The 144179-nt window shown below is 39.0% G+C and overlaps 1 protein-coding gene, 1 long non-coding RNA gene and 1 pseudogene across 4 annotated transcripts; 1 reads left to right on the top strand and 2 right to left on the bottom strand.

Annotated features, from left to right (window-relative positions):
- Window positions 1-34295: 34295 nt before the first annotated feature.
- LOC101521566 (cytochrome c, somatic-like) lies at window positions 34296-53977 on the bottom strand (annotated as a pseudogene).
- Window positions 51104-96662, bottom strand: SPOPL (speckle type BTB/POZ protein like). Of its 2 annotated transcripts, XM_004589370.2 has the most exons (11): window positions 96346-96662; window positions 72016-72161; window positions 71707-71828; window positions 71306-71457; window positions 69470-69597; window positions 64255-64432; window positions 64116-64171; window positions 61311-61433; window positions 58360-58502; window positions 58217-58270; window positions 51104-54595 (listed from the first exon to the last, which is right to left on the bottom strand). In XM_004589370.2, exons 2-11 carry the CDS (start codon window positions 72091-72093, stop codon window positions 54451-54453), a joined length of 1179 nt encoding a protein of 392 aa, XP_004589427.1. In that variant the 5' UTR covers window positions 72094-72161; window positions 96346-96662; the 3' UTR covers window positions 51104-54450. The 2 variants fall into 2 exon arrangements, with proteins under 2 accessions (XP_004589427.1, XP_004589428.1); XM_004589371.3 differs by lacking the exon at window positions 58217-58270.
- A 100-nt stretch (window positions 96663-96762) lies between these two features.
- Window positions 96763-138446, top strand: LOC131480363 (uncharacterized). Of its 2 annotated transcripts, none has more exons than XR_009245435.1 (4): window positions 96763-97131; window positions 99487-99532; window positions 102619-102813; window positions 138345-138446. It is a non-coding gene; the product is annotated as an uncharacterized LOC131480363 (long non-coding RNA). The 2 variants fall into 2 exon arrangements; XR_009245436.1 differs by lacking the exon at window positions 138345-138446 and adding an exon at window positions 116160-116231.
- Window positions 138447-144179: the final 5733 nt, after the last annotated feature.

The raw sequence follows: 144179 nt of genomic DNA, 5'->3' as shown, positions 1-144179 counted from the left end.
GGGCCATCTATGTGAAGCATGTACTTGTAGTCAGGGACTCCAGTGAGAGCTTCACCTGCTTCATCCCATCAGACCCTGCCCTTGAAAACTTCCCAGCCTATCAATGGAAAGAGATGACCAAACAACTAAATATAACCCAATGTGATGTTTTTAACACATTTTATAGGTGTTAAGCTTAAATGCATATGTAGTGTGTATAAATATGATATATATTGTATATAAATTGGGGGTATACATGTATGCATGTATGTATGTATAGTCTTTCTACTTCTTTACAAACGTACCTCATCCTCATCTCTTGGAATCCCGGCAGAAGCTTAAATCATGTGTTTTTCCACATCATGAATCAGCAAATCATATTGCTTCAATGTTTTATGTCCTTTCTTGATATTTAAAAATAGAAGCAATAATAGAGCTCTAGCAGAAGGCCTCTCCCTCAGCCTCAAACTGAATAAAGGCAAGTGAGGAGCTGACCTTGGGCCTAACATTTTCGGATGTTCCAAACACCCACAAATAAAGATAGATAGCATTTTTTAGTGGAAAGTTAGATATACAGAGAGGAGGAGAAACAGAGGGGAAGATCTTCCGTCCACTGATTCGCTCCCCAAGTGGCCGCAATGGCTGGACTTGAGCTGATCCAAAGGCAGGAGCCCAGAGCCTCTTCTGGGTCTCCCATGTGGGTGCAGGGTCCCAAGGCATTAGGCCATCCTCAACTTCCTTCCCAGGCCACAGGTAGGCAGCTGTGGGAGCAGGGCAGCCAGGATTAGAACTGGCACCCACACAGGATCCTGGTGTGTGCAAGGTAAGGACACCAGCTGCTGGGTTACCACACAGGCCCCAGGTAGACCGTATTTTTTGGCCAGCATTATAGTGCAGCCAGTTATATCTAGGTCAAAACGGAATATCTGTTGGAGTCCCAGCTGCTCTGCTTTCAATCCACTTAGCTGAGAAAGCAGCAGAAAGAGTGCAAATGTTTAGACCCCTGCTTCTCACGTAGGATACCTGGATGGAGTTCCTTGCTTCCAGTTTTGGTCTAGAACAGCCCTTAGCACTGCATCCATTTTAGGGAATGAACCAACATGGAAAATCTTTTCCTTTCTGTAATCCTGCCTTTTAAATAAATTAAATAATCTTTTGAAAAGGATAGCTGATGTTGAATTCAAAAAATGATAGCTAATATTTTAAATCAAAATCTAAAAATTTAAAAACAATGGAACTGACCCATGTTGAGCAAAATATCAAAAACTTCAAGAAATTTTCATGCCGTGCTTTAGTGGAAATTGATGGTGAAGGAAAAATTAACCCCATATATATAAATGTATATGAATATATATTTAACTTTTCCAGAATGTTAATGTAATTGAAAATATATTTGAAGTTAAAATAGGTATATTAAAAGTAACATTTTAAGTATACATATTTTATTTACACACCAAACTTATTAGAATATAGCTGAAATGAAAGCAAATTCATTAATATGATTTTAGAAAACCCATCTCTGGAAAAACTTAACTATGTATAAATGCATAAAAACCTATGAAGAGGGATCACTTTTCCTTGTGTCGCACGCTCCAGCATGGCTCAGAGCAACACTGCTTCCTAAGATGGATTCCATAAAGAGAAATTATTTCTCATAAAGGGAAAACAAAACAGAAGGAGCTGGGATGTGGAAAGAGACCCGGAGCCAGAGAACAAGACATAGAAAGGCGAATATTCTTGGCATGGGTGCTGCTGGTCTTGTCAGAAGCCAAAGCGGTACCTTTGGCTTCCCAGCATTGTGAGCATCCATTTTTGTTGTTGTTTTTGTCATCCTTGTGATTGTGTTCCTTTCACTTGAAATTCAAAAGCCATGCATAAGCTGGCTGTTTATCTTAAATGCACAAGTAGACCTTGCAACTATAGATACAGGTTCAAGTAGTTTACGTAAGAGGATTCCAAGAAGTATGGGAGGACAGTGGGAATGTGAGATGGAGAGTCAGGTATGAGATATAATGAAATTTTATGAAGTGGTGCTTCTCTGTGAAGTGTGACAATGAACTCAGGCACAGAGGGTGTCAAGCTACCCCAGGGTCCTCTCACCCAGCTGCAGGTGACAGAACCGAGTACTGACCCTCTAGTACTGAGCTATCTTTAGCATGCACTCGCTGGCATTTCTAGTCTTCCTAGTTTCACAGGAAACACACTGGCCACCTGTACTAGAAAACTGAGTACCAGGGAATGAATACATAGTGGATCCTATGCTATCTGTCTTAAAAAGATGATCAGGCTCTTACTGATGGTCCATACACAAAGTTGCTGTCATTACGCACCGAAGTGAGAAACTGGTCTTGTAGAAAGCTAATAGATTTGGATTTGAAAAGAGCCTAGCTAAATTATTTTTTTAAAGATATATTTTATTTTTATTTGAAAGCAGACATGGAGAAAAGGTTAGGGAGGGAGGGAGAGAGAGAGAGAAAGAAAGAGAGAGAAAATCTTCCATCCACTGATTCACTCTCTAAATGACCTCACTGCCTTGATCTGGGTCAGTCCAAAACCGGGAGCCAAGAAACATGAGCTTTTTCCAGGTCTCTCATATGGGTGCAGGTGCCCAAGCACCTGGGCCATTCTCTGCTGCTTTCCCAGGCCATAAGCAGGGAGCTAGATTGGAAGTGGAGCAGCCAGGACTCAAAGGAGCATCCATAAGGGAGACTGGCAGTGCTGGCAGAATTTTTTTTTTTTTTAAGAAAAAGGTCCACACTCAGTCCTCATTCAACACAAAACCAAGGCCCCAGAGTCATCAGGAGATAAAAGCCTGATGCACTCTAGGAAAGACTTCTAGTAAGATTGGCAAGTGGCAGGGGTTTATATGCTTGAAAATATTGGGATTGAAGCAGCACATTAAAGGAACCAGGAACGAACTACAAGCCAAACCAAGTCAATATTACAGAAACACCTGCTCTTTGCTGTCTAATGTTCAAGAAAGCAATTCCTAAATTTAGTGCTTTCAGGGTGGTACAGTGGCTCAATAGGCTAATCTTTCATCTGTAAGCACTGGCACCTCATATGGTTGTCAGTTCGTGTCCTGGCTGCTCTACTTAGAATTCAACTCCTTGCTTATGGCCTGGGAAACTAGTGGAGGGTGACCCAAAATCTTGGACTTTGTACTCACGTGGGAGACCCAGAAGAAACTCCTGGCTCCTGGCTTCAGGTTGACAGCCCCAACAGTTTTTGCCATTTGTGCAGTTAACCAATAGATGAAAGATCTTTATCTCTCCTTCTATCTGTGAATCTGTGTTTCCAATAAAAATAAATGAATCCTATTTTAAAAAGTGGCATTGAAGTTGAAAAGACTAGCAGACACCATCTTAATGAAATAATAAATATAATCAGTAATGTGACAAATGGAGTCAGGCACAGTCTGATAAATGCACTTGGTAAACAGACCCATTTCTGTGGTTTCTCCCCGTGTTCTTCTGAGTGTAACCGGAGTTGAACAATGAGGAAAAATAAGACCTGTTCAAACTGAGGGGAATTCTACCAAGTAACTGGCCAATAAGCTTCACAAATGTGAAGGTCATCGATGTCAAAGGAAAGCATTTTGGGGGATTGGCCCAACAGATGGAAGATCTTTCTCTGTCTTTCCTTCTCTCTTTAAATCTGCCTTTCAAATGAAAATAAACACATTTTTTAAAAAGTACTGCTTTCTACTTTGTGGCTGTGGACTTCTAAGCATCCAGAGTTTTTTTTCCTGGGACCCTAATATTTATGGATACACAACCATTATATTAAAAGATATAAAAATTGACAATACTGCATAGCAGTTTTAATGTTGCTTCTCACCTACATTTCTGTACATAAATAATTTTTAAATTCATAGTAATTGTGTTTTGATTAACTTATATTAGCATTCTTAATTTTTGTTAACTTTATTTTTAACTTTAATGTAAGGAAGACAGAGAGAGAGAAGGCTTCCAGCTGGTAGGTCACTCCTCAGAAGCTTCAACAGTCAGGGCCAGATCAGACCAAAGCCAGGAACCTGGAACTCAGTCTGCGTCTCCTATGTGTGTTAAAGGGACTCTCATACCTGAACCAGCCCCTGTTGTCTCTCAGAGCAGGTGGTAATTCTTTCACGGAAAGCTAGAAGCAGAGGAGAACCTGAAATTTGACCCAGGCACTGTGACACGGAATGCCGGCTTTTCAAGGAGTGTCTTGACTGCTGACTTATGATATTCCGGAGCAGTTGTTCTCAGTCAAGACTATACATTCAGTTTCCCTGCGGATTTCTGAAAAACCTTTGTTTTCAACAATAAAAGCAGAATGGTTCTGAAAGAAAGGGAATAAGATGGCCAAACCTAATGTGGACGGACATTTTTCCACAATGTTGCTGAGCCTCGATGTCCAGCTCATCTTCCAGGCTCATTAAATCAGACTATATGGAGTAAGATTCCAGCAATGATATATTTAAAACATGTTCATTTCAAATTCAATTTCTTTGAACACTGAACATGGTAGAAATTGTAATATAAAGCAAGGATATATCATGAAGAGCAAATCTCTACCCTCTGAGATATTTTACCTTTTTCATACACTACCACTAATGCCATATTGGTAATTAATGTAGAGATAGCTAAGTATAAATAAAATTTGTATTGTTATAGCTTTATGAATTATGAAAAATTATCCCTACTAAACACGTAACAATTTTGCATTGTACAGATGCTATACAGATCTGTGAGACCATGGGTCCACAAAGAAATAAGTTGCCAACCAAAATAGGATCAGTTGTTTCTAAATGCTAAATAAATATTTCTCTGCTGTGCATTCATTTCGTAACCTGTTAGGTCTTAGTGATGGACAAATAATAGTAGACAACAGAAGTTTAAAAAAAACACTTAGGGAGATAGAAAGTACATTGGGAAAATTCTATCAATGAAGAATTTCTATGCAAATGCATGCTACTATTAAAGTTTAACCTTGGACCTAGTTTGAAAGCCATTGTCTGGAATAGCTCAAAGCAGTACTTGGGTGCAGAAGACAGAAAGCAGTACAGCTGCTAGCTCCATTCCATTAGATATCTATACTATAGATGGGGAGCTCAAAAGTTACTACACAGGCATTGTCCAAAATTAATTAGGATTTGCTCCAATAGCCATTTTTTTTCCTCTGCATGTCTCTCCCCAAGTACCTATGAAACTGTGTCACATAATACAATGTAATTAATGAATTAAAAATAATAAATAACAAAAAATATATATTTGAGATCGGGAAAAAAAAATAGTCCATTATACTCCGTGGCTTCTTAAAGTGAGGGAAAGTGTTTCATCCTTGCTGCATCCTTCATGCCTGGCAACAAGACTCCCAAGCACGGAAAGGAAGGGTAAGTGCTTATGAATGGGCACCTGCGGGAATCATGAAAGGGAGTCTTATCCAAAGAATTTTCAAGCAAAGAATATGGAAGTCAGAAGGCCCAGATTGCAATGCTAAGGCTGGTGTAGCTAATACAGCCTTCAGTTGGCCAGTCTGTGGTTTTTGGAGCCTGGGGTCGTTGGAGCTGTGGAATAAGTGGGAGCACTGTGGAGAAACACCCATCCACATTATGTTTGGCCATCTTATTCATTTGCATTCAGAAATGTTTTGCTTTTCTAGTTAGTTCACCATAATGTATTATTGAAACAAAGGTTTTCATTGTGTAATTTAGGTTAAATCCACTAAACAGGTAATTTCTTCCAGCTCCAACATTCTAGGATTCACTATATAGATTTGAAGCTATGAAATCAACATTCAAGGTGGTTGAATTTTAGAACTTCATTTCCAGGGCCAGCATTATGGTGGAGTACAAGCTGTGGCCTTTGATACCAGCATCTTAAATGGGTGCCAATTCAAGTCCCACATCTAATCCAACTGTCTGCTAATGGCCAGAAAAAACTGACAGATAAGGGTACAAGTGCTTGGGCCCCTGTTGCCTACACGGAAGACTTGGAAGAAGCTCCTGGCTTCGCATTGGTCACTGCTGCCACCCAGGGAGTAAACCAATGGATAAAAGATTGTTACTCTCTCTCTCTTTCTCTCTTCCTCCCTCCTTCTCTCTAACTCTAACTTTCAAATAAAATAAATACATACATTAATTATTTTTATTCTTTGACCCAGAACAGAATCATCTTTTAAAAGTACTTAACAGAAATATTTATAGATGTTTTTGGTATGCACAAACATACATGCTGTCACAGCTTTTTCATGATTTTCTAAGCAAATCAATTATTCTCTTTTCTAGTCAGATATTGTACAATGGCATGTAGGGTTTACTAGACTTGCAAGAGGCTCCAAAGAACTTATCTTTTGCAGCAAAAAATTTCGGGAAAAATCAAAATGTGGAAACTATGTTCTCTTCAGCATCTTCCCCACCCCCAACTTCACAAGTCTAAGGCAACACTGCTTTCCTGATAGCACTGACTTCACTTCATTTAGAGATAACAAATGAGAAAGACACTATCCTAATAGGAATCAGAGGGCTGTGGATTAATTATTTTCTCCGGAATCAACTGACTCCCCCACCTCATCAAAGGACGGGCTTCAGCTTTGGGGAGCACCCCTGCACTGCTGCTGATGACGCCCCGTGGAGTACAGCAGCCACAGCTGTCAGTACTCTGAATTCTCAAATACCCAGACAACAAAACTTAGTCAAGCTCAGAGTCTTCTTTGGAATGGGAAGGACACTGGGCTAGCACTTAGGAAAACCAAATTCCAGTCTTGGTTTTACTGTGCATCCTCCCTGAGTTTCAGCTTTCTGATCATACAGGTAGGAGTGATGAGCCTTGTCCTGCAAATCTCCATGTGTTTTCATAAGATAAGATGCACAAACCTTCTTCCCTGGCAAGAAAACACTATGAAAATTAACTCTGTATCTGGGGGCTTTAAATGATCTGCTTGGAATTTACCCTAACTGTTTAGGGTATGTTATTTGCTTACATTTTCTTTTGGCAGTAACATAATACTACAAGCTAAATAAAGTTATCCATAGTAAAGACTCATATGGGCTCCTGGTTCTGGTCCAAGGAAAATGGGCTGCCCCGGCGATGATTTTGCTGGTTGATAGAGTGCCACATGGTGCAAGGCATCACCACATGAGAGAAATGGAAACATGGAGAATGAAGAGATTTAACCAGGTGTACTCTATAACAGCTCCACTTTCAGAATCACCAGTCCAGTAATCACAAAAATGGATTAATTCTTGAGTGAAGAGAGAAGAGTTGTAAGCAACTCATAAAGATTCAATGTGATATACCTCTTTCCCTGTGATAATGGAAATTATTTTCCTTTTTAGAAAATAAAAATATATTCATTATAAGTAAGAGAGAAAGGGAGAGAAATCTTTGTGTCCATTTCAAAAGGCTGCATCAGTCAGGGTCAAGCGGAAGCCAGGGGCCAGGAGTTTCAGCCGAGTCTCCCATATGGGCAGGGCCAAAGCACTTAGGCCATCCTCCAGTGCTTTACTAATCATTAGCAGGGAGCCAGATTGGAAGTGAAACAGCCAGAACTCAAACCCATGCCCATGTTGGACAACACTGGGCCCAAGAGATTAAATTCCAATTGGAGTTTCAGGAGTAACAAGCCACATTCCACCACAGCAGATACTTCTCTGTTTGCTGCAGAGCTTAGTTAGTCAAAAAATGCTTCTCGAATAATTTTTGAGCTAGAATCTGGATGTCATTTGGATTTCACCAAAAACTTGACTACAGTGGTTTTTTGTTTGTTTTTGTTTTTTGTTTGATAAAAAATTGGGGTCAGGTATGGTGGCACAGTGAGCTAAACCATCCCCAGTAATACCATGATCCCAGGTACTTCACTTCTCATCCTGCTCTCTGCTAATTCTCCTGGGAAAGCATCAGAAGATGGTTCAATTGCTTTGATCCCCTTGCCATGCATTGAGAGAACCCAGATAGAGTTCTTCTAGTCAACTGGCTTTAGTGTTTGGGGAGTACACTAAGAGTATGGGGAATCTCTCTATCTCTCTCTCTCTCTCAACATCTTTGCCTTTCAAATAAATATGCATAATTTTTTTGGAAAGGAAGGAAGGATTGAAGGAAGAGAAAAAGAGAGGAAGGAAGGAAGGAAGGAAGGAAGGAAGGAAGGAAGGAAGGAAGGAAGGAAGGAAGGAAGGAAGGAAGGAAGGAAGGAAGGAAGAAAGAAAGAAAAGAAAGAAAGAAGGAAAGAAGGAAAGAGAGGAAGCAAACAAGAAAGCAAACAAGAAAGAACAGCAGGAAAAAAATGTGGGCACTGAATTGAACTAAGGAACTTTCCTTGGGAGTTGGCAGCTATAGAGGCAGTTTTGTGATGGTGATGGAAACAGCAGCTTCTTTCAGCTCAGGTCTGTCGTGTGGCTTTGAGATCATTCTGGAAGTATAGTGTGCAGTTAGTTTCTTTAGTCTTCCAAAAGACTGTAAACTACTTAATATTGTGCTCAAGGCTGTAAAGAAGCTAGAGGTAGAAGATGCTTCTGTGTTTCTGAAGTGCAGGTAATCAAGGAGACGTGACTTCAGATACAAGGGCAGCAGGTCTCCAAATGATTGCATAGAATACTTTAAAATAGAAGTTCGGTGCAGACAGAACCCAGCATCTTAAAACACACTGGCAGGAGAAGGAGGTTGAGGAGATGATTTGCAGACGCATTATAAGGGACCTTGTATGTGAGGCTAAGGGCTTTATGTACTTACCTAATGGAGAGCAATGTATTGCTGTGTGTGCTGCTGAATAATTGTTCATGGTATGCTGGGATAAAAACAGATCCAGAACCCTCAGTGACAGTATAGGTTCATTTCTCATGCATTCCACATGTCTGATACTATTAGATCCTGGCGCAGTTCCACTGGAATTCGTTCTGGGACTTGCTGATGGAACAGACTCTGCATGACATCTTGCTGTTCTCATGACTGAGATTGAAGAGAAATGAGAAAACCCCAGGCAGCGTCTTACAGTTTCTGCTTGGATATATAACATTCCCATCCCACTGACCAAGAACACACAGCCCAGCCTGACTCCATGGAACTGGGGATAGTAATCCTTCCACAGGGAAGCACAGACACATTGTCGAATAATAACACAATTCACCACACTTTGGATGCCTTGCAAAGAAAAGAACAGAGAGGTATCATAGCAACAATGAAATGTTATTCATTCATTTCACAATAATAAGTGATTGTTATATGCCAGACAATTTGCTGAACTCATCACCAAATTGGCAGATAAAACAAACAAGGTCTTAGCTTCATGGCACTTTCAGCTAATGTTTATTGTGTGCCACATGGTATTAAAAGCATTTCCACAAGCATTGTGTCATTTATTCCTTGAACTGATATTGATATCTAGCTTGCACATTAGCAAACAGGGGAGGAGAGAGAGGAAATAATTTGACCAAGACCAACGTGGCAGAACAGTAGAGCCTAAGCCAAGGCAGTGTCTCCCAAGCTGCATGTGTTCATCTTTTACAAATGATAACTCAATTGAAATGGTCTCTAGGAGGCCCGAGGAAGACTTTAGCAATAGAGATGGGCAAAAATCCTTAAAAGATAATTTACAAGCAGATGTGTCTGGGCATAATGATAGAGGAAATATACATAGTGATAAGAAGGACATCTAAGACATAAGGAAAGTCAGTCACTAATAAGTTAACTTTCTAAGTGGATCAATGATAAAAGGGACATCTAACATGGATAATGGCAGGTCAGTCACTAGATTAACTTTTTAAGTGAATCAGAAGAAGCCTATGCTTTCATTTATTTTTTTAAGATCTATGTATTTTTCACTTATTTATTTATTTATTTGAAAAGCAGACTTAAGACACAGAGAGAATGAGAGCTTCCATCCATTGGCTCATTCCCTAAATGGCCACAGTATCTTGGGTTGGGTGCCAGGCTTAAGTCAGGAAGCAGGATTTTCTTCAAGGTCTCCCACATGGGTAGCAGTAACCCAAGCACTTGAGCCTTCTTCCAGTACCTTCCAAGGACATTGGCAAAGTGCTGGGGTGGACTGTGAGCAGTTAGAACATGAGCCAGTGTCCCTGTGAGATGCCAGCATTGCAGAATATGATTTTACCCACTATGCCATATCAGCCATAGAAGAAGCCTATTTAATACCGAAGGTGATAGCATGGTTTTGGAAATTTGGGCTTGAATTACATTGGAAAAACCTGGAAAAATATTGAAAGGCTTGGAGTCTAGAAAAGCGAAGTGAGCGATAAAAGTATGGTGAACAATGTGTAGGGTCCCAAGACTTCGGGCCATCCACTACTGCTTTCCCAGGTCACAAGCAGGGTGCTAGATGGGAAGTGGAGTAGCTGGGACGTGACCTGGCACCCATATGGGATCCCGGTGTTTGAATGGGAAACCGTTGTGCCAGGCCCAAATAATGAATTCTGAAGTGCTAAAACAACAGGAAAATGTGCAGTTGTATCATTCAGGATAAATTTGTTGGGAGTCCCCGCAGAGTAGCCTAGTGGTTAAGGTCCTCACCTTGCACATGCTGGGATACATATGGACACCAGTTCTAATCCCAGTGGCCCCGCTTCCCACCCAGCTCCCTGCTTGTGGCCTGGGAGAGCAGTGGAGAATGACCCAAAATTTTCGGACCCCACACCAACGTGGGAGACCTGGAAAAGGCTCTGGGCTCCTGGCTTGGGATTGGCATGGCTCTGACCATTGTAGTCACTTGGGGAATGAACCAGTGAATGGAAGATGTTCCTCTCTGTCTCTCCTCTTCTGTGTATATCGAACTTTCCAATAAAAAATAAAATAAATATTTAAAAAAAAGGTTTGGTGGGGTGTTCCTACACTCAGAAGAGTTTCCTCAAGGGACATTCTGTTTGGAAGCTACCTCTTTGCTGTCAAGAACTCAGTAAAAGGCCTTTGGATCTTGCATTTCACACTGGATGTGTTAAAGGAGAGTGAGCCTCTTTATGTTTGTAACTTTGTGGATCTCCACAATAGTTACAAGGGCAGAAATAAGTAGGTATGACATAAGGAATTGACACATACTCTGTACGTAGTGTCAGACGATAGGAATTCAATACCTGTAGAATTTTTTTAAAAAAGATTTATTTATTTTTATTGGAAAGGCAGATATACAGAGAGGACGAGAGACAGAGAAGAAGATCCGTCTGATTATTCACTCCACAAGCGACCGCAATGGCTGAAGCTGAGCTGATCCGAAGCCAGGAGCCCAGACCTTCTTCTGGTTCTCCCACGTGGGTGCAGGATCCCAAAGCTTTGGACCGTCCTTGAGTGCTTACCCAGGCCACAAGGAGGAACCTAAATGGGAAGCGAGGCCTGCTGGGAGTAGAACTGATGCCCACATGGGAAACCGGTGTGTTCACGGTGAAGACTTTAAGTACTACACTATTGTGCCAGGCCCTTTATCTGTAGTATTTTAGTCCCACTATAAGGAGGTTGATATCTGAGTAACTGAAAGCATGAAATGCAGACTAGGCAGACACTGAAAATGATCATGAAATACAAAGCCTGAATAAGCATCTGGCAGAAAAGAGAGTAGAAATATTGTCCCTAATACCCCAGTTATGATACATGTGAGTTAAAGTTGAAAATCTGGCATCTTGCAGGCTTATTCCACTTCTGAAATTCTGGGCCTGAAAATCACATTTGTTTTTATAGCCTATCCTCTATCTTCACTCTGTGTGTGTGTGTGTGTGTGTGTGAAGATTTGCTTATACACTTCAAAAGCAGAGGGACAGAGCAGGTGAGATATAAAGAGAGAAAGGACTCTTCTGTCCACTTATTTACTCCCCAAATGGCTAGAATGGCTTGGGCTCATCCAGGTCAAAGCCAGAAGCCCAAGGAACCATCTAAATCTCCCATGTGCTTGGCAGGGCTTAAGTGCTTGGGCTATCCTACATGACCCTCACAGTTGCATTATCTTGGGTCACAAATGGAGCAGCGGGGACTTGAGCTGTCTGCTGATTTTGAAAGCTGACATTGCATGCAATTCACATACTGCTCAAAGAAAGGTTTTATTATAGCAAATATAAATAGTTAAAATCAAATTATTAAGGGAAATGGATAGGAATGTTAAGTTGAATGTTTCAGAAACATGTGTTAATAAGTATCCAATAAATTCTTCACAGTTAAAGAGGATTAGAGGAACCAGTGTGAATGCTCCACTGTCAAATCCTCTGCCTACAAGTGGTGGCATCCCATGTGGTTACTGGTTTGTGTCCCGGCTCTCCAACTCCCATCCACCTCATTTCTTATTGCCTAGGAAAATGGTGGAGGATGGCCCAGAGCCTTGGAACCCTGCACCTGTGTAGAGGACCTGGAAGAAGCTCCTGGCTCCTGGCTTCAGATGGGCTCAGCTCTGGCATGGTGACGATTTGGGGAGTAAACCAGTGAATAGAAGTTAGAAGATAGCAGATAGAGGATATCTCTCTGTCTCTCCTTCTCTTTGTAGATCTGCCTTCCCAATAAAAATAAATAAATCTTTTTAAAAAAGATTAGAGTATCCTGTTCTTGAAAATCATGGCTAGTTATTGAGAGATGCAGGTGAATTTTTGAGTAATAATTATAAGAAATGAGCACCACGACAAGTCTGTCTATCCCAGGAGATGAACACAAACCCACTTTCTACCTTTGGTTATGGGAGAAAAAAAATGTGGAGCTGATGTTTGTGACATCTTGCTTCTGAGATGGGATTGTTGATCTCCACATGTGCTACTTCATAGCTGAATGAATATTATGAAAGAAATCATGGATGACACCTCATCCTGAGAGTGAGGTTTGAGTTCTGCACCCCAAGGGGAGCAGGTCATCCTGCTCTTGAGCATCCTTTGATATGAACAAGGTGGGGGAAGGCTCTTTCTTTCATAGTGTATTTCGGAAGCAGGAAAGAAAATGGTCAGACATATACATCAAGGAGAGTGTGGTTATTGGGTTCATTCTTGGGAGGTGGGCATTTTGAGTGGTTGAGTGGCCACTGTCACATGGCCACAGATTAGGGCCTAGCTGACAGGGATGTTTGAAAGAATACCATATTTAGACTAGTTTAATCAACATAAGCTTTTCATATTTCTGCTCTCGAACTTTCAGTCAAGTCTATTAAGAAATCACATCAGGGTGTGCCTCAATTTTGTTGGGACAATTACCAAACGTGTTGTCCCCATTTTTTTTTTAGAATAATTCTTCCACTTTCTCAATCACTCAGATCCTGAGCTACCAAACTTCTGCTGCTCAATTTTCACCTATCCTTAGATTTCTCAGATTCTGAGTCCATGAGAACAAATGGTGACATTTCTGTCCTATCATTCATTCATTTGTTCATTCACTTATTAAATGTATTGCTGGGCAGCTTCTCTGTGTTAGGTAGTCTCTAAGTGTTTGAGAGTCAGTGATTTACTCAGATAACTCCTCGTTTCTCTAGGCTCCTGGTCAAGGGAACAGATCAGAGATACAATAATCTAATAGAATTTGAGCTGTGGTATGGAACCTAAGAGTAACAAGTGGAATAGAGTAAGTCTGCATGCTGTAGGAATCAGATTTATTCCTGATTGACACTGGTTTTAATATTTTGTTACAAGTCTGAGAGTATTGCCCTTTGAGCTTTGACAGGGCATTAAAAACACTTTCATCTTTGCATACTCACTGTTTTGCTAAGACTCATTTATGTGTTGAATGTTAATAAGTCATCAGGTGTTAAATCAACAATATATATTTTTGAGAAATGGTGGGAGGCCAATTGATAATTAGTGAAAGGCCAACTTTGTCTTTCAAATAAATAAATAAATATTTTTAAAATAAAATAACCATTTTTTCTATAGTGCAAAGGGTGTTGTAAAAAGTGGGTGAAAAGTGACTTAAAAAAACAATCAGCTAGAAGAGGTCATGGAAAGTGTCCCACTGGCATACATTTGGCATGGGTTAGGGGCATACTAAGCTGAATCAGTTCACATCATCCACTGGCAAATCCGAACACCGGAACAGAGTGTGGGTCAAGCCAGGTTCAGTCACGACAAAAGCAGTACACAACACAGAATGCCAAGGTGAGGTTGCCTGAGCCAGATGTGACCGCAGCACCCAACCAGCACACATGAGAATCAGGCAGGGAGAGGGCAGAGCCGGCAGGGGAATAAGAGGTGGTTCCCTTGCTGGACAGCTACTCCCACTGGAGAGCCTGAGCTGGGATGGGGATAGACAAGACTAGGCAGGGCTACAACACCTGTGCGCCTCATATGGACCAGATCAGGAAAACACCAGCCTGGGCTGATTGATCCTACTGGTGCAATCTGCAATTAGAGTGGATGAGGGTTGTTTGGGCTTAGCCACAGCATCAGCTGACAGAAGCTGGCACTGGGGGCTAGTTCTGTCAAGTTAAACCACAGAACCACCTGGAGAGTGCATGATCTGGGAGTGGAAGTGACCTGGGTGGGAAATAGTGGGCTCTTCTCTCTTGGGTTACCACCCCCCACGGAAGGGCACGAAAACTAGGACAGGGGCTACAGTGACTAGACAGACTCCCAACGACATCTGTGAAGGCTGGATAGTTGAGCTGGTTAGATGGAACAAGGTTTCAATACCCATTGACATGTATGAGAGCAGAAGGGGATGTGGGACAGACTGGACTAGTCTGCCACACATACTGGCAAACTAGGGCAGGGGCCAGGCCTGGTGGGGGTTATTGTGGGTCGCTCCAACTAGGCTGCAACCCACATTGGTTTGTGTGAGGGCTTTGTATGTGCTGGGCAGAACCAGGCTGGACTGCGGCACCCATTGGTTCCAGTGGAAGACAGGGATGGAAACAGAACCAACCCAGCAGTTGCAACCACCAGCTGATCAGGCAACGGACTGTGCCGGGCGCTGTGCTTGCTAGTACATACAAGAGTCTGGTCTGGGAACACCTCAGACAAAGTTTGTTTGGGGATCCCCCCAATCAAGCTTCCAGACTCAGAACCCTAACCATGAAAAGACAGAGGGAAGAACAAGTCAATCAACCACCTCAGCTATATGTTGGCAGTGAAAAACTGGGCAAACGGAGACTCAGTGATGGACTATGTCAATCAATGGATTCTTCAACGACCTCATCGTGCTTGGAGTGGTGAGAGTGGCAGCAATTCAGAACTGTTGAACTATCAAAACCACTTGAGCAAGACCCTCGGAGCATGCCCCATATCCGGGACCTGGGGTGGGTGGGAGACTGGGTGGGGCTTCTCCCTTAAAATCGCCTTTTACATCAGATGTATTAAGGAAGCAATACGGAACTAAATGTCTTTCCCATCTTTCTGTAGTGCTTGAATCTTTTTACCCTAATTATGTCAAGATTGTCAAAAAAAAAAATTCAGGAAGGGCCTGGCATGATAGCCTGGCAGCTAAAGTTCTCAGCTCATATACGCCAGGATCCCAGATGTGGCAGTTCTAGTCCCAGTGGCCATGATTCCCATCCAGCTCCCTGCTTGTGACCTGGGAAAGCAGTCAAGCATGGCCCAGGGCCTTGGGACCCTGCACCCATGTGGGAGACCCAGAAGAGGCTCCAGGCTCCTGGCTTCAGATGTGGCCACTTGTGGAGTGAATCATTGAATGGAAGATCTTCTCTTTCTGTTCTCCTCTATGTATATCTGACTTTCCAATAGAAATAAATAAATCTTAAAAAAAGAAAAACCAGTCCGGATGTGCTGCAATCATTCAGGCAAAAGGAGATGCCAACTTGAGCACAGGAGAATGATATTGAAATGGATGAGCTTAAGAGATATTTAAGACAAAATCAAGAGAACTTAGTGATTGGTTATTTAGGAAGAGTGATGGAGGGAGGAATGTCAAGGATTAATTTTGGTTTCTGGGTTTCACAGATAGGTGGATGAATGATCATGCGATTCGCCAAGTCAGGAAACACTGAAAGAGAAAAGGGTTGCATGTGTGTGACAGGACTAAGAGGAGATGGATTGTGTGCTTAACTTTGCTTCTATTGAATTTATAGTGATTTGGATATAACCAAGTACATTTGTCTGGAGGAGGCACCTAGATAGATAGTGCTAGGGATCTGTGGCAGTTCGAATTATCCTTCCCCATTCTTCATTAGCGTGAACAGGATTCTATACATCTATACTTTGCCATGCAACTTTACCTAATACATGTGGGAGGAGATATTTCCTCATTCCATTGATCTTGGATTTGTAAAGGTAATTTGTTATGATTAATAGAATGGATGAGACACAAGCAAAAACTTTAAACATGCTTTCATGTAAATCTTATTATTTCATTGTGCTTGTATTCTTCCATGGGAAGTGCATAGTTTAGTAGCCACTGTGCTTCCAGTTTAAGCCTCAGAATGAAGACGTATTAAGTTGATCCAAACACAACATGAAGTCCAAGTCCATTCTGACCCACCCATGATCTTTCCCACCAATTCTGAGGACCTGTGAGCATTTTCTTAAATCATTGAATCTTTGGAGTTGTTTTACAAAGGAATATCGTAGTTCAAATAGCACCAGACAAGAGATATACATTTATATATCATTGACCTGTAAGTAGTAACCTCACAAGGACCTTGGTAATTAAAGAATTTTTGGAAATTGTCACTTTGGATAGTGTAGACAAGAATTTCCTTGACCATTCCTTCATTTTATCGGCCAGGTTGTATATCTCTCTTCCAAAATATTCATACCACTCCTACTAATCATGTCTTTGGGCTCCAAACACATAACTTCCTTCATACCCAAACTCTTTATTCACTACCTATATTTTTTTAAACTTCTTTTATTATTATCATTTTATGATACAGTTCCATAGGCCCTGGGATTTCCCTTATCCCCTACCTAATTCCCTCCCCCCCTGAGTTCCCCTATAAAATGACTATAATATAGTACTTATTAAAAGGTCATATGTCCATCATTGTGTGCATGGACAATGGCAAAGAGTCCAGCATCCTATTGTCAAGATATAGTAAAAATTTTCACTGGGAGTCGATCTTTGTCTGGAAGTAGAGATGCATACTGCATTATATCCTCACATCTGGATATGATGATCTCCATTACACAGTTACTATATCCCCTTAAATGGAAAGCCACAAAGCAAAATCAACAGCAGGAAGAAGAAAAAAGAAATTGTCAGCACCATAAATTAAATAGCATGCTACTGAATGACGAATTTGTTCAACAACAAATGAGAAACAAGAAACCAAGAATCTTCTTGAAGAAAATAATGCTACTGTATGATCTATGAGTCATTGAAGAATTTAGTGAGAAGAAAGTGTTTTGAAGAGGTGAAACTAACAAAAAAAATCAAAATCCATGAGACATCACTTCCACGGATCTTTGTTGGTGAAATGTGTCTCCTATAGGCAATAGACAGGTGGGTTTTATTTTTTAATCCAGTCTACTAAACCAGTGACATTTGATGGATGAATTTAAGCCATTTACATTCAGGGTTAATAGAAATAGGTGGTAATTTGGTCCTGTCATTTTAGAAATGGGTTGCTCATTGCTTTAGTCTTCTGCTGTTATTTTACTGGGATGTTCTTCGCATTTGCCTTTGGTTTTAGTGGGCACAATTCCTTTTCTCTGTCAAGAGAACATCTTGAAGTATCCTTTGTAGGGCAGGTCTGGAAGAGGCAAATTCTTTTAACTTTTCTTTGCTGTGGAAGAATTTTATTTCATTTTCAAAGACAAAGGAAAGCTTTGCTGGGTGCGTTATCCTGGGCCAAAAGTTTTTGCTTTTAGGATCTGAAATATGTTGCTCCATTCTCTTCTGGCCTGTAGAGTTTCCTGTGAGAGATCTCCTGTGAATTTAGTTAGCATTCCTTTATATGTCAATTGATCTTGTTCACATGCACATTTAAGGATCTTTTCCTTATATTCGAATGAAGATAGCTTGATTATCATGTGTCTTGGTGAAGATCGCTTTTGGTCAACCCTATTGGGAGTTCTGTGCCCCTCCTGGATGTTGTTCCCTAATTCTTTCTCTAAATTAAGGAAATTTTTCCTTATGATTTCATTAAATACATTTGTAAACCTAGCTTCTCTTTCTGTACCTTCTGGGACTCCCATACATCTTCTCTTTGCCCTTTTAATAGTGTCTTTCAATTCTTAAATACTTTTTTTTTTAGCCTGATCCAGCTTTGCTTCCAGTTTTTTGTTAGTTTCCCCCTGATAACAGGAAATATGTTCTAATTTTGAGATTCTTTCTTCTGCCTCCTTCATTCTATTTTGGAGACTCTCCACTGTAGTTTTAGTTTGCTCCACTGTATTTTTCATTTCTAATATATCAGCTTTCATTTGATTCATTTCCATTGTGACATGTTGCATAAATTCCTTGAATGCCTGATTTATGTGCTGCTCGTTGTTGATAAGAAGTTTTGTAACAAGTGTTTTGAATTCTGTATCCCCCATTTTCTCAATGTATTCCTCAGTGAACTCTGATGTTGGCAAAGGGTTTTGTTCCTTTGCAGGGGAGTCTTCAGTAATATTCATTGCACCCTGTCTCTTCTTTTGCTCTTGGTCATTGTACTTCAGGTTATCAGATTAGTCTCCTTGGGGCAGGTTTCTAAGCTCTGTCACCCACAGGTCTACAGTTACATTTTACTCATTGCAATTGGCAAATGGATCTCTCTTTTTTTTTTTTTTTTTTTTTTTTTTTGCAGTCTCTTGTACCACTCCATCCAGAGAGTTCCAGGTCTGGGTTCTTATGTTAGATTTTCACCATAGCCTCTGTAGCCTCAGTTCCTGGCTCACCAGTCTCCATTTCCTGTGATACTGTGCTGAGGCTGCACCATTGTCTGTACAATATTTCTCCCACTTCTGATTGGGGCAGGACCATGAAATAGGGAGACATCAGGTGTCCTATATAGCTAGGTTGTTGGTGGTGGTGCTAGTTTTGTCGGAATCTGTTGGCTGTTAGGTCTGAGGGCCACACAGACCAATTTTGATCCATACAATGCCATAGTCGGTATTATTTTCCTGTGGGACCAGTGCAAAACACTGAGCTCAGTGAGCTCTCACCAAGCTCAGTATATGCACAGCTTACTGCCATTCCCTGTAGTCTTAAATTCTTTGCCACATCTTATGCAATGACGCCTGATATGCCACTACTGGAGTTCTTGATTTGCTGGCCATCAGGTGTGAGGGCTACCCGTATGTGTCTAGGGTGGAACCTGTAGGATGCCACGTTGTTGCAGTTTGCTGAGCCAGAAATGAGTTTACTCCCAGCCCAGTACATGCTCATTCTTGTGCATAGCTCCTGCCTCCTTAAACAAAATGTGGCTCTAGCGGCCAGTTCAGTCGTAAATTCCACCCCGTACCTGCACTGCTCCTCTAGGATCTGCTGTTCTGTCTGTCCTCCTGGTCAAATCAAACAGAACAGCAGGACTGGCAATTCTTTGTCTGGGTTTACTGCCTGAGCTCCCGGTAGATGTCCCCTCCCACCTGGTTGCTGGTGTAGTTCTGGCTGCTGGTGCAAGTCAGATCACCACTCACAGAATATCACTGGGGTATCAGTCACTACAATAATACACCATTGTTTCTGCTGCTTTCCTCTGTCTTTCAGTGTGCAGGTATCCCTCTGCTATTGTTTTGTCCTCTCCTGTTTCCTGGAATGTGCCTTATTTTCTTCACTGGCTAATATTTCTCCATCTGTTTAAACATGTCTTTACCCTATTCCACCATATTGATTCCTTTATTCTCTACCTATCTTTAGGCTTACATACAAACAAGGAATTTGGACTTCACATGTCTTTGAGTAGTGATGGCTTATGCCTCTGAAACAGTTGCACCTTCAATGAAACCTTAAAAGCCGTGTTACAGAGGCATCCCTATTATCATCCTTCTTGGCATTGACTAGTTGCTGAATGAGATCTGTTTACATCATAAGGATGACTGCCGATAATTATTGATGTGAGGCACCATTAAATTTTCTCCAAATTTCTGCTGTAGGACTTGGAAAAGTCTATTCTCTTTTTTTAAGAATCGTTTGAAGACTCAATTTAGATTTTGTAATGGGAGGAATAAAAGATGAGCATTTGTGTTATGTGTGTTGATGTATAATCCCATAACAAATTCTCATACTTTACAGCTGTCTCACATTCTCCTACCTTTCCTAACTCATCTTCTTTTGTTCTCATTTATTGTTCTTTCTTTGCATCTCATTTCTCTTACTCTACATTTGAATAAAGGGAACACGTTGAAACATTTGATGAATTCCTTATTCCTACTCTGATTCCTTAGCTTTTTCACTACCATAACAGAAACATATGATTTTCCCACACTTCGCTGTCTTATGTGCTGAAAGAATTCTCTCATATTTTTCATACTAGGTAATCTCATGCTCTCTCCCCAATAAATGACTCTCTTAATCTTTTAGAGGAACGTTTCCAATGAATGTTCTCCATTTTGGATCAACCCGCAGTGGTATTTGAGTCCAGTGTCATCCTAAAGCAAAGATCAAGGAATATATCACAAAGCTATCATCACTATCGTCAAGCTTGTTCATTGAGGTTTTTAATTAATTTATTTTTATCAGAACTTCAGATTTAGAAAGAGAAGGAGAGACAAAAAGAAAGATCCTTCGTCCACTGGGTCATTCCTCACATGGTTTCAATGGCTGGAGCTGAGCCAATCCAAAACCAGGAGCCAGCAACTTCTTCTAGTTCTCCCATGTGGGTACAAGGTCCCAAGGCTTTGGGCCATCCTCCACTTTTTTCCCAGGCCTCAAGCAGGGAGCTGGATGGGAAGCAAAGCAGCTGGGATGTGAACCAGTGCCCATATGGGACCCCATCGTTTGCAAGGCTAGGATTTACTCATTGGGCCATCATGCCCAGCCATCACTGAGACTGTTAAAGACCATCCAAGCAAGAGCTGGAAGTCCTTGCCAGATGACACACTGGTAAGCAAGATGGTCTTCTCCTTATCTTTAATAGCATACTTATTACTGCATTTTTAATGTGGCATAATCACACTTGGAATGCACTTGAGAAACAAAGGCAAATGAGTCTACTCAAAGCAACGTTAATAATTGGACTAATTTCTCTCAGGGAACAGGGTTACTTAGGAAATTCTTTGGTTTAAGGGATCAGCAGTACCTTCCTTCTCCTTTTATCAGGAGAGCAAATTCTTCCCCAAAACTCATTTTCAGAAACCTGCATTTATTTCACATGAAGAGGATCTCTTGGAAGCAGCTGGGAATACTTTGGTGTGATTCATATAGAATCCTCTGCCACAGAGATTTTTTTTTAAATCACATTCATCAGTATACCTAAGATCTCTCTTTAAAGAGGACACAGTGTTTCCAGAGGTACCAAATTGCTGTTTTTTCTGAGAAAGTAGGAACTGTAATGAAAAGTCAAGTCAAATGCCTCTTCCCTGAGGCTGAGTGTTCCCCATATCTAGACTGCCTGTCCAAGGGCCACCAGTGACTCAGTTGGCTCTGTAAATGGATATCCACCACGCAGGATGCTCTTCTTGGACTCCAGGGTGTTTAACTCAATGGTTGTGCAGGGCATCAGTGGAATTCTGACTTCATTCTTTCGAACTGCTCACTTGGAGCAAGTTAATCTTTAACACCCTCATGTTGCCTGTTTAGAAATAACAGCATTAATCATTTCCTTACTCCATAGTGAAGATTAAAAGAATATTAAATACAGTGGTTTCCACACAGCATTATTCAATAAACAGTAATAATTGTTGCAATTAACATTAGTAGTTGCTAAAGCTAAATGTTTATTTTTCCCTAAAATTTATGTTAAGCGATAAAGGGATAGCACAGCAAGTTACATTGCCACTTGCAACTTCCGTATTCCATCTCAAAGTGCCAATTCAAATCCTGATTCCCCAATTTCTAATCCAAATTCCTTTATGCAACTGGGAAGGTAGTAGAAGATAGAGCTGTCACCATGTGGGAGATGAGGATTGAGTTCCTGGCTTCCAGTTTAAGCTTGGTCCAGACCTAGATATTTCAGACATTTGAAAAATGAAACACCAGATTGAAGTACTGTCTCTCTCTCCCTTTCCTCCATTCCCTCCTTACCCCATCAAACCATGGCTTTTTTTAAATGAACATATCTTTTTTGGGAAAGTTCATTTTGAAAACTAATCCTTAGTTTTATGGCATTGTTCTGTAGGACATTTAGACCATGGTGAAGTCATGAAATTGGAACCCTGAATAATGGAATCAGTGTTGTAATAAAGGAGGCCCAGAGAGGTTACTCACCGATTCTGAAGACAGAGCAAGGTGACAAGAGGCACCTTCTATGAACCAAGAGACAAGCCTCACCAGACATGAAATCTTCCAGCACATTCATGTTAAACTTTCCATCTCCAGACTGCAAAAATTAAGCATTTGTTATTAAAGTCATTCCATTAGTGATATTTTTTATATAGAAGCTGAAACAGGGGCCAGCACTGTTATTCAGTGTTAAACTGCATTCCCCATATGGAAAGACCAGTTTATGTCCTGGTACTCTGCCTCAAATCCAGCTCCTGCCAACGCACCTGAAAAGGCAGTGGGCAATGGCCCAAGTACTTGTGCTCCAGCACGCATATGGAAAGCATGCATCTAGTTTCCATTTGACCCAGATCTGCTCTTGCAGTTACCTGGGGATCGAAGCAGCAGGTGGTAGGATTCTCTGTCTCTGTCTCTGTCTCTGACTGTGTGTGTGTGTGTGTGTGTGAACTTGCTTTGCAAACAAAAAGTCCTCATAAAAAAGAAGCTTAAAAAGATTCGGACAAAATAAACAATCAAAAAATAATTTTTAAGTTTACAAATCCCCTAACTCTGTTAACTTCATGCCAAAAGTTAGTTAATAACAAAATTTTGCTGAATAAAGAACTCCTTACTTTTGCATTTAAAACTGAATCGTAATGTTTTTGGAATTCATCCTAGAATCTCTATAATTGTTAGTATTTGAATGACAAGTTCTCGTATATTCACCAATGTTTGTAAAGAGAATTGTGCCATTCCTCAGTTTAATAATCAGTTCTGAAAATGTATCAGTTCTGATCATGTATAGTTTCCTATAGCAGTATCATGCCAAATTCAATTTGCAAAGACAACAGCCTCAGAGCCATTTCTCTTAACCTTGTTTGTAATATTGCTCATTAAACTGAAGATGCATTATGCCACATCTTGTTCATTTCGAAGCAAATTATAAGAGGTGACTAAATTGTGCACCATAAGAAAGAGTTTAATGTTCTACCAGCAGGGCCACAGAATCAGACATCTGCTTTTTGACAAGCTGAGAGATCTAGAGAATTGAAACTTGATGAATCTTAATGCTGTCTGTCATATACTACAATGTTCATAAATTATTTCTTTGTGAAAGAATGACTAATGATAATTCCTACCAGGGGATCATTTGCATATTCAAAGCTCAAGTGTTTTGTGGAGAAGAGAATGTTGATTTGTTGTGAGGGCAAACTCATTCCCTCCAGATTAAAATGCTTCTTTCCTACTCACTGCTACATTAGGCTTGCCATTGAAACTCAGAGGGTGACAAAATATTATTCAGGAGCCGAGTCCAAATCTGTATTCCCATTTCCAAGCAAAAGAGCGAAATCTTGTATTTCATACTAAAACTTTGAAAAACATGTGCTGCAGCTGTCATTGTTCATAAAGGGCAAATGATCTGGATTCAATTGGCCTAATCATCTCTTACTCTGAGAGTGTAAGTCGATGATTACATTCCGCCCTACCCACACAAGCAGCTGCCAAAACCAGGTCTTGAAAATGCTGCTTCGGACACAAACACCAAATAGGTGGCACTGGAGACTGCAGACTCCAGGATTCAGGGAAAAGTGGAGTCACTGTATCTGGTGGAATCATCTACTTAGTCACTAAGCTGCTCCCTTCTGCAGATGAATCAGCATTAAAATGGCTGGTCTCCTTGACTTCCAGCTCTTGCTTGGATGGTCTTTAACAGTCTCAGTGATGGCTGGGCATGATGGCCCAATGAGTAAATCCTAGCCTTGCAAACGATGGGGTCCCATATGGGCACTGGTTCACATCCCAGCTGCTCTGCTTCCCATCCAGCTCCCTGCTTGAGGCCTGGGAAAAAGTGGAGGATGGCCCAAAGCCTTGGGACCTTGTACCCACATGGGAGAACTAGAAGAAGCTGCTGGCTCCTGGTTTTGGATTGGCTCAGCTCCAGCCATTGAAACCATGTGAGGAATGACCCAGTGGACGAAGGATCTTTCTTTTTGTCTCTCCTTCTCTTTCTAAATCTGAAGTTCTGATAAAAATAAATAAATTTTTAAAAAACCTCAATGAAGAAGCTTGACGATAGTGATGATAGCTTTGTGATATATTCCCTGATCTTTGCTTTAGGATCACATTGGACTCAAATACCACTGCGGGTTGATCCAAAATAAAGAATGTTCATTGGAAACATTCATTGGCTATGATGGCTGCTTTCCAAGAGATGTTGCTGGAAAGAACAAGGATCCAACAAAGCCCCGCCCACATGGTTAAATAGTTTGATACCAGGAACATATGAGAAGGACTTGCAAGCTACCACAATTCTCCATGTGACTCTACCAAACAAGAATGGGAAAACAATACAATTTGTGGCTGGGAGAAAAGCATTACTGCATCTGCCTGATCTTATTGTACACTTACCCCTTTCTCTCTGGCAGTATAAAGCCCAGTTAGCCCTGGCCTGCCAAGCAGACCTTCCTGGAAACCAAGGACAGTACATGAAAGATAAATAAGAAATGTCTGAGTGAATCCAGAGCCAAAGGCAGCTCTGACTGAGTCAGGCCTAGAAACTGAGAACACGGTGATTCTTGCTGTACTGTTTCCTTAGAGATGCTAGCACGAACAGCTACCCACAGAGCATTTATCAAACACTGAAAGGTTATCCTATCATGGGGCTGCATGCTCACCTCTGTAATCAGTATGTAACCAGGGCTGTGCTTGCTCCAAAGCCTGTGAGCCAGAGGTTTTCCTTACCTCTTCCAGCTTCTGGTAGTTCCGGGTATCCCTTGGAACATGGCAGCCTAATTCATCACGTGTGAGGAAAAGAGATATTGAAAGAACATGCCTCTATTTCAGTTTTATTTTATGCCACAAATAATTAGGTAACACAAGTTCTACCATCCTATTTTTATGAAAACACCTCCATTACTACAAAACTTTTAGGCAGTCTAGAAAGCAATGATTTCTGGTTTGCTGAAAGTCAACATATCTCTATAATGACCTGACCGGGTGTTTATCAAAGGGCTGATGAGCTAAGAATGAGTAATAATAGTAAAGACATATTTAACTCACAGGGTTTACTCATAAGCTGTTCCATAAAATTTATTTTTGCTTTAATTTCTGGAAGCCTACTAATTATGTTTTTGTTGTCAAGGCTTTTGCATAATTTGTGTTTTATTGACACTACTGCCAAACTAGACCAATTTTCTTAAGTGTTCATTGGTCTGAAGTAGTCTTATGAATTTTAAATTTAAAAAACTGCTTCACTGAATTAAAAGCAACTTATTTTAATAAAATGTGTAAAGCAATACCTAAATTAAGATATGAATCATGAATTTTATAGATCATGTTAAAAACTTTATAGTTCATGTGCATATGGAACTATCATTCTTACAGAAAACATCTGTCAGATTTGATTACAAAAAAACTTTAAAAAAATTATGAACCCATAGCTAGTAGAAAATAAATGAATAAATAAATGAAACATTACATCTCTCACAAGTGTAGACAAAGGTTGCAGACAATGATTAAATTCCAGGATGTTAATCATGCCCATAAAGATTATCCGTTTTTTTTGTACACTGTGTGTTTGTTATCACAAGTTTGGAAAACATATGACATTGGGGGGGGTGGTACTAGCTTATTTCATTAAGTACAATGATTTCCATTTAGTTGCAAAAGACAAGGTCCCTTTCTTTTTCTGGCTAAATAGTATTCCATAGTGTGTGTGTGTGTGTGTGTGTGTGTGTGTGTGTGTGTGTATCACATTTTCTTTATCCAGCCATCAGTTCATGGCTGGGTTGATTCCATTTCTTAGCTCTTGTAAATTGAGCTGCTGTAAATATTATGGTACACATAACTCTTTTACATGCTGATATAATATTGTGTGCATAAGTTTCCAGGAGTGAGATAGCCATATCATTTGATGTATCAATTTTCAGATATCTGGGGAATCTATACTTTCCTTCATAATGGTTTTCTAGTTTGCACTCCCAACAACAGTGTATTAGGGTATCTTTTCCCCCATATCCTCGCTGGCCTTTGCTAACTTCTGATTTATGAACTATAACCATTCTAACTGGAGTGAAGTGAAACCTCATTTGAGTTTTTACTTGCATTGCATTTAGCTAATGACTAGAGACGTTGAGCTTTTTGTTTTCATATGTCTATTAGCCATTTGGATTTCATCCTTTGAAAAATGTCTGTTTATGTCCTTTGCCCATTTCTTACCTGCATTGTTTGTTTTGTGGTTGAGTTTTATTGAGTTCTTTTTAGACCCAGGATATCAATCCTCTATCAGTTCCATAGTTTGCAGCTATTTCTCTCAATCTGTTGGCTATCTGTTCACTTTGTTGACAGTTTGCTTTACAGTACAGAAACTTCCTAAGTTGATAAAATCCCATTTATTTGTTTTTCTTTCATTACCTGAACTTTTGGGTCTAAAAAAAAAAAACAAAAACTTTTGCCTGTGCTTGTGTCTTGCAAATGTTACTGATATTTTCCTCTAGTAATTTGATGATATTGGGTCCTAGATTTAGATCCTTGATCCATTAATGGTTGATTTTTGTATAACATGATGGTTAACTAGTATTTTATTGAGGATTTTTGCATTTATATTTATTATAGGTGTTGTTCTATAGTTCTCTTTCTTTGTTGTTAACCCCATTATTTCTTTGTTGAGTTTCTGTCTAGTCAATCTTGTCATTGATGTACGTGGAATGTCGATGTCCTCCATTGTTACTATATTGGAGTCGGTGTCTGTTAGCATTATTAATAGCATTCTCATTTATATCAAATAACTGTGACCAAATTATAAAATGGTTTTATTTTCTTTGGTGACTGTAATTTTCTCTTTGAGGCTTCTTTCTATCTTTTATATTCTTATAAGTCTAATAGTGGCTGTAAGATTTCATCAAGATGTTTTAAATTTTAGGGCCCGGCATGATAGTGTAGCAGTTAAAGTCCTTGCCTTGAACGCACTGTGATCCCATATGGGCACTAGTTCTAATCCTGGCATCCTCGCTTCCCATCCAGCTCCCTGTTTGTGGCCTTGGAAAGCAGTCAAGGAAGGCCCAAATCCTTGGGACCCTGCACCTGTGGTGATTCACAGACCTGTTTGTGACCCTTGTACTAGATCCCAGAGCAGAAGCCCCTGCTGCCTGCGGCCCAGGGTGGCAGTGGCAGTATTCAGTTCCCTGTATCTGCATTCCAGGATCATCTACCCACTCTGGTCCACGTCAGATGAATGTATTAGACATAAGTGACTGTTTTAATTATTTTCATAAAATAAGACTTCCAAGGAACATATGTAAACACAGACACACGCACACATACATCCTGATACGGTGATTTTTAAGAGTACATATGTGCATCTGAATTAAAATCATTTCATGAAAATGATAGTGACATAAATAGAAAGAAAAGGAGGAAAGAATTCCCAAGCCCCAAATGTGCTGTGGACTTATGCATCATCTCACTTAATATCATCCTCATTTTACAGAGAAGTTGGGTGACTTATGCAAAGTCAGTGAGTATTAGGAATAGATTTTGGAATAGTATTAGGAATAGTATTAGGAATAGACTCACAAATGAGTCTGACAATAAAAGCCATGATTTCAACCACTGTAATGCGTCATTTAATTTAACACAGCAAACCAGCATCACTCATTACTCTAGTACTTCATGTTTTTTATTGTAATTCTTTAAATAAAAATAGTTATGCAGTAATAAAATGTGACATTCTCATGTTGAAAGATTATAACTCTTATTGAAAAGGCCTTTCTAGAGAGAAGGAGAGACAGACAGAAAGATCTTCCATCTGCTGGTTTACTCCACAAATGCCCTCAGCGGCCATAGCTGAGTGCATCCAAAGCCAGGAGCCAGGAGCTTTTCCAGGTCTCCCACATGCATGCAAAAGTCCCAAGGCTTTGGGCCATCCTGCACTGCTTCCTAGGCCACAGCAGAAAGCTGGATGAAAAATCAGACAGCCTTAGCATGAACTGGCCACTATATGAATTGCCCCTGCTTGCAGGGGGGCAGATTAGTCAACTGAGTGTTCATGCTGTGCCAGCAGTTCAATTATTCCCCTCTTAGCTAAAATTTAGACTGTTTGTTTTAAAATTGTTGTTATAATAAGGTGCACTAAATCATTAAGCAACTTTGTATATGCATCGTAGTGTATACATCAATTTTGATTTGAATTGCTAGTTTACAATAAGTTTTAACATTTTGATACAAATTGTCAAATTGTTTCTCATTATTGCCAATTTATGCTTACACCAAAAACATACATGATGTTCTCTGACAGTGACACAGGCCATGGGTATATTGAAAGGATTTTATTTGGAGTACCGTATATAAATCACCCATGATTTCATATGGAGCTTCAAGTTCACACAAAGCAATTATCCTTGGATAATGAGCAATTAATAGTCTTGCCATAAACAAAAGTGCATTCTGTCTAAACAGACTTTTACAATGTAATGTCTGAAAAACAAAACCATAAGGCAATTGCAAGTTCAATTTGAATTTGAGGATTTTCTTTCTTTCTTTTTTTTTTTTTTTTTCTGATTAGGAGTGGTAGTGCTAAGACCAACACTGGAATTGTGCTTTGTATTTTCAAAGGACTTTCATAAATGTAGTTTTATCCAGGAAATCATAGAAGTTTTAAATGTAAGAAGCAGCTGATAATAAAGTTTCATTGGCTTTGGCTGAGAGTGTAGTTGGATGCTAAACTGGCTGGGATGTGACTTAAGAGCCAGGATTCTAATGTTTTGCTTATCTAGTCTGTTCATTACTATCGCATTTCACATTCTGGAGGTAGAACGAATGAGAGGGAGAGAGAATGAAAGAGAGGGAAGGAAGGAAGGAAGGAAGGAAGGAAGGAAGGAAGGAAGGAAGGAAGGAAGGAAGGAAGGAAGGAAAAAAAGAAATAAAAGAGAGAAAGAAGGAGGGAGGGAGGGAGGGAGGAAGGAAAAGAAAGAATGAAAGCAGCAAACGAGCAAGTGAGGCTAATTCAAGTCTCCCTTTTCGTACACGGGAGACACAGTGCAGAGATAGAGTTTGAGGACATGAGTTTATTAGCAGTGTAACCTGCATTCTTGGTAGCTAAAAGCACTGGTCCCATGTAGCTGTGCTCTGCTGTTTGATCACAGCTGTGCTTGCATGTGGCTACTTCTACATAGCTGAAACTTGTCTTGCAGGGTTGTCATCTGGTTCATAAAAATCAGTGATTCTTTCAGTCTAGTTTTCACTCACCACCTGTGTGCTGAATACAGAGTTGCTGTTTTGTTAATTTTTTCTCTTAATTTGCAAATTAAAATCATCTAGTAAAACAGGTAGACAAAATATAATCTGCCTAGGCATCCAGCTGGTTTCCCCTATAATCCTATTTGGATCACTGTATCCTTATTTCTGTTCTTTCCTTACCTGGATTGGGTGTGCTAAATTTTTCTCCTAGCATTTCAAGCAGATTTAAGTGAGGCAAATACACAGATAGACACAACGTTCCCAATTTATTTAACCAAGGAGTCTGATGTTAAGGGAGACATGGAGTAGATGCAGATGCCTGCTGTCCAGGAGGGCTTCTCCCTGAGGTCTTAGCTCACAGGAGATGCACATTTGGGGGTGGCCTCTCTGGGCAGGCTTGCACTACGAAGTACAGAGAGCCCAGAAGGCTCACCTCTCTGCTGCCTTGGAAATGGTCGGCTTCCACTGTTGCTCCACAAGAACTTCCTCTGACAGCCTAGGTATTCTTCTTGGAAGGATTTCCAACAGAGCAGGTTATTGAGGCAACCGCAACATCAAAGACCCCACACCCTTCTCAAGGCACTAGTACTGCCTCTGCTGGCTAGTCAACAAAGAGGATTTAAAACAGTGTTCATGAATTACATGTGCTCTGGAAACCCCTCTGAGTAAATTACTGTGGGTCAGGTTAGGTCACTTCTCCTATGAAATAATGGTGTCCTAGTTTTCACCCTCCGAAATCCCACCAACGAAAATATAGAAGTAAAAAAAGAATGGTTATCAAATTCAAAAGAGTGACATTTAAAATCAGTGATGACAAGTGTTGAAACAATTAGGCACACATTTAAAAAACTTAGAATACTATCCGGTAAAACATGAAATGTAATAGTAAGTGTCTGGGGACTAGACCAACTTGGCAATGTTAGTGTGTAGAACACCAAACCCAACAATTGCAAAAAAATGCACATGCAACACTCACCAAGATGAAATAAAAGCAAACCCACAAAACAATTCTTCAATCCACCTTACAAAGCTACAAGGGACAGGTATTTGGTGCAGCATTTAAAATGCTGCAGAGGGCAGTCACATCCTCTATCCGAATGTGAGGTTCACTTCCCACTTCCACTTCAAATCCAACTTCCTGCCAATGGACACCCTAGGAAAAGACAGGTGATGCATAGTGATACTTGGATTCCAGTTATTAACATGAGAGATCTGGGTTGAGAGCCAGGCTCTGGGCTTTGGTGTGGTCCAGCCATGTCTCAGCACTGGAGAATTTGGGGCGTGAATCAGCTGATGAATGCTCTCTCTTCGGCCTCTCTGCCTTTCATATCAAATGAAATAAATAACTAATAGTTAGAAGCTAGTAAAGAAAAAGTAAGGACCCATGTGATGGCTAAATCCTCAACTTGCAAGCATAGATAACCTAGGGGTACCAGTTCATATACTAGCTGCTCCATTTCCCATCTATCTCCCTGCTTGTAGCTTAGGAAAGCAGTAGAAAATGGCTCAAGGCCTTCGGACCCTACACTCATATGGGGAATCCCTAAAGAAGCTCATGGCTCCTGGCTTCAGATCAGCTCAGCCCTGGACGTTGTGGCCACATGGGGAGTGAACCAGTGGATGGAAGATCTTTGTCTTTGTCTCTTCTTCTCATGGTAATTCTGATCTGCCTTTCCAATAAACATAAATAAATAAAAAAAGGAAAAAGAAAAAGTAAAGTAAGCAGAAGAAAGTATATGATAAAGATGCTTCTTTTCAATGAGAAAGCAAACCATGAAAAAATGATAATACCAGACGTTCATTCTAACACTAACACATTTGATGAAATATTAGCAAACTGGATCACAATGAGTAAATACAAAAGCCAAACTACTGATTTTAAAATAAATAGGGTATGTCATGATAGTGCTCACAAGCATTAAAGTGATACAAGAGAGGATTTCAAATTTTTGCACCAAAATAAACTTATCTTTTTATTTTTTTAATTTAAATTTTATTTTTAATATTGTTTACATAGTTGAGAAGGATGTATGCTCATAGGGCCTCTGATTAGGGCATATAGGACTAATCAGGTATGGAGGAAAGTGGGTGGGACACATGTTTCAGGTTTTTTTTCCCTCTCTTATTACTACAGGTGAGGAAGGAGAGAAGGCAACTCCTTGCTATCACACTACATCAGCACTCAGAGATATTCCTTTGATGATGCTTAGAGATCCCAATGTGGGGAAAAGTATTCTGAGGGTGTTACTTGAGTAGTTTCGATAGCCTGAGACTGTCAGTTTCTTTGTACCAGGGCTGAGAAAATGTTTCCAAGGTCTATGGTTGACAAAGTTCACATTCATGCATCTACAGACCCAGGAACATTGTGCAATGTTTGGCCATGGTAATCTGCTTTTCATCCTCTGAAGTGGCAGTTAGCATCCCCTATTGGACTAGAAGAGCTGGCCGTCATGTCTTCCATGTTCTACTGCACAGACATCAGCAACTGAGGAAGCCCAGTCGTGATACACGCATCCCATAATTCCCTCTATGATAGGGTCTGAGTCCAATGGTCTAGTTAAGGAGTCCTTCAAGAAACCTCACATGGTATAACCTCACATTTGACTCCTGTGTGCACCAGCTAGTGCAGGGTCAGGTTTTGTCTGTCACCTGCACCAGCCAACACACATACCAATGAATGCAGCTGCCTGGTCAGTTTTGCTTCAGCCCCATATCTCATGCGAACTGATGGGTGCTACAGCCAAGCCCAGCCAACCTGCCACAGAACTGGTCCTCAGGCATTCCAGCTCATGCTCATTCCACCAGTCCTGCCTTCAGACCCAGTTTTTGAGCATGCCAGTCTTTGTTGTGTCCTAGCCTGACCCAGCCCACATGCTATCTGGCTCTTACGCACACCAATGGATTTGTGACTTATCTCAGCCTCTCTCCCCCAACCCAGAACCAGCCCTCATGTGCTTTGACAGGTATGGCCATCTTGTCCAGCCTGGCCTGCCCCCAACCCTGGTTTACTTTCTTTTAAAAAGCAAGTAATTGAGAGAGAGAGAGCTCTAAGCTTGTGATTAACTTCTTAGTTTCTACAGCAGCTTAGTTGGGTCATGGCCTGGGCCTGAAGCTGGTGATTTAATTCAGGTCTTCCATATGGGAGATGGGAACCCAACTACTTGAGCTATCATCCTTGGCTCCCAGAGTCTGTATTGGCAGGTAGCTGGAACCAGGAATCAAATCTGATAACGGGCATGAACATTCTAACCAGTATCTTAACAGAAGGCTGATCAGTCCATCTCTACATTTGTCTTTTAACTCAATTTCTCCATGAGCCTTTTGAAGTTCCCTGGTGCATTTGTTCCCTAGATGTGTGATTAACCAATAGGAACTGGGAGCAGAGATACTTCAATATCAGTAAACCTATCAAGTTCCCAGATCTTAGCTGCCAAATACCATTCTTCATTAGAATAGTGTGGGAGTAGTTGGAGAAATGGCTAATTCTAACATGAGTTTAAAAGTGCAAGATATGTCTGGAATACATTTGGTTATCTGAGAGAAAAAGAAGTGTTCAAAGAGCACTGACAAAATGACAGAGAAATCAACCTGCTTAAGCTCTCAGTGACCAAACCAGGGATACATTAATGCTTTAAATTAATGATGTGAATGGACTGCAATTCACTGAATAGATGTTTATATACATAAGTGAATCATTTAATGAAAAATGTAATACTTTCATGGCTTAAAAGCAACTCCTCACAAAATAATAACTTAGAGTCCTTATTAAATGAGTAGTATTGAGGCTGGCGTGCTGGCTCAACTAGCTAATCCTCCACCTGTAACTGCCTGCATCTCATATGGGTACCAGTTCTTGTCCTGGCTGCTCCCATCTAGCTCCTTGCTTGTGACTTGGAAAAGCAGTGCAGATGGTCCAAAGCCTTGGAACCCTGTGACTATGTGGGAAACCCAGAAGAGACTCCTGGCTGCTCATGGATTCAAACTAACTCAGCTCTGGCCATTGTGGCCATTTAGGGAGTGAATCAGCAGATGGAAGACTTTTCTGTCTCTCCTTCTTTCTGTAAATTAGCTTTTCCAATGAAAAGAGATAAATCTTTTTTTCAGAGTCTATAATTCTTTTTAATAAAATCTTATGATGACATAAGTTAAAATTCTGTGCTGATAGCCTTTCTCCTGTACCTCTGTCCCTCCAAAGAGTTGGCAAAAGTGTTGTTTACTAAAGACAGATGTACAGCAGCTCCCCAATTTAATGTTCCAATCCTGAATTCTAAGTTAATCTGAGGTAGTAAAGAATTCAAAAGTCAAGTTTCACTCGTTACTCTATCTAGTCATGCTACCTTTCCAAGCACCTGATCTTAAAGATCATCTATTAAGTATGAGAAGTGGTAAATATTCTCTAACTGATATACAGCAACCACACTAACATGCCTTTCAGTAAGGCAGCAATTTAGATATAGGAAACTTTTCTTATTAGATCAACACAGATAAGACCAGAAATACAAAGCAGACATTATCATCTACCCTCAGCTCTTGCTTTTAGCGGGTAAAGGAAACAAATCAGAATTCAGGTTGAGTCCTACTTGATTCTGAGTGCTTTTCCTGGTATTAAAATATGAACCCAACCTGCCAACAGGTTTTGATTTTTTGCGAAAAGTGGAACATGAGTTAAGTCTAGCTCTAACCTTTTAAAAGGGGAAAACAGGGAAAACGTTGACTAAACTGGAAATTACTACCCATATCTCAACAAACCCAACCATATTTTATTTAACCACACAAGGCAATTTTATTTAAAATCAGGACTGATGAACAAAAATATTCTGCCAGCCATTCATGATCTGATTTCTGGTGTAGAAGAATTAAATTATGGTGGTCATAAAGTCATGAAACATTTCTGTTTCATCATATGTAAGACAGTGCCCAAGCATTACTCATTAGTAGCTTCTTAAGATAAGCTGTCCATTCTGCCCTGTCATTCTTCTTCTTAATGTCAGATCATCTTGGTGCCTGGGCTTCTTGGGCTTCTCCAGGTACTCCATCAGAGTGACCTCTCCCCAGGTGATGACTTTGTTTTTGGCATCTGTGTAAGAGAAGCTGGAGGCTTGCCCTGTCTTTCCCCAAATAGACCATGCAGATTGGGTCCAGTCTTGTGCTTGCCTCCTTTTCCATGGGTTGGCACTGGACACATTTGTGAACAAAATCTTTTTGCCTTTCTCAACATCACCCTTTTTTAAAGTTTGCGCTGGTCGCTTTCTGTAACCGAAAGGTCAGCCATGGGAAGGTGGACGTTCTGCTCTCTAAATCTTTTCTGATAACAAAAGAGGAGCAGTATTGCAGTTGAAAAGACTAGCAGATACCATCTTAATGAAATAGTAAATATAATCAGTAATGTGACAGATGGAGTCATGCACGGCCTATAAATGCACTGTGATAAACAGAACCATTTCTGTGGTTTCTCCCCGTGTTCCTCTGAGTGTAACTGGAGTTGAACGATGAGGAAAAATAAGACCTATTCAAACTGAAGGCAGTTCTACCAAATAACTGACCAGTAAGCATCATAAGTGTGCAGGTCATCAATGTTAAGGGAAAACTGAAGGAATCTTAAAGAGACATTATAACAAAATTCAGCATGTGATATGGAACTCCATCTGTTTGTCATATAGAATGCTGAGCCATTCGTTGAAATGTGAATGTAGCCAGACATTAAATGATGCTGTGGGCAGTTCTATTTGTCAGTTTGGCTAGGCCATGGACATCCAGGTATCTGGTTAAGTATTATTTCTGGGTGTGTCTGTAAATGTACTTCAAGAAAAGATTATCAGTTGAGTTGGTAAATTGGGTAGAGTAGATTACTCTTCAGTGTGAGTTGGCAACATCTAATTTTTCAGGACCTGGTCTGGCCAAAAGGAAGAGAAAGTTTGAATTTGTTCTACATCCAATTGCTTGAACTGGGACAGTCACTGGCTGCCTTGTTGTCTCTGTTCTCAGGACAAGCTAGAATCCATGCTGTCAGCCATCCAGCTCTGAAGCCTTCAAACCAGACGAGCAGCTCTTTAGGTTCCACCTTGCAAACAGCAGATCATAGCCTAAAATGCATGGGAGCCAAGAACTCCCACTAAATGTCTTTATATATATTCTCTTGACACAATTAATACAGGTGGTTTTAATGTATTGCTGTTGGTTGTCTGGTTTTCATGGATCTATTGGATAATAGGAAATCCACATGAAACTTGTAGGGGTCATAGTGCATGATGGTCACACACTCACTTTCAGGTGATTGGAGAAAATAAGTGATTTATTTTTGCAGCTTTTCCAAAGGTTTGTGATTGCTTCAAAAATATTTTTAAAAACAATTGTATAATAAAGAAGTGTATAAAGGATATTCCAAATATGAAAATAGAAAACAAAACTACAATAGTTTTGAAAACATGTATAAAGAACTTTGGATGAATAGTGATTATACTGGAAAAGAGTTGATTGGAGAAAGTAGGGAACATACTTGTTTGTGATTTAAGATATTTTTTATCATTTTAACAATGTAATGATAATGTACGCACACATTGCTTATAAAAATTAGAATGAGTAAAACTGTCAATACTTTTAAATTATATGATTTTATACTTGAAAAATTTTAAAAATCAACTAGAAAACTACTTCAAGGAGCAAACACTTTCAATAAACTAGCAGAGTAGAAAATGAATATGCAGGCATCAATAGATCTTGTACACACCAGGAACAAATCAGGAAAAGTAATCAGTGAAAACATTTCTAGTTTTAACTGCACACACACACATACATACACACACACACGCAGTACCTAAATGGGAAGAAAGCAAGAGCTGTTTCAGTTTAATGTGAAGGAACCAATTTAGGACAGCAAAAAAAAGACTTAAATGAATGAACATTTTTTTTTTAATGTGGAAGACTTCACATCACAGATGTCAGTTCTTCCCAAATTAATTCAGAAATGTAATTTAATCCCTAAAGTATCAACAGATTACTTTCAGAAAGCTGAAGAAGATGATTCTAGAGTTCACATGGAAAAATACCTTGTGAAATGGAAAAAGAGGAGCATTAAAACAAATCTAGAACTCCCAGATGCTAAAGTGAATGATAAATTCTCATCATAAAAACAGGGAGAGGCCATGTGGTTGCATAGCATGAAAAGCTGCCTGCAATGCTGGCATCTCCTTTGGGCCAGTTCATTTTCTCCTCCACCTCTTATTCAGCTGCCTGTGAATTACCTAGAAACAACTGTGGAGCTCTGTGACAACACAGGTTCCTGCCTTCCTGCTGGCCCAGTGCAGGCCATTGCAGCCATCTGGGGAGTGAACCTGCAGGGAGAAGACCTCTCTAGGTCTCTTCTCTCTGTAATTCTGACTTTCAAGCAGATAAATAAATTTTAAAAACAACAAAGCAGGATAAAGATATAAAAATGAGGAGACTGCTCAACGCAACAAAATAAATATTCAGAGATGTGATGTTGGAAAAACTAGACAGTTATCTATGGAAAAAACATATTGTTGATCCAAATCTTACATTCTGTATAATCTGATTAATTCCATGTGGATCAAATAGTTAAATGTACTAGAAGAAAATGTTAGCAAAAATTTTTACCATCATAAAATAAGACCTTTATAACTATGACTATACGTAAGTTGATTCAGAATAGGATGGATAGATATACTCACCAATAAATATATTTTAAAAAATCTTGTCCTCAATAAAGCCCAAACATAACAAATGTAAAATACAGGTGATGAATTAGGAAAAAAATTCACAATTCATATTGTAAGTACAATATTGATTCTCTTAATATATAAAAGTGCCTGATGGAAATAATAGCACCTGCAACTTAACAACAAAGTTCAAAAATAGATGAATGGATTTAATGGGAAAAAGAGAAACAATTTTGTCATGGAACTATGCTAACCTTCCTCCACAGTCATAGAAGCACAACTTAAAACTCACACTCAAACACTCCTTCTAGTACACTGGTGGAAACTCCAAAAATTTATTGACACATTTTGTTGGAGAAGCTGTGGTGCTTGGCAGAGGGGCCCAGCCAACTGCAGTGGAGACACTGTGGCAGCAAGTGATTTTCCAATTGACTCAGCCAATCCATGTCTCAGAATTTATCTTGACCACATCTGTGCACATGAACATAATGTCAGTGGAATTCACTACAACTTGTTTATAATAGCTAAGGATTTCTGGTGGAATTAGTAAAATCTTAATACTATCGACTAGAAAAATTATTCAGGGCTGGCAAACTTATAATATCAGGACTGATAAAATATATAATATTATTACAACATAATATTTATATATTCATTTGAAAAAAAGAGAGAGGGGGGCCAACACAGTGGCATTAGCAAGCTAATCCTCTGCCTGTGGTGTTGGTTTCACAGATGGGTGTCAGTTTTAGAGTTCTGCCTTCTCCACTTCCAGTCCAGCTCCTTGCTTATGGCCTGGGAAAGCAGTGGAGGATGGCCCAAGTCCTTGTCCTCTGTACCCACGTGATAGAGTTGGAAGAAGCTCCTGGCTCCCACCTTCTATTGGTGCAGCCCTGTTGTGGCCATTTGGGAAGTTTGACGTTTAAGTAAAGTATATAAATTTGTAAGAGAAATAATGATGAGAGGAATCCAGAAAGCTAATGAATAGGGTACACCTATTTGCATATATTAATATAAGGACTTCACAGAAAAAAAAACACAGTAAAGTATGATAAGAAGTATTAAGTGTAAATGTAGATGGAGTAGAAGAAACATTTCTCTGTTGCTAATATTTGACTCTTTTTGACATGTACAAATGATCATTTCTAATAGTTGCTGTCGTTGCTGTCTTATATTTTAAATGTATGTGAGAGTACTGGAGGACATGAGAGGTGCCAGGATTACTGAGCTGCTTTAATCTGGCTAGTTCAGTAAGAAATAAAAATTAGAAAGGTGTCATCTGAGAAATTGGCTATTTATCAGATTACGTCAATTTTTTGTTTTCATTTTTTTTTTTTGCGTTGGCTGATTGGAACATCAAAAATGAATTAATATTTAATGGCTGTTTTCTTCCCTTTGGCTTTTTTCTTTTCTAATAACAGCATTCTCATAGTAAATGTTAACAGTAAATGGTTGGTGTATAAGTAACCGTAGCTGGTAAAGCTGGTTACCCTCACTGCCTAGTACAATGGAAGCACTAAGGAGTAGCAGAATCCACCTGGAGCACATTTATTCTGACCTCAGATAGACACTAGACGATACAGAAGGTAGTGAGCATACTGTCATAAGACTAAAGTTACATTATCTCATAATCCAAGACAATTTTGGAAATAGAATCTTTACATTCTTTTCTTTTTTAAAAAAAAAAGATTTTTTTTTATTTTTATTGGAAAGATAGATACACAGAGAGGAGGAGAGACAGAGAGGAAGTCTTCCATCCAATGGTTCACTCCCCAAGTGAGTGCAATGGCTGGAGCTGAGCCGATCCGAAGCGAGGAGCCATGAGCTCTTCCGGATCTTCCAGGTGGGTGCAGGGTCCCAAGGCCTTGGGCCGTCCTCCACTGCTTTCCCAGGCCACAAGCAGGGAGCTGGATGGGAAGCAGGGCCGCTGGGATTAGAACTGGTGCCCATATGGGATCCCGGGAGCGCAAGGCGAGGACTTTAACCACTACGCTATCACACCAGGCCCTTTACATTCTTTTCAAAGAATGGACTCAAAACCCTCAAGAAAGGCAGACAATAACAACGAACACAGGACACTGCTAAACTTAAGTATTGAAAAGACGTAGAAGTAACTGTTGAAAAAGCAACAGTTCCAAAATGAATAAATGCAGCCATCAAAGGCCTTTCTACAAGGTGGAAAAGAAACAGCAAACTGACAGTAAACTATAGTAACACCACTTTGACTGTCACCCTCCAATATGACCTCTTCCCATCTCAGAGGGATACTGACCACCTGCTAGAAGAGCTGACAGGATTCTAAAATCTGAAAGCTCAAGTGCCATCACAAGGCATTTGGATAAGTTCAGAAAGACACTTCAGGGCTAGCCCCTCTAGCATATACAAAAGAATAGTGCAAGACTAGCCACTCTGTCCCTCATCTTGCGTACTGTGAATGTGTCATGTATAAAAAGTATTCCATGGGCCTAGCATGGTAGCCGACTGGCTGAAGTCCTTGCCTTGTAACTTCCGGGATACTATATGGGCACTGGTTTGTATCCTTGATGCTCTAATTCCCTTCCAGCTCCCTGCCTGTGGCCTGGGAAAGCAGTAGAGGATGGCCCAAAGCCTTGGGACCCTGCAACACATGTGGGAAATCTAGAAGAGGCTCCTGACTTTGGACAGCCCAGCTCTGACGAATGCAGCCATTTGGAGAGTGAACCCATGGACAGGAGATTCAGTCTGTAAACTCTGCCTTTCAAATATATAAAATATTTTTTTTCAAAAAGCAATAGCATATTTCAGCCAGAATAAAAGGTTTATAAGTCCAATTTTTAAGAAGCAAGTCTTTCCTAAATTTATGTGACCATTTCCAAGTTTTTCTTTACTATTTATGTATTAGTCATTTTTATTTTCTCCCAAGGAAATATCAAAAGTTCTGTCTTTGGTAAGTATGAGATTGATAATAGGATAACTGAAAACATCATAGGAAACTCTCCAATGTGGGGGATGACAAATGTTCCTTAAATGAGAACGGATCTTAATAGCAAAGCAATCTGTTTAGGCTGCCTTGCTCTTTACAATTCCTTAAGATAAAAATTACCGCAGTGAAAACCTAGTTCCTCCTTGCTTTCAATTTTCAATGTGTAATTAATCACAAATTTCAAAGATTCTTGAAGTGTAGTAGCATGAATTGAACACGTTCTTAACAGACGTTTGTACTTACACTATGACTTTGTGATCATACATTATCAGTATTTCACTGGTAGCCTCTGCTGCCAAGTGCGCCTACATTGATTTCAGAAACATTTCCATCGAATTTCTGATTAGTAATACATAAATGGGATTGCCTAGAATTATGTTCTAGTATGAAAGAAAAGAAAAACTAAGGTAATGTGCTTCCTTGGAGAAATAGCATAATGAGCATTATAAAGGTCTGATGTCCTGACTACCCCATATTGCTAGGAGGGAACCAGAGGGCTTGGGACATCTCCTGCTTATTTGAAAGAGAAACTCATTAAGCACAAGGACGCCCAAAGGCTTTGGCCAACATCTGCTCTAAGATACAGCTGATCCATTATGGAGACTTCAGAGCCCACAGTTAGGTATTAAAAGCAAAGAAGTCAATTTTTGAGTAGTCCCATTTGTAGAATGATTCATTCGTTTAGTGATGAACTGAATGCTGTTCACAGTCCAAGCATGAACTAATGTCCTTCTCCAGGAAAACGTTTCTGTTCCATACCATCTCACTGTCAGGAGTGCCACGTGAAATCTGCAGCATGTAAAACTTAAGAGAATTTCTTTAGGAATAAAATAACTAAAATAAAAATAAAAATTTTCTTAGAAAAGTGAATATTTCGTATGAGAAAATGGATTACAATAAATTACAAACTTTTACAAGCTCAAAAATATTGACATCACAAGATTAATGTAAATAACACAATATTTTTATTGTCCGCCACACATTCTACTTCTTTTCCTCATAATTTGTTTTGGCTGAATAACCTTCAAACATTTCTTCACATTGACAACTTTGTAATACATTATCTATAAAGAGGTAATAAAAACAAAATTCAGCCTGGAACATGGCTGATAAAAGCTGTGTTATGGTCCAGATGAATTTTAAAAACTTGCTGTTTTGCAACTTGTTATTGATAATGATATACGGTATGTCAAGATGCATAAAACATGACTTCACACCCAGTTGTTCAGCTTCCAGTAGTACTTCTACAGGCTCTGTGCCTTCCACACACAATTTTTGAAACATTTCACAGAAATTCTATCAAAAGGGAAAAAGATGAACATGCATTGATAAATATGTATGCTGTAATACTGCTTATGTAGAACACAACTGCCATTTTTTTTTTTTTTTACTAGAAGTTGTTGGACTTTATTTGTTTCCCTCCCACAACTACAAGGTGAGATTTATATGGACTGGGATTTTTGTCTATATGCTTTATTAATGCTATACTCCTAGCATCTAAAATAATGTGTGACATATGTAAGAAGCGATTTACATATATGTATGTATTGCTATTAATCTGCCTTTTCTTTTTTTTTTAATTTCATTGCATTATGTGACAGTTTCATAGGCTCTGGGATTCCCCTAACCCCTCTCCATGCCCTCCCCCCATGGTGGATTCCTCCACATTTTTGCAGTATTACAGTTTAAATCCAGTCATGATTCCTTCATTGCAAGTATGTACCATGCATAGAGTCCAGCATCTTATTGTCCAGATAAATTCAACAGTTTCTTGGGGAGACCATCCCTGGTCTGAAAGCAGACCTGATAGAATATCATCCCGTCCAATGAAAAACCACAACACAACATCAACAACAATTTACAACATTATGGAGTTAATTGACATGGTATTGATTGACCAATATGTTAGAAAATGCAATTTCTTAACCACATCCTGTGACTACTTTATTGACATTTCAATTTTAGTTTATACACAACTGGCTGCTATACACCTTAAAATGGCTATAGGGAATTATTCAGATGTCTCCTGTCTGTTTTCATTTTTATATTTAGCAGTTTATAGTAATGAGACATAATTTTTACTGAACTTGGCAAATTTTAGGATAGTCTAAACTGGCTTATAACTCTAACAAGGCATATGTCAACAGTTGAGGCACAGAACAGTGTTAGGAGAGGTGTGCAGAGAAATCTTCAATACCTTACTGAGGAGCAACTAATCTTTGTGTCCTAATTAGTAAGGTATATGTGAGACCAGGATGACCGTTTCCTGTCTGGTTCTAAGCTTTCCTTGTTGTTCTCTGACTATCTAATCTATTTTTTTTTATTTTGGGGGGGCCTCCAGAGCGACCTTGTTGGTCATTGCAAGAGAGGGTGGGGATCCAAAGTTGGAACTAAGTAAGGACCAGAGAAAGCTCCCCTCCCAAGTCCTAAAGCAAGTTTACTGTTCTGTTTCTGAGGACCGCTTAGGGTTCCTGGCTGTTGTTCCTATGACATTAGATCCTGTGAGGAAGGATCTGGGCTTCTTCCATCCTGTGTGGGAGATCCAAAAGGGAGTGGATGACCTCAGAGTTCTTGGCCTACAAGGGCAGTCCAATTCCCTGTGGTCTTCTTTTGTCTAGATATTACTAAGAAATGAACTTGCCTCTTAAATTTTATATATCCTAAAAGACTCTCTCACAGATCATTTGGCTGCATATATTTCAGATACTGCTTCTGCATCATTGCCCAAGTAATTCATTGCCACATACAGTAGCACATGCAGACATGGGTACAACATCTGGCCATGCACCTTTCCTTCCATGGTTTCAGGAAGTTGTTAGGTGGGCAGGATTAGCCCTGAAAACCATGTGTCAAGCAGAAGGGCTGGAGATAAGTGGACAAAAATGTTTTCTGGTTCATGTACATAGATTCTATACATGTAAATATATTCTCAACTCAGTTTCCTTCCTTCCTTGGCACCTCCAATGTCTCCCAACACTAAGGAGTGACAAAGGGGACACTGCAGTGAGAAGAGGTGGCGCTCTGAATCAGTTGCAGTCAGCATATTTATTGTTGTTAATTTCAGTGACCATCTGAGTGTATAAGTTTCCTGGAGCTTTGAAGGAGATCCATTTGTACCTTGATGGGGGCCTATGAAGGTGATATTTTGCTGAGATCCCATCAAATTCACATTGACACATTAGCCCCATTAGCGCTGTTTGGAAAGACTGAATCTCCCCCTACACCCATGTTTACAGCAATGGACTTACATTATGACATCAGCATGGGCTGTCTTGTAATTGTTCTTACCCACTTCCTGTTTCCAACACAGACCTCTTCCTTTTCCTGACTTTACAAATTGATCTCAATTCTTTTATCTTCACATTTCATTCATGAACTTGAGAATAGCCTCAACAAAAGATGAAAATGCTTGAGTATTGAAATAGTAACTTCCCTTAAATTCAGAAGATCAGATGTTTACAATAAGTAGCAACTAATCAACTGCTGGTGTGGTGCGGGAAAAGAGAGCTACTTTCTCTTGTAGACAGAATGTGTCAGTTTGAATATCAGCTGTGATAGCTGTATTCATATCCACTGTCACCTAGTTTTCACACCCTTCCCAAGAGGTAATTATCCATATTTTAACATATGAAGCAATGAATCTAAAGTGTAAGTACTTGGCCCAAGGCTCAGCAAGCAGGGAAGCATTCACTGGCAGTGATACCAACCTGATAGGTCAGCCCAGGTCCTGCACGTCACATGGCCTATGCCACTCTCTGCAGTCATGACCATCAGGTTTAATAATCCTTCCTTCACGTCGTAAGCCGATCTGGCCCTTTAAGACATTGGTTATGCATAGGAGGAGACTGTATTCTACCTTCCACTAGAAACTAAGCTTCTTTAGACTTTTGACAACATAGAAAGCAGAAAAATAGAGTTCAGAAATTATACAAGATGGCATGAACATTTATGATTTTTTTCTCAGATGCTAATACCCCCAAGATACTCATAAATAAAGCTGATTTGAGCTATTCAGACAACATAAAAGGAATGCACCTTCAAAGGCCTACAGATGTCTTTTCAGAGCGTAAACCTGAGACTCAGTGGAAGAAAGGGAACCACCATGAAAGGAAACACAGATAAAACAAATGAAAAAATAACAAGCCAGTCTACAAGGATGAACAGGATAGCACAAATAGCTGAAATAAAATTAATGGAAAAATTCTAAACGACAAACAAATCCATCTTTATCACTGGCCTTCGGGTAAAAATATTTTATTCTTTGTGTTTTCATTTCATTCTCCAGCTGACTCCAACACAGAGATAATGGAACCCTCAGTTTTCTACTTCCAAAATAGAAAAACTACCATCACGTTGATCCTAACCTTCCTCTCTCGTTAGACCAGAGTGACTTCCCAGTCTTCTATGTCAGGCCAGCAAGTTTTTACAGACACCACCGTGATGTGTGTATTCAGCAACACGTGGTCCTTTAGCCTGCTTCTCTTATCCTCATGCTTTCTCCCTGGGACATTCCCATTGCCCTACTAGTTTCTTTGCTGTCACAGAGGCACACTTTCAAAAGCATATAAAAATCAACCTTTTCTCTTTTTTTTTTTGAGAAAGAGCAGCCCCCTACATGAGTGCCACTTCCTGCTTCCCAGAGACAAAGGCTGCCCACTTATGTGGAAGACACCTTTCCCTTTCCAAACCCCAAACTCGCTGACACAACTCCTTGATGTATTTATTTTCTTAATCCCAGACAACAGCTATTGATTTTCCACTATGGGAGTATGAAATCACAACTTCTGGGTTATGGTGATATTTATTTAGTGTTTACCTGAATATGTTTATGGAAGAAGATCATTCCCAGATGAGCTACGTAATGTGTTCTGGCTGCATTTTTTCTTGAGTTAGCCAATGATTTTGTCTGTATATTTGTTAGATTTCTGGTTTTTGTTCATCATACGTTAATGATGAACTTGATGCCAGACTTGCTGCCAGAGCTTTCTAAGAACCTGCATGGGGTTAAAAACTCACCACCACGGAAATCAGAGCATTGAAATATGAAGTTTGTTATTTAGCCTCTCTCAGAGTAAACACAAATTAAAACAAATTTTTTTTCTCCTAATTTTTAAAAAAAAGGTATTGACTGGTTAAAACATTAACTGTAATTTGATATTGTGGAACATACAATGCATTTAAAAATCAAGTGTATGAAACCAGAAGCACAAAGGATGACAGAGGCAATAATGAAATTAAACAGTTGTATGCCTTTTTTGCTGACACGGAATAGTGTAACATTAGGCCTAAGCAGACCATGAACGTTTTTTGTTAATAACACATCTTGCAATGTCCAGAATTGTCAGTAAAAAAGGCAAAAACTCACAGATAAAAAGAACAGAAGAAATCAGAGTAGTAAATACACACACACACACACACATATGAAAACATACACACACCATTGGGGTCACCATTATAGCATAATGAGTAAAGCTATTGCCTGCAACATCAGTATCCCATATGGGCGCTGGAGTGCTGGCTGGTCCACTTCCAATGCAGCTGCTTGTTACTGGCCGGAAGAATATAGCTCAAGTGTTTGGGCCCCTGCTACCCACATAGGAGACCAAGAAGAAGCTTTTGGCTCCTGGCTTCAGCTGGACCCAGCCCCAGCCATTGCAGCTATCTCAGCAGTGAAGTGGCTAACAGAGTATTTCACTCTAGCTTGCTCTTCCGTCTCTGTACTTCCGACTTGCAAAGAAAAAAGAAATATTTAAACACACACACACACACACACACACACAAGCAGTAAAGGATCAAGAGTGGAAAACAAAAGGCAAATATAGAAAAGAAGTATAAGTGGATACTTAAGCCACCCATGATGTATCGCAAAAGAGCATCAGTACAAGTCCTGGCTGCTCTGCTTCCAACCCAGCTGCCTGCTGACACACCTAGGAAAGTGACAGGAAATGGCCTAAGTATGTGGGACCCTGCACAAACACAATGTACCCAAATCAGCAGTGTTGTACACCAACTGTCAGCCCAAGGCAAGGGCTCCATGGTGTGGTTCTAACTAAAAGGAAAACTGGCCTATTCAACCTAAAGTCTTAATCCCAAGAGGAATGGCTCAAATCCAGCTTCAGTTATGTTAAGATCTTTTAAACTTGGGTATTACTGAGACACACATGCCGTTCAACTACCACTCGTTTTATGGAGAATGTTTTTGAAAGTAAGAATGTACATTATCCTATGGAGTGCATACCACTCTGCTTCCAGATGACTGTCACATCAATGATGATCAGCTAACAGTGAAATATAAACTAGCGAAGCAACTGTGTGGCCTCCATTAAAACTTTCCCCAGGATGGACAGCCATTAGTCTAACTTATTGTTCTAAACCTCACCACCTTCATCATCGTGTATTTTTTAAAAAATCAATTTACTGTGGGTTAATATGCTCACTTCCTCTAAAAGTACGCGAATTTGAGTCTGGCTGCCATCCTGATTCCTCCTTCCAGTGTAGTTTTGGATTTAGTTTCTGGATTTTTTGGCAGAGACTTTGCCCAGTGCTGACTGTGTGGCCATTTGGGAACCCGCAGTTGAGAGCAATGTATTTCTGTTGCTTCTAGTGACTAATTTAGAAGCTGACACTATGGCAGGTTAAGTGGGTGCCAGTTCATCTCCTGGCTGCTTTGCTTTCCTTCCAGCTGCCTACTACTGTGCCTGGGAAAGCAGCAGTTTGGCTCAAGTGCTTGAGCCACTGTTCCCATGTGGGACACCTGGAAGAAGCTTCTGGCTTCTGACTTTGGCGTAGGTTTGTTCTAGCTGTTGCGATTTGGAGAGACAACTAGCAAATGATCAATCTCTGTCCCTCTCTGCGTAACTTGGACTTTCAATTAAATTAATTGAAGTGGAGTAACATGCTACAGAATGACCAATGTGTCACTAAAGAAATAATAAGCAAAGCCCTTCCTGAAATAAACGATACTAATGTGTGACCTACGAATCAGTGATTTAATTAATAAGGAAAAACTTTAATACATGAAAATAAAAACAAATATCAATCCCCCTGAGATGTAGCAAAAACAGTATTAAAAGGGCTATTGATATTGTATTTTGCATGAAGGGTACCTTGTACCATGCGATAAAAAAAAGTTTTATTTTTATTAATTTCCTCACTGACTCAGGTCACACAATAGCATTGTTTACTTCAGGAAGGGCTTTTTCTTTTTCATTTCTTCAGTGATACATTGCTCATTCCGTAGCATGTTATTTCACTCGACATAGCAAGTTTTCTATTCTTCTGTTGTTGATCTTGTTTTATGGCTTTTCATTTAAGTGGATGTATAGTAACTGTGCAGTAGAGACTATCACATCCAGATGTGAAGATACAATGCAGTGTGCATCTCTCCTTCCAAAGAAAAGATGGACTCCCAATGAAACTGTGGACAATAGGATGCTGGACTCTGCCTTTGTCTATGCCTACAATGTCAGGACACACTTAAATAGCAGAATGATGGCTTATGACTGATTTGTAACGATATGGGAGAAAATGAGGGAAGGGGGCAAGGATTTGGGCAGGGGGAAAGGGACATCCCAGAGCCTATGGAACTGTATCACAGAATAATAAATTTTAAAAAATCTTTTAAAAAATAAAGTTTTTTTTCTTAAGTACGTAATCGATTTTTTTTTTTTTTTACAAACACATTTAAGGATCTTTTCCTTATGTTTGAAGAGAGCTTGATGATCATGTGTCATGGTGAGGATCACTTTTGGTCAACCCTGTTGGGAATTCTGTGACTCATCTGGATGGTGCTTTTCAATTCTTCAGATTAGGGAAATTTTGCCTTATTTCATTAAATAAGCCTTTAATCCCAGTTTCTCTTTCTGTACCTTCTGGGACTCCCGTAACTCTTGTATTTGGCCATTTAATAGTGTCTTTAAATTCTTGAATAGTTTTTTTAGCTTGACCCAGCACTGCTTCCAGCTTTTTGTTTCCCGCAGCTTCCTAATTTCCCTTAAGAACAATTCTATAAAGCGGGGTTACGAAGGAGGGACTGTTGAGATGTACTCCACAACACCTTTTACTGCCTCATTTTTATCAAATTACTTTCTTTTTTGCTTAAGATTATTGTATTTATTATTACAAAACAGGTGATATTTCCCTTTTACATACCTAGTTCTCACAATCTGACCAACTGTTGAATGCTTTTCTTGCATAAGATGCTGTTACAGCATTTGTTGTACTATTCTGTGAAATGTTATCTTTACCTTCATTTTTTTTTTTACTTATTTAAAAAAAATTTTTTTCCCTTCATGTTGCCACACAATGTTCACTTTGTGATTTGGGTGATAAAGAGCATACCTTCTATCATGAAGAGTTAAAGTTTCAGAATTTTTTTATAAAAATCTGATTACCTGTCTCAATTTAAGAATCAGGAAAACTTTTCATAAAGAATCTGCACTTTTTCTTCCCTATCTCAGATTCTTTTTTAACTTATAAAAATGGCCACCTTTTATCTTTATATTTGTAAGCAATGCTGTAATAAATTTTGTTACCTTCCACCAGTTTCATTTTCACTGTCAATCTTTTAAACTTGCTAAGATTGCAATTGTTAGGGTTCCTTATGTTTACTGGTAGTATGTTATTATGCTTAAAAACCTTTTGTTTAAATTTCAACATTAACTTTAGAAATGCAACATTAAACAGCTATTATTTCTCAGATCAGTATGTTATTTTTCACCTAGAAAAGTGTTGTCAGAGAAATAAAACTTTAAGATTTTAGGATATTCACATTGTTTATTTTCCAAGTTTAAGAGTAACTTATATTGAGGTATGAGTACTGATTCGTGTATTCCACCTAATATACTATGAAAATTGTCATTTAGAAATTTTTCTTAATTTTAATACTAGCTATGCTACAGAACCTTCTACAGTCTTCTAATGTTTTACTACTCAGAAGAAACATGAAGGTTTATATTCTAATTACATAATAAAACTAGAAGCAATAAAAAAGTATCATTAGTCACTAATTCTATTGCAGTTATTTCTTTCACAACATCAGTTATGTCAACATTGAATCCCAACTCGTCCTCTGTGAACTCATGGTCCTCAATTTCAATTGGGCCATCCATGCTTTTTTCCTCCGGATCATTTATTTCCAAGCTCCTTTGCTTACCTCAAATGTTTTAACTTGGCAAAGGATCCTATCTAGCTAGCTTCTGCAAACAGCTGTAACATAATAAAGACACACTTATTTGTTTAAATGCCGACTGTGGCTCATGCTACAATGGCACAGTAAAGCAGGTAGGATAAACTGAATGGCCAATAAAGTGTAAAATATCCACTACCTAGTTCTTTACTAAATAAATTTGCATGTCATTTTCATGATTGCCCGTTCAAGTTTCATGATCACCTCGTTTTTTTAAAGCATCTTATAAAAAACATAGTGTAAAAACCTTTTACTCATGGTGGTAAATCTAGCATCAGTCCTTAGGAAACTAGTTGTTCCTTTGTGTGCTTCAGTTGTCATTCATACAAACTAAGTTTTTCTTTGCTTGTATCTATTAGAATTAAAGATAAAGAATTAGAGGCCTGGCTAGAACTTGAGCAAAACGGTAGGACTAAATACTGTAGGATTCACTGGGCTGTTGTACCACAGACTAGCACAGGACTAAACCTAAATGTTTTATGAAAGGAACAAAGAAGGAGAATAAAAATATCAAATTTATTTCTGCCACTACTACAGAGACATACAAACCTCCTGCATATCAAAAAATCGTCAATTTAAAAAGACTGTGCAAAACAAATGCTACTGTTAGTATTTTGAGGCAGCAGATGAGACAAACACACACCCCAATCTTAAAACAAGGCTTAGGGTTTAAGGTTGTGGCTGATTGAAGATTTGTCCTATTGTACTGTACTTGCATAGACAGGCTCTAACCTTTTAACCTTTTTTATTGAGTCTAAGGGTTGGATACAGGGAAGATTTTTCATCGTGATCTTTCATGGCCACCTTGACCATAATTTTTTAAGCACTGATTTTGTGACTCTTACTAAAAGCTGATTCAGGAATATCCTGCTCCAGTTCTGGTTTTTGATAGCAGCAAGGGATGAGTGTGATTGGGATAAGTGAAATTAAGAAGGGTGTAAGTACCAAAGAAAAGATGATCTTTCAGTGTTAACAGCCATGACATTACTACATCACCACTGATCACATGTGTGATAAGTGTGTGCTATTTCACAGGGGGGCTTTGGTAGAGTGCAAAACCACCAGTTTCCCTAGGTTGAAAAGATAATCACTGCATAAGTTAGTGTATCAGATGCAGATTCATTTTTGCAAAGCATCATACTAACCTAAGCTTTTAAATAAACACAAAATGAATCAATTAATTTTGAATAAGTAGAAATAACTTTATTTAACTCAATGTGCTGAAATGCAAAAATATTTTCAGCCAAGTGTATGTTTCTCATCATTAATATCAACTGATTAAAAAATGAGGATGAAAAGTTAAATAACTTTTTATACACTTTAAACTTGAAAACCAATTTCTACCACATTTAATATTAAATAATTTTAGCAGAATTTTATTTTCAAAAATGGAAGAGTAAATTATATCTTCATTTCAAAAACTGAACACAAATTAACTGGGTTACAGTATACAATGATAAACTCTAACAACAGAAAAAGATTTAAATATAAGAATTTGTTTTCAAACATAAAGTTCACATACCGCAAACAATACAAAGTATGATTTTAATCTGAGTGAAGAAGTCTTACATTTGGTAGGCACTCAGTATTTGTTCCACGGGGCTTAAAATTTACATCATTCCATGAACTCTTACATAAAGTAGAGCTCCTAATCTGTATAAAAATGGTTTGTAAAATACTCTGATGTGTGCTGAAAGTGCTGTCTTTATAATCTGAGAACACCAAAACAAACCCACTCATCCGTTCACTTGTTCCCCCAAGAATGCACTGGATATGTGTATTTCACCCATCAAGAACATGCCATACAGATCAAAATTCACGAACTAGCTATAAGCGAAGTGGAACTGTAAAATTGAGTATTCACAAACTTAGCTTACCAAAGGTGTATTTTTGTAGCAGTAGGTACAAACTTGTATTTTAGTAGCACTAAGTTTCTATGATCCATAATTTTATAAAGAATTTGTTTAATTTTATCCATAAAACTCAAATGGGTAAGTTAATAATTATACTTTTAACAATTCAAGCTCTCACTTATATTTTTAAATAAATTAAAAATGCTTATGACAACTTTGTACAAGATCTCTGATAACAAACACTTAATTCTGTTATTACTGGTGACCTAAAAAGGCACTGTTTTCACATTTTGTCATGCAATAAGTTGGACACTTTGAGAATCAGAATCTCCTTTGCCAATCAACTGTGCCCCCAAATAAAGCAAATTCAAGTGAAATATTTTAACAAACCTAAACTTTCAACATTTAACTGAGTCCTATTTTCAAAAGTTCACTCTGAACATATCGCACACATGCCCAAATAAATTCAGGTACACACGCACACACACACACAGATACAATCACATAATTCATGCAAGGTTCTCAATTACTGTTTCAAGACAATGACACATGAGTATTCAAGGAGGTAACGTTGGCAAGCCATAGTATGGCACCTTCATATTTGTGCTCCAAATACCAATAAACACTAAACTTTAAAAATGAAAAAGGCACAAATATAGTGTTTATAAATCTTAAAGAAGTTATCCAACATTTACTTTTTTAACATGTAATATTTAAAACCACTCACTACTTTTTAAGGAAAAGCCCTATTTGGGTGACAAAAGGGAAGTAGAAGTAGGCTGACCAAGCAAAAGGCAAGAATCCTCTGGACAGGATCTGTGCCTATTTTGAAAATGTCATGTGTGTCTTCAAAATGGAAGAGGAAAAATGCTGTTAGAGCACTGCTTTGGAACACATGAACAGGTTATTTTTTTTAAATCTCTGCTGCAAGAATCCACAATAGCAAAACTATACATAATAAATAAAAAATGTTAGTACATCAGGAGCCATTATAATATCTGAAAAGTGGACACTTCCATAAGCATGGATATTCTTACAGCACAGTGTTTGACATTTTTGGTACAAAATGTGCTAGCAAATTTAATGTCTAAACTTATGAAATCCTTAAGATTTGCAATAAACACTTCAGTAGGAGAGGCCAAGCTGAAACATTCACTTATGTGGTGTGATTACTGAAGTCACTGTGGTTAGAAATGCAGATTAGAGCGGTGAATTTGCAATGTACCAGTGTGTAAGCACATATATAACAGACACACCAAGACTTTTTTGATAGATGACGATATAACTGCTTAGAGAGAATATATGCTTTCTTTTAAGACCCTGCTAAAATCTTAGTATATATGTGTATGTGTGTACACTTATGTACATGTATGTGTGCACACATGCAAAAGTTAAAATTCCACATGTAAATTTAATAGACTCCATCTTATGGCACAATAAAGGAAGTGAATTTCTACTCTCCACAACATTGTTACTGAGGATGAAGCCCATTACCAGGTTAAGAATCTTCCTCTTCTCCTAAGAGGTATGTCCAAATCCCAATTTAAGTTACTACTTTGAAGACTCAAACATCACAAAAAGAAGCTAAAATTTTGAAAATACGATCTTTTGAACTCCTGTTTGTTGTGGAGAACAAATGTTTACTTTGACAGTTTGATCAATGTATGTTTTGCTTCCTTCAGATAACATTTAGTAAAGAAACAGCAAAAATAACATCTATTTTAGATTCTTAAACTTCATTTTATTCCCTTTGCCCTGACTTCAAAATCTAAATAAACATTCTAGTCTGGAGGACAAAGTGATTTCTGCAAGCACACAGGTGTGTGCTTTGCTCTTCCCAGTGACATACCAGCCCCTTGCGTTCAAATGCTAATCCTGCCTAAGAAGCCCTCTGCTGCTGCTCCAGCAGGTCGGACGCAAAGTCCCGACACTGACTGCCCCTGTTTCTCCAGGACAATGCACCAAACAGACCTTCTGGAGGAATACAGCTAACAAACACTGAACATGGATGTGTGGTTAAAGCTAAAGTCCATTTACAATAAAGAACTGGCCCATGAAAAGCAGTTTATAAATAGTTTATCCTGTTCACATTATGCAGAATTTCAACACCATCCACAATGTTAGTACAGTAACTGAAACAGAAAGGAGAAAACAGAAAAAAGTTTCATGGTGTAATCTGAAACAGCCTGACAGTTTTCTTCTTTGCATGCACTTGCACAGGTACACAGTATCAGCTCACTGTTTGGAGGAGAGTATACTGCTCAGAATTTGTTTATTTTTCAGGTGCCTTTTCCAAAGTGTAAAAAAAAAAAAGGAATAAATTCGGTAATGAATATCTGAAATTCAAACCAATTTAACTACAATCAAGGAGACCCTTCTTACATATTATCACAAACACCCCAGTTGCTTCCATCTGTCTTAAAAAAGTATTCCAAAAGTTAAGACAAAATTAATTATACCTTATTAATTCCCTCAAAAGCAGGAAAAAAATGTGTACCATTCAGCATACAAAAGTTACACGTTAAAAGTGCATATATCTTTCTTAATTGGCCCACTCATTAAATTTACATTTGGTCGTCCTTTTAACATATACAGAATTCTTCATATAAATGCAAGTTACTGTAAATTAAAGAAAAAACACTGGAAAACATGTTTATTTGTTGAAATCTTAGGCTCAATCAGTTCTCAATCATTGTAACTTTGGATAAAGCCACTTTTTGTTGAATAGTTAGCATACAGACAAACACCACAAATTTTACCAAAAGTCTGGACCAACTCATTGCATATTTGCCCCCCTGAAATGAAAAGTAGATGAGAACTGGAGCAGTGTATTGCCATAACTTACCTTGAAGGTAAGCAGGTTCTTCTACATTTATAGAACTTAGACTGGAGACGTAATTGGTCATCTCCAATAGAAGTGCTCTGAAGGAGAACCTACATTTAAACTTTGAGATAGCATAGGAAAAAACCTCGAACTTCTTTTTTTTTTTTTTTCTCAAGATAATGGAAGATCCTTTTGAGACTTAGTATCTTCAGTTATCAGTATTACTGCATTATGGAGCTAGTGCAATCCTGCATAGCCTGGTCAAAATGACAAGGCACAATAAAAAACAAAACAAAATAAAAACAACAATGTATTTTATGAAGAAGAGAAGTCACTGAAGATAATTTAAGGCCTTGAAGTGAATTAATCAGTCTAATTTAAAGCTGAAGAATAAACCATAAATTATCCACCTGAAATGCAAGCAATATGCTTTTCACGCCTTCTTTCTGAGGACAAGAAAACAGATACAACTCTTGCTTATGGTTTGTGTACTCGCATCCTTCTGGACCTGGAGGAGTAAAGGTCAATTCCATTTTTTAACTGTTCATGAAGATTTCATGATTGTTTTAGCCGTTTGCGAGGAATGCCAAATTGTGGACACTGTGCAGAGGCGAGTGCTCGGAAGGCTTCTGCTACCAGGTGTGGGTGCGACTGAATCATGGACTTCCACCCTGATGTTTCCATTATGTCAGTTGCTTGGCTGTAAAACAGAATTAAGAGCTGTTTAATCAAAAATACTTCTGAAGGTCACTATTTTTCCTACTTAATGGATTTCAAATATTCAAGTCATTTCAACTTATTAAAACATCATCTTACTTCTCTCACTGATGTTTTCTGTGGCAACAAGAATTCCTAATTGTTCTGTACGTTGTAAGGTACCACATGGACCAGTTCTTTCAGGGCTCCTTGCTTTCCCTCACTCTTACAGGAAGGTTTGCTTCTTCCCAACTCTGGCCTTTTCCTCTTCCTTAACAACTATTATTCCTTCTACTTCATCCACTCTTCATAATCTTGATTGTACTCAATGATGATTTGGCCACTCCTGAAGGATCATTTCTAATTCTTTTCTCTTTTTAATTGAATGTGCCTCAAGACCCATAAATTTAGGACTGTTAGAAAGCTTCCACCATTACATAGTGACTTATGTCAGAAACATGGCAGTCATCCTAGACTCTATTCTTTTGAATCAGTCTCCAAAGCCCCACTTTAATCCTGAAGAGATCTGGAGTTCCTGGTAAAGGACTGCATCACCTCTTGCTCTTCAGGTCTTGCTCTTCTCAAGCTCAGCTCCTACAAAGCTGTCTCAATTATGAAAACATGGGTATGTCATGTTCTCTCCTGTACTGTGTACCACAATGTACAGCTATGTTTTTAGTTATCTGCCTCCTAATAATTAGTTCCCAACTTCCTCTAACTTTCTACCACCTACTGCCCTAGCATGTTATGCTGGGATCATACAGTGCTTGGAGACTGAGGAATCAGTGAGAGAGACAGACAGAGAAGGGAGGGAAGACAAAAGTTTCATTATGTGATAATTCTATGAACTACACTGCATCTGATCTCTTGCATTCACATTACATTATCAAGAGAACTGTGTTGCAGCAATTACCAAGCATATTGCATGACCTGAAAATCTAGTATATTAATAAATTCCTCAAAACTGAGCCAGAATAAAAAAATAACAAAATCAACTGCACATGCAACAAACCTAGTAACCAATCCTTTCCTCCTCTCTGTTCCCTGTACGACCCACTATCTAAATACCCAAATGTTTGTTATAGACTTCAAATGTACTTCTTACATACTTTTACTTCCCTCCAGTCTCATTGTCACCAATCAGGTTTAATTCACTCTTCATTTCTTACCTGAATTATGTAATAGCTGTACAACTGTTCTACCTGTATTTAACTTTGTTCCTCAACTATCACCACTTAAAACTCCTCACAGTCTGTTCTCTATTGCACCTATGAGGTACAGAATGCTAAAAATGTAAATCTGATCATACTATACTCTAAATGAAAATCCTTTACTGAATGCCATTTAGAAATTTTAAAATACCTGAAAGTCCTATTGTTTTAGATGGCTTTCCAGAGTCTGAGCTCTCCCTGCAATCCCCAGCTTATTCTCCTGACTGCCCTTTCATCACTGGCTCTCTCCCTTTATGTTACTCTCTTTGATCACCAAAATGTTGTGCATCTCACTGCCCCTTCCTAGGATACACTTTCCTTCTTCTCCCACCAGAGTGACTCCAACCAATACATCCAGCCTTTATTCTTAAAATAATCCCTTGAAAAGGCCTTCTCTGACTCTTAGATTAAGTAGAATACTTTTGTTATGTGTTCTAGTGGGCATGCTGCCATGCATGAAAATCACATTTTATTACAAACTTCTTTATTATTTTATTATTAATCTACTACTAATGCAAAACTCCATAAAGGCAAGCAAAAAAATCTGTAACAATCACTATTATGTTCTCACACTGAACACAGTGAGGCATGAACCTACTGGATAATAAAATGTGAAATATCTGCCAAGTGAACAATCAACTACTGTTTCACACTTAGTTCGTGCTCTTCTTCTTGTCTATAAAGTCTACTGATTCATTTCTAGTTCTTCTATCTCCTATTCCCATTTCTGCACTCAGCTATTTCCAGAGAGCCATTCCTAAATCACCAGGGTTATTCAATTACCAGTACATCATCTCCCCTAACACATTACTTACCAGATTATAATGAAAAGACATAATCATGTATCTATCCCCACCAGATAAACTTCTCAAGAGCACAGACTAAGGATACTGGGTGAATGTTTGTTATCTGAACTAAACAGTAGCTGATTTTAATAAAACAACTATTCAAATGCCAAATATTGAATTATCAGTGTCATTATGTATTTCAGCTAGATGTTTAGAATAAAATAGGTCTCTTAATATTTTCATTTATTCATTAAATATCTATAGAAACTTTGTAATACAGCTTCTCCAGAGTTTCTAAAATAAGCTATTTTTTTTAAATTACTGAAGTTATTTAATATATTTTTTTAACAGAATAACTGGGCTTCAAAGTCAGTACTGGGGCCAACGTTGTGGCAGAACATGGCACCAGCATCCCATTGTAAGCACCACTTTGAGTACTGGCTGTTCACTTCCAATTCAGCTCCCTGCTAATGTGCCTGGAAAAGCGGTGGAAGATGGCCTCAGTGCTTGTCCCCTGACACTCACGTTGCAGACCACAATGGAGGTCTGGACTCCTGGCTACAGCCTGAACCAGTCCCCGCCACTGCAGTCATTTGGGGCATGACCCTGTCTTTCCAAATAAATCAATCTTTAAGAGAAAGTGGAAAAGTACAAAGGATCCTAGACTCCATATTCATTGCTAATATGGCATATTTTAAAGTCAAAAGGAGTCTATTTTTAGGAATATATACCATTTATTGTCTTAATTATCATACACTGATCAATATAAAAAACACCTAAGAATTTAAAAGTAGTCATTGTTTTCACTTTGAGAAAATGGAAGCTAATGGAAATTCAGTTAACCAACTTCATATATATGTAATCAAATGAAAGCAATAGGAAATATCATTTTATTTTCCTTATCACTGTCCTTCTGTTTCACTTTCATATAACAACTTTCAATAGCTTGAGGAAATGGAACTTAGAGGCTCACAGGCAAAACTGATCAAAAGCTGATGTAAAATATTCAACCTAACAGCTCTTTTCCTTTTTGATTTCAAAAAATTACAAAGAACAAAAAAGTGAATCTAAAAATGAGAAGGAGGAAACTTAAGCAATAGTAAATTCTAATAGTTCATATTCAGGAAAATTAAGCATAGGGGAATATAACAACTATCCAATCCCCTACAGGTTCTAGGAAAAAGGAAAAATCAAGTGGCTGCCATGGTTGGAACAAGGCAGTTAGCTTAGTGCAGCACATTATACAAGACATTTAGCTAACCTGAGAAGCAGTGAGTTAGCAAATATAAAGACTTTCTACACAAATCTGGAGGGTACATTCTACATAGGATTAAACAATTTCTGACATTTTTGGAAAGGCTTTCTGAAGGGGCAGAAGCTGGACCTTTAGCAGTGACACTTGGCTATCTGTGTTAAAGAAATTAAGAGTATCTATCCTAACTGCAATTAGGTGCTGATCTACAGGGAGCATAGCCTCAGGAATCCACTAAGTAGTCAAATTGCTTTTTAAAAATAATTGCTAGTATGCTTCATTAAACTAACATCTGGATTCATACTTAATGTAGATGAACAAAAGGCTATGCAAACAATTTCATTTATGCAGATCAGAAACTGATGTCATCTTACTTGCTGTTCCAGTTTTTCCCATCTTTACACCCAAGTTGTCGAAGTACACTGCACCTGCATTGAAGATTTAAACACACTTAAAAAAAGTCTAGTGAAAACAATGTTGAAGGTGTCAAGCCCACTGAAATACAAGCACAGCTTACCTATTAATAAAGTCTATGGCTTGTGCTTTCAGCTGTTCTGCACTGTGCAAATCTGCAAGGACAAGGGTATCAGCAACATTTTCTACAGTGAGGTTACTACACAATGCTTCCTCGCACATGACCTTCAGCCGTTCCAGTGCATACTACCCAAAAGGAAAATAGAATCATTAGGCATGAACTCCAGTATGTTTTCAAATATATCACATTTGTAAGAAAACAAAGTTAGAGCAGATTATACCTAGGACTAAGGTTATTTTAAAAAACAAATCACAACAAGTTTTAACTCAATGTGAATATATCCAGAAGAAAGAAAATAATTTTACTACGAAAACTTCAACTTGTACCAGTGAAAAACCTATTGTATTTTTAAAAACTAAGATTTTTGACTAAAAAGCTACCTTACATTCAAAACTCTTAACATTTCTTTTCTTTATTATTGTAAAAATTAGAGTGCACCACCCTTCTATCCTCTTAATACTTAACCCCAAGAATGAATTTAATGTAAAGAATTCTTATAATCATTAAAAATCTTAAAGTTGTTAGTGTGTACTTATGTTTAATTAGATGTAACAGAAAAATAATTATAGGTGCATACTTAAATTTTACATTCTAAGTTTATGCGCCACTAAGCCATCCTCACTCCGACACAGGGAGCATACCCATCATTTGCGAAAAGGCTGCTCCTCTACCTCTACAATGCTTCCCTTCTTTCTCCCCACCCCAGGGAAAACCCTTCATGTTTTCTCTCACTCTGCATCTGTCTGCACTTTCTGGAGTTCTTATAAAATAGAATCATACAACATGTACTCGTATTTGTTTGGCTTTTCCACTTGGTATTATTTTAAGATTTCCACATGACATTTATTTCCTTCCTTTTTCTGGATAGTATTCCACAAGGTATTCATTCATTAAACTTTTAATGGATAGTATTCCATAATTTATTCATTCATTAAACTTCTAATTAGCATTTAGGTTGCTTCCAGTTCCTAGTTGTTATGGGAAAAGCCACAGTCAGCCAGCACTCACATCCCAGGCATCCATACAGAAGGACAAGTGTTTCCTGCTTTCCTGGATTATAAAAGAACACCTACTATATAAAACGCTATTATGTTTAACTTTTTAACAAACTACCAATTTTCCAAAGTAGTTGGAAATTACTTTACATTCCCACCAGTAATGCCTAGCAGTCCTAATTCTTCCACATCCTTGATTACACCCAGTATGGTCTTTTTAGTTTTATCCATTAAGTAGATATGTACAAGTATCTCATGATGGTTCTAAATATTTCCCAAGCAATTACTGATTTTAATCATATTTTAACATACTTTACAGGTATTACTGAAGAAAGTATGTACTTGAATACTTAGTCTACTTTTAGAAATAAAATTGTTTTCTTAAAACTGAATTTTGGAGAATTACTTATATAATGTGAATACAAAACTCATACATGTCTTGGGTAACAGCTACTCAACAACACATGCAGTGCAGATACTCCCGCCCAGGATGTGTCTAAGCCCTTTATTCTCCCATGTCTTAAAAAGCAATTAGAATGTTAAATGAAATCTTTTATTATGTTTTTACTTTATGGAATATGGTTTTGGTGTCACAATTAAGAAATTTTTTGCCCAATCCAAGATCACAGGACTTTCACCTATGTTTTCTTCTAGAAGTTTTACATTTTTAGGTTTATGAGCCCTTTTGCATTATTTTTCAATGTGAATATATACCAAAGCTCATTTTTGAGGCCTACGGTATTCAGTTGTTCTAATATTGCTGATTGAAAACACTCTTTCTCTACTTATTTTGCTTTGTACTTTTGTCAAAAATGAGATTTTTGTATGTGAATATATGAATGTATTCCTGCTTTAACACCAACACCATAATGTAATAATTACTAAAGCTAGATTAAGCACTGATGCTAGGCAATGCTAGTGTTCTATTTTAACCTTCCTGTATGAATATTTTTGATCATTCTAGACTCTTGCATTTGCACAGAAAATTTTAAACAGATTGTGAATTTAAATTTAAAAATCCCACTAGTATTTTGAAAGGGCACATGCTTACTCCTAACAAACTCTTTAGACTGCACTCACTTCAAAAGAGAACTGATACTTCAATAATACTGAGATTTTCAGTCCATGAACAAGATTTGCTTCTCTATTTATTTGGGAATTCCTATATCTTTTGTGGCATTATTTTGTAATTCTCGGTGCATAACTCTTACAGATTTTTTTTTCAGATTTATGTCAATGTATTTAATTACTAAAAAGAATCTTTAAGTTTTTTTTTTATTGAGATGGAGACACATGTTCAGATATAAGAAATAGGATTTCAGTAGACAGGTGGCCCAGTTTCATCCAATGATAACATTCTTCAAACTGTACACAAATATATGCTTTAATTAATAAGACATACTTTCACAACTGAGAACCACAGACTGAGAATTTCTGATTTTTTTGTAGTTTCCCTACCCACAAAAAATTATTATGAAACTTAACACTGTTTTTCCTCTTTCTGTGCTGAGACAGTAACAACTGATTCTATGAATACAGAGAATTATATAAAATGTTTTTGCAATTTTTACAAACATGGGTCCTGCATGTACTGTATATTAAGACTGAGAATACCTTAAAACTGCAATAATTATTATTATATGTTCTTACAACAGAGAATAAATATATACTCAAAACTACTGTTTATACAGTTCAATTGCTTGAAAAAAACAGAACTGTCCCTGGTTCAAGATACTTTTATATCTTACTGATTTTGCAAACAGTGTTATTTGCATATTATCTTACCACAGGCTATTTCATAAAATGCTGAAGGCAACTACCAATTGAATAAGTTAATACAATATTTTAAGTTATTTTGAATTTTATTTGATGATAGCCTTATGTACATAATATCAAGCTTAAAGATATTTTTCAGCTCTGTAAGACCATATAACTTACTTTGTCTGCCGCTGCCAATAAGTTATCAGCCATTTTATCAAGATTTGGTGCTTTCCCCGTGTAAACAAATCTCATCATTTCTTTAAAAACCTCAGGGTCTACATCACTGATTTCCACTCGATTCTAACATTGAAAACAATACATAAAAGTGAAATAATAACATATAAACAAATGAGCCAATGATAAATCTTTTCATAGTCTTAAGAATCTCAAATCCACACCAAAGTATTTTACAATTCAAGCTCACATCCAATATACCTATTGTTAGATTCGCTGCCCACCAAAGAATGAATAACTCAGCTGAATATATAATCAAGAATTTTGATGGCCTTTATTCCAGGGAACCACTGTCATGGGCTTCCCTTCCCCATGCAGCAGGAAGACAGGAGGCAGACAGCTACAGGGAAGAAAAGCAAGGAAGAGATGTGCAGCGGAATTTTAAATGCCCCTTGTTGCAGATGCAGAAACAGGGGTCGCCTGGGCCCTAATTTGGTGGGGAAGAGATAGGCTTGTGGCCTTCACCGGCGTAACAGTAGTTTCACAGCCTGAGGGACGGACCCCCAAGAATTCCGCAGTCCATTAAGGGTTTTGAAGCAAACTCCATCCTCCTCCAATTACCGCGATAACTAACCATCACCTATATCACAGATATTCCTAAACTAAATTGAGTGGTTTTAAAACTAAAGTGAGTGGTTTTCAGTAAGCTATTCAAGAAAAGTGAAGTGAATACACTAATAAGGCAAGCATATATCATTTGAGAGGTTAAGGACTAAAATGAGTTGAAGAGTCCATATCCTGATACTTTCTCAGACAAAGACAAGAACAATATTGTGGGAACAAAAGCTTCACTATTTTTTATGCAAAGGGAATAAACAAACAACCAGTAAGCTAAATAAAACATACTAGTGTTCATATTATGATTCCTACCTTGGACTGGTGACTATTAATATTTTGTCAAATTCATAGGTGTCAGGAATACTGAGATCTGACAGTTCTGGTACCAGAATAAAGCAGAAGTAGACCAGGTATTTGAGGTAATACAGTTCACTCTTTCAGGTTTCTATATTTTGCAAAATATCATGCATGATATCAGCTAACATTTCTTTGCTTACTTGAGAGAATACTCAAGTCTAGAGAAGACTAGCTGCTTTTAACATCTGCATCTTTGTATCCTGTTTCCCTCTTGAAATCAACAGTATTAAACTTTTCTGGCATACTGTTGCCAATAACAGGTGACATCACAGATGTCTCCCCACTTGGAAACAACCAGATGGTTGATGATAGTCTCTCCCTAGATCATCTATCAGAGGAAATCTACGTTATTTCACTTCAGCTTCTAGTTCTGCAAAAAGATTAATGTGGGCCAAAAATAAATTTTGGAATTGTCAAGTAAGACAATTATGCAACCATCAACGAAGCACTTTCTGATATCTATTACAACCACAGTTTTAAATGACAGGTAAAAAAAAACAGAAAACAAAATGAAGAAGCCAAATAGGTAATGTCTTCCTTAGTTAATGGCATACTAATACTGATATATTTTAATCCTGCTCATTAAATCTTAAAATAGCCCCTCATTTGGCGATGACAAGAATGTAGACATTCTTACTACTATAAAATGAATTCCTAAATCAATGCATGAAGTACGGAAAGGGGAATACATGTGGTTCTTTTTTTTTTTTTTTTGGTTCACTTATTTTAGCTCTTTATTGGGATCTTGGTGATTTTTCTTATAAAGTTATATCAATTATATTATTGATATTAACCACTTTAAATTTTTTTTATTACACTGCATTATGAGACACAGTTTCATAGGTATTGGGATTCCCCCCACCCCTCCCCAAACCCTCCCCCCATGGTGGATTCCTCCACCTTGCTGCATTGCCACAGCTCAAGTTCAGTTGAGATTCTCCCATTGCAAGCGTATACCAAACATAGAGTCCAGTATCTTATTGTCCAGACAAGCTCAACGGCTTCTTTGGGAGACCATCTCTGGTCTGAAGGTAGAGCCGGCCGAGTATCATCCCAATCAATTAAAAGCCCCCACATAACATTAGAAACAATTTATAACGTTATGGAATTAGTGGACATAGTATTGAGTAACCAATATGTTAGAAAAAAATGTAAGTTCTTAACCACATCCTGTGACTTCTTCATTGACAATTACTTATTACTATAAAATGAATTCCTAAATCAATGCATGAAGTACGAAAAGGGGGAATACATGAGGTTCTTAAAAGAAATTCATGGAAAATACGTATTCTGAAAAAGCAAAGCATTTTAAAAGTTGTCTGTGCCAAAATAAACATGCTTACATTCCATTTTCCCACAATTTCTGAAGAACCACATATATTCTAACCACAGAACCTGTCTAGTAGCAATAGACCAAAAGGACCAATAGACCAAACTAACCTTCTAGATAAAAAGAGTCCATTTATTTATACAACAGATGAGCATTAGAATAGCTGGTATAGGGAATTTTCACTACATGAGCTATATATTTTAAAACACATTTTGCCTCATCAAATTTGCTTAAAAATTTTTCTCATTTAACCTAAGAACTTGCAAACTATTTCCTATTTTCACCTTTTGCTTTGAAAGGCAGAGACACACAAAGAGCTCTTATCTGCTAGTTCGCTTCCCAAATGCCTACAACAGCTGGAGTTGCTGGCAAGATGAAGCAGGGGTCAGCAACTCAATCCGGGGTTCCCATGTGGGTAGCAGAAACTCAATGTACTGTTAAAACATATTATCCACTATTTTACATTTGTAAAAATTAAATATTAGCACTTAAGCCATGTTTACCTTTTTGCTTTCTTCCATTTCATGTTCAAACATTGCATTAAAAACTGGGGATCGGGCTGTAACAAGACAGAACAGCATTACCTAATGTGCAAACCTGTGTAAAAATACAGAAAGGGGAATAGCCAAAAGAAGAAAGTACCTGCAAGTACTGATTTATGAGCTTTAAATTCTTGTCCTCTCACAAAAAAACTGCAATCCGTAAATCTTGTATTTTCCCAGAGATTACCTAAATCTTCTGCTAGTCGACATTCAGGCACCCTTAACGTGTTTGTATTAGTATGTCCTGATATGTTTACTGAATCTTGGACAACACTCACCTAAAGGAGAGACAAAAAAAATCTTCACAAATCAGTAATTAAATCTATAATTAGGTGTTTTTTTTTAAAAATCATTTGGATAATTCAACATATTCCTAACCAAAAACCTAATACCAGGGAATTAAATTTAGGGATTTACAAAAGATACAGAGTAAACAGAAACAAATCAGATCTTTTTACACTGACATTTTAGGAAAATAAATGGCTTATTGACTAGATGAAATGTTTATTAAAGTCATTACAAAAACAACTTCTTAACAGAAAAACCAAAATGTGTCATGTTCAACAAGAAGTTATTTCTGTGAACTGGAAGAATAAATTTCACAATACACAGAATTTATAATATATGGTTTATAAAGACTTTTACAGCATAAGAGATTATAAAATTACACACAAATGGGAAATCTTAGAATTTTTATATTCATTTATTTTTATCCATTTGAAAAGTATATAGACGTGCCTGTGCCCATACACATACACACACACACAGAATGGGCAATACAGAGTTTCCATGTGTTGGCTTATTCCCCAAATGTCCACAACATGGCTGCTAGGCCAGGAGAAGGCTGAAAACTGTGAACTCAGTTCAAGTCTTCCACATGGGTCGGCCAAATAATTGAGCCAACATCCTTTAGCTGCCAGAGTAAGCATCAGTAGGAGCAAAAACTGTAAGCAGAGCTGGAACTTGAATTGAGAAACTCCAATATGTCACATGGGTAATCAAGTTGTATCTTGACAGCTGGCCCAAAGGTCCAAAGGGAAGTTTTCAAAGTGTGGTTTCTACAGTATTGAAGTATAGTAAAACTGATTGAAAACAAAATGCTGCTTTTATGTAGCTGCTAATACAAATATTGAAAGATCTCTTAATAAAGTCATCACCCAAACAGACAATCTTGTATTTCACATACATGAGTGAACATTTCCAAAGAAAAGCTAGAAAAACCTTGCTTCAGAAGACATAGTTATAAATCAGCTTTTTAAACTTCACCTCTTCAAATCACGTGTCACCGAAAATAGCTAATGCATTCCTCTTGTTTCAATGAGATCTCAAAGTGAGATCAAGCTTGTCTAAGACTAAATCTAAACCTCTACCATTTCTTTTATACAGTGATTTACACTAAATAACACTTGTTTAAAAAATAATAATTTGACAGAGACAGAGAATGAGAGAAAGGAAGAAAGAGAGAGAGAGAGAAGGAGAGAGAAAAATACAACACTCTCACCTGCTGATTTATCCCTGGAATGCCTGCAATGACCAGTGATAGGCCAGGACCAAAGTTACAGTTGGGAACACACCCCACGCGTCACACGTGGCTGATAGGAAACCAATAATGTAAGCCATTTTTGCTGCCTCCAGGGTCAGCAACCAGTGGGAGGAAATTGGAGTCATGAGATGGCACCAGGAGTCAAGCAGGTACTTTGATATGGGATATGGGAATTTTAATGACTAGGCTAAACATCAACACTCACAATTCTTTTTGATATTTTCTAAAATTACTAGTATTTTATTAACCCAATCATACCAGAGAAACTATCTCACAATAATCTTGTGAGATACTTTCTAAGTATGAGAGACAACATACAAGAAACAACTGCCCCCCATAAGGATTCTTCCATCTTTTTAAGCTTTTAAATCAATAATTTCTAAAATTTCAAAACAGGGAAAAGCAGGTTCATTAATCCTTAGCTGAGTATTTAGTATTATCACAACAACCACAAATTTTAAATAAGAAACAGAACAGTTTAAACTGCAAAGGGTATTCAAGGAACTATTTATTTAGCAGAATTTAGTGATCTAATTAAAACTGATACGCAGGAAGTTTTGAATATTGTTTTCTTGATAACTATGATTAAGAAAATGATAAAAATGTAGTTTTATTTATTACATATTCAAATATAGGTAATGAACACTTAATATATCTTATTGAATGGAACCTAGAATTTAGAAATTCAGGAAAAAGGCTGAAAATCTTTCAATTTGTTCTTTCACACAAAAAACATATAGTACACTAATCAAAAATTAAAAAGTAAGACTTCAATTTTATTTCACATTCCTTTCCAAACTTGTTTTTCACTCAGTCTAGTAATATTAATACCAGTGTAATTCAGACTGCCGATCAACTGTCAGGGATCTAATAAACCTTGCAACTATCCCGAAAAGCTCAGTCTCCTATACGTGGAAACTAAGTGACATCTGGTTCCAACTTTCAAAAATCTGAATTTTCCAAACTAACTCTGAAAGCTAGGAATGCCTAAAGCTCTATAGCGTTGCAATGTTGCTACATTTAACAACTACCTACTGTCTCTACACTGGCTCCTAGGTAAGAAATGTTTAATAGTCCAATTTCATTTTGTCACCTATGGAAGTAGATCTTATACTTTTTCACTTTCAACTACAAGTTTCATTTTTTTAAATATCCAGTAATAGAAATATGGTAATCAACTTTTCATCACAGTACTCAATTTTACATTTAGGAGGGGAAAAAAAGTCGCATCCTCTACAATGACTTAGTTTAACAGAAAAACATATATGTTATCTGTACATATGGAATAGTCTGAGCCTGCCTGCATACTACTGTAGCACTTAAAATCTACTGGATTTCAACAACTAAAGTTATCTAATCAGATTTTTAAATTTCCCTAGATACTCCGTAGTTCTTGCTTTCTGTATCTCACAGGGAAAGGGGAGGCAGTGCTGCTTACGCTGCCAGCAAACATTATCTGCCTCTGGTTCCTGGAAGCGCTGTTTAGAACGTGCAAGACTGAGCAGACTTGCACTCGGGGTAGCATTGACTGCCTTACCTGTCTACAGCACCACTTGCAGGGGAGGGAGAGGAGGCAGTTCTTTAGGGAGGGCAGTGCTTCCTCCTCTTCTGCAAGCAGTGCTGGGATGCTGTAGAAGGAAGGGCATTGTGAGAGGGGTGCCAGAAAAGATGGAGGGCATCACGACCATTAACTTAAAAGATTTTGCCCATCTACATTAAATACAGGCCCAAAGTGAAATACTCAGATACAGATTTCAAGGTCCAAAAGTGGATCTGACCAATGCCAACCTAAAACTGTATGTATCAGTGAGCTTATTTCAAAGGGGTCACTAGTATGTAGAATCTAGATCCCAAGCACACTTCAGAAATAATTATAAGAAGAAATTTTAGAATTAATTTCAGCCTCAATTCTGAATTTCTCAGTTAGGTCTAGGTTCCAGTATTTTACACTAGCAAAATATTTGTATATTCTATTTCATTGTAAAAAAGAAAAAAAAATAAAATGCATCCACAAAAAAATTTAGCTGTAGTGAATTTAAACTTGGGTTAACTTTTTTTAAAATATTGAGTTACACTTTCTAAATTTATTTGTTCATTTAAAAATTTACTCATTTTTATGGAAAAGGCAGATGTACAGAGAAGAGGAGAGATAAATATTTTCCTTTCACTGGTTCACTCCCCAAGTGGCATTAACAGCCAGAGCTGAGCTGAGCTGAAGCCAGGAGCCCATTCTGGGTCTCCCACACGGGTGCAGGGTCCCAAGGCTTTGGGCCGTCCTCCACTGCTTTCCCAGGCCACAAGCAGGGAGCTGGATGGGGAGCAGAATAGCTGGGACATGAACCAGTGCACCCATATGGGATCCCCAGCAAATGCAAGGCAAGGAATTTAGCCACTAGGCTACTGCGCAGGGCCCAAAATTGGGTTACCCTTTAGGATGTTATGATTTTTAAAATTTTAATACAACATCTTTTAAAAGTAACATGTTGGAATCTAAAATTAACAGTGTTAAAATTCTGAAAAATTCTACATTAAGAATGTCAACCTTTTAATACTATAAGTTTATCTATTTTGATTACTATTTGGATTATCTGGCTGTAGGTAATAATATATGCTTTAGTCCTTGTTCTCTCAAAGTATTTAATGGTAACTTCTGTTCAAGAGACTTTTGCTATGTGCTTTATCACTCAGTCATATTTATAAGATTCCTAATATGGTTTATTTAATTTGTCTAAACAAAAATAAGGTGCAGTATAAAGCCCTCTGAGTTCTATTTCAATTTCAAATATTCTTCTGACAAAATATGATATACAGTTAGTCCATAATCTTGCCATGAAATTTTTTGTTTTGTTTTGTTTTGTTTTTTAACGTATTTCCTATACAGAGCTTAAAACTAATTTAGCACTTTAGGAATTCATCCTTCTCCCACTCTGTTCTTCAGTCCTCAAAAACTTACCAAATACATTTGATATTGAGTTTACCTGAACATAAACACTTCCTATGCACATTCTCAACTATCGTGAACATTAGAAACTATTAACAATGTATTTTCTTTATAAGCTAGATTGTTAACATGATACACCCCTTGAATTCATGGCAAGGACAACTCTCAAAACTTCAAATAGATAAAACTTTATAATGATAATTTTGGAAGCAAATCCAATCCACAAATTAGGACAAATGATAAGTGTAAATTATCGACAAGAGCACTAATTCCACAATATGGCATTTGATGTATATAAATTTGCCACAGAAATTTATCAACGGATATGGGAGCATTTTAAAAACATGAGATTTTTCACACTGTCAATACCTATCTGACAATCCAATAGCTTCAATAATCAACAAACCTCCCAATCTTATTCAGGTACTTTTAAGCTCAAACTGGTAAACTTGAGTAATACTATTTAGTATGATTAATCTGAAATTAAAAAGTATAGCAATCATCTATGTCAAAGTTACCTAAAAATAAGAAGCTATTTAGAAATGCTCATCTGATCACGTGTCTGCCCTCAAGATGAAGGATTCAATTCACCAAAGTGTAACTATGCATCTAATTTACAGGTAGACAGGTGATAGCTTTTCTGAGGGCATCACTGTATTGATTTATAAGACAATACAATCAGCTTTTTCTGGTCAAATATTTAGCAAAGATACTGCAACATTAAGTACAAATTGAAAAATTTTTAAAGTATATCCAGGATTAATCCAGCTTATACTTGCATTATATCACTAAACCAAATCATAACGGTTCTTACAGCAAAAATGTACCCACCTCACAAAATAATGTAAGCTTGTCATCTGGTAAAAGACCATTGGCTTCATCAAGCAAAAAATCCCTTCTAATGAACTTTTTAAACCCCCAGTCCTTCCCTTGCACAAATCGATATGCTCTTTGGCTTTCTGGTGAAAAACAGAACAGAAATTTAAATAAAACAAATATTTAATAGACATGTTTTTTAATAACTATGTGAAATATATAAAAACTGGCTACTTTATCTCTCAAAAATTATAGATATTTGTGTTCATAAATAAAATGCTATGAGTTATGGCAGGTAAAACTAAATTACTCGTATTACTATTCAAATTTAACCACCAACAATGAGCTCAATTTCAGACTTCTGGGTCTCTAAGTAGAAAGGTCCAATCTAACCCAATGGAGAGGGAAGAGTGTTTTTTTTTTTTCTTAATAATCTAGGCCCTAAAAGGAAATGAAATTGTTTGAAACAAAGTTGATATTAATATTACTCACCAGAAGAGTTTTTTGTTTGTTTGTTTTTAATAATCTAGGCATTAAAAGACAATGAGATCGTTTCAAATTATGTGGGCATAAATAACCTACTCATCAACTAATGTGAGAATCTAAGGTGAGAGCAATATACTTCTTTATTTTCTGTTCCCTTTAAAAAAAATTCTAAACAATCAAAGCATTTATTAGGGTATGTCCTGAGACACTCATCCCATTAATTTTACTAAGCTACAACATAATTCTCTAACTAGTGAAAAGGTTAAAGAAAGTCCTTTAACACTCCTGTCCTAGAAATAGTCACCTTGGCCCTAGAGCAATGTCATTAAGAATTTAAGAGACATTTTCAACACAATTACCGAAAGATTTAATGACTAAATGAAATTTTCAAAAGATCAAAGAACATCAAGTTATGAAAAATCTATAAATTGATTTCACAAATCTTGCACCAAAATAAAATATCTGATGAACTACTTTCAGTATCCTTATTTCTCAAATAATAATAATAATAATAATAATGTCAAACGGCTCAGGTAACATAGAACAGTTATATACTATCAAATAAGTCATAATCCACTAGAAAAATTGTCTTACACAAACTGGAGGTAGAAAATCAGTAATAAATCTCAATAAAATAATCAGCTATTTCAAGTGACAGAAAATATGAAGGAATAGATTATTTTGGCATTAAAGCATAATTAACAACATGTGGAGTTTTTTGGGGAATAAAGCTACTGGAATTCACATCGAGAAAAATATCTGAAATTTAACACAATAATTCATAAAGTATTTTTCTGCATACTCTATATTTCCTGTGGTTACTCTTCTATTCAGAAGCTCCAGACTATAGCATTTAAAAGTTGGGTAAATATGTTGGGTTGAATTTAATCAGCACTGAAACTAAGAAAAAACTGACTTTGCTTCAATGCTCAGTTCACTGCTTAAAAAGTTTTAGTGATAAAAGTAACAAGGCATTCTAGCTCCTTTACACTGTTCAGATTTTATGTCACAGCAAAAAGGGAAAAGAAGAAGAGAAACATTTCTTAATTCCTATTGTACATGCCAGGCATTAATGAGGTACTCTGTGCTATTTTTCAAATGACAAGTGAATGCCATTTCCAAACAAGATTAAATTTAATGCTCTTCTAAACTACATCTATGTGTCTGATGATATCTAAGATTTCATAAAACAACAATAGTCCTACATTGAAATTAAATTAAACAACAATTAAAAGTTTTAGGTTAGGCTAAAACTTAACTTAGATTTTAGTGGGGGAAAACGCCAAATTTTTTCTAGGTAAAGGTGCAGAAGTCACAGTATGCAGTTACACAGAGACTTCTTCACTCAGTTTGCAAATCACTTACCCATTGCTTTTGTTTCTTCCCTTTTAGCGTTCAGAAGGGAAAATTTGAATTTTGCTCGAACTTCACTTTTGGGGCAGCTGACTAAAAGCAAATATAAGGACAAGTAGTCTTTACTTTCATCATCTAATCCCTTTGGGTTTACCCTCAGGCACCTAAAATAAAACAATAGGCTCACTTGGAGTAATATAATACTTGAAGCATTCAAACAAAGAGGCAATCCCAAAATCATTTGTCAATTATTATCACCAACAATACTCCTGCCAACCTCCCCACAGTTCTTTACAATTCTCCATTATATTAGTAGCTTATACCAATCTACTCAAAAATTACACTTTCTTTCAGGAAGAATAAAACAAAGCCATAAATAGATTATGATCATACCAAAAACAAAAGAATCTTACCATTTCATTTTGTCATTTGGGCCAGATGAGAATGTTGAACTTTTTAACACTTCACCCATTTCTTCCCGACAAAAACTAAAGTTATTAATGGTCCACATGTAGGAAAATTTTACTACTTTAACCTAAAGAATTCAGAAAACCACTATTACAAAAAAATGATGAATCTATGCTTTTAACACACATTATACAACATCCTTTGCTCTATTCTTCTAACCTCATAACTATGTCATAGTGTTTCTCAGTATTATTCTCAAAAAAACAGTAAAGTTTTAAATTGACTCAGAGTAAAAAAATTTAAACAGTGTGTACCTGTGTGTAACACCAGCTTTCTGCTATTGGACCAGTAGACATTTCTCCAGGCAGAGGTGGGGTTGGTTCTCGAGACATTGTCGCTTATATTTTTATTCTAGTATTTTTTTAGGATTTATATAATATCTCACAGTTGAGTATTGCACCTACAAAGAAAAGAAGCAATTTACAGATAAACTCAATTGATTGATCCAGCAATTATGGGAACTCAAATTTTAAACCAGCATGAAACAATTACTGTCTCAAGTTTGATTGTGGGAGAATCTGTGAGGATTTCAAATAATTTTAAAGAAATTAAACCAATAAATAAACTACAGGCAAATTCATCACACTTGAAATCTAAACAAAATTTAAGACATTATTTTGTCAAAGCATATTTTCTAATATATCACGGATCAACAAATAATCTAACTTCAAAGCATGATTATTCATGAAAACAGAATATCAATGTGATTTAACTTCCTTATCAATGATTAGTATATTCAGGAAAGACAAATGAACTGCAAAGTCAGAAATATAGTATTATTTATTCATCTGTCAGAAGTATTAACCAAGTAAAGCATGGATTTTGATCCCATACGCAATAAAGCTCTGTAAGAGTTACATAGTTTTGCACAGAAGTCTACATCTGCCTTAAACTGGTGAGACAACAAAGTGCTTCCTGTGGAGAAGTATCACATTATACATTTCCTTCCCAAGTACTGTTCTTAACATATCTATTTTGAGGTATAATGCATAATTAACCCATAATATGGCCAGCCTATTAGTGAGCAGATGATACTATTTTGTAACATGGAAAGTTCATAAACGAGTTACATCGGTAGTATACTTTGTAAAGGGGCAATGGAATTTCAAGAGTGTATTCCTACTTATGTTCTTCAGTTTCACCATACATGTTAGTAAAACAAACTAAGCAAAGTTAGAGATTGTAATATATTAAATGAAAAGCAAACAAGGAGGGTGGAGTAATTGCTATGCAATGACTGAAAATTCTTCAACTAGACAGGAGGGAGACTACTTTAGATAGGGTAATTAGTTAAGGCTTCTCTGAAGAGTATATGTGAGATGAGGATTGAAACATAATAACAGCAAAGACAAGTCAAGGAAAGATGTCTGTAGAGTAGGTAAAAGAATAGCGAGTGCAAGTGCTCCAAAGCAGGAGAAAATTGGAGTAACATTTCAGGAAGACACAAGCATGTTTGAGTGATGTCACTGACTTTAAGTAGGGAGAAAATAGTATAATCAGATGGTGATAAGATTAGAATGACAACTTTCAGGAAATAAATATAGGGAAAAATAAAAGCAATAAAACAAAATTAGGCTATTAATACTTTAATGAATAAATCTTAGAAAAAGAATACTATGATCAGAGATAACAATGACAAAAAATAATATGCCAGCAGAGATGGAAAAAATTATCCACTGATTGAAAAACAAAATATTTTAGAGTCAACAGAATTTGTGATTACAAATTTAGTTATATAACAGGATTGAAGTAGAAGAAAGGAGAAGTCAAGGACAGGTCCTACCTCAGGACCTGAGCAACTAGGAGGGTGGCAATGTTATATGCTAAGATGGGAAAGACAGGGACAAGAACAGTAATTTTGAGGGAGTAAGGAGTTAGTCTTCAACAGTGACAAATGAAACATCAGAAAACACTCATACAAAACAATTTCTCTTTGTTGCCACTAAAGATTTACTTATTTAACTTTGAAAAGTTAAAGTTACAGAGAGAGGGAGCAACAGAGAGACTTTTCATACAAATGTCCACTGCAGCCAGAGCTGGGCTGGTCTGAAGCTGGAAGCCAGGAGAATCTTCTGGTTTCCCCAACTTGGGCTCTGCAGCTCAATGCCTTGGGCCATCCATTACTGTTTTCTCAGGTCATTAACAACTAGGGGGCTGGATCAGATACGGAGCAGACAGGATTGGAACTGGCACCCATACATGAGGCTGACTCCATAGGCACAGGATTAGCTTGCTACGCCAAAGCACCAGCTCCCTGTGGAACAATTTTAAAACAAATCCTTTATGATTAGGTAAAGTAATATCCCTTTTCAATAATGACATCTAGTCAATGCCATATAAAAATTTGCTGTAAGGTAATGTGACCCAAGCACTTGGGCCACCTCCTGCTGCTCTTTTGGGCCACCCGTGCCACGTTCCAAGGCACATTACAGGAAGCTAGGTTGGAAGAGGAGCGGCGGGGAACAGAACACTGATTTGGGATCCTGGTGTTGCAGGCAGCAGTTTAGCTCACTGCACCCCAATGCCAGTCACAAAACTGAGAATATTCTGAGAAGCATTTAAAGGTCCTGCTACCCAGAAGCAGACATTCTGAATCGTTAAAATTCTACTTGTGTCTAAGTTTGAATCCTGCCTCTACTCCTAACTCTAGCTTCCAGTGAAGAACATTCTAAGAGGTAACAGGTGATGGCTCAAATATATGGGTCCATACCCACCATGCAGGAAACAGGGATGGAGTTTCCAACTCCTAGCTTCAGTGTGGCCAGCCCTGCCCAAGCTTCTGAGGAAGCTGGGGAGTGATCCAGTGGAAGGGGGCTCTCTAGAATGCTTGTTCACTCGGTCTCTGCCTTCCAAATAAATAAAATAACTGTAAAAGTTGAATTACATTTCTAAGTTTAATCCTTATAAGTCAATAATGAGCACTTAAGGAAAGGTGAAGAAAAATACAGGGGAAGAAAGTGAATAGGCTTTTGAAGATATGACATTTTTCCACTCTGAACAAGAATTACTTGTTTCTACATTAAAAACTAAATAGATCATGATCTTTAGTACTTCCAACTGTCTGTCATTTTGAATTACTTTCAAAAAGCACAGATAATTATTTACTTTTATTTGAAAAGACACCATGCAGTTGTAGTCACAACGGTTAAAATCAGTAAAAAGTGTGGTTGCTGGGGTCTCTGTTTAGTTTTCAATTTTTGTGTTTAAAGCCATAGGGTACTCTCTTCCATTCAAACTGACTTATCTACTTTTAGCCAATAAATCCTAATTTATTTGGTTTAATTCAGTTTCCTTCAGTTCCAAATCAAGTCCAATCCCTCTAGCAGGATAGCTTTTGGCTAATTTTGCTATCTTCAGGCTGTTAAAATCATTCTTGTTGTCTACAGAACTGTGCAGGGAAGCAGGAGTAGACATATGAACTGGACGTTTCTCTTAAGTAGAGTCACAGTAAATTAAATAAAAGTACTAAAAAAGGAATGACTATTAGAGTTATCTGGTTAGAAAATCTCTTGTCACACACGAGAGGGTCTTGTCCAATATTGCTGTAAGTGACTCTGACAGAAAAACAATCCATGGACAAAGTACTCTACTCATAATTAGAAAAATACAAATTAAACTAAATTTATAAGTCATTCTTACCAATTAGACCAGGAATAATCAAAAAGATTAATGAGTGTGTAAGGATAGGCATTCACACATTATCAGTGGGAATATAAATTTGTGAAACTGTTTTAATAATCCTCCTCTCATTTACGGTGAAGTTTCTGGCAAAAAAAAAAAAAAAGGAAATGAACTCAAACTACAAGCTACTAATTTTTGTTAAGTATAAAAATGCAGAATATTGTTACTTGATGTCTATAAGCACCAATTGCAGTTTCTGACAATTAAGTGATTCAGAAAAAAAAATAATAAAGGAGGAAGCAACTCACAGAATGCTACCGAAAGAACAAAACACTTTAACCTCATATACAATCAATGAAATGTAAGAAATGATATCATTTTGGCCCATAATACTGTCAAAAGGTAGTTTAAATTGTCAATCCTTACTATACTGGGAAAAGTTTTATAACTGGCAGCAAAAGAAATCATTTGGTCAAATTCATCCTCTGACTTCATCCACATTACAACTGTGGAAAAATAGTCATACACATATTTATTAAATTGTGTGACGATTAAGTGTATTAAGTTATCTTAATGATGGTATAATGTTTTCTAAGAAATGCTGAGTACATGTGCGGGTGTCTGTGTGTAAAATGTGCCTGAAAGGATCTCACTTTTATAAATAGCACAGTTAACAGAGCTACAGTGAGTAACTGAAGAAAGATTGGCAGATTGGTGCACCAAGATGCACTCTGGCATTGCACTGGTAACGCTGCCAGGACATGCATGTAAACATTAAGAGGTTATCTTTGGGTAGACTAAGCATTCCAGTTATCAGACTGATTAAAAGAACAAATACAATACTGTAAGATGTGACAACTAAATTATGTGATTCAACAGATTCAACAGGCAAAAATGCAATAAATTTTAGTAAGTTAGGAAAGACCAGAAACTAAAAATTATAGGGGCGACCACTGCGTAGGGTGTTAAGCCAAAGCATTCAATGATGGCATTCCATGGAATGCTGCTTCAAGTCCCAGATACCCACTTTGGATCCAGCATCCTGTTAATGTGCCTGGGAATGCAGAGAGGATGGCCCAAATACTTGTGTCACACATGGGAGATTCAGATGGAATTCTAGGTTTCTGGCGTCTTCCTCACCTTTTGACAACTTGGTAAGTGAACCAGTAGGCAGAGGATACTTCTCATTGCCTATCACTACTCCACTTTTCAAATAAATCAACAAATAAATCTTTAAAACTTTTTTTTCAAGATTCTATAGTATAACTTAAAAACCTATTTCCAGGGAGGAAGAGAATATCACTATGTTCTTAGAACTTTATCTACAAATCATATTGAATCTGCTAGAAAAAACTAATTAAAAATTGAAACTAAGAAAAAAGAAAAAAATCACTTCCCAGAGGTAAATCTAATGTTACAATCTCTACAGTGACGAACCAGTACTGAGAGAAAGTAAAGAGAAGTTAAGGTAATGAAGGACACACCACCTTTGTGAACTGGAAATTTCAGTTTTCAGTGATATAAAGACCTTAATTCCTCCCACATCGACACATAAATTCAATCTAACAATTTTAAGGATCCCAATGAAGCTTTGTCTGGGAAACTGATGGTGTAATTCTACAATTTACATGAAAAAACAAAACCTTGAAGAAAACAAAGACGAAAGACTTGAGTGCAAGAAGGCAATTTAAAATACAGCAATTAAGACTCATTAATACTGAGGCAAAATACAATCTAGAAACATACAGATACACATATTAGCATCACTTTACTTATGACAAAGGTAATAAGTAAAAATTATACAGAAGACAGTCTTAATAAATGGTGCTAAATAAGTCATATGGAAAGCAATTATCTTGACCCTAGTTCACACCATAAGTAATAATCGATGCCAGGCACATTCCAGTTATAAATACAAAAGTAAAGAAATAAAACTTTGAGAGAAGGGAATAGGAAAATACTTTCATAACTGTAGAGGAGACAAATATCCTTAAATAGGACATAGATACAAGAGGTCATCTGTAATACAGGAATCCAAAGTATTTTTTCCCAAATATGCAGAGAAATTCTATATATTACTGTTTGAAGTGCAAGTAATCTAGCAGTAAAAAATGGCCAAAAATTTAATATAAACACAAGACACAGAAAAAAGATGTCCAAGTTCTTTAGTCATCAAACACCCTAAAAGTAACATGATACCACTATTATAATAGAATGGCTAAAACAAAAATGGTTACGTATGTGTTGATAGAAGAACTGCCTCTTTAAAATTGATAGAGTATGAATTATAATCACTGTGAAAACTGTGCTTAATATCTATTAACAAACAATGAATGTTACAACCAATTTCACTTCAAAGTATATGTAAATCTAATAGAATAAATTCCTATGTTCTCCAGAGATATAAAACAATGTTCATAGATGGATTCTAGATAATTATGAAGCTAAAGCAAAAAAGTACTTTTGATGGGCCACAAATGAAAAACAAGTCAAATGTCTACTAACAACATATGTGTAAACTGTGATACAGTACTAATGTATGTAATGAGAATGAACAATCTTTGCCAGAGTCCAGCTCCAGCTGAGTTCAGAACTCAAGGGTGCATGGATGAGGCGCACAGAGGAACCAAACGGACCACTACAATCCCGGATCATAATGGACAATGCGAGAAAACTGTCCGTTTTATTTATGCAGAAGCAGTCAAACTCTGGCTACTTTTTAAGTCACGGTCAAGTGGGTGTTTCCAAGTATAATTCTGCCATTTGTTTCACCTTAAAGCAGGAAGTCAGCCGTCCTAACCCTGAGGCCAGGAAGTTATACTAATCAGCAACAGATTGCTACTACAATCCTCATTCTACAACTTAGTCTTGAGTCAGTTAAGGGAGGAAATGCATCAAAGAAGGAAGGACCTAAAGATCAAAGAAAGAGGGAAAGAATAGATTCCCACTACACCTGGAGATGTAACACCCTTGATTAGTGTATGGTCAATGGGAGCAGCCGAGACAACAATAATAAAAGGCCCTTTTGCTAAACCAGTATTAGCAACATCAACTTCCAAGCTCACATTGGTAGCAAACACCAACTCCTCAGAGGCAGACAATGCCTAAATAGATTACAGAAATCTCAGCGGGGTTGTCTGGTGTCCCTGCAAAGGGGGGTGGGGCTGCATTCAGGCGGATCCCTGCAGTACAGTGGGAAATTCCTTGTGGCCCTGCCTGCAAAAGAACAATACTCTTCACACCTTCCTGTCTTCCACACCCACCACAGGGACCCCAGCAAATCTTAAATTATACAGCATGGGTAAATCTCATATATGTTACAGAACATTCAGACATAAAACAGTGCATGCTGTATGATGTGTTATCTACAAAGCTGTAAAACTAGCCTACTGTAAAAAGTCAGGTATTACTGGGCCCAGCACAATAGCGTAGTGGTTAAAGTCTTCGCCTTGAACGTGCATGGATCCCATATGGGCGCTGGTTCTAATCCTGGCAGCTCTGCTTCCCATCCAGCTCCCTACTTGTAGCCTGGGAAAGCAGTGGAGAATGGCCCAAAGCCTTGGGATCCTGCACCCGCATGGGAGACCTGGAAGAGGCTCCAGGTTCCTGGCTTCGGATTGGCTCAGCTCCAGCCATTTGGGCCACTTGGGAAGTGAATCATCGGACAGAAGATCTTCCTCTCTGCCTCTCCTCCTATCTGTATATCTGCCTTTCCAATAAAAATAAATAAATCTAAAAAAAAAATTCAGGTATTATTAACCTGCTGCCTGTGATGCAGGTAGACAGCTGAGTCCTTGGCTGCTCCTCCTCTGATCCAGCACTCTGCTAATACACCTGGGAAAGCAGTGGGAACAAAGCCAATTCCTTGAGTCCCTACATCCAAGTGGGAGACCTGGAGGAAGCTCCTGGAGCCTGGCTTTAGTCTGGCCTAGCCCTGGCCCTCTAAGCTACTGGGTGAGTGAACCAGCAGATGGAAGAACTTGGGCTGTGATTCTGCCTTTCAAAGAAATAAATCAATCTTACTATATTTATATACTCTCTCTATATATATATATCTCTTTCAAATAAAAACCAAATCTTCACATATATTCTATATATTTATAGATAGATGTAGCTACCTATATCTTTATCCATATTATATATTTTATATATATATAAATCTTCTGTTTCTCCTTCTCTACCTAGCCCCACTGCTGTCAATGCCACTCAGCTTTTCTAATAAACCTTACACACACAAAAAAAGATTGGACTTCCTATGAGATTTCTTAAGACTACATCTATTGACTGTATTTGACACATTAATAAACAGACATTTACAAAAGAGTATATAATTTACTGCATTCAAAAGAAATTCAGTAGTACAGACTGATCTAGAAAACAAAATCATCAGGGTTAAGAGTTTGGTTTCTGATTTTAGATTTGGGTTCAATTATGTAGCTATGTAACCTCTCTGGAACTAAGTTTTCTCATCCATAAAATGGGAATAGTAAATATAAACTGTTGCAAATGATTCTTATATTGAGGAAATATAAAGATATCTAGTACAGTATTTGCCACATACAAAACACTCAATGATTAGTTTTATATGCATTAACATGAAACACAGACAGACATAACTAATATACAAAGTATAAATCTCATGACTCACTGCTTTCTAAACTTTTCTTACCTGGGTCTCCCACAACTACTAAATAAATCAGCAATTAACTCTGGTGCTCTCACACTATGTAAATTTTTTAAAATGTTCTTTAAGTAGATTTCAGTGCTTTATTTATTTGAAAGGCAAGTTACAGAGAGGGAGGCGCAAGGAGAGACACTTTCACAGCTTCAAGTCTCAAATAACCACTCTGGCTAGGGCTGGCTCAAGCTGTAGTCAGGAGCCTAGAGGCACCCAAGCACTTGTGTAATCTTCAGCGAAAGATTATTTTCCTGAAAGTACATTAGCAGGAAGCTGGATTGCCCACGGAGAAATCTGTACACCCTACGGGATGCCTGTATTGCAAGTGGTGGCTTAACCAGCTGCACCACAGCACTAACTCAGTATTGCTTATCTGTGCCAATTTCTGTCATTTAATGCTAGTGACACAGAGGTGCAGCTGGCAAAAGACTTTTGTCGAAAACATCTGTTACTGTCTAAATTTTGAGAGGTTCTGGGGTGATCAAAATGACTGGTACATTAATTAGGCTGTACATACACAAGTGAATTCTTATATTAAACTCACCAGAATGCAGTAAGTTAGTAAATTTTTCTAAAAATTCAGATTTCCTAACCCCGAAGGAGTCAGTTTCCTTTACTGGTCCTTGGTTTTCTCTTCTTCAGAGAGGTACATTCCAACTCACATAAGGAGAGATGGCCTAGAAAGTACCTAGGGGTTATTTTCCAAGTCTGTATCTGCTAATATTAACTATAGGCATTTCTCAAACTTTTTTGAGTCCTAAAACATTCAACGAATGTAAGAGCCGTGTTTTCTCCCATTCTCTCACTTCCCCAAATTCTTCTGTTTTGGGAAGATTTCATCAAATATCTGACTAAAGTTTACCTCTAGTAGTTCTGGTTTTTTTTTTTTTTTTTTTTTTGAACGGGAGGTACACAGAATTGAAATGGATTTTTCTTGGCCTTCCTATTTCTTATTTACTTTAATGATGGTTAGAAATTTTTACCTTAAATTGCCAGAGACTTCTTTTTCCACACTTTGCCCCAAGCTCAATCTATCATAGTTCATTCTTCAAGTCTAATGCTTCACTGAAAGGAACAGCAAAGTAATCAGATGTTGGAAATTACAATTGTAATAATTGGTGAGTGTTGTGAAAGAAATGCATGAACTTTGCAATATGTTCCTGTCAACATCTAAAAATAAACAGTCTTTCCCTCAACATTTCAATTAGCATTAAAAACCTAGCCAGAAACTACCATTTACCAATATACATAATTTCCTATATTTCCCTTTTGAACACAAACATGCTGAAATTACAGTTCCTTTTACGTGTATTCAAGTTATTTTTTCAAAGAGACTTTTTTTTTTTTTTTAAAGATTTTATTATTATTGGAAAGCCGGATATACAGAGAGGAGGAGAGACAGAGAGGAAGATCTTCCATCTGATGTTTCACTCCCCAAGTGAGCCACAACGGGCCAGTACGCGCCAATCCGATGCCGGGAACCTGGAACCTCTTCCGGGTCTCCCACGCGGGTCCAGTGTCCCAAAGCATTGGGCCGTCCTCAACTGCTTTCCCAGGCCACAAGCAGGGAGCTGGATGGGAAGTGGAGCTGCCGGGATTAGAACCGGCGCCCATATGGGATCCCGGGGCTTTCAAGGCAAGGACTTTAGCCGCTAGGCCACGCCGCCGGGCCCTCAAAGAGACTTTGTTCCAGGATACTGGAACGATTTTGTATCTGCCTACTATTTACTGAAGAAATATTTGTTAAATATCTAAGTATCTCAGGTAATGGTCAAACAAAGATTACAAAGATAAGGTCATAGAGGTAAATTCCTGACTTAGAAAGATGAAACAACTGCCAAAACAGTTAACAGCCTGTTGTCACATTGGTGAAGGATCTAGACAAAGCAAAGTGAAAGCAGTTTTTTTCAAAGCCACCACTGCTGTTTCTGCACCATTTTTCTATACTTCTGTCAAAGCTGCTTGGCAGCTACATGAGTCAAATGTTACCCTCCTTACTCTCTTTTCCCTTGGTATCATCTGTATGCCTCTCTTCCAGTGAGGCTGCCTCACTGAGTCTTCCCGCTTGTCTCCCTCCATAATGTCCACCAGTTTCTATCACCACCTTGGATAACACGGCATGCCACTAGCGAAGTTCTCTGACATTTCTGTTTGACCTCACCTATGTAAGTTGGCAATCTTTTCACAGATGAACTTACTGCCTTGACTAGCTTAACCAACTCTGAAAATAAACCTTAGCATATTGTTTGTAATAGAATTTATTCTCATTCTGTCACGGTTTTCATCAATCAATATCTCATCAGTAGTATTTCCTTGACCCCTTCTCATTTTTCATCATGATCTCCATCATGACTTCACTTCCTTCTTTATTAAACCCCAAATTCACAATGCATTACTTCCAATACTCTCCAACTGCTGTTATGCCTAACATTTAATTGTTTCTTTTGCAACTATCTTGTAAATTTGTTCCATATCAACCTAATCACCTACTCCTTTATTTGAATTCAGTGATGTAAAAAAAAGTTCTTAAAAAGCAGAATAGCAGCTTTATAAGTACAGGCTTTCATTAAACATGTACTTTTTAAAGTTTTTTTTCCAAAACAAAAGTCATACCAAACAATGAAATAGTTAGTGAAATAAGCTAATCCCCAAAGGGCAACATTCATGCAAAATACAAAACAAATAGATATAGGTAAACATGAATATACAAATAGAAGAAATGTATAATGGAGACTAGCATATCAGGAAGTAAAGTTATGTTGCAGTATGCATATCGTGAATAGAAGGAAGATTCCAATGGAATTGTTAAAATGTACCTTGACAGTGTGATACAAGCTTTCCCACCACTGCCAATACTTACAATGCCATGATATAGTTACAAGGCAGAATGTTGGACCTGTGACTGTTGCTGAACGACTATATACTATTGTAACAATGTGGAGGGAAATGCCTGGGTGGGGGAGAATGAGGGAGGAAGGTAGGGAGTTATGAGTGTGTGTGTGGGGGGGGGAGGAATTTCCTATACCTACAAAACTGCCTCATGGAAAACAATAATCATAAAAATTCAAAAAGCATACAAATAAAACAAAATACTATAAAAAAATAGGAAGAGCATTCAGATTACCCTCCCTGATATGGCAGCTAATTTAACTTAAATACAATTAGAAATATAGTTCTTCAGTGATACTAGACTCAAGTGTTACATGAGTGGCTACTGGCAACTGCTTTGGGAAGTAGAGATACCAGGACATTTTCAGCACGGCACAAAGCTTATTAAATGTTGCTATTCCACATGCTCTATGCCAGGACCTCGTCACTATTTCAGTTCACATAACCTGCTATTTCCCACTGACTCGACCTATTGTCTTTCTGATGCTTCATGAATCTTGTAAGTCACAGCAATGAATATGATCTATGTCCGTGTACGCTAAGTGGCCTATAAGGGTAGCAGCATCAAATATATCTCCTACCATTTGAAGACAGAGTTAGCTTTTCATAGTTAGCTGACTTCTAAGCATGAAGGTGATCTGCTCCCCCAATATTGTCATTAAAGGAAAGTACTGGTTAGACTCTAACTGGAAAGAGTTAGAAAAACAGAAGTACACTTAGTGATGCCTTTCAGGTTTCACCAGCAGTGAAAGACAAAACTGCATGTATATTTCCATATCACTAGACCAGACCACAACAGAAGTCAGAATATTAAGAAACCACCAGTATACTTTTCCATTTTAATTAAAAGGAAAAAAAAAATCCCTGCTAGCAAATGTTGAGCTGAACAGGATGCAGAAAGGCCTAAGCTAGCACTGTCCTGAGCAAAACCAGGAGAGAAGCAGTAAGACGAGCAACTGCTCCTTGTTGGAGTACGAGCTGGTGGAAAGCCATGTATGCTTTCCTATCATGGATCTGGATTCCACAACCCTGAAAGTACTGCTATGCTAAGTAATTGTTTAATGAGGGATACCTGAGAGTGAGAGCCAAACTTCTGGGAATTTGGGATGTGAACCGGCAGATGAAAGGTCTCTCTCTGCCTCTCCAGATAAAAACAATGTGTTAGGAGAATCCTGTATTTTAATCCAGTTTCTTCTGAAATGATATTACATATGGCCAAATTGGATTTACTAAAATGAAATCACTGCCATCTACCTTTCATTCTTATCTTCCTCATAAATATTTTGCAAAATAAACCTCACAGGAATACCTGAACAACATCTAAGTTCTTAGCATGAGTGAATAATTTTATGATTCTAATCACCAGTGAAAATCAGTTACTACACATGAATACAAACAGCAGAAGTGTCTCTCATGCCTCTGCTTTATCATGAACAACTACTTTGTAACAGGCAGCAATAAAAACAGACTTGAAACACTGGTTAAAATGTTGGACAGGAGCAAGCACGGCAGTGCAATGGGTTAAACTGCTGTTTGTGATCTTATGCCCCTTATCAGAGTGATGGCTCCACTTCCAATCCAGCTTACTGCCAACAGTGCACCTGGGAAGGCAGTGGGTGATGGTCCTGGGACTTGGGTCCCTGTCGAAAACCTTAGTTTTCACCACATAATTTGATAATAAACAGATTAGCAACACTCCCTTCTGTAAAACTTAACAAAAAATTCCACAAGTAAGAAATTAAGCATAAAACAACTTCCAGGATAGCAGTTGGCACAGTAGCTAAGCTGCCATTTCTAAAGCCCACAGCCTATATTCAGAGTGACAGCAGCTCATACTGTCCCATACATTCAAGGCAACAGCTCAGGTCCCACTTTTGCTTTTGCTTCTGCTTCACGTTTCTGAAAAGGTGGACCATGGCAGAAAGCAGGTGATGACTCAAGTACTTTTCCCCTTGTCCTCAACTGGAAAACCAGATGGAGTTCTGCCTACTGACATAAGCTTGGCCCAGCCCTGGCTATTAAGGGCATATGAAGAGTGAACCAGAAGATGGGAAATTTCTTTGTTTCCATCTCTTGTTCTTTCATATATTAAATACATACAGAAACAACAGTAGCCACACAATCAGGCTTAAATTCTCAACTTCACTCTCAAGTTCTGAAAAATAAGTACGCTGTATTATGTAGCTAAGTGTTGTCTTTCAAGGGTAGTAAAATCTCAGCAAATAACGAATAAATAAAACTAACTGGGTAGACAGTTCAGTAAGAGCATGACGTTCCAGCACTGTGTAATTAAATTTGGGGCCAGTGTCAGACTTGCTCAGCAAAATAAAACTGCCTACAAAACTTTTCACTAGCTTGCAAAATCTTAAAATCTTTCCTACGTTTAGCAAGTTAGGCAGAAAAGTACTATCTGCCAGAAAGGCAATAAACTACATTGTCAAACTGTAATTTTTGTGACTGTCTTATTTTCATTAAATTAAAATTAAACTTCTTGTATATTCTAGATCTTAACAATTTTCAAAGCAACCAGAATTACTTGATGGGTTTTGTGAGAATGCACAGGTCTTTATTTCCTCTGGTGTGTGCAAGGGAAGGGCCCATGGGGGTGGGAGGCACAGGTAAACTGAGGTTCACGGTTACTGTCAGCTCACACCCTAGTCTCTAGTCACATGATACTCGGCACTACTTCATGACACAGCCAGAAGGGCTATCAGAATGTCCAGAAATGTTATCTAAATAAACTTCTTTAGAAAGATTTTAAAAATACAACTGCAATTTTTTTTCTTTCAGAAAACAGCCCATTCAAAATGTAATATCAATTTACACCTGCTGCGATGGCTAAATAAATGTAATATCAAGCAAATATCGCAGAGTATAATGAACAACCAACCCACTATTTTTGAACTACAAATTGATACAACTACTTTAGAAAACATGGAGGAATACACACTGAACTAAGTGAGCACACACACACATAACCCATAGCCCAATGGTTACACCATAAGGTATGTTCCAAAAGAAATGTATGAGTGTGCACCAAGAAGCATGTACAGACGTAAGAATTTTCTCATAGAGCTCTATACATTATAACTCAAACTAGAAATGATGCAGACACTCATCAACGAAAGAATGGAAAAGCTATGATACACAGATACATATATATACGTACGTATGCACATACATGTATATAATCATACAGTGGAATACCATACATCACTGAAAATGAATAAGCTACTGCTTTTTACATAACATGAATGGATACATGGATCACAAAGCCATGTGTTTGGGGCAGAAAGTCAACACATGAACGCACGTGCTGGTATATGATGTGTACGTGTCGCACAAAATCTGTTACACTTCAAAAGTTAATTTAAAATGAACGTTGACAAAAATCAATGAAAAACAGTCTTAATGTTCTGAAATATAAAATACTGCTCATAATAGCATACTTTTTCCACTCTAAAATTTAGGTCACTTTTTAAAATCTCTCCTTATGCTATTTTAAAACATTTCAATATTCAGATTAAGAAGTCTGAGTTAAATATAAATTAACATTCACACCAAACATCTCCCTTTCCACTACTACCTTGCCCACAATCTCTTCATCTCCATTCCATCTTGTAAGAGCTCATGCTTCTTTGTCATTTACTTAGTAACTTAGTAGGGCAGTTATGAGGACTAAAACAAGAGAGTTCCATATAAAGTCCCCAGAACTATGCCTAAGCATTTAATGACTAGACAGTAGTAATACCTCCTAGACAGGAGTTTTTCCAGGCCAAAGGCTACTTCCAATTCATTACTATAAACACTAGATCTGGCAATCAATAGTTGATCAATTAATATATGTGAAGTAAATAAGGAATATTAAGGCCCAAATTAAAAAGGCAATACAGGGCCCGGGATCCCAGATGGGTGCCGGTTCTAATCCCGGCAGCTCCACTTCCCATCCAGCTCCCTGCTTGTGGCCTGGCAAAGCAGTCGAGGACGGCCCAAAGCCTTGGGACCCTGCACCCGTGTGGAAGACCTGGAAGAAGTTCCTGGATCCTGGCTTCGGATCGGCATAGCATCAGCCGTTGCGCTCACTTGGGGAGTGAATCATCGGATGGAAGATCTTTCTCACTGTCTCTGCTCCCTCTGTATATCTGTATATCTGACTTTCCAATAAAAATAAATACATCTTTAAAAAAAAAACGCAATACAAATAAGGCAAACATTGGAATGAGAGAAAAATCAAGAAGCTCCAAGGTAGATGTTCATCTGTTTTTGTTATCAACACAAATAATATTTTAAAATTTGATGATAAACTGGGCCTAGAACAGTGGCATGGTGGCTAGGATTCTCACTGTGCATGCACAGGGATCCCATGTGGGCTCTGGTTCTAATCCTGGCTGCTCTACTTCCAATCCATCTCCCTGTTTGTGGCCTGGGAAAGCAACTGAGGACAAGCCAAGGCCTTGCGATCCTGCACCCACATGAGAAACCTGGACAAAGCTCTTTGCTCCTGGCTACTGATCATATCAGTTCCAGCTGTTACAGTCGCTTGGGGAATAAACCAGCGGACAGCAGATGTCTCTCTTTCTCTCTGTGTATCTGCCTTTCCAATGGGGATAAACAAATCTTAAAAAACAAAAACAAAAAGCCTGATGATAAACTAACAAAATCATGAGCATACAAAACCTTTAAAATAAAAATGGCTTCAGTATTACCGTTCCTTAGATGTTGTAAAATGCGTTAAGTGGTATGTTTGAACTGAAATTCAAACTTGGCAAGTGAGAATCTAGGACTGGTCAAGTTGCTGCTTTGATCACCCACATATCATATGAGGTGTCACATGTGAATCCTGGCTCCGTGTCTAATCCAGCTTCCTGCTAATGTGCTTCATGCAAAAGAGCAGATGGCCGCTTAACAACAGCGAAAATAAATCAGATATATCAACAATATTTAAATATGTTCCAAGAGTTCAAAAAATATTCCTTGATTCAAGTCAGTTCAATTATCACTGATAAAATACCCAAACAGAAAGTATTTTAAAATAAAAAGATGTACTTTCAAATTATTTAGAAAATATCAAATTTTAGTGTGACAAAAATCTAACAAAATTTGTGCAAGAACTACAGAAGGAAATCACAAAACTGATCACTGAAATCCAAAGAATTAAACTAATGGATAATATTCCATACCATGGGTAGAAAGATTCAATATATTATTACACATCTATCTCATTTCTTTTTAAGTTGATCTACAGATTCAACAAAATCTCAATGCTATTTTGTGGATATCAGCAAAATGATTCTAAAGTTCACAGGGAAAAAAAAAAACAGAAAAATCAAGTCCAGACTGAAGAACAAAGTCAGATGACTGACACTAGTACCCATTTTGAAATCTACTGTAAGTCACAGTAACTGAGATAATGTGTCATTTAAAAAAAAAAAAAAACACTCCAGGGCTGGCACAGTGGTATAGCAGGCTAATGCCTGGGAAAGCAGCGATAAATGGTCCATGGTCGTGGGAACAGGGAAAACAGGAAGAAAACTTTTGGCCCCCAACTTTGGACTGGCACTCCTCTGGTCCTGGCAGCCACTGGTGAGTGAACCACCAGAAGGAAACCCTCTCTCTGGATTCCTGTCCTTTCCTCCCTCTGTAGCTGTGACTATAAGTTTCAAGTAAGAAATCAACAAGTCTGAAAAAAAATATTAAAAGTTTATAGCTAATTACTTGGGAAAGGATGGAGAAGAGATTACAGACACATTTTATAGGGAAAAAAACATTAAATTGGCTTCACTAAACAGGTTTACAATGGTATCATTTTTGTTAATCTGAAATAGTATTTTTAAGGCTGGATACTACTTTTTAGGTGTATTATAACCTCTCAGATGCTTATTACATTAAAAGTAGGACTCCTTTACATAATTTATTTGAGAGGCAGAGGAGGGAAGGAGGGAGACAAAAAGGGAAGGAAGGAAGCAAGGAAGGAGAGAGAGAGGGAATTGGTGAAAGGAAGGGTTACATACGGAGAGCTGCACAGGGGAGGAGGGGGGGAAGAGGGAAGGAGAGAGGGAGAAAGAACTCCTAACAGGTGATTCACTCCACCAATGCCCGTAATGATGGGGGCAGAGGCTGAGAGGAAGCCAGAGCACAAACTAGTTCCCCCACGTGGGTGTCAGGAAGGCGACTGCTGCAGCTACCACTGTCATCCTGGGGTCAGCATTGCAGAAAATGAACCAGGAGTGGGACCGGACTGCAGGTCCTCTAATATGGCATACAGATGTCTTCACTGTTAGGCTAAATGCCCATTTCCCCGCCCTCTGCTTTTATTTTTCCTAATCATTTTTATTATAGCTAATCTAGGAACAAAGCAAACCAACAGTTTCCAAACATATACACAATGCACAGATGAACAGTTCCAATACTTTACCTTGAGTTGTACACATAATCTATCTCAACCACAATCTGAACGAATGCAATTTTGAATTTGAGGATGTTTTAAAATCTGCTAACTTCGAGCTGGCACCGTGGCCCAATAGGGTAAGCAGCTGCATGCAATCCCAGCATCCCATATGGGCACTGGTAGGCATTCCATATGTTCCACTTTGCATTCAGTCACCCCATTAATGGGCCTAGCAAAATAGAAGATGGCCACAGTACCTGGCCTCTGTACGCACATGAGAGATCTGGAAGGAGCTTTGGGATTCCAGCTTATGGCCTAGCCCAGCCCTGGCAATTGCAGTCATTTGGGGAGTCAACAAGCTAGTGGGAAAGTCTCACTTTCTCTAAAACTGCCTCTCAATTAAATTTTTTTTAAATTTGCTAGGTTTATATAAAATTCTGTTTCCCAGATTTATCTTCCACAATTTAGAATATAATGCTACTAATTATTCTATCCTCCTTTTGAACACATGTAAGTCTAAAGAATATCAAATAGAAGTTACAGTTATGTTCAAATAAACAAAAGGTTTGTAAACACATGCCTGTAACATAGTAAGAAAAATACACAGTTGTGGGCCCGGCAGCGTGGCCTAGCGGCTGAGGTCCTCGCCTTGAAAGCCCCGGGATCCCATATGGATGCCGGTTCTAATCCCGGCAGCCCTACTTCCCATTCAGCTCCCTGCTTGTGGCCTAGGAAAGCAGTTGAGGACGGCCCAATGCATTGGGACACTGCACCCACGTGGGAGACCCGGAAGAGGTTCCAGGTTCCCGGCTTCGGCTCACTTGGGGAGTGAGTCATCGGACGGAAGATCTTCCTCTCTGTCTCTCCTCCTCTGTGTATATCTGGCTGTAATAAAATGAATAAATCTTTAAAAAAAATACACAGTTGTTACACAAGTATAGAGTTGACCTATGAAACTAAAAGCTATGAAAAGGGCAAAAACAGAAGATACAAGAATAAGTTAAAAAGTACCAAAAAGATATTTTTCTGACCACAAAAATTAAGGAAGACCAATTTGCAGGTAAGAATAATACAACCATGCTTCTACAATTCCTCCAAAATATGCTTCAGAAAACCTTAACAGAAATCTCCCCCACCTTTATTTTAAAGCAGATACCATCTAGAACTTTTATGTATTGCTTTTTAAGATCCATTTTGACATCATTCTCCCTTCTATTCCACTATTCTCAATGAAACTTCAAAAGTTTTCCCAATTACAGTATTTAGAAAGTGTACTTCAGATGAAGTATGTTTACAATCCAACAGAAATATGCAGGGACCTTCAGACTGTGACATAAAACAACTATCTACAGAGGAGTAAGGTATCAGGGACCGTTTTTATCCTACCAAGGCCAAAGGCACTGCAGCTAACCTCATGTCTGAGGTTAGTAGTAGACCCTAGGCAATCCGTTTCTTTCATCAAGGCCTTCATTTTTAATTCTCTAAACCTCAGAAAAAAAAATGTATATACAACTTTTCTTCCATAAAAAAAAACTATATGTAACTTTAGTATTTGTTAGAAGTTATTTAAAGTTTCTGTAACTTTAATACACAAAATATCTAGCTAAGCAGCAAAAATAAAATACCACTTTAGAAAATAAACACTAAACACTTCAATTTCTTAAGATATCCAACACATACCTCCACACCTGCTGACTGCATGAATTTGGTGATATTACTCAAAACAGCAAGCACATAAAACAAGGTGTAACTCCATATGGGGAAAAAAAACTATCCTTAACTATCACTTTCCTTAAAATTTCTTCCTGATACCTCTATGCTTGCAAGGAACCTGAATAAATCAAATGACAATATTTAATTGTTCACTGTCCCTAATTTGAGTCATAAACACATATCCAGAATTGAGTGCCTGATAAATAGTATTTTTAAAATATCCTCTTAATCGAATGAGCTGTAGAAAAAAGTTTTTTGCAATTTTTATAGAACATCCAGATGGCAATAAACAAATATGAGCACAAACTCATATGGTTATGGTTCATGCTATAGATAATTTTATTCTAAATTTAGAATGGTAGCTGTGCCAGATTAAAACAAAACTCCTCATCAGATAGTTTATAGATGAACTGATGACCGAGTCATCGATGATTTTCTTCATGCTACTGAATCCAGTGTGTACCTTAATTCCTCAACTGATTTCTCAGCCACATTCAAAATAGTTAACTAACCACTTCCTCTTTTCATTCTCCTGCCTTGGCTTTAGAGATAAGCCAAGCAAATCAGCTGGAAGTGTTTGTACTCCTATCTCTTCAGTCCCCTTTCTCCAATATTTGAACTGCAAAGGCACCTAGGGGTAAGTATCCTTATCTTCCCTGTACAGTCTCTCCTTAGGCCATCCTATCCTTCACCTCAAGACACTTAGTACAGACTATGTTCTCACTATTCCCCAATTCATCTTCAGTGCAAAGTTGTTGAGCTTCAGACCTATATATCCAACTGCTACTAACCAGCTCCATTTGTACATCCCACTTGCAAGTTCAACAAATCTCAAAACAGCTCTCCTTCCATGAAATCAAACTAAACTACTAACCTAGAAATAGATTTCTTTTTTGAAATCTAATACATCAAACATATAACTTTTACTTCCCAAATTATCTGTCAATTCAAGTTACTCTATCACTGTCATCCTGGACCAAAATCTGATTATCTTCTGCCTCAGTTACTATGATAATTAGACTCAATGCTATTCAAAGTGTGGCCTATAAACTAACACTGGTCCACAAAAACTTGCAAAAACTTTTGCAGCAATCTGACACGGTCAAAGTATTTTATTATATTATTAATTGGGAATTAAAACAAAACAAACTTCACCACAGGTAACCTGAAAAGTCAAGCTAACTCATCTCTCTGCTTCTCTCCAATCCATCCTCCAGAGAACAGCAGAGTAATATTTTCAATACAGAAGCATAAGCAATGTAACTGGCCATTTAAGAATCTCTGATGGGTTCCTACTGCTTTTAGGATTAAGTACAAAACACTTTACACGAATTTTGGTCACTGTGATCTGCCCCAGTCTCATTTCCCCAAGGAACCATGTGTGCTGACATCTAGTATCTACCAGACTGAACAGTTAGAAATTTAAAATTGTTAACCATGATTTGGATAATTAGAGGTCATTCAATACCTTTCAGTCTAAGCATGATTAAAAAAAAAAAAAGATTTATTTATTTATTTACTTGAAAGCCAAAGTTGCAGAGATAGGAAAAAAGAGAGATCTTCCACATACTGGTTCACTCCCCACATGCTCCTAAGAAAAGGCAGAAGCCAGGAATTTTTTCCAGGTTTCCCATGTGGGTGGGTGACAAAGGCAAAGTACCTGTGCCATCTTTTCCTTTTCCTGGGCTATTAGCATGAAAATGGATTGCAGTTGGAGCAGCCAGAATAGGAATGGGCATAACAGAGTGTAACTTCACTCACTATTCCTCAACACAGACGCCTAAACATGATTTATTTAAAAAGCATTCTTCAATGAATTACTATACATTTATTATTTACAATAATTCTCTGTAGCAGAGAGAGCTAAACAGGTTTGCAATTTCTTTGTTTAATTTCTTTACTCCCCAACAAACTTGCTGGCATGAACACAGGCACCTTCTTTTCAGTAGCAAGTGTCACCAGAGTCTAGCAGAGAGCCTAACAGATGAGCTTTTCAATCACTTGCTAGGTGAACAAAGTCAGACAGGACACACGAGAGTGAACAGGACCACCAATGCAATCACTTCAATAGCTGGTCAGAGATTGGACTTGGATACAACTTGTTTATCAAGTTCTTTACAAAAGCTCAATCTCCTTTATTTCCCTAAGCATCCTAATAAAACAGAGAAAGCTCACTCCTGAGACTGAACTTTTAAAAATAAATTTTTACAAAAATGAACAATTTTATCTAATGTTTCACCAAAAAAGAATTAGAATCTACAAACAACAAAAAGAGGCTCTAAAATCAGAATGCTTGATTGCACTGTGCGACAGGGGAAGTCAAATCATCTGTCTCTCAGGTTCCTCATTTGTAAAATGGGGATAACAATAAAGCCTCATTTGGAGGATTAGTACATAATCATTTGAAAAACAGTGCTTGGAATGGTGTCTTGTATTAGCAATTACCATCTTTACTAATAATACCAGCCCTGACTTAGAATAATTTTCTCTGCTTGTTTACTGTCATGTCAGTGCAATTCTAGAATACAAAGCAGAAACTGTATTGCTATTCTTTGATAGAGCTTTTCCCAACCAGAGGTATGTAGGAACTTTAACCTTACTAACACTATTTTAGGTGACTATTAGATCTCAGGTCAAGCATGGCACATACTATTCTAGGTATATAGAAGCTGAGGTAATTAACTATTTTTCTTGTATGCCTGGACCGTCGGGGTTGGCCCTTCCCAGAAGCTATGGTTCAGAAGGGTTATTCTTATACCCATGATGTCTAGCACACAGTAGAAGCCCAGTAAATATTTGTGGAAAGAGTGACTATTTACAAGACCAAACAAATACAGGGCACATCCACAAATTTAGGGAAAAATGAATTAAAACTTTGGTTGGTGTACAAAAAGTACAAAATCAAACTCAGGATTTTCAAATGAAAAATTTGAAGGCTTCACGGAAACTGTATTACAAACAAGCTAAGCATACTAAATGTGGGGAACCAACATAATTTTTTCATCCCAGTTTCCTACAAACTTTCTGAAGTAGCCATGAAGTACTAAGTTAATGCTAAATGTTTATTTCACCAATTCAACTTTTCTATAAGCTTTAAAAGAAAGATGAGAGAGGCATTACTTTTCTTCAACTCATGCTTTCTTGTAATATTCAGGGCCAAAAATGCAGACTAGACATTAGGAAACCAAAACACTGAAGTTGGCAAGAATCATGTGCAAGTAGTAAGAGGTGCAAGGTAAAATTCGGATAGGTAGAGGGAGCAAAGGTTATTCTAGGCCAGGAAACAGCATGAACCAAGGTAGTGTCACCCAAAGAAGAGAGTCCCTTTCACTGTTGGTATAAAAATGACTTTAGGATAAAGGTAAGAAAATAATGTAATGTATGCACATATTTCCAATGTAATTAGGACTTCAAGGTTTTACTGCTTAGAGAACTAAAGTAGATAATGACTAGATTTTTCTTGTGAATTCAAAAGTGTAAGGATGTATTAACTCAGTAATGAGAAGTGAGTAAATATATTAAAGACTATCAGAGTTTTAACAAGTGAGTAAAATTAGGTAAGCATCAAACAAAGGCATTTAAACAAAAATGATCTAACAGGTTAAGAGAAAAAAGTCACCAGTCTCCTCCGAAGGAACGCAAAGTTCTATCACCCCTAAGTGATTCCGGGAAAGGTCAGGTGAGTATGAAGAGGGTCTCCAGATGTAAGGATTGCACTAGCAATACCAAACTTCTAACACCCTCATGTCCCCAACAAATCTACTCACAGTGACTGACTTCACTTATCCTCAGAAGAAAGACAAAACTTAAAGTTTCAAATAAGTATCTGAAAGAGGGTCTGATCTGTCTGTAGCTTGGTAATTTACTTGAAAATACAGACTTAAACTCTTGTATTTTTCCCAACCAGAAGGAATAATAAAACAATATCCACATCAAAAAAAGGGTATTAAGAGAGGGCAAAAAAAAAAAGGATAAGAGAAAGCTTTCTACCCCCAATTTTTCCCTCTCTCAGTTCAATTACCAATAACTTAAACCAGCCAGGCAAAGAGGTGAAAATAAAGAACATTTATCAAACCTTTACCATGTGGCCAGCACTGTTCCAAGCACTCTGTCCGCCTTAGCTTGTGCAATCAACCACCACCATTTCCTGAGCCCTATCACCAGTCCTGCTTTATAGCTTTAGAAATATCAAGGCCCAGAAAATAACCTGCCCAAGGGGGGGGGGGGGTGAGGAATAAGGACCCACTGGTTTAGATCATCCTGGCTATTCCACTAGCTCCATTAGGTCCAGAAGAAAGGTAATTTTCCCATAACTACTTTGATTCCCAGTCCGAGAAATGCTGAATTCAATTTTTAAACTAGCAGCAGGAAGATGGAGACATTACAATGGGCCAAACTAGATCTAGAGCAAAAAATCTCAGATGCCTCCTAAAGATGGTTGAACCAGTGTCCACAGTCATGGAAAGAAAAGAAGCAAAAAGTTAGGATAAGCAGAAGGTGAATTTTATTTCCACTGGGCCCTGTAATTGTTTTGAAGGAGAAAATTCCACCAATTCTTTCCCTTCAGGTCTGTCATCACTCAAATATGCAGACTGTAAAGGAAAATCTAGGGGGAAAAAAATAGGTAAGGAGCAGGAGATTATAAAGGGAAAGTCCAGATGTGGAGGTTTCAGTCCTTGGGCCCTGAACCACAGGGTGAGCCTACCATGGCCTGGGTAAATGCGAAGAAGCAGGTGTGCGGAGGCAAGCAGGATGTGCTGGGCGCTAGGGAGGATTGGGGCACGGCCGGCGCGGGGAAGGTCCTGGGGTGGTCGGCAGAGCCCAGCCCACTCTCACCAGGAAGTGGGTGTACAGGGCCGGGAGCTCCGGGGCTCGGAAGGTGTTCTCCATATGGCAACACTCTCGCTGGGGAGGGAGACCGGTCTAAGGGGTGGGCTAGGGGGTGACCGTGCAAGTAGGTGCACAGGGAACTCGCTGGAGGGACACCAGGCAGGCAGAAAGCCGGGGGCGAGGCCGTGCAGGGCACTAAGCCGGGGTCCAGGCAGGCGGAAGCCAGGACATGCAGCAGGAACTGGAGGCATCCCCGGAGTGAGCGGCGAGGCCAAGGAGGCAGGGCGATCCAGGGCGGAGGCGGGAGAAGGCCGCTGGGGACCACCAGGGCCGCGGCGAGAGGGCGCCCAGAAGGCAAGGAGGCCTCCGCCGCCGGCGACACGGGGAGGCCGGGCGCGGGAGCGAGCGCGCTGGGCCGCGCGGGGACCGGGGACCGGGGACCGGGGACCCGGGAGCGGCACCTACCCGGACGTGCGGGGCGGCGGCGAGCAGTCCCAGCGACGGCTCCTCTCCCGGGCAGGCGGGGGCGGCGGGGGCCGCGGCGGCCCCAGGAGCCGAGGCTGCGGCGGCTGAAGCGGCAGGGGCGATGGCGGCGAGTCGCTGTGGCGGCCGCCTCTGCCGACCCGCATCCCTCCTCTGCCCGGTCCGCCCTCCTTCCCTATCCAGCGCCTTTTCCTAAACTTCTTTTTTCCGGGATAAACAAACCCGCCGCCAGGGGCGGCCGCCTCCGCCGCACAGCCCCTCCCGCCCCGGGCCTGTCCCGGCTCCGGCTTCCGAGTTACGAGTCCAGCCCGGGCGTCCCCCAGCCACCCTCCAGGCCGCGAGCGCGCGTGCGCGGCGGCGCCGGCTCGCCAGGCTCGACCCCCTCGCCGCGCCGGGCACTTCCGGGCGGGCCCGGATCCGCCGCCGCCCGCTGGCCCCGGGCGTCCAGCACCGGGGGCCTGGCTCGGCTAGGGGTCCTTTGCCTTGTGCACCGCTTAGCTGGGCTGAAGCAGCTTTCGTGGGCCGGCCGAGCTGCTGACCCTGGACCCCGCGCACACACCCCAGCGGGAGTCAGGGACAGCCTGTGTCCACAGGGCGGTGTAGCCTAGTGGACTGGTGTTGAGGAGGAGGAGATGAACCTGGCTTGGAGGTCTCAGGCTGAGGAGGGGTCGGGCGGCCCCGGATGCCTGGAATGTGCAGAAGAGCAAGTGATGGCCCCCGGACGGGATTTGGGCAAATTAAGCTGCAAAGAAGCCAGTGTCTGCAGAGGTGAGAGTGTCAGAAGTTGGAGAAAGGAAACACCAAAAGAAGTGTATTCAGCACTCCCATGAGAGGAGGGCCTTAGGCTGGCTCCAGGAGTTAATTCTTACTTACTCTTGAAGGGCCCACAGCAGACATGAATGTCACTGAAGGATCCTTTTGGTGTTTAACTGTGCTTGAACCCGCCTTTCCAAGGGAAGCCACAGACTAAGGGGAAAAAAATATGTTGGTATTTTACTGTGTATCAAGCCCTGCCTAGGCTTGTGTCATTTCCTTTTTAGTCCACTGGACAAGTCTGTTGCTTTATAGTAGCAACCATTCCCAGCTTACAAATAAAGGAATCCAGACCTGGAATGAGAAGTGACTTGTCCCAGGAGTGCTACAGTTTGAAAAACGGACGTGCCTTGGGACTTTGACCCACTGCCTGGGTATCATTGCCTTGGAGTACCGCTTGGAGTCCAGCGGCTCCACATAACCCTGCTGCTCCAGCTCCCTGCTAATGTCCCAGGGAGGGTAGTGGGGAGAAACCTGGATGGAGTTCTTGTTTTCTAACTGGTGCAGAAGTCACCATTTGGGCAATGAACCCGCAGATGGAAGAGCTCTCTAGCTAGCTGGCTAACTGGCAAGCTAGCTATCTTTGCCACCTTCACTGTAACTCTGCCTTGAAAATAAGTGAATCTTAACAAAAATGGATGGCATAATCCCCTTACATCAAGTTTATATGACAATCTTACTCGCTTTTTAAAAGAGTTTATTTTTATTGAAAAGTCAGATATACAGAGACCAGGAGAGACACAGAGGAAATCTTCTGTCTGTTGATTCACTCCCCAAGTGACTGCAACGGCCAGAGCTGTGCCAATCCAAAGCCAGGAGCCTAGAGCCTCTTCAGGATCTCACACGTGGGTGCAGGGTTCCAAAGTTTTGGGGTATCCTTGACTGGTTTCCCAGGCCACAGGCAGGGAGCTGGATGGAAAACGGGGCTGCCAGGATTAGAACTGGCGCCCATCCTGGTGCTTGCAAGGCGAGGACTTTAGCTGCTAGGTTACTTCTCTGGGCCCATAAATCTTATTCCCTCCCCCCGCCCTTTTTTAAGGCACAAAACAGCCTAGAAATATACTACCCACTCAAGGTTGCTTCTGTGAGTGAGATCGGCTTCTCCACAGAGCTTGAAGTTACCTTGAGTTGACTTGGTAGGATGTTTATGCAGATCACACAGCTCCAAATGTTAAAAAGCAGAAGTGGAAATGAGCATGACAGGGGAGGGGGCTGGTGGGAAGGAAGTATTAATGCAAGCATTTCAACAGCTCCAAACACCAACCAAGGAATCAACTCTGTGTGTTTGTGTGCACGTGCGTGTGCACCTGTGCTAACTTTGTAACAGAAATGATGGAAATTACATGGAATTTTTATCAAGCCTTTTGGCTATTTCAACCCCTTCCTATTTTATCACCAGATCGCTTCCAGTAAGCATGTATTATTAAGCACTTAATGCAATATGCTCAAGATGTCAAATGATACTCCTAACTCCTTCAAGGACATTTACAGCTAGGAGTTAACATATGAATGATGCCTACTGACCCCTCAACTTAAGAGAGTTCAAACTGGGGACTGCTTCAAGGATTTCAAATGGCCCCTGAGTGCATTCTCATACAATCTTTTTCTTAGAGAACGGTGCTGTGGCATAGTGGGATAGCTGACACTTTCCAACCTAGCATTAACAACAGCATCCCATATGAGAATGTCTGTTAGCATCTCAGCTGCTCACTTTTGATCCAGTCCCCTGCTAATGTGGCTGGGAGATAGAAGTTCTTCCAATAGCTTCGGCCCCTGCCATGCATGTGGGAGCCTCAGGTGGAGTTCCCGGCTCCCCGCTTTGATCTGGCCTGAACCTAGCTATTGTGTATACCAGAGAAATGAACCAGTACCTAAAAAAAACATCTCTCTCTCCTTCACATAAATAATAAATGTTTTTTTAAATCCTTTTCTTAGGCTTCATCTCCCTGTCCTTAATATTTAGAATGCACTGTTTCTCCCATTCTTGGAGTATTCAAAGACTAGCAAGTTATGAAGTGATAGTAAAGGAGACAGTGTAAACATGTTGCTTGTAAGTAATGCTAATGAAACCGAGAAGGTTTGGCAAAGTAAGACATGGTTTATGATGCAGAAGCTTGGATCAAAGTGCGATACTGTGTTACTAATCTGCTTCAGGACTACCTGTCATGATTTGATTTTCCACTAACTGAATGCTTTTGAAAAATTAGACTGTTCAATTAAGGTTTTGTTTATTGCTACCATAAATAAGTTTTAGAAAAGAAGGCAACAGGTTGCCTCCAACAACCTGATAAGCAGTGTCCCTCCCTGCAGGCACTACAATTAAGATCACTCAACTCCTTAGAGGCCAAACTTGAAGGTATTTCAGATGTTTATTTGCCACTCAGTTCCAACGTTCTATATGAAACCAGTCATGCTTCTCAGTGGATGGGACTGCTCTGGAAGCTCTCATGTTGGCAGTCTGAAGGTGAAGTTCAGAACAGTCACTTTCCCAGCTTAGCAGATATAGGCATCCCAGTCTCTGATGACACTTGAAACAACCCTGGGAGACTCTGGGTGTGACGCCAACAAAAATTCTCATTTTGACATTTTCCGTACTTCAGCTTTGTAGTTTTTCTTCCTTTTCTTTTCTTTTTCCTTTCCTTTAATTCCTTCTTTCTTTTTAAATTTTCTGTACAGCAAATGATGAATAAGGAGTCTTAGGTTGAAACAACAGGGCAAAAAATTGTTTTTGAATAAGACAAACAACAGTCTTTGTACCGTTGAGTGTTAACTGTGTCTAGTACATTCCAGGGCAAAGATGCAATCAACAGTTTTCTCTCAGCACCAGCTACCAAATCCTAGCCCCACTGCCTGGGGGTGACCTGTGAAAGTTCTAAGGACTTGTCTTTTGTAAACTCATACCACTCGTACCACAGATGCTCCCATTTCCTTTTCTATTTTTTTTAATATAACTTATTTTCATTGGAAAGCCAGATTTACAGCCAGAGGGAGATAAAGAAAAAGATTTTCCATCCGCTGATTCACTCCCGATGTGGTTGCAACAGAAAAGCCAAACCCATCCAAAGCCAAAAACCTTTCCTAGGTCTCCCATGCAGGTACGGGGTCCAGAGGCTTTGGGCCGTCCTCGACCACTTTCCCAAGGCCGTAAGCAGGGGGCTGGATGGGAAGTAGAGCAGCCAGGACATGAAGGAGCGACCACGTGGGATCCTAGCACATGCAAAGTGAGAATTTAGCCACTGAGCCATTGCACTGGGCCCAGAGGATCCCATTTCATGAATAGGTATCCACAATGGACTTCTGTCTGTGTCACTGCCTATTTTGTCCTCATTTTCCAATTCCAGTTGTGAAAATCTGCTATGCAAAATCCACTGTTTTGTATAAAGATTTTAAAGAAAAGCTAGCAGCATACTTGTTAGCAATTTTGTAATAGCTGGTGCAGGGTCCCAAGGTTTTGGGTGATTCTCCACTGTTTTCCCAGACCACAGGCAGGGAACTGGATAGGAAGTGACTGAGCCACAAACTTGTACCCATATGGGATGCTGGCACTTGCAGGCAAAGGATTGGCTAGCCAGTCTAGCCATTGTGGCAGCAAAACCTCCCTCCCCCCAACCCTTACTTTAATAAAGAAACACTCGTGATCAAACATTTAAAGGACATTTGCTTCTGAGAATAGTGAAAGAAAAGGACAAATCATTTTGTAATTGTTTTCTACTTTTATAAATATTAGTGCTTTTATCTAAAAAGAAACACTAAAATCTTTGCTTAAAAGTGTGTAAGTTACTGTGTATCTAGTGCCATTTTTGTTCTCATGTCTCCATTTTTTTGTCTTATGTCTGGCTTTTCACCTTGCTTATGCATTGCTGATTTTCTAGTACTTTTAAAAGAACTTGTACAAGAACTTCAAAACTCAAGACTTACAACTACAGCAACTGGTAATGATCCCAACAGCAAGAAACAGCATGAAAATTTAATGTACTTTTTATTCAAAAATCATTCCCAGAGCATTCGTGGAGATAGGAGAAAGAACCCACCCAAAATCCTGAGTAGAGGACCATTTTAAAGTTTTTCCAGATCCTCAGTGGCCAGGACTCTGTTTGGTCTCCCATGTATGAGTGACAGGGGCCAAAATACTTGGACTATGGTCTACTTTCCCAAGAACATTAAAAGGGAGTTGGGTTAGGGCGCTGACACTGTGGCATAGCCAGTAAAGCCTGTATTTGTAGTGCTGGTATCCCATATGTGTGCCAGATCTAGTCATGGTTGCCTGCTAATTGCCTGGGAAAGCAGCAGAGGGTGGCCCAAGATTTTGGGCACCTGCACCTACATGATAGACTTGGCTCAGTTCTGGCCATTTTAGTCATTTGGGAAGTGAACCATTGGATGAAATATCTCTCTCTCTCTCTCTCTCTCTCTCTCTCTCTCTCTCTCTCTGGCTCTTTCCCTCTATATAACTTTGTTTATCAAATCAATAAATCTTTTTTTAGTTTAACTGTGTTGGAGGGGTGGCTAGATTAGAAGCAGAGCAGATAGAACTTGAGCCGTTGCTTTGATATGGGATGCCAACGTTGCAGGCAGTGATTTAACCCACCCTGATGCTCCTACATTGATGACCCCAGCTAACGTGGGTGGGGCAGAGTCAGGAAAAGATAAGAACTGCCCATACCCAAGTCCTGTGCACTTCCCAAATCCTGTCATCTACGAAGTTCGGTCAGTGTTGAAGACTTGACACACTCTCTTCATTTTGCCTCTTCACCTCATGTCCCATCATGCTCCAGCCATGACGCCTTTTGGGAAACCAATGCCCCAAATCCATCCTTATCCCCTAAAACGTTCACTCTTATCTGAATCTGTGCTTTTTGCCTTTCAAGAAATCTTGATATTCTGTTCTAGCTGTGTCTGCTGATGGCATTCTTTCACAAGGAAAGGCAAAAAATTGGACTGCATTCAGCTGTGGGCCGCCCCACCTGCACAACACAGTAATATTATGTCAAGTATTTCAGAATGCTCCCATTTCTCAAAGGAGATATACATTCATGTATTTAATGTTTTGGTCATTTAACCTTGTCAGATCAATTGTTAGAGAGATGATTTTTTTTTCTTCCACTCTCATGTAAAGAGCAAGAATTGAATTGCATTTGAATGATTAACATACCACGATGGTTTATAGCCATTAACTAAACATTAAATTTAATCAGATCTCAATAATTTTGAGGACTATTGAAATGTTAGCAACTCTTAGATCTTGATCACTGGCTGCCTAAAAATGTGGAAATATCTTGGGCCCCTTCCTTGCATTTGTCTGTGGACACGATGATGGAAGAAAACACAAAAAGAGTAACTGCTTGAACAAGATTATCTGAAGCCCTGTCCCAGTCCTATGGGCATCCCTGAGGACTCTCTTCTGCATCACTAACAGTTGCTGAAATCCTTTTATTGTGCCAGATCCTACGTGGTTGCTGTTGCCTTCGTCTTATCCCTGATGACCTCTCTTCAACTCTGCCAGCTAAGCTCTCTGTGGTGTCCTGGCCCCATTCCTTCTCTGCTGTTGGGTAACCTGAGAAGACTCCGGATCCTGGAGCTGTTGCCAGGGGAATCCTAGAGTGTGCACTTGCTCTCCACTTTGCTCTCCAACCGAAGGTCAGCAACCCTGAATGACCTGCAGCAAACCTGAATGACCTGGAGGTGCAGCTGCTAAGTCTCCTCCTCTTTTATTTCTGCTCAGTTGTCAGAGTGTCTCAGGGTCAGGATCTCAAGATCTGTGGTCTGATCCACAAAGAAACACCCTTTGGCCTGTTGGGGCAATTACATGTCTAGAGAAGTGGTAACATTTGCCACTGTGCCATCCACTGGTTGGCTCTCTGTATCCTTCCCCCCCACCCCCACCGTTTTAGGATCACTTGTTTCTGGACCCAATTCTAGAAACAGTAGCCATGTGGCCAGCTTCTCAGAACACATGAGTGCCTTGAGGGCACTGTTGCCTTAGATCATCTCCCATTTGATTCAGATTCAAGCCCCAGTCCTAAGAAGGAGGTATGTGGAATTAGGTCCTGAGCCCAGACCCATCATCTCCAAATTCTGCCTTATTGCTGGAGTGTTCTTTTTTTTTTTTTATTGGTTGAGTTTCTGCTGTCTTCTTTCTTTCTTTCTTAAGATTTATTTATATTTATCGGAAAGTCAGATATAAATAGAGGAAGAGAGACAGAGGAATATCTTTCTTCCGCTTATTCACTCCCCAAGCAGCCGCAATGGCCAGAGCTGTGCTGATTGAAAGCCAGGAGCCAGGACATTCTTCCGGGTCTCATGCTTTGGGATGTACTCTACTACTTTTCCAGGCCACAAGCAGGGAGTTGGATGGGAAATGGGGCTTCCAGGATTAGAACCGGTGTTATATGGGATCCTGGCACATGCAAGGTAAGGACTTTAGCCACTAGGCTATCACACTGGGCCCTGATGTCCTCTTTTTAAAAAAGATGTATTTACTTTTATTGGAAAGGCAGAGTTACTGAGAGAAGGACAGACATAGAAAAAGATCTTTTGTCTGCTAGTTCACTCTCCAGCTGGCTGCAAGGGTTAGAGCTGAGTTGATCCAAAGCTAGCAGCCAGGAGCTTTTTCTGGGTCTCACAAGGGGGTGCAGAGTCTCAAAGCTTTGGGCCATCCTGCACTGCTTTCCAGGCTATAAGCAAGGAACTGGATGAAAGTGGAGCAGCCAGGAACGACCACCCATATGGGATCCTGGCGCTTACTTAGTGTTGAACCCTCTGCTATGTTCTTAAGATTGGCTGGCAGCTGACCGGATACCACGTGACTCAGGAGTCATGAGAACTCTGGGCATCAGTGATCCTTGACTCATTAATTTCCCATTGCTGTGCTTCCTCACAAAGATCAACTTATCTTGCTCAGTTCTCACTTCCCTCTTGCTGTTTTCCTGCCTCAGAAAGTGAAGTCCTGCTGTCTTGCCTTTAGCAGTTCTGCTTTCACAGCTCTTTGCTGCACTGAGCGGCGTCCTCCTTCCAGGTGGTTCTTTCTTGCTATTCAGAGTCTCTTTCTGCCAGCCAGCTTGCTGGATTAGAAACCCTGGTATGATCATTTCCAAAATTAGAAACCAGACTTTGCCCTCTGCAGCGACACTGTGCCTACACCTCCGAGTACTCAGTCAAGCCAACATCTGCAACTGCCAGGCACCTTCTGCCAAATCCTCTCCTTTCCACTCTTGCTTTTGTACTCCTTGCCTGCCCAGCATTTGTCTTCCACTCTTTGCCTGCCCAGCCTTTTAACACATTCTTGACTTTCCCTGGTGGAACTGTGCCAGGCAACAGAAAGGCCAGTTCAAAGATTACTTAAGCCCTGGATATGCTGTTGAAGACCTCATACCACAGCTTTCCTTTGTTTATTTTTCTAAAAGATTTATTTTATTTATCTCAAAGGCTGAGTAAACAGGAAAAAAGAAAGACAGATATAGAGAGAGAGAAAGAGAGATCTTCATCTGCTGGTTCTCTCCTCATATGGCTGCAAAGATGAGGCTGGGCCAGGATGAAGCTAGGAGAGCTTCATCGGTGTCTCTTATGTAGGTACAAAGGCCCATTCACTTCAGCTATCTTTTATAACTTTCATAGGTGCATTAGCGGGGACCAGGATCAGAGCAGCCAAGGCTCAAACTGGCCTACATACAGACTGCCTATGTCACAGGCTGTGGCTTTAACCTACTATGCCACAACACTGGCTTTCCCTCCTTTTAAACTCTGGAAAGTACAGCCATGTCCCTAATGAAAAATACAGTGTTTTGTTATAAAAATTAAAGTAGTTCATATAATTTTTCTCTTAAATATTTATTCATTTCTTTTGAAGTTTTGTTTGTGTCTCAGAGCCAAGACCTTTCCTTTTCCAACTTTCACACAATTTAATAAAATCTATAAGCACTCCTTGGACCCTAGGCATGGTGCCTATGATGAGAAACTGAGCCTTAAAATATTTTTATAAAATGACTCTTGAAGTACTGTGACATTTTCAGAAGTCTCTGACTACATTTGAAGCCCCTTTCCCCATCACCACTTAAATTTCGCTCCACCAAGTTTTTTTGTTTTTTAGGTTTTTTTGGCAGGGGGTTGCAGAGGGGTTGAGGATGATGGTGGGAAGGATTATTTTATTTATTTGAAAAGCAGTGTTACAAAGAGAAAAATGATAAAAATCTTCTATCAACTTTCCAAGTAACTGCAATGGCCTGGGCTGGGCCAGGCAGAGGTTGAGATCTAGAATTCCATCTCAGTGTGTTCTATTGGGTGACGGGCCCAAGCACTGGGGCTGTCTTCCACTGCTTTCCTAAGTGCATTAGCTAGATCAGAAGTGGAACAGCAGAGTCTTCACTGTGACGTCACTGCCTGCAGTACCAGTATCTCATTTGGGTACCAGTTTGAGTCTTGGCTTCTCCACTTCCTAAACCAGAGAGGGCAAATGCACCTGGGAAAGCAGCAAAAGATGACTCAAGTGCTTGGGCCCTTGCACTCACAAGAGATCCCGAAGAAGCTCCTGGTTCTTGGCTTCAGACCTGCCTAGTTCCAGCTGTTGAGGTCATTTGGCAAGTGGAACAATAGATAGGAGATCTCCCTTCCTTGATTCTCTCTCTCTCTTTCCCTGTAACTCAGCCTTTCAAATAGCTAAGTGAGTCTTAAAATAAAGGGGAGGGGTGCAAGAGAGTAGAAACCCCTGCAGTCAGTGTTCATAGGGAATGCAGCCTTGTGGATGACAGCTTAACTCCTGTTGCATAGGGCCAACCCCTCTTTACCAAGTTGCTAATAAACAGGCTTCTCTGATCTTCCTGTCTTGACTACCCATCTTTTGCCCACAGTGCTCATACATACATTTCCTCGATTCCCAAACCTAGCTATCCCAGCTGGATTGCAGACTGCTAGCCCCCAGTGCCCATCCATCTCTAAAGCCCCTGCTGCAGGACGCCACTGTTTTGGACTATGGTATTTATGTGCTTGGCCCAAAAGGAATGCTAGTGGATACTCTGAAGTCTGTGGCCACCACCCGCTCTTTGCCCCTTACCTCTACTTGGAGACCAGGCCTCATTGTGCATGTTGCATTCTTCAGTCTTGTTCTGCCTGCTGGGGCTGTTTTGTGTCCCAAGTAGGATAGTAGGATAGCTGCTAAACAACTAAAAGCTGAGCTTAAATGCCTGCTCACATTTCTCCGTGCCTGGAGTGTTTCCTTGTCCAAGGGAGATGGGCCTCGGCTACAAACAGCCTTGCTGCCACTCTATTCTGTGATTTTTCTGGATATTCAGATTGAAAACACATACAAAAAAGTGAAAATGTGCCCAGCAATTACCCCGTACTACATTTAAGTATTAACCATTTTTAGTTGAAAGAGCTGTGAGCTGTTTGGCTCTGACTCTTCTGGATTTCTATGATCTTTATCCCAGTGCTATGGCAATTTTCATACACTTCTTAAAATTGAATTACACTTATTCTGTGCACACCACGAGCCTGTTGAGAAAATCTGCAGCAATTTATTACTACTCCTTCAGTCTCCTGCCACAATTTTTTTCCCAGAAAGAAAATTAGGCTAGCTTTTAAAAAATTGTGTTCTGCCATAGTCTGCAATTTTGTGTGTTTAGGTGATGAATGTTTTTACTTTCATGCTGTCAAGAGCTCGGTATGAATGGAACCTACTGTGTGCAAAACAGCTATGACAAAAATCCCAGATTCCTTCCTGAAAACTGATTCAAGCTGCTTTCTTTTTATTATTTTTATAATTTCCTTAGTAATAATCATTTAGTCCTAAAATAGGTATGGACATTTATGCAAATTATTGCTGTATTTCAGTCATCAAATTTCCTGTCTGCTTTGTCTTTGATTTTTATTTTTTATGTATTTGATCCAGAATCAACTTAAGACATCTCCTTATCTTGAAGGAAAATATAATTAAGGGCCTAGACTCTTTACTTTGATATGTTGTGCCAACTTGTGGTTTCCTTCCATTGGCATACTGTTCATAGGACCTGAGAGGATTCTAAATGTTTGTCTTCCAATTCCTCCATTGCCCTCCTCAACTGGCTCCTGTACCGCAGTTTCCTAGACCCCATAGCAGCTAGTTTACGCCAACGAACTGGAGTATAAAACAATTCAGTATACCCTTCACCTCTCTTGCTTGCCTGTAATCAGATCTATGATATAATCAGCACTTGGCACTGGAAATACTATCGCCTACTTTCCACCTCTTTGAGTGCAACTTGGGGAAGTGGGGGAGCAGCCTTGTGTTACAGTGGATTAAGTTGTCACTTTCAACATCAGTAGCCTAGTTGCCCTGCTCTTATTCAGCTCCCAGGCAATGCACCTGGAAAGGTAGCAGAAAATGGCCCCAGTTTTTGGACCCCTGCCACCCATGTGTAGGCTCAGAGTTCTCTGTTTCTGGCTCCAGCCTGGCCTAGCCCTGATTGTTGCGGATGTTTTGAAAGTGAACCAGTGGGGCCCAGCGGCGTGACCTAGAGGCTAAAGTCCTCGCCTTGAATGCCCCAGGATGCCGTATGGGCGCCGGTTCTAATCCTGCAACTCCACTTCCCATCCAGCTCCCTGCTTGTGGCCTGGGAAAGCAGTTGAGGATGGCCCAAAGCTTTGGGACCCTGCACCCGCGTGGGAGACCCGGAAGAGGTTCCTGGTTCCCGGCTTCGGATCGGCGCGTACCGGCCTGTTGCAGCTCACTTGGGGAGTGAACCATCGGATGGAAGATCTTCCTCTCTGTCTCTCCTCCTCTGTATATCTGACTTTGTAATAAAAATAAATCTTTAAAAAAAAAAGAAAGTGAACCAGTGTATAACTGCCTCTCTGCCTTTCTCATTCTGCCTTACACTTATACACATACAGATACATATATACAGGGCTTTTCACATAAATATACAAATCCCTTTAAAAAGTACAGTATCTTCCTGTGGATTCTTCTCAGTTTGTTTCACCTATGCAATGGATATTCTTTATATCGAATTATTAATTTGACCTCTCCCTGAACCTCCTGGCAGCGCTTCGCCCCTTCCTGGTATGACAGGCCCACTTTTGGTGCTCCCTCTCGGACCTGCCCCACCAAGGCTTTTCCCACCAGCTCCCTTGCTGAGCCCTGGGGTTTTGAGTGTCCCACCCAATTTGATTCAACCACCCAAGGCGGATAATACAAGTGCAGCCACCATTAAGAAAGCCACAGCAACCATCAGTGCCAAGCCACAAATCACTAATCACAAGGCAGAAAAAAACTCGATTTGTTTCCACCGCACTGAGAGTACGTAGGGAGAATAAAAGGGCGTCTGCTTCCCAAAAAATGTCAGAGGATGTCTTAGGTGTTTTCTCTGACTTTTGTGTGCTGTGGGCACTGGAAAAGAGACTCCCAGAAAATTAGTATATCTCATCTTCCCTTTTGTGTTCATTATTTTTAATAATTTTCTATAAATATTTTGTGAGATGGATCACAGTCATTTCCTAACAGAAAGAAGAAGATATATATACACTTCTTTGATTAAAATTATTTCCCACAGACCTAAAAAAAACCAAATTATTAATTTGATGGAATGAATGTAGTTTGTTTTCTCTTTAGGTTGGACTTAGCACATTTATCCATTTTGTCTTTTCATAACGATCTTATATGCTATAGAAGGATTGGGGAACAGCATTGTAGCACAGTGGGTTAAGCCCTGCTTCTAATACACCATCCCCTGTGAGCACTGCTTTGAGTCCCTGTTGCTTCACTTCTGATCCAGCGCCCTGCTAATGTGCTCCTGGTTTTTGTTAGGCTGAAATCCCAAATGTTGTGGCCATCTGGGGAGTGAACAGGTGAACGGGAGAGCTCTCGCGCTCTCTGTCACCCTCCTTGTAACTCTTTCAACTCATTGTATGTACATATATATTTTTTAAAGAAATAAGGAATGATTTTCACAGGAAAGCAGCCATATTAAATTTAGAAATCTATGTTACCCCAGATGGTTTGATTATTGTCATTATTTTTTTCCACTTGTGTCTCATACTTTCTCTCCATCTTCCATACCAACCCATGCTTTGTCTTCTCTCACTTTCTTCATCCTTAGAGAACATGACATCGCTAAAGTTGTACAATGATTTGTTTCATTTTTAAAAAAACATTTATTTATTTTTATTCAAAAGGCATATTTACAGAGAAGGAGAGAGAGAAAAACCTTCCATCTACTGGTTAATTTCCCAAATGACTGAAACGACCAGAGTTGAGCCAATCTGAAGCCAGGAGCCAGGCACCTCTTCTGTGTCTCCGATGTGGATTCAGGGTCCCAAGAACTTGTGTCATCCTGTGCTACTTTCCCAGGCCTTATGCAGGGAGCTGGATCAGATGTGAGGCAGCCAGGACATGAACCAGTGTCCATATGAGATGCTGGCATTTGAAGGTGGAGGATTAACCTGTTGAGCCACAGTACCATTCCCAATGATCTGTTTCTATGTGCTTTTAAATATCTTTTCATATGTGTTCTTTTTTTTTTAAAGAAATGTTTAATTAGTAGTTCACTCCCTGTGTGGCTGTAAAAACTAGGATTGGGCTGGGGCAAAGCCAGGAACTAGGAACTCCACCTTGGTCTCCTACATTAATGGAAGGGACGCAAGCCATTTGGACTATTATCCGCTGCATTCCCAGGTGTATGAGTGGGAAGCTGAGTGGGAAGCACAGATGCTGACACCCGAATGTGGGTTCCCCAGACGCAGCTTACCCACGTGCAGCACAGTTCCCACCCTTTGTGTAATGTTCTAGTGTCAGGGCCAGGCCCAAGAACACTGTTTTAATCGCGAAGAATTCAAATCTGTTGGACCTTGCTTGAACTCAGGTATTCTTCCTGCCTAACAGTCTGGGGAGTCATATTGGAGGAAAGATTTCACTACAAACATCTGAGGATAGCATGAGGTTAAATTATGAAAAGATTTTGTAAATGATGAAATACTAAGCCACTGTGAAAGGCTATTATTTTAAACAGGTAAAACAAGCTAAATTGGTTATTTTTCTGGAAGCAAATGTAATTTCAGGTTAGCGAGCCAAAGTAGTTCTAACCTGGAATTTACACAGAACTGGAACATCCTGACACAGGTTTGATGTAGTTCATTGTGTCTCACTCTCCATTGATATTCGGGGCTTTTGTGTGCATCCTGAGATGTTTAGCAGCATCCCTACCTGGAGCACTTACCTGTCATAGCATGACAATGGAATTACCTTCAGACATTGTCATGGATCTCCTGGGATAAAGAGAACAAAAGTGCCCCAGGTTGAAAACTACTGATCTAACAAAATCTACTGGGAAAAATGTCATCTCATTTAAGTTGTTAAAACTGACAGTAATCGGGTCCAGCGCAATATTCTGGTGGCTAAATCCTCATCTTGCATGCCCGGGATCCTATATGGTTGCCAGTTCATATCCTGGCTGCTCCACTTCACTTCAAGCTCCCTGATTGTGGCCTGGGAAAGCAATAGAGGACTGCCCAAAGCCTTGGGACCCTGCAACTGTGTAGCAGACCAGGGAAAGGCTCCTGGATACTGGCTTTGAATTGGCTCTGGTCTGGCTGTTGTGGCCACTTGAGGAGTGAACCAGCCAAGAGAAGGTCTTTCTCTCTGTATCTCCTTCTCTCTGTAAATCTGTTTTTCTAATTCAAATAAACAAACAAATAAAATAAATCTTTAAAAATAACAGTAATTAAAAGCAATCTGGCTTACCAGAGATGATTCTGGAAAGGGACTTTTCATGAGACATCTTACACACCCATTAACCCTGCAGATAAAACAAGCTAAAGGCTATTGTCACACCGCAGTGTCTGTTAAACATTTACGTGGGAGAGCTAATATTCCTGAAAAATACAGGGCTTTCTTCTTCAGATAATTAGTATCTTTTGTTATTGTTATCAGGTACTAAAAAAAATTATACTGGCACTTTGTATTTGACTATTATTTGTTGAGCTCCTTTGATGTAATTAAAGAAGTGACGAAAGTTGAGTTGAATATTAGTAGGAACATATATTTCACTCATAATGTCCCTCAGATCTGCTGGGCCATGCTTATATAGACTGCCTCAAGTAGCTGTACGAGTTAGAATTTTATGGGCGTCATAGCCAGTCAAGATCTGTAAAGCTTCATTTTACTATAATACCTATTATGGTACTCTTAGTTGTCTCTGAATTCAAGAAAACTGGAAGCCACACAGTAACAGTTTATAGTCCAGAATTTAGGATACTTAAAACATTGATCCCAACTCCCCAGACCCATGTTTTACAGCTTTTATCAACTTGCTTTTAAAGTGAAGGTCTTATCTCCAAGTGTCAGTTAGCTTTCTTATTAGCTTATGAAAATATTGACCAAAGAAAGTTGTAAAACAAATAAAAGGGTTACTTTTGCTAGGAAGACAGAAGAGATATATTGTCCTTGACTTGAGTATATTTCTAAACTCTCTAAGATTGCTAAAAGATTCTAAGAGAAATGCCATTTTGCCATACATCATTTGCATTCTACTGACTAACTTGTTTGGAGGGACTATGAGTCTTTGTTGAAGTACTTGCCAGCATTTGTAATAACATCACTATGATTTATCAGTGTTATATATTGCTCTCCTTTAAAAGATATTTTGTTATTTTAAACATTTTGCTTAAAATGTTATTTTAAACATTGGTTTACTTATTTTAAAGGCAAAGATATTGAGAAAGAGACAGAGAGAGAGAGAGAGAGAGAGAGAAAGAGAAAGAAAGAGAGATATCTTTCCACTGTGGATTCACTTCCAAGATAGGTGCAGGAGCCCAGTCGGGAGCTCTATAGGAGTCCCAGGGGCCCAAGCTCTTGGGCTGTCTTTTACTGCATTCCTAGGAGCACTACCACAATGCTGGATTGGATGTGAAGGAGCTGGGACTTGAACCAGCATTCATAAAGCATGCAGCATTGTAAGCAGCAGCTTAAATTATTGTGCCACGATGTAGAGGACAAATGTCTGTTTGTCCTAGGGTATTTCAATAAAAACAATCTCATGGTCGAGGTAGATGGTTGGAGTTTAAGATGTAGACAACAGAATTAGTTTGGGCAGAAAACCAGGACATTTTTACTTGCTACCCTACTATTAAATTTGCCAGACTTGGCACCAAGCCTTTCTTTTTTTATTCCTATCCATTTACTCAGTTCTCTACATAGTATATGTGACCTGTACTTCCTATATGCAAGGTCCATGTGTAGACATTTGATTCTTTAAACTCTGCCACGACTAAGTGCACATTAGCTTCACACAGTCAAAATGAATATTCCCCAGTTGAATTCTTTATGTTCAGAACAGGAACCCATTTGAAGTATTAGTGTTTGCCTAATTTCTTTTTAGTAGCCAAGTGGGAAAAAATGGTACTAAATATATGTAGGGATGATCTGAACCAAATCCCTCATTCTAGGCATTGATGTTTTTGGTGCTTGCAAGACCAGCATTCCATATTGGAGTGCTGGTTGTAGATCCTGCTCCTCTGCTCTTCACACAGCTTCTGACTAAAGCACCTGACAAGGAAACAAATTATAGGCCAGGTGTTTGGGCCCATGTGGCAGAACTGGAGTTCCTGACATATCTCTCTGCCTCTCACTCACTTGCTCTCACTCCTACTCTTGCTCTCGTGTGTGCAGGGGTGTGTGTGTGTGTGTGTGTGTGTGTGTGTATCAAAAGAAAACCTAAGTCCCACATTCTCATCCTAAAAAGGGGGGAAGGGGCGGGAAGGCATTGACAATAGCCAATTCCAGAGTTCTTCCTATTATTCCCAATTAAGAAGAGGTATCTGGGGGCTGGTATTGTGGTGCAGTGTATTAAGCCAGCTCTTCTGATGCCAACATTCCATGCCAGAAACAGTCCAGTTCCCAGGTACTGCATTTCTGGTCCAGTGCTCTGCTAATGCACCTGGGAAGGCAGAAGAAAGTAGCCCAGATATTTGGGCCCCTGCCATCCATGCGATAGATCCGTATGGAGTTTCCATCTTCTGTTGCAGCTATTTGAATAGTGAATGAGCAGGTGGCTGGTCTTTCTCTATATCCCTGTCAATTTGCCTTTCAAATCAATAAAAATTTTTTAAAGATTCATTTTTTTATTACAAATTTAGACATAAGACAGGAAGATCTTCCAGCCAATGATTCACTCCCCAAGCGGATGATCCTGCCATTCCATTCCTGGGAATGTAGCCAGACAGGATGGTCAGCATACTTAGAGTTATTTGTGGGCCTGGTACAGAAGCCTAGTGGCTAAAGCCCTTGCCTTGTACACCCAGGATCCTGTAAGGGCACCAATTCGTGTTCTGGATGCTCTAATTCCCATCCAGCTTCCCACTTGTGGTCTGAGAAAGCAGTTGAGGATGACCCAAAGTCTTGGGACCCTGAACCCAATTTGGAGACCCAGAAGCTTCTGACCCGTGGCTTCAGATAGACTCAGCTGTGGCCTTTGTGGCCACTTAGGAAGTGAACCAGTGGATGAAAAATCTGTCTCTTTGTTTCTCTCTCTATATATATATATGTCTTTCCAATAGAAATAAATACATCTTTTTAAAAAGGGGTTAGTTGGATATCCACGCTTATTTCAGCTCCTTTCAGAGTAGCTAAGATACAGAATCAACCCAGAAATCCAACAGATGACTGGATAAAGAAAATGTGTATACACAGTATGGGATACTACCAAGTCATAAAAAAAAATTAGTGAAATCCTGTCTTCTGCAACAAAATGAATACAACTAGAACATATATTTGGTGAAATAAGTCACTCTGAAAAAGACAAAGGGTTATTTTTTTCTGATCTATAGTAACTAATACACAGAATATCAAGACATTTATGTGAAGAAGGTTGACATTTTGAGATTTGATTATTATTTACAGTCTTTGTCTATACTCTTGAGGAGTAGCATTATATATATTTTTTTCTGCTTGCTATTTGTAGATTCTTCAAATAATGGAGTGTTAAGACTGTGACGTGAACTGAAAGTATTCTGTTGTAGAAATTTAGAAAAAGAAAGCAAGAAGGCAGGAGGAGGGCGGGTGGGGAAAACCACTGGAAGAGGGTAATGCGGGAAGTACCAACAGTGTACCTCAATCTGCATTGTGAAGTATGTGAAATTTGCTCATTTTATTTAAATAAAATAAAAATTCAAATCCGTTATTTTAAAAAGAGAACAAAGATCAAATTATATTGTCAAACCCAAACATATCAATAATCAAATGTACATTGTCTATCAACTGCTATTAAATAATAAAATTAGCAGACTATTAAAAGTCAATAATTAACTGCATATTACCTAGAAAAAAATGAACCTTATATATAAGATATAATATTTTAAAGGGATAGAAAAACATATACCATTCTGATACTTGTCAAAAAAATGCTGGACTGGCTGGTGCTGTTGCATGGCAAATAAAGCTGCTGCCTGCAGCTCTGGCATCCCATGTAGTCTCTAGTTCAAGTCCTGGCTGCTTCATTTCCAATCCAGCTCCCTGCTAATGGCCTGGAAAAGCAGCAAATGATGTCCCAAGGACATGAGCCCTGCAAGCCTGTGGGAGATCTGGAAAAAACTCCTGGCTCCTGGCTGCCAGCCAAACCCTGGCACTGGCCGTGTGGTTCCCGCCTGCCGGCTTCAGCCCGGCGCTGGCCGTTGTGGCCGTCTGGGGAGTGAACAGGTGAAAGGGAGTTACTCTGTTTCTTCCTCTGCCTCCCCCTCTCTGTAACCATGCTTCTCAAGTAAAGAGTTGTTCTTTCCTTTTCTTTTCTTCCCTTTCCTTTCCTTTTTTCTTTTATTTTTTCTTTTCTCTTCTTTTCTTTCTTTAAGGAGAAAGTTGGAGTGGCAAACTTAGTATTATACCAGATAGGAAAAAAAAGTAGCAGATGCTTTCAAGGGCATATTATTTAGGCTGAAAAAGAAAAAACCTGGGCCTGGCACCATGGCTCAATGGCTAAATCTCACTTTGTAAGCACCATGATCCCATATAGGTGCCATTTTTTTTTGTCTCAGTTGCTCTTCCTCCTATCCACCTACCTGCTTATGGCCTAGGAAAACAGTAGAGAATGGCCCAAAGCTTTGAGACCCTGCATCTGTGTGACAGACCCAGAAGAAGCTCCTGGCTCCTGGCTTCTATAGACAGGTTCAGCACAAGCCATTACAGCCATTTGGAGAGTCAACCATCAAATGCAAGATGTTGCTCTCTGTCCCTTCTCTCTACATATCTGATTTGCCTTTCTAAAAAACAAATAACAAAAACCAAAAACAAACAAGCAAAAAACCCAAAACTTGTTCTTTGCAACAACACAGAGAACCCTAGAAAACATCATACTAAGTGAAATAAGCCAGATGACAAATATTACATGATTTTAATTATATGAAGACTATAAAATAGTTGAACTAATATAAGCAGAGTATGGAATTGTGGTTGCTAGGAACTGAGGGAGATGTTACTGGGGAAGCATTAGTCAGAAAGTTCAAAGTCCGAATTCTGCAAGATGAATAAATCCTTGAAATCTGCTCTATAACATAATACCTATAATTTACAATGTTGTATTATCTACTTAAATATTTGCTAAGAGGGTAGGTTCTTACGTTAAGTATTTTTATCACACAAATAAAAAAATAATTAGGAATGAAGGAAGAAATTTTGGAGGAAATAGATAGGTTTATGGTACAGATTGTGGTAATGGTTTTATGGGTATAGGTTTATCCCTAAATTCATTTAGTTGCATCCATTAAATGTCTATAGTTTTATGTAGGTCAATCATACCTCTTGGGAAGTGGTTTAAAATAAAAAGCATACACAAATACATTTGGTTGTATAGAACTTATTTTTTATCCTGCCCTCTATTACATCATGCAAATATTCTGGGCAAAATCTTCCTACAAAGAAAGAAAAAAAAAACTCTCTAAAGTTAGATGAATATACATTCTTTGGATTAGATTGGAAGCTTTATGTTATAATTTGTCTCTTTATTTCTAAGGCTTCATTTATTTGAAAGCTGGGCAGGTGGAGACTATCCAGAACACTATCTGGGGCTCCTGTCTGAGAGCAGAGATCATCTTGGACTATCTTTCCAGGCAGACCATCAGGAAGCTGGGCTGGAAGCAGAGCAGCTGGGACTCCGACAGGCACACTGATCTGGGATACGGACGTCAATAAGAGGCAGCTTAAATGCTGCACCACAGTGCAGCCCTCCCCTGCTAGCATCCACTAGCATCCACATTTAAAGAATGCTTTAAGTAAAAGAATTTTTGACAAAAGACAAAATGCTATGCTCTGATAACTGTAAAAAAAAATAAGTAGTAAAAGTAGGCTTACTTTCTTCCAGCTCCATGTGTAGGACCTTTTCCTAAAGAGGCAGCTCCACTCACAATAAACATAAACGAACTTTTGTTCCTTAAAGCTACTAAGATTTGTTTTGCTTGTTTGTTTTAACCAAAGTATAATCTAGTCAATCGTAACAAATGGAACTATCTATAACACTATATACTTATATTAATCCAACCTTATATGACTTTCATCTCCAAATTCTTTTTTAAGAGACAAAGTAATATAAAGATATCTGAAATGCTCTTCAGAGGTAATTTTACCTATGAGTAAAGAATTGAAAAACGCATGTTTTTAGGAAATATAAGTGCTTTGTTAATATAATCATTGTTTATATGAATTTACTTTGGCTACAATTACTATAGTGTTTAAAAATAAATTTGTAGATCTTAGTTTGAAGATATCAACATTTTAAAAAGAAATACAAAATGATTTTACTTGCAGCAAGTAAGAATATGGTTTTAATCATGTTAATTTACCAGACAGAGGTCTTCATTCCCATTGTTAATGTTAGGAAGCAAATCTTCAGTTCTATCAAACAAAGTAAGACCATGCTTCATTAAACTTTAATAGCTTTTTGTTTAACATTCTTAATACTAAACAGTATTTCCTATATCTCTGTTTTCTTTTGTATGTGGAGATTTCTCCAAGGCTGACTTGGGGCACTGGCTTCTTGAGGCTCTGTATGAAAATCCCACTTCCTTTGCTTGGTGCATTTTTGTGCGGTAATCTCCTCCCTCAGGAGACCAGGGTTTTGACTGAGCTATGAATTCTTGGGAGGCATGATGCCTTTCCCTGGAGTGCATTCCTATTTGGACACATCTAATCCTAGATTTCCCTTATCCTTCTTTGGTATTCTTGCCCATCTCCTCCACCCTGCGGCAGAGGGACTATAAGCAAATGTCTAGCCATACAACTACAGTGTGCTCGCCCATCTTTCTGCCTAAACATTCTGTTGTTTTTGTTTCTCTAATTATGATTTTTGTCTCAAATTTTATCTTAGACCAGAATGTGTTTATTCTGAGACCAGAATAATTATTATATTATGATGTGTAAGAATTGTGTAATTAGGGTCCCGTGTGAATTTACCCCATTGTGCAATTAGGTACCCTAGTGGCTAAAGTCCTTGCCTTGTACGTGCCAGGATCCCATATGGGCGCCAGTTTTAATCGTGGAGGCCCCACTTCCCATCCAGCTCCCTGCCTGTGGCCTGGGAAAGCAGTCGAAGACGGCCCAAAGCCTTGGGAGCCTGCACCCAGATGAGAGACCTGGAAGAGGCTCCTGGCTCTTGGCTTCAAATTGGCTCAGCTTTCGCTGTTGCAACCACTTGGGGAGTGAATCAACGAATGGAAGATCTTGCTCTCTGTCTCTCATCTTCTCTGCATATCTGACTTTTCAATAAATCTAAAAAAAAAAAGAATTGTGTAATTATATGCATTAATATGAGAAGCTAAATAATTACCAGTAATGCCTCCTGTTATTATTTACTGCCTTATTAAGAAGAAAGTATATTATTGTCCACACACTGTGAATCCTTTTCTATAAATTATGAAATTGTTATTGCAGATTGCAGGCATTCTTTAGTCATCTACATCTAGCTCAGAAATTTTATAGAAGTGAATTCCCAAGTTAATGTCTATGACCTTGTTTATAATAATATGGCTTACATAAGCCATAGTTCCACAAGAGTAGCATGGGATGTGTTAGACCCAAACCCTTCACAAGACGCATGTGTCTTGAATTCACATGTCTCTTATTTACCATGAGATCTGAGCATAACACTGGGTCTCACTCCATAAAACAAACATATGAACATAATTATATCCTTTTTTTCAGATTTGTTTATTTTTTTGGAAAGGCAAATGTACAAGAGGAGGAGAGATAGGAAGATCTTCCATCCGATGATTCACTCCCCAAGTGAGTGCAACAGCCGGTGCTGCACCAATCCGAAGCCAGGAGCCAGGAACTTCTTTCCGGGTCTCCCACACGGGTGCAGGGTCCCAAGGCTTTGGGCAGTCCTCGACTGCTTTCCCAGGCCACAGGGAGCTGGATGGGAAGTGGAGCTGCCGGGATTAGAACCGGTGCCCATATGGGATCCCGGGGCTTTCAAGGCGAGGACTTTAACCATTGTGCTATGGTGCTGGGACCAATTATATCTTATTGCTTAGAATATAGTGGACAGGACAAGATTATTTCTTTAGTCCTCTTCTTGCACTGAAACCACTGACTGATTACATACAAACATAATGGATTATGGTGAAAACCTTTCTCAAGAAATAATAGGTCTCTTTATGTGACCATATAGAAAAAAAAAACTGATTTTTTTTAAAGGACCTTGCCTATTAAAAGACCTTTTAACTTCAATTTTGCTGTTGAATTATATTTCTCTGGGAAATGAAAAAAATATAGGGGGAATCAGTGGGCAGGATGAGGTTTGGGGAGGGGAGAAGGGAACTCCCAAAGGCTATGAAACTATATCATAAAATAAATAAATAAATTAATTAATGCCTTTGATGTGGTAACAATTCCCATACTCAATATTTTAAAACCTACTAAGCTGATATTATTTGACATTTTAATCAATAAACCTTTCCAAATTATTTATTTTCTTTAATTTTATATTAAGCTCTCAGAATCCATTGTCCAACATTAGTAAGATGAATATTTGTTTTCTGTAATTTTTTTATAAAATTTAAACATGTAAATATAATTGTACTTAGACATAATGTACCTGCAGACTTTGTAAATTTATGTGATTTTACATAATCTACTTGAATGTAGTAGAGATAAATACTCATATGTTGTGACATATAAATACTCATATACTGTGATAGCTTATGCTTTTGGCTCTAAATTTAGGTTTCTGCACTATTAAATTTGAGTATATACAATTCAAGAAAATAATTTCAATTACAATAAAGAAATCGAACATCTAGCACAGTGGTTTAGATGCCACTTGGGATGCTGGCATCCTATGTCAGAATGTGTGGGTTAGAGTCCCCATTCTTCCAATTTCAACTTCCTATTAATGCATGCTCTGAGAGGCTGCGGGTGATGGCACAAGCAATTGGGACCCTGCCATTAAGTCACTGAGTGAAAGTGCTGTGAATTAGGGAAACTTCTTAAGGAGTAATTTCATTTCCCCCTCCCCGCCCCCTTGTAAATGTAGTAGAAGTATGGATAAGCATTTAGTCCACATTTTTCAGGTTCCCATTGCTATACTTGTGGGCTAAGAAGGAAGTATTTGGATTGGATTGCTAAAGAAAGCACCTTTGGTACTCTAAAGGTATGCTTCTATCCACTTCTCTTACTAAAGAGTGTAGTAGACTGACAGCACATCTAATTCGGAGAAGTGATGAATGATGGAATACCTGACACCAGCACCTTGGGATTGGTTGGGATGGAAGTGGAGAGAAAGAAGAAACATCTTCACTATATTCATCAAAAACCTTTCTGTTGGAAATCTCGTTATGATTTATGACTTTTTAAAGAGAATTATTTTTCTTTTGAAAGACAAATTTTTACAGAGACAAGAGAGACAGAGAGATCTTTAATCTGCTGGTTCACTCCCCAAATAGATGCAACGGCCAGAGGTGAGCTGATCCGAAACCAGAACCAGGAGCTTCCTCTGGGTCCCCCACATATGTGTAGTGTCCTTGGCCATCCTCCACTGCTTTCCTAGCCCATAAACAGCTGGACGGGAAGTGGAGAAGCAGGGATATGAACCAGGGCCTATATGGGATGCCTGTGTTTGCAGGCAGAGGGTTAGCTTGCATGCCACTGTGCTGGCCCCATGACTTTTCTTAATGACTTCTCTAAACATCTACCTGTATTTCCTCATGAGATTTTTCAAAGGACAATAAAAAGGCAGATTTTTAAAAAGATTTTTTTTAAGCTTTACAGTAAAAGAAAAATGTAGATTATTTGTGTCCTCACTTTGATGATTCTTTCATGACTCTTGGGGAGGCTTCATAGCCATTAGGTTACCAGCAACGTTCAGTGGGTTCTTCAGCTTAACATAGAAATAAAAATCTAGGACACAACCGTAGGCCAAGGAGTGGTTTTATTTTCACAGTTGTCAAATAAGCAGGGAAGAATTAAAGTAAAAGCACCTCAGGAAGGAAACCCCCATTGTGAGGTGCTTCTTGAAGGGAGTCAAGGATTTCAGAAAGTGTGTGAGGGGCTTGAGGTTTTTTTTTTAAGAGTTCCCTGACCCCTCACTGTGCTGCTCAGCTGGGCAGGGGCTCTTCTGTTGGACGCCCACCTGGGCAGGACCTGCAGAAGACCTTTCCCATTGATGATTGCTAATCAATTAGGAAATGACTTGGCACTCCCTTTGTTGCCAGCTTGAAAGTGCTATTTTCCTGACCAGGTGAGGGATAATTGGTGAGGTGACTGACAAATGGTGAGTTTCCACACAAACAGTGAAAATTCCCTTCTCACTGGGGTATTTTTCTTCTCTGGATTTAAATAATACCCTGTTTGCCAATATGTGCAAACATGGAGGCAGGGTGGGGAGGGGGAGTAGTGAGACGGTGACCCAGGGAGAGGAGCCTCACAAGGCTGGTTCCTGGACCTGGAGGGTCTCACATTAGTGAGACCAAAACAGAAGAATTCCTGTTATCACATGGCATGAACATCTGCTTGAGTACATCTGCAGAAAGTTTCCCTTTTCACTGACCTGTTTGGGAGCATGATTCCTGGAAATGTGTAGCACAGAACTCCCACAACATCATCCATTTTAAAAAGTCTGATTCCTTACTAACCAGAGTTCCTTGGACTCTCAGTAAGAAAAACAACTTTGGGATATAACTCAAGTGTCACCTCTTTCTAAGTGCTGCAGAGAGGTGCCTGTTCTCAGTGATCTAATTGTACTTACTTGGGTCATCCCATGTCCTCCCAGCTGGAGTCAACAATGTCATCCTCATGCTGTATCTGCCTCACTTTAGTCCCCACAGAGAGCCTCACCCAATCAGGACAGAGCAGTTTTGTTAGCACCACCTATAGACAGAGTGCAGAATTATTTTCTGCCTTGTAATTGGCACCATCTTGCCAAGTTCCTAGAACACAGTATCCAAGTTAACCATGAGTTTGTTATGCTTTTCTTGCTGGGCTTGACATTTTCCTTAAATTAAAACTCTCTTGGCTGGGACTATAACTCCATGTCAGACTGTGCCAAGCCTTTTCCCTGGTTCTTGGCAAAAGGTTTACTGTGAAGAGAACTACAATCAGTATCAGATGGATTACTTATGCTTCCTCTGCCTGATTGATGGAGACCTTTAGTTACTCATATCCGAGTTGTCCTAACTTTTGGCCCTGAGGCCTTGGGCTTTTTGGGCTATTCCTCTAGAATCCAGCTGCTTGAAAATCAGAGCATTTTCATGCCCTGTTCTTCATAGCCTGAGTCTCTATCCTTGTTGATAACGAACTACCTACTTCATAGTTCAATGTGCTTATGTTACTATTCTATCATGTTTTTCCCAATGTATACACACAAATGCATTTGTTCCCTATGTACAACACATAACACTAAAGAATAAGGCAGTTGCTTTGGTTTGAATGTGTCCCTCAAGTTTCATATGCTGGGAACATAATCTCCAAATTCACATGTAGATGTTTGCAGGTGAGATCTTCGGGAGGTAATTGTAATTTCATAAAGTCATCAGGGCAAAACTCTTATGAAGGAACTGGTGGCTGTATAATAAGAGGTGGAGAGACCTGAACAGTTCCTGCTTGCTCTGACTCAGGAAGACACCGTGTAGTGTGTTAAGATGCAGCAGGAGGGCCTGTGTTAGGATGCAGACCCATAAATGTGAAACTTCCAAGTTCCCACAAGTTTGAGATTCAGATAATTCTATTCCTTATATGCTGTCCTATTTTTGGTATCAGTTATAGCAACGAAAAACTTCATGGTGTCTAACTTTCCCTAGCATCCTCAAGTGATGAAGTAGAATATGTAATCTTGAGCTTCCTGAAGCGAGCCCTTGACACACTATTCAATGGACTCTAGAGAACTATACTTCCTATCACCAACCTGCTCAGCTACTTCTACATCTATGAATTGCCTAAAGTAAAGTTTAGATGCACTCTGGTTCTAAGAGAATTCACCACGCATAATTCTTGGCTTAATTTCATTACTTGATTATTTTGGATCCCCAGTACTTCAGAAGACATTCTTTTTTCTATTAAAGTTACTTTAAATTTAGTTTTTCACTCCATTGAGCTAAAAACAGGATACTGGTATCTAAATAGTTTTTAGTTTCTCAGACTGGTAGCTGGAAAATATCGAAATTCTCTTTCTGGGATTAGCGTCATTCCCATCAGATAATTTTTATAGAGTTACTTCCTGTCTACTAAAGACATTTTTATGTAAAGACTTTCTTTTGAGAGGGAGGGTAGGAGAGGAAAACAGAGAGAGAGAGAGAAAGAGAGAGAGAGAGAGAGAGAGAGAGAGAGAGAAAGAGGATGCAAGGCTATGCTTCCACTCACCAATTTACTCTGCAGATGTCCACCATGGCCTCCTAGATGGGTTCAAAGCCAGGGAGCAGGAACTTGATGCAAGTTGTTTCCAGGGGTGGTAGGAACCCAATTACTTAAATCTACACGATTGCCTCCTAGGGGCTAGTGTGTCAGGAAGTTGGAGGGTAGAGCCTCACATAGAATATGGGACCCATGCCTCCTAACCAATGTTTTACGTACTAGAGTCACCTGCACCAACATAAATTTTAATTCTCCTTTACCTCCTATCAGACTTTTCCTCTCTGCAGGTATATTTTCCAGATCCTTTCTTCAAGCCAATCCACAAACCTTTGTTTTCATCATATCCTAAAGTTCAGGAAGCAGTCACTGCTCAGAATTTCTTTAGTTTGTCCTTAACAGGGAGATTAGTCTCTCCTAACACTAAAGTGGTGGCCAGGGTTGTGGCAAGTGGACTAAGCTGCCACCTGCAGTGTGTCAGTCTGGCTGCTCTACTTCTGATTCAGTTCCCTGGGTAGACAGTGGAGGACAACATAAGTGCTTGGGCCTCTACACTCCTGTTGGGGACCTGGAAGAAGCTCCTGGCTTCAGCCTCACCAACCCTGGCCTCTGTAGCCATTTAGGGAAGTAAACGGGTACATGGTCAAACCTCTGTCTCTTTCTATCTATACCTTCCTGTCTTTCTCTCTCGTTCAATTCTGCCTTTCAATAAAATAAAATAAATCTTTTTTTTAAACCCACATAAAAATGATAGTAATCTCAGATAAAAGCATGATTATAGTATATGCAAGGCCTGGATCAGTTTCAGTGTGTTCTTGCTTGCTGAAATCATGTTAAACTACACATTTCTGTGGTTCCACAAAAAACTGCCAGACCATCATGCATTTGGGTTTAGTCACTGACACTTTTATCAATATTATTTTTAAATCTGTCTGACTTGTATCTTCTGGTCAAACAACTAATCTTCACTAACCTGATGGATCTTAGTGAGTTTCACCTTATTTCTCTTTTGTCCCTTATTTCTCTTATGGTTATTAACCATCGTGTGAAATATGATCCACAGCTATTTTTCCAAGGCAGGGTTTGAGTCAGTCACCATCATGAGATGCCAAGTATTTCTTTTTTTAAGTTGAATCAGTGTTTGCTTCCTCCTAGTTTTCTCTTATTTACTTCTCTTTTAATAAAATTTATTATCTGTTAATTGTCTGAGGTTGTGTGGGAGTGTAAGAGTTAGATTTCAGCCAGGAAAACAGAATACATAGACAGTGTAAGTTCAACAATTTAATTTGATTTTAGAACTTGGCTCACCTGATTGTAAGAGCTAGTCAGGTAAGTTCAAGATCCATGGGACAGGTCACAGTATTCAGACCAAAGTTGAAAGTGCCATTCAAAGGTAGAATTTCCTCCTCTCCAAAAAAGTCCAGATCCACTGAAAAGCCTCTTCTGATTGAATCAGGTCCATGCTTCATGAACTATCATTTTTGTTAACAAATAATGAATTTCACTTGAAAATCGGGGTTAGAGAAGAGAGAGCCAGAGATCTTCCAAATACTAGTTTACTCACCGAATAGCTGGAATGTCCAGACTTGACCTGTCTGAAGCTGGGAGCCAGAAGCTTCTTCTACATCTCCCATGTGAGCATAGGGGTCTGAGGACTTGGGCCATTCTTTGCTGCTTTTTCCATGTCATTAACAGGGAGCTGGACAAGAAATGAAGCAGCCAGGACGTGAATTGTACCCAAATGGGATGCTGGCATCACAGGTGGAGGATTAGCTTGCCATGCAATCATACTGACCCCATGAGCAATTATTCATTGCTGGAATATACCTCAAGTGACCTAGATATAGCCTCTATTTATGGACTGTGTTGAATACATTTTTACAAATTTTTATTTTGGCACCCCCCCTTTTCTTAACTTCAATGGAAAGGGTGCTGCTTCTATAAACACCTTCCATCTTTCTTACAGGTGATACATGATGTAATCAACTAAATAACACTTCAAAAATTGTTTTAGACATGTTGATTTCTTACTAGATTTGGATTTTCTCAGAGGGTATCAGGATGTGGGGGGAAATCACTTGAAAATGAAAGTTTTACAGCTGGCTACTTTCATCCACTGTATTTTAATTCTCAGCAGGTGCAGTCTCGTGCTTTGGGCTTTTTCTTGTCAGGCCCAAGTATCTGAGTGTGTTTCATTTTGTAATCATTAGAAAGCAGCCTGGGAAGGTTAGCATCCAATTTCCTATTCTAACATGACAAATTTCACCCTAAGAGGCATGGGAAAAGTGCATTCCAACTTTAGCCACATTAGCAATGAATTTCAATTCATAACCTTACACAGTTGGCTTTCGAATAGCTAGCATTCCCTTCCCACATCCTTATCTGTAGCCACAGCCTGCACATCCACTACCCAAGACATATGGTTCTGTATTTCTTGGAAGGTTTGCAGCAATTCATTACTACATTCAAAATCCCTTGAGTCCATCTACAATGCAGGGTAATTACTCCAATGTGGAGAAGAGTCCAATTGCATGTGAACGTGCTTCTCCAACAATTCAAATCCAAATCCTCAATGCAATAACAAGCATTTTCGCTAAGCTTTTACAATTATGGAGTGGAAGCTCAGTTGAATGTTTTGTATAACATACTTTAGAAAGTAAGCAATGAGAGCACATGGGTTTCATAAGTCCTTGACATGCATTTACAGATATTTCCACACCATAGAAAAGGACTTGTCAACATCACTGTCACTTCTCAATAGAAATTTTGTCAATGAGATTGTAAATTGACCAAAGTAAAGTTTACATCATCAGTCATTCCTTGGGGAAACATTACATACTACCAAACTCTTTGTATACCACAGGATCCATTTTACAAGCAAATTGATGTACAACCCCAGGACAGAATCTCAGGTGGAGGAATAGGGAGTGTGCAGAAATGAATGAGTTTAGCTACTCCTTCACAAAGTCTTTCCCAGAAAGACATATCTACAGATTCACAGAGCTCTGAAGGATGTGCTGTGACAACAGTAAAGCTCTATTGTTTACAAGAACATTTTGGTTATTTGCTTGATAACATACTGGTTGGAAATAATTTGCTATATAAAGCAAGCACCAGCAGGCACCAAGTTAGCAGGTGTTTTTGGTAGAACTTATTGTGCCTAGTCTTAAAATAAAGATTGAAGAGAAGAGATTGCTGTGGGTATCTTGGGCCTGGAACCAATCTTAAATGGAAATATAAAAAAGGATAGTGCCACAGGAAAAAAAAGTAAAGCATAGATGAAAATGCTCATAAGCAAACATTTTAAAATATGCTGTATAGAATACACTTGATCTTGTTTGGCCTATGAAACTAGGTAGACCTAACCTTGATAAGTATGGCAATAGGAAAGCAGTTAAGGTTATCAATAGGTTTTTACATACCGAATAGTTTTAGCATTGGGATATTGTTACTTGCACCAGAAATCTATTAAGTGCATTGATGTACTCACCAATATCGACACAATTATTTTTTCCAGTGAGTCTAAATAAAATTGAAACCCACCATGATCCTAAAGTACTCTCTGAGTCACCGGAATGTGATGCCACATTTAGCACAAGGTAATTTTATGAATGTAATGTAATCTCACAGAATATAATATAATATAATATAATATAATATAATATAATATAATATAATATAATATAATATATTGGAAATGTATATTTTCTGGCAGGAGCATAACTTTCTTGTACCAAATTATTGTATGAGCTATATATTACATTCCTTGACTGTTTATATAAGAGAAGTTCGACTATACAAGAGCTACAAAAAATAGCTAGTCATTGAAAAGCCAAAATCAAGGACATGACGCAGGAATGCATTGAAAGGAAATTTGTGAGAAAACGTTAGAAAAGAGCATTTCTGTTAAAGAATCTTTTCATGCTTACATGGCATTAAAAATCATTTTGCTTGCTTTTTGATTGGTTTATTTTTAAGGCATTTCTGAAACTAGGTTTATGTTCCATCAACAATAATGCTTCCTTTGTGGAACCTACCTGTGCAGCCTTGGCTGAATCAACATTGGTTGTAACACACAGGACATATTTACTTCTTCTGAATGGGACTTCAGCCCCATGGCTGTGTCACATGCATAACATTCAGAAATAACTTTTTTGTCCCTGTGCAAGGATGATCCAGTTCCTGGGTAGTTCAAGGCTGAATATTGTGATTCTGCAATAAAATGAATAAGGTTAGAGACTTAGCTACCCCGATTTGGATTTCATCCCTTCACTATTTGACACATGTATTTTTGTAGACACATGGGCACTGTGTAGCTGCTTTAGGGTATATAACGTTTAATCCATCACTGCTTTTCTCCCTATGCATGTTGTTACAGTTTTCGTACATCTTCCCTTCTGCCCATTTCTGAAAATTCCTCACTTACTTTTTTGGAATGCCATACTATGATTAGATCTGCTTCCAGGAACTGGTCACAGCTTAGAAAAAAAAATGTTTATCTTGCTTGCCAGGATCTCCATACAGACACTGCAGAGTCAAATTTAGTGCCAAAGAGAATGTGGGCATTGTTTGATCAGCACTGATTTCAGAGTTGGGTCCTGGAAAACGAAAACATGAATTTTGTCAGTATCCATGGAACCAGAGAGAAATGTTCTGATTGCAGTCTGTCCTGATTACAGCTGTGCTGGTACCAGGGGTAGCGCTCAGAACATCTACTCTGCTTTACTGGCAACCACACTCAATTTCTGTGGATAGCAAATGTTAGGAGCTGTAAATTAAAGGGGCTGTGCAACTTGTCCAATAGACAGCTCTTAAGTTTGCATTTGACTTTGCCTGTCTGAAGAAAATCCTCTCCTATCACCTACTTGGGATGGCAGGCTCCTCTTGATCCCCTTGATGATCCATAAATATCTGTCATGACTTCATGACAGTGATTCAATTTAACATTGTGATTGCATATTCCTGACTTTTCCACTCTGTCAACAGTCTCTTTCCTGGAGTATCTCCCAGTGTTCATGTCACATCCTGTTAGGTAAATTGTGAGCCTAAGACTCATCTCATACTTTTATGAGCAAAGATGCATTTAATTCTCTGTCATTTTCAGTACTTAACCATGGTTAGTGTTTCAAAAGGATGAAACATGTGTAGGGCATTTCCAAAATTTAAAAGGGGGTTTTGTATCTATTATCTTTTAATATCTTTATACATGTATCTGTTGTAATCTCCCAATTACTCTGGGATAGAAAATGTCTATATTGACAAATGAGGAAACCAAAGCATAAAGGTTAAATGTTTTCTTTGAAGTCACACGGTGACAGAACCATATTTAGGATTCAATTCCCTTGACTCCCAGACTCAGTTTCTGTTAAGAATTGTCTGGTCAGATTATTACTCTCTGAGAGCTATTCCCACCAGAAGTCTCATTTTTAATTAGCCATTTCATCCCTTTAAACTCCGCAGTGAGGCGAGCATTTACAAAATCATGCTGAGTGGAGGCAGTGAATACTGCTTGGACTGCACAAAGTGGCAAAAAGATACAAGGACAAAACCATGTAATGGGTTTTACCTGTGAGTCTTTGAGAGAAGGTAATGCTGCTTTTGATTCATCTTGACACCAAGTTATGTTCAAATTCAGTTTTTATCACCCGAGCCACTGGGTGACTTTTTCACAATCACACCAGCTCAGTCTCACATCAGTCTTCAAATAGTGAGTCTCTGTCCTAGGGCTTCATGGGCTGTCTGCCATGTTTGCAGATCTACAATCACAACTTTTATTTCAGTTCATGGAAGAGATCTTAATGAGGATCATGAGCCATACTTTACAAACGGGGATACGTAAGATGAAGTGATCTGTTCCATCAGGGTCATGGAACCAGTGAGGCTTCTTTAATCATTAGCTGATTTACTTGGTAAACATTTATCTGAAAATCTGTTTGGTTCTATGATCTATTCTGGGCACTAAAAATACAACAGTGGAAGGGGTGGAGATGGGGGACAAACAGATTAAGTTAATTGTTTGGAAGGAGTTTATATTCCAGTGGAAGAAGGCAGATAATGAGCAAAAGAAAAAATAAATATATCAACGTAATAATGGATAAATATATCAATATATTTATTTAATAATAAAGTGTTATATTATTATAATAATAAATATATTAACAGTTGACAATGCATAAGAGAAGATTAAAGCTGGAAGGAAGGGTTAAGAATTCTTGGGGCACTGGGAAGGTGATACTCACTTAGGGGACATGAAGGTGTAAGTAATGAGGTTATTTGGGGAAGGAAAATACAAGCCCTTAGCATAAGAGCATAATGATATGCTTACGTGTCTAGAGCCAGGTTATCTGGGTTCAGCAGTATAATGAGATTCAAGGTCATAGTAAATCCTTACAAGGTAGAATCTTATGGCAATAGGAAGGATTTCAGTTTTTACTCTGAGTGCATGAATGTGGAGAAATAGTAGGATTTTGGATATGGATGGAGAATGCATGGCTGGGTGCTAGAATAGAACCAGAGTGGCCCAGAACTAAAGACAGTGGTAGGAAATATAAAAACAGCGCTCATTCTAGATGTGTTTGCAAATGCAGCCAAAGAGGATTTGTTCTTGAAAAAGAAAGGTGATAAACTAAAGAGGACGGTATAGTTCTAGCCTGAGCAACTCAAAAGGTAGATTTGCAGTTAGCTAGCATGGCAAAGCCTGTACATTTGGTGCTAAACAGTTTAGATAAAAAAGAAAATGTAGTTTGAGATATCCATTCAAGTAATGATGCCAAAAAAGGCAATTGAATATAAATCTGGATATTGGGTAAGATAAGTGAGCTAGAAAATTTAGCTGTTGTTAGAGTACAGGTATTATATAAAACCACAATAAACTAAAGAGATGAGGGTAGATGGATAAAGGAAGGGTGTGCAGGGATTAAGCCCTGCGATACAATTGGTGTTTGAGTCTAGCAATGAATTTCAATGTTGTCAACAAAGCATGTACTGGAATACTGGATTGAGGTTGATATAATTGGTTTGACTCTACTTTGAGATACTGAAATCATAATTTTGCAAGAGGCTTTTATGAATTCAAAGTTCATTATAAAATAAGTTTGCTTCTAAAGTCAGGTATGTTAGGATATTATTCATATTCATGGTATGAAATGAGGGTACAATTTCCCAGGGATAAATATCCCTGACCCAAATTTCAGGGACAGAGACTAGTTTCTTCCTCATTATGTCTATGTGTCTCTTCCATGGAGACCACAGCCCACTGACCATTTTGCTTTCAGTGACTAAGTACTAGCCAAACAGTAGGTTTCTGTATCTGTAAATGTAGTGCTTTGTTGGGTGCTAGAATTTCAAATCATTGTGTTTTGTAATGATGGGATACTGGTAGAAGAAATCCTAGGATTGGTAAGATATAGACAGATGACGATCTGTAGAGAAGTCTTGGAAGTGGCTGAATTAAGTCAAAGAATATATCCTAGAAATGGGATAGGAATTCTTATAATGGAGGTGACTTTTCTCCCCAACTTAGCTTTATCAAATCATAGCTGCTTGTGAATGCATGTGTTTTGGCATTGAAGAAAAAGAGAGAAAAACATCAGGAAGATGGCATAGACATAAAAGTTTTTGCTTGTTGACTTGTCAAGTCAACAAAACATATATATTTTTAGAGCAAAACAAGAATTATAAAGAAGTAACTTCTTGGGTATCAACCATGTCATGGATTCTTTGCTGGTTTTTTAAAGCACACAAATGAAAGATGATTGACTCGCATTGTCATCATAGTTTTCCTTTACTTTCTTTAAGCTAGAAATATTCTGGTAGTAAAAACATTTTAAAACATTTTCTTTTTTTATCTAAACTGTTTAGCAGGAAGGGACACAAGGGCTTGGGCCATTTCTCCGGATTTCCCAGACATGTTAGCAGGGAATTGGATCAGAAGTAGAGTAGGCAAGACTTGTAGCAGTGCCCATATGAGATTACAGTGTTACAGGCAGCAGTTTAAACCTCCCCCTCACCCAGCTCCTATTCTATTTTTAAAATCATCTATAGCCATCAAATGCTTAATTCTATCATATATCTTACTTCAAAAACATACAAGGCAGTTTGCCAAAAAGAGAAAAAAGAGTTTAATTTCCATGTGTACTTTTCAGAATGCACTCAATCACTGTTTTGAATTCTTATCATGTTCCTCTGGGCATTTGGTAGGTAATGGTTTGTCTGTCAATGGCATTTGTATGTGTACATCTCTGTCAAAATTCCCAAAACACATTACCAGTGGTGAAACAAAGCCCTCAGAGGCATGCATATTTTACTGTAAGATAACATTGCTCTTTTAGCATTGTTTGCCATGTGTCTTTGAACATGTAGGAATTGTATTATCTCATTGTAGCAGAAGGCTTATATTTCCTCATGTAATTATGTGATGAAAGAGACTGAGGTTTAGAATGGACTATCTTGTGCTGTTTGTATTTTTAAATGACTGGCTTAATAACAATAGTTAGGTAACTGCAAGTAGCATGCTAAAAGAATAATATAAAATTACAGCTAATTTGATATTCAAAAGGATTTCCTAGAAAAAGTTCCTCTAATGATTAAATGAAATATAAAAAAATTATTTATTTATCTGAATGGCAAAGTTACAGAGAGAGAGGGAGAGACACGTTTTCATCTATTGATTCACTCCCCAAGTGTTTGCAACTGCTGGGGTGAACTAGAGTTTCTGGTAACCAATGGTGCAGAAACAGAAGCACTTGCACAGTCCTCTGCTACTTTCCCTAGTATCATAGCAGAGAGCTCGATTGGAAGTGGAACAGCTGGGACTTGAAAAGGAAGCCATGTGAGATTCCAGTGTGAAAGGTTATGGTTGTTATTGCCAGCCATAAATGGGACGATCTTGAATCAGTTAAATTTTTGAGTCTGTCTGAGGCAAATCTTTCTTCCTATAAAATGTGTGGAATTCTGAGTTAAACATTAGCATTTAATTTAACTTTAGTATTGTTGTTTCCTGTGTACTTCTTCTTTTTTTTTTTTTTTTTTAGAGATTTATTTGTTTACTTGAAAGGCAGAGTTACAGAGAGAAACAGAGAGACAGAGAGATTGATCATCCAGCTGTGGGTTCACTTTCCCAAATGGCTGCAATAGCAGGGCTGCACAACACTGGAGTCAGTATCCAGGAGCCTCTTCTGCATCTCACACATGGGTACAGGGGCCCAAGGCTTGGGCTATCCTCCACTGCTTTCTTTGGTGCCTGAGCAGGGAGCTGGATCAGTGCAGCAGCCAGGGCTTGACCTAGTGCCCGTATAGTATGGTGGCTTTACCTGCTATGTCACAAGGACAGCCCCAGGTTTCTCTTCTTTCCTGTGGCTGTAGCACCCTGCTTTTCTTTCAGGAATTACTTTCTGCCTACTGACTACAGTCTTGACTATTTCCCCGTTTCATCAGGCTAAGGGGTTGAAGAAATGAACTGGTCAGATGTTCCTGCCCAAGATTTGCATTTTTATAAAGGTAGGAAAACCACATCACATTCATTTTCAAGGGAGTGAGGTGCTAACACCATAGACTGGTTCCTACTTCATGGTGCTTGACACTTTTCTGAGCAAGATTTTGCAGTTGCTCCCTTTGATGATAAGCCACTCATGTGCTTTCAGTCGTTCTTTTTGTCACTTTTGAGGTTGTAAGTGCTAGGTTTCCTTGTGCACCTGATGATCTCCCACTCACATGCAAGGACTTGCACTCATCAGTCTGTGTGCCATCTTTCTAAGGGATTACACAGCACTGAACATTTTATAATAGTGTGGAGGTGTTAACTATTACTCCTTTCTACTGATGCATGTGTACTCTGTGTGACACATAGCAGATACTGAAGTTCCACCAGAATGTTTAGGAGACAGTCATCTTTCTTAATTAAAGAAAGCTATTGGACTCAAAATAGAAAAATTATACATTCTGGGGTTGATGTAGTGGCGTATCAGACTAATCCTCCTGCTATAGCTCTGGCAAGCTATATGGGCACTGGCTGCTCCAAATTCAATCTAACTCCTTATTGGTGGCACGGGAGAGTAGCAGTGGATGGGCCAGCTTTTTGGGTCCCTGCACCCATGTAGGGAATCTGGTCCAGTTCTGGCCTTGATGACCATTTGTGGAGTGAACCAGTAAATGGAGGATCTGTCTCTCTCTGTCTTCCTCTCTTTATCTCTCTTTCTAATTATGACTTTCAAATAAAACAAATATTTTTTTAAAGTAAACAAAGAAAGAGAACAAGGTATTCTAATGAGCCTCCCATAACGTTCACTTCATTTGGTGAGTTTCATTTTCGTTAAACAACAACAAAAAAGGCATTTTTATGGGTAGAGCACAATGCTAGACACATACTAATCTCACAAGTTTGTGCTTGGCAGTTTGAGAAAATTAGGCAAGTTTCATTGTCTTTGGTGAATTCTGTTCCTATAATTAGAAACTGAATCAATGCAAAGTCAGGCTGTGGAAATACAGAAATTTACTCCTGAAATGGCCACAATGACTGGAACTGATTTGATCTGAGACCAGGAGCCAGGAACTTCCCATATGGGTAAGGAGCCCAAGGCTTTGCGCCATCTTCCACTGTTTATTTAGGCCACAAGCAGGGAGCTGGATTGGAATTGGAGCAGCCGGGGCACAAAGTGGCACCTGTTTGAGATTCCATGCTTGGAGGTGGAGGATTAGCCAGTTGAGTCATTAGACAGGCCCTATTGTGGCCCATTGGTCTCTATTTCTAAAGCCTGGAAAAAATGAGACTCTGGTTTCATTTCTGGTGTTGGATGTTCTCAAATATTAATTTAATTTCCATGGACATAATTGTCCTTAACTGTGAGGTGAGGGTGAGGTTGCATGAAAACCAGACAAAAGGCTTATAAAGAATTCAAGGGCAAATGTGTTTCTAAACGAGAATCTTGTGAAACTAACGCATGATAAAATGTCAAACAAAGCAAATAAAAAAACAAGATAATCATGACACAGAAGGACTGGTATAATTTTCATAGATGACCCAAAATAAATAAAAACACCAAAAAACACATATAAAACAATGCTAATCATATGTGTATAAGAAAGACTTCCTGAAAAAGCAAGTTTATGAGGTGTGCAAACAATTTTAATGCCAGAAATAGCTTTACAACTGTGTAATAAGTTATAATTAGTATTTCTCAAACACCTACTATTTCCTAGGCTTTCTGCTGCTGTTGTTTTCTCCTTTAATCCCTCCAAACCCAGTGAACTGGATGTTGTCTTCTTTATTTTGTAGAGGAAAAATACTGATATTCAAAGAAATACAATTACCGGTTAAACCCAAAAATGATAAAACTGAGATTCAAATTTCTTGTGAATGCCCTTCTCACAGTAGTCTGGGCTTGGTCATGTGACGTGCTTTGGCCTATAGGATATTAACCAGCATGAAGTATGCTGAGGCTTACTAAGTGTTTGCACTCTGAAGGCTTGTTTTCTTTACAACACTTCCTTTTGGAAGCTAGAGACTTTCCATAACATGAGGCGCTCCAGCTGAGTCACCGTCCAGGCAGCTGGCTTCCGCTGGGCCCTTTAGCCAGTGGTCAGCTAGTTTAGGCCCTTTGGTGAGGCTCCAGGTCCCAAGAAGGAGAAAGAATCACTCTGATTGTGCATTCCCTAAATAGCTGATATACAGGATCAAATGTAAATAAAATGCTGTCACTTTATGACACCAAGTTCACAGTGATTTATTAGGCAACAGTAAAGAATTAATATTTAACTTGGTTTCAATCTAAAGTTTGAATACTCTTGACACTGCCACGCATTTTCAAAACACTGAACTTTCTTGCAGATCCTCAAAACCCAGTACCTTATTTTGCGAACATGTGAAAGGAACTTTTATTAGAGAGTAGAAAAAAATTAAAACAAAAACAAAAGAAACAAACAAAAAACCTCATTTCACTCCACACAAGATGTTAATATTTGTTGGGAAAGTTGTTAGATTAAAAATGGAGTCACTGGTGTCAAGCCCCAACAAAGCACAAATGAAGCTGAGAGGTTGAGAAGGAGGGCGCTCATGCACACATACCCATGATAAGAACTGTTACCAAAAGTCTCTGAAGGGCTCTTATTCACATATACCTATAATAAGTGCATTGCCAAGGACTTTCCAAACTGTAGCTTACTATGTGAGTCCCAAGGAAAGCAGGCCAGATACACAGGAACACCTGCTTGAGCAACTGTTGCCTTGAATGAACTCACCTAACTACAGCAGTGAGTCCCTGTAATCAGCGTTCTGTTTGTTTTAAAGCACATTATGTGTTTTGTGTTTGAAATTTCTGTTTGCCTCAACCTACTCAGATATGCCCTTAGTCAACCAGGGCGCTCATGATCCATATTCGCAATGCTTCTACTTATGCCCCAATTAACTCTGGTGAATTTCTGCTGTCTAGCTGGATATCATTAACACTTTGGTTCATGTACCTTCTTACATCTAAAGAAATACATTATTCTATCTTTTCTCACAAACTCTAAATGTGTTAATTCAGAAGACATTTAAAACTCACTTAAATCTCAACACAGGGAGAAGCTTTATATCTATTAGAACCTAATAAGATACATTTTTAAAAACAATTAAAAGCTAAGCAAAAGAAAATACTTTTTAATAACATGACACTATGAGTTCATTATTATTTGCCTGCATGTATGTGTGGGCACTCGCACACATTCTAAACAAAGTCTAAAAACACCTGATGAAAGTATGAACTTTAAATAAATATTTTTTTCTTGCAACATAAAGGATACTCCCTAAAGAGTTTTCTAAGAAAAACTGTGGGAGAAATAAAGTACAAACTCAGAGCAGGGAATCATTTGGTTTTTTTTTTATTAAGCTCTCAATTTTGATAATGAATCGCTGTTTATGAATGATAACACTGGAAGCATGCGCTTTTTCTCATTTTACTCTGTTTCAGATTTTTTCGTGAAATCTCTTTATAGCATTATAGAAATAAGTTGCTTTACCTTAAGTTATAGTCCTTTATTTGGAATTTTCTAGAACCCATCTCCATTGTAAACAATTTGAAATTCCTTCCTCCCACCCCGCCCGTGAGAGTGATGAACTCTTTTGTTTTTGCTTAGCAACTTTTTTGTTTCTCTTTATAGTAACATAGCTAGCATACGCAGCATAGCATAGCTAAGATATAAATTGATGTTGACTGATCAACATTGTCTTCTGCATTTAGGGAGATTTTTCAGTTCTATATTGGTAGACAATTTTTTAAGATTTATTTTTCTATTGAAGAGTCAGATTTACAGAGAGAAGGAGAGAGAGATCTTTCATCTACTGGTTCAGTCTCCAAATTGCCATAGTGGATATAGCTGAGCAGATCAGAAGCCAGGAGCAGGGAGCTTCATCAGGGCCTCTCACACAGGCGCAGGGGCCCTGGGACTGAGCCATCCTCCACTGCTCTACCAGGCATGGAGCTAGATCAGAAGTAAAGCAGCCAGGTTACGGACTGGCACTCATAGGGGATGCTGGTACCCGCAGGAGGAGGAGTAGCCTGTTGAGCCATTGTGCCCAGACCCTGCAGATATATTTTATTGCTTTCTTTATATTTTCTTTTCTAACATAGTATCTTATGTTAGATTCATTCAATTTTTCTTATCTGCCAGTTTCTCTCTAGTCTTTTAGATTCCTGCTACTTATTATCATTCTTTGTGTTCATTATTGTTGTCTATCCTTTTCTCTATGAGAGAAATCACATCATCAGTGAAGCCTGATTCATTTTCTTTGCTCTTTTTGATTAATTTGTTTTTTTTTTTTATCAATGTAGCCAGAATTAGTTTTTGTTTTTCCAGCTCAGGTAGGATCTTGGCAGAAAATAGAATTCACCATAGAAGCTTAGAGATGTTTAAAACAATAAGGTTCCCTTGTCAGTTGGGGAGGAGGTTAAGAAGGAACAGTGAGTGGATATTGAGTCCCAGAGACAGACTCCACTTAAACTGCTCCTTCCCACACGTGGCACTCCAGGACAAGGAGAGGAAAGGATGTGCCTGAAGTTTACTGGCACTGAGGGCCACCATGCAGCGGATGCCAGAGTCGGGGTAGGGGGACTTGTCTACCAATCTGAGATATGTAAGTCTGGGGCGGAAGTACCTCGGTCTTGCTCTTCTCCCACTGTCCGATCTTCCCAGTTGGAATTTCAAGGGCAGGAGCAGAAGTGATGAGTCTCAGGAATCAGTTCCTCTGAACCAAAGGAAGTCAGAGGTGGAAGAAAGGTGGGGTCAACAGTGGGTAGGTGGCCAGTGAGAACATCCAACAAGAAATGGTACCAGACATCCTGTTTCTGAAGGATTACAGACATATTAACTCTCGAAAGTCTCAGATATTTACTTCCTTCCACCGGAGTGTGTGTGTGAACATGTATATCTGCTAAGTTTCTATCACTGTCTTCAAAGTACCTTTATTATTCCTGATCAGAAGGGAAGATGCTAGATTAGTAAAGACTTATTTATTTATTGAAAAGCCAAATTTACAGAGAGAAGGAGAGGCAGAAAGAAAGATCTTCATCTGCTGATTCACTACCCAAGTGGCTGCAACAGCCAGAGCTGAACCAATCTGAGGCTAGGAGCCAGGAGCTTCTTTCAGGTCTCCCATGTGGGTGCAGGGTCCCAAGGCCTTAGGTCCTCCACTGCTTTCCCAGGCCACAAGCAGGGAGCTGGATGGGAAGTAGCACATCTGGGATATGGACTGGCGCCCATGTGGGATCCTGGCACTTGCAAAGTGAGGATGTTAGCCACTAGGCTATCATGCTGGGCCCAAAGATGCTATTTTTTGATGTTGTTTTTAAAGCAGGAAATAGGTGATATCCTAAGGAATCCCCTCAAAAAATGAAGTCGGCCACATTTCCCGAGTTCACAAGCTCTATATGGTTAGGAAAAAAGGAGTCCAAGGATTTTTATACCTAAAGAATAATGGTTTCCACCCTTTTTTATCTGTTTTTTTTTTCCCCTCAAATCTGCAAATTCTTTTATTCTTCTCATACCATTTTTGCTTTGCCAGCTCACTTCTTAGTTGATTTAAAAATTGAATTTATGTTCTTACTGAATGAGTCTATATCCTGAGGCTATTGTGAGATATTTCCATCTCATTTTAAGCTATAGTTTCTTGTTTTAAAGGAAACACTTCTGATTTGTATTTGTAAAATTATTAATTACAATTGGAAAAGCAGATTCACAGAGCCCCAAATGGATAACTAAACAGGAAGGCAATGAAATATCCAGAGATGTGAAGTTCCCAAGAGGCGTACACTAGGGTATGACCTGGCTGCACAACAGGTTATATTTGCTCCTGAATTTTCTCTGTAAGTTTTTCCTCATGTTTTCCTTTCTCTTTTCCAACCTGTAGACACTTGGATTTATGTTCAGGAATTTTTCCTCCCTGATCTTTGTGTACAGTTTGAGACTGGTGAAAATCACCACATTTCCACAGCTACTCGCCAGTGGAAAGGTAAGAATCCAAGCACTCTGTCATTCAGGAGCTGAAACTCTTGCTTGGGTGAATGCCCATGTGCACACCTATGCATTTACACAGCTTTTTAGGCTGTACCTGCTTGATACCAGTGACATATTTCTGTGCACTTGGAGTACTTTGATCATGTCTTGACCTTTGTATTGTCCCCAAGGTGACCTGGATCTCGTTGGCCTTGGGGACAGACATGCAGAGGTGGTGCAGCTCTCTGTACAGCTAGGACAAAGCGATCTTCCGGTGCATACGTGAGGGCGCCTGGGAGTGGCACTTGTGGTTTTTGTTGTGGTCCAGTGACGGGAGAAGGTTGAAGTTCATGGTGATGGTCTTATCGGCTCAGGACACACTCAAGATGTAAATGTGTTGAGACCAACTACAATTTTTTTAGTTGGGTTCTTATACTTTGTATTAGGTATTTCTCTATTTTGTCATATTTATTTAGTATAAATAAAATTTTGTTTTCTTAGAAACATTCAGAATGTTAACACAGCTACAACTTTTATTTTTTATTGATTTGCAATTGAAAAATGTTATTCAATTAAAGAACAATTACTTCATAAGAGCTGAGTTAGAGACAACAGAAGATGTAAAAACTACCATCTGCTGTGCTGTTTTCATTCTGGTCATACCCAGGTAATTCTCCATTAAAACAGTGTTGATGCCTTCTTCCCAGCATGGGAGATGTTTTTTCTCTCTCCCACAGGTGGTAGATTGAATACATGATTTCTATTTTCCTACAGCCTAGGATAATGGCAGGGGAAGGGACTACTTCATTTGGGGCAATGTATGCCATCTACATCTTTGTTGGAGTGCTTCGTCCTTTTCAAGGGTTTCTCAAAGCTTTCTGTGTTCTAGTTCTACAAAGACAGGTTGAGCTGTGTGCTTGATATCTGTTGTTGAAGAATGCTGGAGTCAAGAAGAGGTCAAGCACCGAAGAATTGAATAAGCTGACTTTCCTGTTTGAAGAAGATGCTGGGCTTAGATATGGAGCTTAGTGTTCTCTCAGAAGATAAACACTCTGTTATCTCTAACAAATGTGATGTGATTACATTCTTGTAGTGAGCGTATGAATTAAGGTAAAAGAATGACAGCCAAGAAGTTACGCATCATCTTAGAAACATGGGCGTCACATTAGAAACAAAAACTTAAAGGAGTTGGGTGGAAGTAGTTTTAAGCAATACAGTGAGAATGAGTCAGTGAAATGATCTAAGAAATAGCTTGCTTCATTCCATATACATTTCCATTAGAGCCAGAGGGAACTCCACAACAAACATTAGGCTATGCAGTTTGTTTTTTTTTTTACATCATTTTTCTCAAATTTTATTTATTTGAAAGGTAGAGTAACAGTCAGTGTAGGAGAGAGAGATGAGACAGGGAGAGAGAGATTGAAAAGTGAAAGACAAACAGAGATCTTTCATTCAGTGGCTCACTACCCAAATGAGAGCAAGCCAAGACTGGGCCAGGCCAACGTCAGGAACTTCTTCCGGGTCTCCCACATGGGTGCTTGAACCCAAGGACTTCTCCCATCTTCCACTGTCTTCCCAGGTACATTGACAGGAAGACGGATAGGAAGTGGAGCATCCAGGACTCGAACTAGCACCCCTGTGGGATGTTGGCACTGCAAGCAGAGGTTAGCAGGCTCTGCCACAACTCCAGTCCCTCACAGTTTCTTGTCACTGTGATTTGATTTTTTTTTGTCTAAACTTGATTTTTCTTTAGTTAAAAATATTGTAGGCTTTCTGTGTAAGGTGAGGGTTTTTTTGTTTGTTTGTTTGTTTTTCCCCTAGTACTTTTTGGAAAATAATCCCTAGATTTTTGCTGAAAGTATGAGAAAATTGACAACTGGCTATGGATGAGAGAGAGGATAGCAGGATTGGCAGTGCGAACTCTGTATTTGTTGAGTGGGAGCTCCTAAGGGTCATCTTTGCCTTGGTGTTGGGAGAATTTGCTGTGAGGGAAACTGAGATCAAGTAAGAAAGTGAATGCTTGAGGTCTGTGATCTGACCTTAAGTTCATCACTTGAAACCCCCAGTTAAAAAACCAGGCAAGTCTTTAAGCGGCTTGGGTAAGGTTTCTGTTACTGAATGACTTCCCTGGTTAATGTCTGGGATCGGTGGAGGACTGAATAGTTGGACTTTGGAAATAGCTAAGCCCATCCTGTTTTCAAAGGACCTCGGTGGGTTGAATGAGTGGGCTTAACAAAGAAAAGGAGCACTTGGCATTAGTGGGAGAGAAAATACACCAAAACAAAGAAAGGCAGCAAAACAGAAGAATGGCTTAAGTCAGGTGACTCCTCTGGATGATAGAGGACGCTGTGGTGATGAGGTCAGCATTTACTGCCGTGGGGGTTTGTCCGACTTGATTAGCTAGGGGAGTGTTCTTTCCCAGCATTTTGCTTGTTTGAGTCTTATCTTCCAGGAGTTTGAAGGATCTTTGGAATCATGGAATCTGCCCTCTCTTGCTTTTCCATCACAGTATTTCCAGTGCTTGGTACAGAGTTGGACAACCATGGAACTTCAATGTGGCAGAAGTCATGAACTTTATCTCAGGGTCAAATTCAGTGTGATTATGTGATGCAAGCATCACACCAATTTCACAAAGGATAGTATTCAAGGTCAAGTTACCAAGAATCAGATTATGGCTTAGCGATATCATTAGTTACTTGGCATATTTTAACATTATTAAACATTTTTCTCCAGGGAGAAAAATAAGTGCAGTTGATTTTTTCAAATTTACAATTGTGCTATTTAGTGAATGAAAAATATCCCTATTCTGTATCTACAGTCTCTTTATTTTCAAGCCATCCCTCTGTGACTATCCGAGTTTTGCCTTTCAAAGCACCAAATAACAATGTACTGTGGATATAGCATGAACATGTATACTTTGGAAGTCAGAAAAACATAAATCATTCTTTTCCTTAAAAGGGAAGTTATCAAGCATTTCTGAATCACTGATAAACATCTAAAATGCAGTTCAAGATTTGCTTATCTGACTGCTCAACTTAATGAAATCTTACTGAGCAAGCTGATCAGCTGTTTAAAATTAGGCAATAGGTTGGCAAGGATGACATCATTTGCTACAGCTGTATACAGAGTTACAGAGCCAGGAGCCCTGGGCCTTAAAATGTAACCTTCACTTTCTAGCCAGATCTCCATTCTCAATACTCTGCTTTCCTCTACACTGATCCATCAAAGAAAATAATCCAAAAACAGTAGCTTCGCCATGTGCCCTTAATTTCATTTCCTAATAGCTTTTGACTCGTTTATAGTATAAAATCTGTTTTTCTTAGCATGATGAATAAATTGGACTTTGTGACCTAGACCTTATCTTAGCTATTTGCCAAAAGTATCTGATTCATTTCTGAATTCACTGATTTTTTTTTTCCTTTACTGTTGGGGGATTAAGGAGATTTACCAAATTGTTCGCTTCTCATCTAAGGTCTGAATCCACTGAGAAATGAGACAACTTGTAGGCCTACAGGGACCAGCATGTGACCTTTGCAACCAACAGAGCTGAGATTGGAAAAATTGGCTACTGGTGGGTAAGCAGGCTTTCTGATAGCAGTTCCTGTCATTAGGTGCTTATATGAATCAGGTTGTGGACAGTGCTAGATGAAGGTGGGCAAGCCTTCCACACTGAGCATGCCCCGAGCATACCACATTGGAGGCACACAGCATAAGGTACTTCCATGTGGACAGCCTGGCTCCTAAAGCAGAGGCAACTTGGTGAGTAGGGTGGCGGGAAAGGAGGAGGGAAGGCCAGTATGGAGGGAACAAAAGGAGTGGGGGAGGAGCACTTTTTCAGTACAAGGGCTCAACTTTCAGCTTCATTCTTCCTGCCCAACCATAGAGTCCATTTTCCTGAGGGTTTGTGTTGCTTATAGATTGGAAAATCTCTCTGTTTTGTTCTTTCATATTTGAGAGTTTATAGAGTCTGTTTTCAAAAAAGATTCTCAGAAGCCCGAGAATTTCTCAGTGACTTCTATGAAAGGGAGAGTATATGCTTAGCTGGTAGAGATCCAGCTATGCCGGTTTGGTCTTCATTTCTTTTACATGTTGAGTTTCTACATTCTGTTATTCTGAACAAGGGTTCTTATCAACACATAAAGTTTGGAAAAATATATTGATATTCCCCTTCCATAAGTGAGGAAATTGAAGTAGAGAGTGCTTAAATGCCTTTTCTGAAGTTAAGCAAAAACAGGTGCAGTGCAACATCACTAGTTTCCTGAACCTGGAGTTTGTATGTTCTGAATTTTAGACACAGTGGTTCTCACATTTAGGTAATGAAAAAGAATTTGGATTTCTTTGCTTTCCTGCTGGATTGTTCTCATTGCACCGTGCCGATTTTCAGAGTGACCACTTGGTGCTCACGTAATCTTAAATGCGAACAACTGCAGCTAATATCCTTAATTTAGTGACATGACTCAAAACTCAGCTACGCAGTATCCTACTTGATTTCACCTGTCGGGTGACTCACAAGCAGCCAGTTACTCCACACCCTGAAAACCTGTTTGGCCCACTCCCATCTTCTTTTGGTAAACAGCATCATTATTTCTTCAGTTGCTCAAACCAGAAGCTTTTTCATCATCTTTAATTCTTCTCTTTCCTCACCTCCCACATCCACATCTTTTTAACAGCAACTCCAAAACTACGGCTGGAATCTGTATCTTCTTTCCCAACACCACCCGAAGACAAACAAAGCAGTAGCGATTACTCTCCACAATCTTTATCTCCCAAATACAGAATGAGCTCCCTTTTTAAAGCCTGTTTTTCTAAAGGTTCATATATAATATACACATTAACAACACTGTATTCAAGTCTTTCTCCTGTTTCATAACCCCATTTTGTGGAGATTAAGTTTAAAAAAATCACAGAGATCTCAATCTACTCTGAAAACTTGTATTTCCACAAAAATTTCTTCTATAAGAATAAGAAATCATAAATATCAATATACTATGGCTGTGTTATCCACAATTTATTTTGTGCTTGGTCTAATTTCTAATTCATATGGTTGTGAAGTTGCTGCAGGCAGAGTAAGCTATTCAGGCATTCTTACATAAATTTGCCACAAAAACTTTTCCTATCTGTTTTGTTATTTAAGCTTTGAAGGTTTGATATAGAAATATATACTTGAGAAAGTTTAATTTCAAACAAAGTACTTAAGCTGTATTGAACTTGTATAGCTTAGACCTATTTTAATCTTCTTGTTATTATATTGGCATGTTACAATTAATGGCCTATTTGAAATTCCATTAAATCTTCTATTATCAGAGGTTCATAACTGCAGTGTAAAATTTTTTTTCTCCAGGCTGAAACTTGTTATACAAAGATTTCAGCCTAGAACCAATTAAAAAATTTAGTCATTAAATACTTTGTCTTTGCACACAGACTTGTCATTTTCATTAATTTTTGGACTGAGCTGTTTGGCCAAGTCTACACTTCTACATGATAATATTCTAAAAATTGTTTTGAAAATGTTCATTGAAAGTCATGAAAAACATGGACAGAATTCTTTCTCATTTTAAACTGGCCCCAAAATCCATTACCTTTCTTACGTCAGAAAGGAAAACCTTTGTCAAGTTTTAAATGAATTTACCTGTTTTTAGTCCTACATTCACCTCCAATTTTTAGGGGCATCAAGCACCACCCATTTTAGTCTCCTGAGAGTTCTGCCAAAAAAAATCATGTTACTTGTTGGTTAGGCAGTTGAATGAAC

Source organism: Ochotona princeps, chromosome 5, assembly GCF_030435755.1.
Source record: "Ochotona princeps isolate mOchPri1 chromosome 5, mOchPri1.hap1, whole genome shotgun sequence".
NCBI lineage: Eukaryota > Metazoa > Chordata > Mammalia > Lagomorpha > Ochotonidae > Ochotona > Ochotona princeps.
The sequence above is the reverse complement of the archived record's forward strand: the minus strand, read 5'-3'. Positions and strand labels throughout refer to the sequence as shown.

Bases quoted from the DNA above. Each gene is read 5' to 3' on its own strand.
- SPOPL (XM_004589370.2), bottom strand. From the start codon at position 72,093: ATGTCTCGAGAACCAACCCCACCTCTGCCTGGAGAAATGTCTACTGGT. The intron at 71,829-72,015 runs GTACACACTGTT...TGAATTCTTTAG, and splicing joins AAAGCTGGTGTTACACACAG to GTTAAAGTAGTAAAATTTTC. The intron at 71,458-71,706 runs GTAAGATTCTTT...GTTTTATTTTAG, and splicing joins CCAAATGACAAAATGAAATG to GTGCCTGAGGGTAAACCCAA.